Source organism: Porites lutea, chromosome 6 (assembly GCF_958299795.1).
Source record: "Porites lutea chromosome 6, jaPorLute2.1, whole genome shotgun sequence".
In the NCBI taxonomy this organism is placed as follows: domain Eukaryota; kingdom Metazoa; phylum Cnidaria; class Anthozoa; order Scleractinia; family Poritidae; genus Porites; species Porites lutea.
Window position 1 is genome coordinate 21,184,764 of NC_133206.1, and position 144,179 is coordinate 21,328,942.

The 144,179-nt window shown below is 39.5% G+C and overlaps 4 protein-coding genes and 1 long non-coding RNA gene across 5 annotated transcripts in view; 3 read left to right on the top strand and 2 right to left on the bottom strand.

Annotated features, from left to right (window-relative positions):
* LOC140942306 (uncharacterized) overlaps positions 1–1,687 on the top strand; it is a 2,215-nt gene extending 528 nt beyond the window's left edge. Inside the window, exons 1-3 of the long non-coding RNA XR_012166528.1 lie at positions 1–58; positions 312–392; positions 860–1,687. The exon at positions 1–58 is cut by the window's left edge and continues 528 nt beyond it. This is a non-coding gene — a long non-coding RNA (uncharacterized lncRNA). The remainder of the gene's footprint in view (positions 59–311; positions 393–859) is intronic.
* Positions 1,688–23,150: 21,463 nt separating this feature from the next.
* On the top strand, positions 23,151–40,226 carry LOC140940420 (uncharacterized). Its single transcript, XM_073389390.1, has 9 exons — positions 23,151–23,279; positions 26,033–26,106; positions 28,302–28,467; positions 30,215–30,441; positions 31,262–31,378; positions 35,027–35,140; positions 36,193–36,309; positions 37,192–37,607; positions 40,052–40,226. The coding sequence occupies exons 2-9, from the start codon at positions 26,049–26,051 to the stop codon at positions 40,214–40,216; spliced, it is 1,380 nt and encodes a 459-aa protein (XP_073245491.1). The 5' UTR covers positions 23,151–23,279; positions 26,033–26,048; the 3' UTR covers positions 40,217–40,226.
* A 281-nt stretch (positions 40,227–40,507) lies between these two features.
* On the bottom strand, positions 40,508–85,437 carry LOC140940421 (doublecortin domain-containing protein 1-like). The gene is made up of 40 exons (XM_073389391.1): positions 85,076–85,437; positions 82,745–82,960; positions 82,374–82,423; positions 81,706–81,836; positions 81,458–81,620; positions 80,452–80,651; positions 79,791–79,884; positions 79,267–79,436; positions 78,417–78,503; positions 77,198–77,377; positions 76,059–76,338; positions 74,411–74,625; positions 73,271–73,417; positions 72,250–72,368; positions 71,228–71,560; positions 69,809–69,932; positions 68,808–68,892; positions 66,168–66,253; positions 65,228–65,277; positions 64,646–64,739; positions 63,350–63,596; positions 62,848–62,989; positions 61,533–61,730; positions 60,623–60,758; positions 60,055–60,128; positions 58,830–59,056; positions 57,928–57,998; positions 56,105–56,237; positions 53,983–54,035; positions 52,781–52,987; positions 51,983–52,156; positions 50,905–51,250; positions 49,014–49,115; positions 47,961–48,079; positions 47,424–47,525; positions 46,256–46,330; positions 45,557–45,631; positions 44,291–44,366; positions 43,068–43,168; positions 40,508–41,924 (listed from the first exon to the last, which is right to left on the bottom strand). The coding sequence occupies exons 1-40, from the start codon at positions 85,219–85,221 to the stop codon at positions 41,802–41,804; spliced, it is 5,751 nt and encodes a 1,916-aa protein (XP_073245492.1). The 5' UTR covers positions 85,222–85,437; the 3' UTR covers positions 40,508–41,801.
* Positions 85,438–86,944: 1,507 nt separating this feature from the next.
* LOC140940453 (uncharacterized) lies at positions 86,945–96,803 on the bottom strand. The gene is made up of 5 exons (XM_073389428.1): positions 96,709–96,803; positions 92,856–92,905; positions 91,180–91,330; positions 88,976–89,739; positions 86,945–87,211 (listed from the first exon to the last, which is right to left on the bottom strand). The coding sequence occupies exons 2-5, from the start codon at positions 92,898–92,900 to the stop codon at positions 87,035–87,037; spliced, it is 1,137 nt and encodes a 378-aa protein (XP_073245529.1). The 5' UTR covers positions 92,901–92,905; positions 96,709–96,803; the 3' UTR covers positions 86,945–87,034.
* Positions 96,804–122,631: 25,828 nt separating this feature from the next.
* LOC140941689 (melanocyte-stimulating hormone receptor-like) lies at positions 122,632–124,372 on the top strand. Its single transcript, XM_073390702.1, has one exon. It carries the CDS (start codon positions 122,740–122,742, stop codon positions 123,673–123,675), a length of 936 nt encoding a protein of 311 aa, XP_073246803.1. The 5' UTR covers positions 122,632–122,739; the 3' UTR covers positions 123,676–124,372.
* Positions 124,373–144,179: the final 19,807 nt, after the last annotated feature.

Genomic DNA, 144,179 nt, shown 5'->3' on the forward strand with positions numbered 1-144,179 from the left:
GATACTGCATCAAAAATGAAGGTAGTGGAAGGAGAGGTCAAAGAGCCAACACTATTTCGTACGTTTCAATTTTTCTTTTTTTTAAGATGACATTCTCATTTGTTATTCACGTAAATGTAAATTTAAGGCTCGCCTATAAACGCGCCTAGCAAGGTGCTAACCCTGATAATGGACTTCAACTGATAGTTTAATTTTAAGGGAATTTTCAAAAACAGCAAAAGGTCTACAACGTTTTGCTTCATCGCGACGGCTGTCAAGTATATCTACTGATTATAATACACAAAGCAATCTCAACCTGTCATTTATTTCAGGTGTGAAGAAGGATTTACACGCATGGAAAAGAAAACGTTCAATGGGAGGCTTCCCAAAAAGAGCAAAAACGGGCGTTTCAGGTAAATTATACATTGAACTGAATAGTTCTTGTACTTGAATTGCATAAATCACTCGAAAATATTTTAGTCATTGAAAAATAAACCCTCTCTTAAAATGAACTCTAGAATCTTAGGTATATTTTCAGTTTCAACTGTATGATCCTTTTTCACTGGAAGTCGGAACAAGTACCTAATAAAAAGCATAATAGAATCAGCAGAAAAAAGTATAACACATAACAGCGACTACAACAGGAATTTGATTTGTTTCGTGCCAAATTAAGAATGGGCAGACTTGATTAAAAAATGATAACGTGGTTGAAATAAATAAATCGACAGGGAGCAAAAGCAGGTTAATGTCGTATTGCTTGATCAGAAATTAATAAATAGACAATATAAATTGACCATGGATTTATTACCAGCTCGTACCTTATCTTTGCACTGGGGTCAATCTGTAGCTTATCAAATGCTTCTGATTTTTCCTCATTTAGGCAAGAAGTCTAAAAAGGCACGTCTACTATTTTCATACGACGACAATTGGTGAAGCGTGCAAGTGTTACAATTGTAATTCTTAATAGAACAAATATGGCTAACTTTGTGCCAACTTCAAAACCCTCGTGACAAGAGTAAAAAAAAAATGGAACTATGATGAAGAATATCTGTTTGCGAGGAAACCAGATACTGATGGTTCCTACTCGTGGCTAATATAGTTGTAATTAATTTGTATTTGTCATAAACGTATCACCACTTTGGTGATTAAGAGGCCAAAGAATATGTAGCAGCCCTGGGCCCCTTTAAAAACTGCAAACAAACGACGTGATTGGTATCATATAATAATTAATAACTTAGATTACGAAATAAGGCATGGTTGCAATTAAATAATTGTTGAATCAATGGTACAAAAACCTGTACCGTACACATACACAGATAGGCTTAAGTTCTATTTTTCAGTTAATTGTGAGCATATGCATATGTAAAGACTAGTTGCCTTAAATATATCGTTTACTAGTTTTGTTCTTGGAAAAAGGATTTATTACGGTTTCCCTCTAATTATGTACGGATATCTAGGAAAGAACAAGAAAACACTTTCGGGAAAAAATGCAATGTACAATCAGTTTATGATAGTTACATGTATGTATTTTCCTTTGAAATGGAAAATCAAAAACCAATATAGTCATAAAAATAAAACACGAATCAGTTAAATATAGCTTGTGGTGTCAAACTTTTTTCGTCATTTCTGGCATAAAGGGAAAATTAATTTTGAGGTCGCTACTTTTGGGGCTCGTTAATTTCCGGCAGTGGGGGTTTCCTAACATCTGTGAAATCTTAACGCAACTTTCTGGGGGTTGCTTCTTTGGGAGGCTCGTTACTTTCCGAAACTTTAAGGTAATATACCAATGAAGTGTTTATTGCTGCGATCATCTAACCAAAACAATGCAAAACAAATCTACGAAATAATTTTACCGGTTGAAAGCTTTATAAGAAAGTTAATCAATTATGATAATATTCAAAATAAGCGAGATAACAAAGAGACATTATTTCATTAAACAAACAAAAACAACAATAACAAAAATAAAAATCTGTATTAACCAGGCAAGAACAACCGAAGAACACCAAACAATTTTTTTTGGTGTTCACGTAAGTTACGATTTACGTATTTTTGGTTAATATCTGTCAGAATAAAATCTTGTATACCTACAAAAACTACAGGAACTATGACAAACTACACCAACTACACCAAAATACAGCAACTACACCGAAATACACCAACCACAACAACTACAACATGCCAACTACAGCAACTAACCCAAACTACAGTAACTACACCAACTACAGCTACCACACTAACTACTCCAACTACAGCAACTACAGCAACTACACCAACTACAGCTACTACACCAACTACACTAACTACACCAACTACAGCTACTACACCAACTACACCAACTACACCAACTACAGCAACTACACTAACTACACCAACTACATTAACTACAGCAACTACAGCTACTACACCAACTACAGCTACTACACCAACTACACTAACTACACCAACTACAGCTACTACACTAACTACAGCTACTACACCAACTACACCAACTACAGCAACTACACCTACTACACCAACTACAGCTACTACACCAACTACAGCTACTACACCAACTACAGCTACTACACCAACTATAGCTACTACACCAACTACACTAACTACACCAACTACAGCTACTACACCAACTACACCAACTACACCAACTACAGCAACTACACTAACTACACCAACTACATTAACTACAGCAACTACAGCTACTACACCAACTACAGCTACTACACCAACTACACTAACTACACCAACTACAGCTACTACACTAACTACAGCTACTACACCAACTACACCAACTACAGCAACTACACCTACTACACCAACTACAGCTACTACACCAACTACAGCTACTACACCAACTACAGCTACTACACCAACTATAGCTACTACACCGACTACAGCAACTACAGCTACTACACCAACTACACTAACTACACCAACTACAGCTACTACACTAACTACAGCTACTACACCAACTACACCAACTACACCAACTACATTAACTACACCAACTACAGCAACTACAGCAACTACAGCTACTACACCAACTACACTAACTACACCAACTACAGCTACTACACCAACTACATTAACTACACCAACCACAGCAACTACAGCAACTACACCAACTACAGCTACTACACCAACTACAGCAACTACAGCTACTACACCAACTACAGCAACTACAGCTACTACACCAACTACAGCAACTACAGCTACTACACCAACTACACTAACTACACCAACTACAGCTACTACACCAACTACATTAACTACACCAACCACAGCAACTACAGCAACTACACCAACTACAGCTACTACACCAACTACAGCAACTACACTAACTACACCAACTACATTAACTACAGCAACTACAGCTACTACACCAACTACAGCAACTACAGCTACTACACCAACTGCAGCAACTACAGCTACTACACCAACTACACTAACTACACCAACTACAGCTACTACACCAACTACATCAACTACACCTACTACACTAACTACAGCTACTACACCAACTACAGCAACTACACCAACTACAGCTACTACACCAACTACACAAACTACATTAACTACACCAACTACAGCAACTACAGCAACTACAGCAACTACAGCAACTACAGCTACTACACCAACTACAGCAACTACAGCAACTACAGCAACTACACTAACTAAACCAACTACATTAACTACAGCAACTACAGCTACTACACCAACTACAGCTACTACACCAACTACACTAACTACACCAACTACAGCTACTACACTAACTACAGCTACTACACCAACTACACCAACTACATTAACTACACCAACTACAGCAACTACAGCTACTACACCAACTACAGCTACTACACCAACTACACTAACTACACCAACTACACCTACTACACTAACTACAGCTACTACACCAACTATAGCTACTACACTAACTACAGCAACTACAGCTACTACACCAACTACACTAACTACACCAACTACAGCTACTACACTAACTACAGCTACTACACCAACTACACCAACTACACCAACTACATTAACTACACCAACTACACCAACTACATTAACTACACCAACTACACCAACTACAGCTACTACACCAACTACAGCAACTACAGCAACTACAGCTACTACACCAACTACACTAACTACACCAACTACAGCTACTACACTAACTACAGCTACTACACCAACTACACCAACTACAGCAACTACAGCAACTACACCAACTACAGCAACTACACGAACTACATTAACTACACCAACTACACCAACTACAGCTACTACACCAACTACAGCTACTACACCAACTAGACTAACTACACCAACTACAGCTACTACACCAACTACAGCTACTACACCAACTACACCAACTACATTAACTACACCAACTACAGCAACTCCAGCAACTACACTAACTACACCAACTACAGCTACTACACCAACTACACCAACTACGCCAACTACAGCAACTACACTAACTACAGCAACTACATTAACTACAGCAACTACAGCTACTACACCAACTACATTAACTACAGCAACTACAGCTACTACACCAACTACAGCTACTACACCAACTACACTAACTACACCAACTACAGCTACTACACTAACTACAGCTACTACACCAACTACACCAACTACACCTACTACACCAACTACAGCTACTACACCAACTACAGCTACTACACCAACTACAGCTACTACACCAACTATAGCTACTACACCAACTACACTAACTACACCAACTACAGCAACTACAGCAACTACAGCTACTACACCAACTACAGCTACTACACCAACTACACTAACTACACCAACTACACCTACTACACTAACTACAGCTACTACACCAACTATAGCTACTACACTAACTACAGCAACTACAGCTACTACACCAACTACACTAACTACACCAACTACAGCTACTACACTAACTACAGCTACTACACCAACTACACCAACTACACCAACTACACCAACTACATTAACTACACCAACTACACCAACTACATTAACTACACCAACTACACCAACTACAGCTACTACACCAACTACAGCAACTACAGCAACTACAGCTACTAAACCAACTACACTAACTACACCAACTACACCAACTACACCAACTACAGCAACTACACCAACTACATTAACTACATTAACTACACCAATTACAGCAACTACAGCAACTACAGCAACTACACTAACTACACCAACTACATTAACTACAGCAACTACAGCTACTACAGCAACTACAGCTACTACACCAACTACACTAACTACACCAACTACAGCTACTAAACTAACTACAGCTACTACACCATCTACACCAACTACACCAACTACATTAACTACACCAACTACACCAACTACAGCTACTACACTAACTACAGCTACTACACCAACTACACTAACTACACCAACTACAGCTACTACACCAACTACAGCTACTACACCAACTACACCAACTACATTAACTACACCAACTACAGCAACTACAGCAACTACAGCAACTACACTAACTACACCAACTACATTAACTACAGCAACTACAGCTACTACACCAACTACAGCTACTACACCAACTACACTAACTACACCAACTACAGCTACTACACCAACTACACCAACTACGCCAACTACAGCAACTACACTAACTACACCAACTACATTAACTACAGCAACTACAGCTACTACACCAACTACACTAACTACACCAACTACAGCTACTACACTAACTACAGCTACTACACCAACTACACCAACTACACTAACTACACCAACTACAGCTACTACACCAACTACACCAACTACGCCAACTACAGCAACTACACTAACTACACCAACTACATTAACTACAGCAACTACAGCTACTACACCAACTACACTAACTACACCAACTACAGCTACTACACTAACTACAGCTACTACACCAACTACACCAACTACACTAACTACACCAACTACAGCTACTACACCAACTACACCAACTACGCCAACTACAGCAACTACACCAACTACACTAACTACACCAACTACACCTACTACACTAACTACAGCTACTACACCAACTATAGCTACTACACTAACTACAGCAACTACAGCTACTACACCAACTACACTAACTACACCAACTACAGCTACTACACTAACTACAGCTACTACACCAACTACACCAACTACACCAACTACATTAACTACACCAACTACACCAACTACATTAACTACACCAACTACACCAACTACAGCTACTACACCAACTACACCAACTACAGCAACTACAGCTACTACACTAACTACAGCTACTACACCAACTACACCAACTACAGCAACTACACCAACTACACCAACTACACCAACTACACCAACTACATTAACTACACCAACTACACCAACTACATTAACTACACCAACTACACCAACTACAGCTACTACACCAACTACAGCTACTACACCAACTACACTAACTACACCAACTACAGCTACTACACCAACTACAGCTACTACACCAACTACACCAACTACATTAACTACACCAACTACAGCAACTACAGCAACTACAGCAACTACACTAACTACACCAACTACATTAACTACAGCAACTACAGCTACTACACCAACTACAGCTACTACACCAACTACAGCTACTACACCAACTACACTAACTACACCAACTACAGCTACTACACCAACTACACCAACTACACCAACTACAGCAACTACACTAACTACACCAACTACATTAACTACAGCAACTACAGCTACTACACCAACTACACTAACTACACCAACTACAGCTACTACACTAACTACAGCTACTACACCAACTACACCAACTACAGCAACTACACCTACTACACCAACTACAGCTACTACACCAACTACAGCTACTACACCAACTACATTAACTACAGCAACTACAGCAACTACAGCTACTACACCAACTACAGCTACTAAACTAACTACATCTACTACACCATCTACACCAACTACACCAACTACATTAACTACACCAACTACAGCAACTACAGCAACTACAGCTACTACACCAACTACACTAACTACACCAACTACAGCTACTACACTAACTACAGCTACTACACCAACTACAGCAACTACAGCTACTACACCAACTACAGCAACTACAGCTACTACACCAACTACACTAACTACACCAACTACAGCTACTACACCAACTACACCAACTACAGCAACTACACCAACTACAGCTACTACACCAACTACACCAACTACATCAACTACACCAACTACAGCAACTGCAGCAACTACAGCAACTACACCAACTACAGCTACTACACCAACTACAGCAACTACACCAACTACAGCAACTACACTAACTACATTAACTACAGCAACTACAGCCACTACACCAACTACAGCTACTACACCAACTACACTAACTACACCAACTACAGCTACTACACTAACTAGAGCTACTACACTAACTACAGCAACTACAGCTACTACACCAACTACACTAACTACACCAACTACAGCTACTACACTAACTACAGCTACTACACCAACTACACCAACTACATTAACTACACCAACTACAGCAACTACACCACTACACCAACTACAGCTACTACACCAACTACAGCTACTACACCAACTACACTAACTACACCAACTACAGCTACTACACCAACTACTGCTACTACACCAAGTAGACCAACTACACCAACTACATTAACTACACCAACTACAGCAACTACAGCTACTACACCAACTACACTAACTACACCAACTACAGCTACTACACTAACTACAGCTACTACACCAACTACACCCACTACACCAACTACACCAACTACACCAACTACATTAACTACACCAACTACATCAACTATAGCTACTACACCAACTACACTAACTACACCAACTACAGCTACTACACTAATTACAGCTACTACACCAACTACACCAACTACAGCAACTACAGCTACTACACCAACTACTGCTACTACACCAACTACAGCTACTACACCAACTACAGCTACTACACCAACTACACTAACTACACCAACTACAGCTACTACACCAACTACAGTTACTACACCAACTACAACTAGTGCACTAACTACTGCTACTACACCAACTACAGCTACTACAACATTCTCATAGTGGGCTTAGTGGTCACTTAATATCTCTATATTCGTGACGGTTATCATGAACCCATTACCAATTTCTCCTTGGATGACTGTAATATACAAGTGAAAAGTGACGGTGTATTATGGCTGACATGAAAGTGGAGAATAGGGTGCCTTGAAAACAAAGACCCTCAAGGTACCTTGGACCCAAAAATTGAACACAAAGACCTCCAAAATTCTATCAGTGGTATTTTGGACATAACTTTAGTTTATGATCAGTGCTTCAAATGGAAGATCAGTTCTTTCAAAGCAGGGTATTTTCATGTATCAAAAGACAATAATATTAAGTAGGACCCTTTGAAATGTACCATAACCCCAGAAATACTGTACATTTGCAAAGTCTTAAAAAGAAAGACACCTTACAAGTACCCCAAAGCTATGAAATCTGGAAAACAAAGTCCCAGACATCTGAAATATTACAAAATACTGTAAACTGCCACTAATAAGTGAACCCCCTCCAACCCCGCCCTCCCCCCCCCGCCACTTATACACACGTCTACCTGTAAACAAAAATACATCAGATTATAAGCCCGCCCCTAAATCTAAATCCACCTCCAAATGTATTAAAAAACTGTAGTCGACTTATAAAATGACGTTTTGAGGCTTAATAAAAACCAATAAATGCAAAACCTAGTTAGATCAGCTCTGCTACAGGTAAGTAATTGCTTGAAGGGTTTTCTGTCATAGTCCCAGATAAGCGCCCCCACCCCCAGATATAAACCCACCTCTAAGTTTAGTGAAATTAATTGATTTATTATAATGACTTTTGGAGGCTTAAAAAAACAGTAAATGCAAAACAAGTTTTGATCAGCACTGCTACAGTTTAATAATGCTTGAAGGGCTTTTTTCCATTCCAGTTATAAAGCCCCTCAGATGTAACCCTTCCCTTCCCCCCCCTGCCCCCCCCCCCCAAAAAAAGAAAAAAATGCTACCCTCAGATAGAGAAGAGGCTAAATGAAGCAGATCTCTCTTTTAACCCTTTAAGTCCCGATAGTGACCAACATTAATTTTCTCCTAACAATATCCATATGTTGCCAAGAGAAATGTTTATGAGAGTTAATAAAATGATCACCTAAGAAAAAATGCTTTGACCTGTTATCAAACTCTCTCAACTAATTTTTTAAGGAAATGTATGAAGGTCAGTACGGAGAATTTATATGTGGATATCAGGGCTTAAAGGGTTAATTACGATCATCAACTCGCGAAATTTCACCCCCAATCCCCCAGTCAAAGGCCTGGCTACTACAGTCAAGCATACAAATACAGTACACAATTAGCTACATTGCACTTTTCATATGACTATAAGAGGCCAATTTGCAAATAAAACCTTCACACACTGTTGGAAGCGTACCTTCGTCCTTTAGTCCTTAAAAATCAAAGCGCTAAAAACTTTCCGACGGGGGAAATGAAAGAGTTGTGCATAAACCTGATAAGCAACATAAAGCATATGAGCTTCGAGAGTGAGGGTCAAGATCCTGCCAAATTCGAAGTAAACCATTACCACAAGCACTTATAAGACTGTTGAAAAAGTTAAATAAGAGATTTCTTACTGTTTTATCCACCTATAATCGCTACTAACCTCGCAAAGTGGATGAAAAAATCAACCATGTTTTCTTGACCCCTCCGGGCGCCATCTTTTTTTCAAATTTAAGTTTAGTTCCCAGTGCCCCAAAACGTCCACAAGGCGCGGCCTCTGGTGGGTGCAAGTGTTTGCCGCTTAAAAAAAAAACAGATTTAAATGGGGATAAACTTTTATCGGGTTGGTTTTACAGAATAGACTGAAATACAGGACTGTAATAGCAGAAAAGGCAGGAAATAGTGAGCGCTTTCTGGCTCTGGCCGCAGCTGTTCAAAAAGTGCGCTATCCACTGGATACATCTTTATCCAGTGGCTTCCCAAATACTTATCCGCTGGATAGTGATTTATAATGGTAATTGAACTGAGTGGAGTGCAATTTGGTCTGAAATCATACGCGTGATTTCAAAATCGAACGAGCGCGCAGTACGAGTTCGATTTGAAATCACAAGTATGATTTCAGACCAAAATTGCACGACACGAAGTTCAATTACCACTTTATTACTTCCATTTTGAAATCGCAGAATTTAGTCAGGAGCCGGTTTGTTAAAAAGCCGAAACAAACTTGCTTTTACATCTCATTTTATATTTCCAAACAGAAATGATGCAATATAGAACAAAAATGGTGCGATTTAAAACAGAAATGATGCGATTTAGAACATGAATGACGCGATTTGGAACAGATGCGATTTAGAGCAAAAAATGGTGCGATTTAGGAATAAATCACACCGCTGAGAGCCAATCAGATTGCACGGATAGCCAGTGATTTCAAAGTGGATGTAATAAATATATTTATCCGGTGGAAAGGGCTATCCAGCTTTTGAACAACCGGGGCCTGATTTTTTTTCTTTTTTTGTTTTGTTTTTTTTGTGTGTGTGTTGTTTTTTTCTGGATTGAGTTAGAATTGCGAATGAGCGGCGTCAATGACAACAAAACACATTTGCCTTATTTTGACTTGACTAGTCAAACTAAAAGACGCCATGCATCTCACAGTTGTAGATGCCGCTGTTAAACTGGTGATTGAATCCTACACATTCACATCTTTAGAGATTCTGTCATTTCAGTCCGTATTTTCTTTTGCTTCCTACCTTTTACTGTGCCGTATTGAACTCGAATAAGCGCCCCGCGCTTAATAAAATTTTCACGCCTCAAATGTGGCGCTTATTGGAGAGCGGCGGTTATTTGAAAGTTGGACGGGAAAAAATAATGGTTTTCACTAGGATATTACTATTTTCCGTATTAAACTTACAGAAGTTTAAAACGGGACCGGGACCTCGGGGCATTAAAAGTACACCCCTCTGCCCGTAACCAATAGAGTGGAATTACGCCTTTGTGCTACTCGTGACATCACTAATTCATGTTAATGGTCATAGACAACTTTAGTAGAGACCTTTAGCACCCGGTTTTTAAGCAGATGGATAGCAAGCGGGGCAGGCGCAAAATAACAGTGGGAAGGGGGAGATTCCCCTCCCTTTTTCCATCTTCTCCCCCACTATCTCCTTTCGCCGCCTGATACGCAGGCTTGGCATATGGCCGCCGACCCGTGCAGTCATGTGAAAACGCTCTATAGGTTAAGATAAAAAAAACAAAACTCGTCCCGTGCATCCGGCGTTTCTTTACCGCCGTTACAGGAACACGACGTGAAACTGTATGATTTCACGTTTCATGGAGGGAGTGAACACAAGACAACTATTTTTTTCAACTTAAATACAGTCCTCTGGAATAAAACTCCAGAAATAATTCATCAAGATTTGACAACTTGAACATGGAATATAAGAGCGATGAATTTTGAAACAGCGTGAATTCACGTTATTAGGGACGCTTTCAGCACCGTCCTCGTGGTCGTTGCTTTTAAGCTCCGAATTGTCAACAGAGTCGATGCTCGTAAGATCTGTCTTTTAACCTTTGTGTCACTGAAGGCATCCGAAATGGCTTATCATGATAATGTAAAATATTTTTATATAAAAGAATTTTTACCATAGGAAGGACGCTGAAAACTTTGCGTGACCAAGAGCTCTGTGTGGCGGCGCACACGTTTTCTGGGGAGATCAGGTATTAAGTAATGGTCCGTGTAAAAGGTAGGCAGGCGAACGGCAAAAGTGATTAAAAGGTGCTAACTTTTAATCATTAATTTCAATTAAATCAAGCGTTCTGATTGGCCGAAATCCAAAAATCGCCAAAAAAAGAGTCAGAAACGTGACAAAAACACCTTTTTTTAGCTTTATTTTCCCCATTCCCCTGTCTTATACCTCACGGCCAAGTTTCAGCATTGTTCTATGCGCCAATCAAAAGTTAGAGCGGAAAACGTGCAACACACGCGCGACCTTGTTGTGACCCCATCTTAGTGTGACACTTGAGATGTTAGGAAATTTGTCTTTTACCCGAAGAAATCTCGTCAATTTCTTCGTGAAAAATCTGCATTTTTTCTTTATTGAATATTTATCTCAAATTTACTGTATTTTATCATCGGAGTGATCGTCAAAATGCTCTTAAACATGGTTTGCTGCCGTCCTCGACATGCCGAGTCGCCATGTGGGAATTTGGGCCCGGCGTAGTTGTTTTCGTTGTCAGGCCGGATCAGGAGGAGATCAGAATAATTGTGGCACTAGAAATTGGAGTACAGCTGGGCATAAAAGAAGAAAGCGAAAGATTTGTTGTTTTTACAAGGATGAATTTATTTCTCGAAGAGATGTAGAACACTTGAGCTTGAGGTAAGCTGAATTCAATAGATTTTCGCACCTCCGCGCGCATTATGTGTTATTCATGTGTTTGCCCCTTTCGAAACTTCCATATTCCGTGTATCTTTACCCATCTTTCATTCGATTTTTTTTCTCTCTAGACTGCTTCATCAAGCGAAATGGAAGTTCGCCGTGGACCTTAAGTTAAAATGAGCGAAATGAAATTTGTGACACGTTTGCATTTTGTACCTTTGAGTTCTGAGACGGAGAATACCGAGACGGAAGCCGCTTAGGTATTATAAATAGCTGTCACTGGTGTTTGAGTTTCTCTTGGTACGGAAGATCTAGCGAGCATGACTGTAGCTTGCCTTTATTTTTTCCAAGGACGAGAGAGATTGTAAGAAGGATTTTTATAGAGTAATATCAAAACCTTGAAAACAGATAAACTGTAGCAGAGCTTTTTCTGAAACCCGATTATCCGAACATGCAGGAATTTTTTCTATCTGGGCAACATCCTCTTTTTTTCCAAAAGCAGAACATTTAGATAACATTTGGATTTGATTTTGTGTACTTGTTGTTGTTCTGTATGGTGGCCGAATATGAACGCGCGACATTGGCGCGTTCGCCAGATTCGCCACGTGAGAGTGAATTGCTGCTGTTTACGATCATGGTTTTGACATTTCTTTTGTGAGAGCCGACGTAAATGTTGTTCCCAACGTCGCTGATTGATGTAACACTGTGCTCATATTCGTGTAATTTCATATCAGTTTAACTTCCTCGGGTTTGGCGCATAGAAATCTTTTAAATTTTAGATATGTTATATTTTTCAACATAACAAAGCAATAGACGAAATAAAAAGTTGTTCGAATGAGTCTTAAGCTATCTTAATTCAACTTTAAAATTCAAATTTCGCGCTTTTAGCTGTATTGACCAATCAGAGCATTCAGATTTAATTTGATTAGAGAAATTAGCGCCTGAAAAATAACTGACGCTATTGCCGCGGGCTATTGTTTTTCTGCCTACTTCTTAGCTGGACCATTACTTAAACACAATATCGAATTATGCTGGCGAAAATTTGGCCACCAAAGGAGACGAAGTTTATTTTCAGATTGCTAACTGACGTATTGTGTTTGTTACTTATAACGAATAAAGCTTAACGCTTTATTCTTAAAGAGAAACCTTCTGTAAATCAATAGTTTTTAATACCACTATACTAGGAGGACTTTTTAAAGGATTTCACAATATTTTTGGTTACTGGCCTTTACTGCATAACTTCCTGCCACACAGGGTTTCTACTCTACCTGGCATTTTCTCCCCCAGGGAACGGCGAGGCGTCATAGTCTGTTGTTTTCATGGATGATGACAATAGCGATACTTTACCTAGTGACGAGGTTGACTATAAATGGTAGTGGATCGTGAGTGGGTACAAGTCATGGATCTTAGGTGTGGGTAAGGGTACCCACGACTAACGCTTTGTACGCACGACTCACAACCCACAACCATTTATGTTCAAACTTCTCACCATCACTAGTCACTTCTCGTTTGCTTTTATTTGTAAATTGCACAAACGCGAAGGCGATAGATAAGTAAAAAACAGGGGCACCCAACGACAATTTTCGGAAAATATCTGTTGGGAAGACGATTTGAGATCTAGAATTTTCGGAACATTTTATGTAATATTTCTTGCTTGGCTGCCTCTCCTAGTATTTTCTAACATCTAAAAAATGGTATAATTGCCTATTTTTAACGGATTTTTACCCTAAAAAGGTCACCTAGAATTTTCGGGAGCCTTTCTTCTGGCTGGAATTTTCGAAAAGGTAAGTTTTGATCCCTATAATTTTAGGATCACTAGTTTTTCAGCTAGGAAATTCGAACAGATGAAAAATTTTTAGAGGATATAAATATGCCTATATCTACCGTTTAAATACTAAAATACGTTCAACAATGCTATGTTTAAGTGGTTTTGAACTATATTCTCGTTGGGTGCCCCTGTAAAAAAGCTAAGAATGTAAAAACCCAGCCTTTTTTAATTCAAAGAACAAAAGAGGTACCTAATTGTATCCCTTACAGCCTTTCTTACTTCTCTGATCTTCAGGCAGTAAAGCAACGGGTTTAATGACTAGTTGAAGTAAGCTAAAGTAGACGCAAATTGCCTGGCAAGGTAAACCGATGAAGACATCTCAATCTGAGGTGTCAAAGCACGTGTTATACCAAACGGCATGTAACAAACGACCAATGCTACCTGTACCAACAGTGCACTGGACACTGCTTTTCTGTATCGAGCTTTGTTCAGTGGAGTTGGTTGACTTGGTTGTCCTTCAGAACCATAGCCTTGAACCTGAACTTGATTATGACGCAAACTAAGGAAAATCTTCGTGTAAGAGCAAGTTGGAATAACAAGGCACAAAGATAAACCTATGCACATATACCAAAACGTCATAACAGGATTCCAAAAGTAGCTTGATGCGCCGACAATGGACAAAAACCACATGATAGTTACAGTTATCTTTGCTCTTCTTAAAGTCACAACATCTCTGTCTCTGATTCCCATGGCCAAAGACAGAACAAAAAGCCTGTCGACACTCTTTACAGTCCATGTACACAAAGTAACCGCGCATAAAATGTTACCAGTAAAAGTACCTGTCAAATCGGCGTAGAAGCAAATCTTCCAACTCTCGTTCACCACAGAAATCCAATAAATAACAGCTAGAGGCTCCGCAATGATACCAACACAGAGATCAGTTATAGCTAGGTTACACAGGAGTTTGGACGGCGGATGAAGTGAAGTTTCTCTATGTAGGGCCACAAGGACCTACGTGTTTCCCAGAAATTCAGTTATGGAAAGAAATATGTTTAGAGCTGACAGAATTGTTGCTCTTTATCTGCTTTCGGATTATATCGTGGCGAGCAAGAAAGTTCTTTTTTTATATTCTGGAGTACATGTTCAGTAAAATTTGTTGTTTCTGCCATCTCTCTGCAATGCAAGTAAGCTGTGTTTATTAACATATATGATAAAGTAGTTTTTATCATCCATTCAAAATAACTTGGTTTCAATCCTTTGGTTCAAAACGAGGCTAAGTCCAAAGTTATTGGCAAGAAAACAATTTTCTATTCTTATGCAAACAAAACTCTTTTTCACAAGAAAGGTTTTGCTTTAGCCTCGTTTGAAAGAGAGATTTTTAGATCTCGGAAATTGCCTATTAGAACTTCGTACCCAGCTGGTGCTGACCAAATCTGGGAGATGCCTGTAATTTTTCAATCATTGACGTCAATCACTAACGTCCACGTTGGAATAATAGGAAATTATAAAATGGCGAGAGAGTTCATAACCATGCGTAGACGAAAAAGCCGATTTGCTGACTGAAAATGATAGCTGAATATCGAAATACCAACAAAACAGTTATGTTTAATTCTTTCTGGCTGCATTCTGAGCTTACTCTTTGAAGCAGTACTAACAGTTAAGCTTATTCGAAACCGTACAGAATTTGAAGTTATTTCAGGTAAACTTGAAATACCGTATTGCTTTAGGCCCAGTTCAAACGTCGAATTTCACATGTGCCGAATTTAATTGCTATTTTAGTCGACTAAAAAAATTAAATACGGCATTTGATTCAAAAGTCGAATTTAACTCACTGAACTCTGTCGAATTTAACTCTCTTCGCTGTCAATATTCCCAGTAATATAATAATAATTAACTAAAATTCATTCATTAAGTTCGGCACATGTGAAATGCGACGTTTGAATCAAAAGTCGAACCTTAGTCGAATCTTCGACTGTTTCAGTCGCAGATACGGCAAACGTTGCATTTAATTTAAACAGTCGAATTTAATTGATTCAAACGTCGCACTTCACATGCATTTAACTCTCGCGTTAAGTTCGGCACATGTGAAATTCGACGTTTGAACCGGGCCTTAGTTTTTTCAAATGTGTGTTTGCTTACGCCCCACCTGGAAATCAGCTTTTGTTGTGTGTGGCTAGCGTAGTGAAATAAATGTGTTTATTGATTGAAAAGAGTGATAGCACTGTGGGACTTCAAAATACAGTGCGGCCATGCAATAGAGGCGAGAAGGCAAGAGGTTGTGGTTGTAGTGTAAGAGGATAGGGTATGTTAAAGGATTGATGTGACAATACAGGGGCTGTGGAATTGTTAAAAGAAAGAGAAAAAATGAGAAATATCGAGACCCTCTATGAGCCGTGAGATAGCAGCCTTGTGCCATGCTAAAAGTGAATTTGACGGCTGTTGTTGTAGGAGCTTGGAGCGCAGTCTCAAAATGCGCGCTTCAATAAGTGGATTGAACAACTGACTGGAATAAGGCAAAGACCATGCATCCGCACTGGTATTGAAGAATTACAAGAATATGAAGAAGAGTCCTTGAGACACGACCAGAGCCTTGTGACTCTAAGTCATTTCATGTAGTACGCTCTCATGGAAAGTTCCTGGATGACCAAAAAAACTGGATTTTTGTTGTACCTATTGATACTAAGAAGAAGAAAAGCATTTCTCGTGCGATCTGCATCTTCACCTGCCTTCAGCTACGTAAAAATAACTTAAAAGTTAAAATGGAAAAGTGCCTAAACAATTTACAGTGGGATGACAGTTTAAAGGCAAGATCCATCGAGGAGATAACGTTTTTTTTAAATAACGGATTAACGCGGCAAAATAAAGAAAAATAACCTGGTGTTTCAATAGTCGTGTTGGTTTAGCTGACCGTAAACTTCCGCTCCTAAGCCCCCTTACTGTTATAAATCCAACCCCCCAGTTAAACGGCCTAAAGAAAAGAATACACCCTGTTATAAGCTCCCCTCTAACTTGTATTGAAATGAATTCGTTTTTTATGACGTTTTGAAGCTTTAAAAGCGAGTACGTTAAAAAATTCCTGATCTGCAAATCTATGCACGGTTGTTTCGAAACGCATTTTTAGTCCGGCTATATAAGCCCCCATCCCTCTTCCGTTTATCTAAGCCTACCTAAAACGTTTTCCGAAGTTGTATAAGCGCATTACTTATAAGGAGAAGTTTACTGTAGTGAAAGGCGTGAAAACGATATTCCCCATCACATTGACTGAAGTAGAATTGAGGCAGTTATCATTCGTACTCTCATTTTAAACAGCTGCAAAGACTTGAGGATAAATCATACCTGAAAAATGGTTTTCGGAATTCTGATCCTGCTTTTTTTTCTTCTGCTTGCCTATTGAAACTGGTAGAAAAAGTAAACACGTGTTTAAGACTAGGCATTTGTTCAGGTTTAAGTTAAACGCTTGTAAACCGTGTAAGTACAGTGTGAATAGAATTTCAAGTTAATATCTTTTAACTTACTCCCAAGTTTCCTTTTTCAGCGGCGAAGTCGGGCGAAGTCGAGCGACGAAGGACCGTGAGAAAGAAGGAGAGGAAGTCGCAAGAATAACCTAGAAACTAAACGGACTTGAGTAGGTCTGGTTATTATTTTTTCGCCTTCTTGTGTTTTTAACGACGTATGATGTTTTAATACATGGCAAGAGGCTATTGAGGAAATTATCCAGCGTAATTACTATTAATTGGAATTGATTAATTTCGGTAAGGACAAAACTAGCTTTAATAAAAATTTAATAAAAGCCCAAACTAAAGCTGGCCAACTGAAATTAAAATCCATAAATTAGCATCATAAGCGTTTATAATGATCTTCCCCTAATAACTAAAAATTTAAATAAAATTTCGATGGCTCAAAATTATCACTATTGATAGCGCCGTTTGCACTTTCCGTTTCCGTTTCCAAAATCCTTTCAAGGATTATCAAAATAATAGATTCATTCGAGAAAACAGTAAAAAAGGATAAGTATACTCAACTGCACGTATATTGGTTCCGCATCAAACTTAGAGCAGTGCAAATGACAAGCCGAGGTGGATAACACCCTCCGAGATCTCCATAATTCTTCATACGATACGAAAGCAAAGCCGAATTCGATAATTGTTTTATTATTCATTCAAAATAATTCCTTGTTTAAAAACATAGCTAAAACATGCTTACCTCCATCGATGTTTAGTTCATCTTCGATAGTGCACGTTTAGAGTTGTTCAAGTCCGCAAATATTCTCCAAATAGCAGATGTCGCCCTTCAAGTTGTCCTCTTGCTGTTCTTGCCATGTTTTTAGCGGAGCTCCCGCGCGCGCGAAGCGCGCGCGCAGCGGAGCACCATGGGTAAGAAAATTTGGTAAACTATCCATCCGAGAAAATTTGGTTATGACGTAGCGTACGCCCACCCGTACACACATTTCATGTAAGCCGATGTCAAATGTCACAATAGATCTTGCACAACTTGACTAGCCTCTTAGTTATGTAAGCCATCCGTATGAGTACGATTAGATTGACAGCTGTCAAAATCAGACATCCGCTGACAATTATCACATGACCGTCTCGCGGGCTCAGATAAAAGACCAGTCGTTTAGCCCCTATATATAAGCTAATATAATCTGTCACACCTACCAATTCAACATAAAAACGAAACTACGCCGGGCAAGGCTGTCAGTTGGCTGACAGTCGTTTAAAGTTACATTAGCAAGCCAAATTAAGGTCAATTGACAGCTGTCAAAATGGGACATGTGCAGACCACTATCAGAAAACGAATAACGTGGGCTCAGTTTCGCTCAGGTACCCGATCTGGCATTTTCCACTACATGTCTGTTAATTCGAATATTCGCCATTCTAATGAAGGTTAATTGACAGCTATCAAACTAGAGTATACGCTGACCATCATCACCTGAGTGGATCGCGGGCTCCTTTTTCTATCCATTGAGGTCACGTAGTGTTTAAAGTTTTGCGCTGATATTTTATTTGATCACGGGCTCAATTCGAAGCCCCATAGCTTTGTAGAAAATCTATCCATCCTAGAAAATTCGGCAATCACGTGACCGTACACCGACCACACGACCTTCCGTCCGTCCGCACCACAGGCATACCAATGTTTAATCTCACACTTTCTAGCTAGTTTGGGAGCCTGCAACCTGATATTGTACATCCATGTTTTGATTAATTGACAGCTGTCAAAATATTGTTTCTGCTGACCAGTATCGCCTGACCCTATCGCGGGCTTAGGTATCGATCCTCTGAGTTCGAGTAATTTTTTGAAGGTATCCGCTGACAAGTTGCTACTTTTTAAATGATCGCAGGCCCAAGTTCATTTTTTTTAAAAATGCGTATGAAATAAGTCGTGTTTCATGAGCCGCACTTTTAAAATGTTGATTTCGAACTGACCTCGGACACGAAAATTCAACCGGCTTTTACATTTCCATGCAGGGAAGGCAATCGCGTTTGACTTTTCTCACTGTCACGCGTTGATCACGCTCTACGTCCAATTTTTATGTTCTGATTGGTCAAAATTTGACAGGTGAGTTTATGCGGAAAATTTATGCAGCGTCTGGAAACTTGCTTAATGATAGCTGGAGCTGACAGAGTTTTGTGTCATCTTGTGATGTTTTAAAGTGTCTTTCTACTTGGTGCACAAAATGAAATACAGCTGCTATCAAGATTGTTCTGTAATTCGTGGCTGGTTTGTTTATTTCGCTTTTTGTTGACAAATGCACCGCTTGTCAAAGTCATTAGAAATCCGATTTCGGATGGCATCGTTTTCAAAAATGAGCTTACTCACTTGCCCTTGCTTGAGGCGTAAGAGGGTTGAAAAGTCTCAAGCGATTCTGGAACACTTGATGACCTTCAAAAGCAGCATCTCGACTGGTAAGCCTGAGCAATTATTGTCTTTGATGTGTTTTTTTTTTTTTTCGGTTTCCTGAAGTCGAGCGTATGGTTTATGCGGCTTAAGTTTATACACGAGCAATGATCTAACCTACAATAGTATCAGGTTTAAAAAGCCTTTAGACATTTTTTGACCCGCAAATTCAAAGAAAAGGTTCCGAAGATTATTTACTTATGATTTTGGCTGTAAACAGAAAGCTCTGAGCGATTTTCTTGCCTTGAGTTCATCTTGAAAAAGAGCGAACACCGGGAAGCCGGCTTAAAACATAAATAAGCTTATGCTTACCTGACTCATGATTTTCTGAGACACTTTACTCTCAATACTTCTCTTCGTGAATGAAAACTATTGTCTCTGTACATGTTTCACCGAATTAAATTTATTTTATTGATTGTTAGTAGTCCCTCTCGCAATTTTCATCGCTGCACCGGTTGTTTCCAGTCGAACATAAACATCGCATGCAGGAATACTCAAAACGCCGCGAGTAAATATCACTCGCTTTTAAAGATTACACATAACAAAGCCAAACGCAGTTTAATAAATAAAGGGAAATAAAACCTAAACATAACAATTTATCTATCATGTTGAAGCGTAAATGGTAACTCTATTAATCGCACTGCAAATTTGGTGCCTGTCAAAAGTGAGACCCATCCGGCTGGCCGAAAAGTGATTTTGGGAATTTTTTTATCGTTTTCATTAAAAGCCCATAATTATTACCCTGCATATCATAGGACCAGATTTTTCTAACTGAAAAGTCCTGGCATTATAGAATTCTCTTCATGAAAACGTTTTATAATTCAATACTATAATTTGTTGTGCAAAGGAAGCGCGTGCTTTGATCGTCGTGGATATTGAATGAGTGCAAATTCTATTGCAAAATTGTGAAAAACTGCAGAATTATAGGTTGAAATAGGGCAAAAAAGAACAAATTCTGTCCGAGGTCTGTATGATAAAAACAAGTGCCTCATAGTACTGTTTACCTGAGACGTGATGAGAAAAAGTATGTTTAAAAGGCTGGTTTACACGCCACCAGATTCGTCGCCAAGATTTACTAGTAAACTTAACTTGTCGAACACAAAAAACCCGGCCTGATTTTTTTATTTTGGCCTCTCTTTTACACAGAGGAATGCAACGTGTAAATTGGCTGCCATCAAGGACTATTGTGGCGCGAGTGTTTCTTAAAATTATATTTCGGGGTTGTCCAATTATCCATAGTCTCTCAAACGGAGAAATGTTGGAGAGACTGGCGAATACCACATTATGATGCAACAGCTAATGCAAATACAATACACGAATAGGTAGGTCTATTTGTTTTCCAGGCCTAATCTACTGTGATTGAACATGACTGCTATTTTTGGCTGTACAAATAAGACTATTTAACAACTCGATTTAAAAGCTGTTTCACTCTTGGACTGTCAAATTATTTTTCTCTAAAATCACTTAGCCTTTGCCTTAAACGTCAAATGAATGTGCCCTGATCTGTGGATTACAAGTTTATTGTTTGATTTAAATTATGAATTTATTAACGGGAGCTTCGCTTTTAGCCCTGGCTAAATCTATATATTAGCTATTATTTCGCCTAGTTCTTACTCTTGAAACGAGTGAAATATCCGGCATTTTTGTTTTCACAACCAAAACAACTCAACCTCGTTCCCAGGTCTTCTCGGTTAACGGTGCATTAACGTGCAAAGAAGCTGCACTTTTGACGTCATCGGTTCATTAATCCCAAAATTCTTCCAAATTTGGTCATCAGTAGCTGGTTATGGTGAATCATCCGTGTGCTTTTAGCCAATCACAATCGGGAAATATTTTGAATGAATAATAATCATGTCTAAGTACTCGCCAAATGTTATGAGCAATAGACTCGAGAAAACAATAACAGTCTATCTATTTGGGCTAGAGTGTATCCCACTAGACGAAAAATGGTAAAACTCATTCAAAGCTGATGATAGCATATTGACGCAAACAATTACAGGCCTATTTCTCTACTGTTTAAATTTAATAGGATCTTCGAAAAACTGGTCTTTACGAGGGTAAAAACTTTCATTAAGCAAAACAATCTACTTTCGCCATCGCAATATGGCTTCCACAAAGTGCATTCAACGCAACATTCAATTCTCGATATTGTGAATACCATTCAGGCAAACATGGATGAGCGCCTCTTCTCGTACAATGTATGTATTGTCTTGAAAAAGGTCGGATACCGTCGATCATAAAATTTTTTTGCGAAAAGACGAACACTTCACGTTCATTTGGATGTCCGCTCTCCGGTGTTAAAACTGACCACCAAACCTCGACATTTTGAATGGTTAAGTGTGTAGCAGTAGAACGAAATTAGGAAATTACCTTTCATTCTTCCTTCCCATCAGCACCCCTCGCCACCTCCCCTGCCTCCCGCTTCTTCTTACGAGTTCTTAAAGAGGAAGTTTGTTGTCAAGCAACAATATGTCAATTAAAGAAGCAGTTTTTGAGTGATCCTCTCTTATTACGTTTTGTTCCTTCCTGTTTCTGTTTTCACTGTTCTATATCTGTTTTGACACGCTTACTAAAATCTTTTAAATCATTTCGACTGTCAAGAAAGTCGTAGCTATGAAATTTTAAAGTATTTTGAACGCCGATTACTTTTGACACGTGCCTGAACTAAAGTTTTAACCAGATTTCGATTTTGACGGCAGAGCAATAATAAACCTGCAAATAAGTCAGCTTTAAATCAAACAAATAACAGGTTCAGTATTTCGATACAAAGGAGCATGATTTCAAACTTATTTCTATATTTTTAGTTAAGAAAGAGAGTAGGGTTTTAAACTTATTTCGATGGAAATTTTTTTTTTGCAATTCCTCAACGATCGAGAGTACTTTGCAAGCGCAAAAAGTATTTGCGTTTCATGAAAATATCTCATCCTCTTAGAGCATTATGTACATTATTCTTTGAATTTAAGCTGGAATTAATTAAGAAATTAGACGGTTGTTTGCATTTCTCGACGAAGGTGTCAGATGTAAAATTGCCTTTTGTAAGTTTGAAAGAATAAAATCGGCTACTTGCAAAGGACTGGCGTATGTAGCAGTTCAGTTCTGCAACCTTCGGTCTTCTTTGTTCGAACCAACAACTTTTTTGATACCCTCAACGTTCAATGACCTCGTCGGGTTAAGGTAAGACTGCTAGGCTGAAAGCACGTTGTGAATACAGTGAAAAAGGCTTTAAAATTTTCGCCTAGAGGTGGGGACTGATAACTAGTACTGGTGGTTGATAACGATAAAGCTCAAAATAAATTGGTAATTTAGTATTAACAAATTAAAAACGACCTACATTTGCCACACCCTCAGAGGCATATGATGAACAGCACTACAGACTGTTGCTGCAAACTTGACAGTACTTCGCAGTAACTTTCGTCTGAATAGCCACACTTTTGTATTTCATACACCGACTCAAGAATTGGAGCCACAGTTGAAGAAGATAATAAACAAAACCACTGAATGGTCACATTTTAGTACTTTATCCACAGAAGCAAAAGTTAGAATCAACTTGTACAGTATAAAAACAGTACAACTGGAAAGTACTGCTTAGTAGCTTTCATTTGAGTGGTCACACTTATGATTTCATCCACTGAATCAACAGTTAGAATCACCTTATTAAGAGAAATGAACATTATTAACACAGGAAAGTACTGCCCAGGAGCTACCATTTATGGTGACACTTTCCATATTTTTAAGAACAAGCGCCCCGTCGATTATATCATTTTATTGCGGCACACAGTGCATATGCGTTATTGACCAAGCATTAAGCCGAGATGGCTGCATTTGCTTGCGTTTTTATCGGTTGAGACGACGTCAAGGTAAATGAAAACGCAAAAGAGAACAAAGCCAATATCCAGCTATTTTGAACGGATAAGCTTGGGCAATAAATTATTTATAATATGTCTTTTTTCTTGGGGGACCAAAGCGGGAATTCTGAAGCAGGTAAAATATAGGCCTTACCGTACCTATTCGGGTAGCCAATCAGGACGCACCGCTTCATCTTGCTTCATCTTCACCGCTTCTTACTTACCCCCAAAATCCGAAAATGTGCAACCTCGAAAAAACACGTAGAAAGAGATTTCTCAACGGCTTTCCTCAAGTTTCTCCAAAGCTTTTTGGCAAATTCTTAAATTTGACCAGTTTTCTATAATCTAACTTATTCTAAGAAGTAGCTTTTACATGTGCTACAATTGTTCTAACTTACAAATTTCACAGTGTTTATGGTTGAGTGTAATTTATGGAATTTGAATTTCCTGGGTAAAAAGGGATTTCCTAAGATGTTTTGTTCCCATTTTTCCCGTTTCCCTCTTATGTAACATCCCATAAACTTATATATCGTTTTCACTGGAAACGGTCCAGTGGAAGAAGCCAAGAAAATGAAATGTTATAAAAGACTAAAATATAAACAATTTGTCCGAGTCTCAGGTCTTTGTGGCCCACAGTTTCTGAGTTATTTGCCGAAACGTTTCACGCACCTTTGTGGAGCTTTGTATTGAGACGCCATATTGGTGCACCGTTTTGGTGCACCAGTATAGCCGCCGGAAATCAACAAAAAAACATCTGGAGTTCGCTTTTTCTATGAAAGCTCTTTCTTTTCACTCGAGAACTAGCATACGTACGCATAAACATATCTTCTAATACTTGAAGTGGCTATACTGCTGAAAATCAAGAGGAGAGACTTTTTTCAACGAGACAGCATTCCTATTTTGGTGTCACGCACTGTGAAAGCTCGGAAGTTCTAATTGCTGTATTTTCGAAATGAAACATGCCACGGAAATGGAAACTTGTACAAAAATTTCCTTTTTGTTTATCTTCAACCTAGTGTAAATAAGAATTCGTAAAACCTCGCTATTTCTTGACTTTACAATTTGATGACGTCACAGTGAAAACCATCTAAAAGATATGCTACTTTCTGAAGGACCTGTAACGACACTCAAAATCGCCGCCATCTTGGACTTAAATGAAAATTTGTTTATGCTAATCGTGTAAACATTTAGCCTTCGTCACAGACGGAACAGGCCATTTCCGAGTTCCCTTCAGCCTCTGTATCAAAATGAGGTTAAGTGCTAAGCGTTTGATATGGAAATGATTTTTCATTCGCGTGCAAATAAAACTCATTTTCACCAAAAAGGTTGTGCACTTGGCCTCATTTTGAAAGTGAGGTTATTTGGAACTCAGAAGTGGCCTACTGCACTTCTGGCTAAGTCCGTCTGCAAAACAGTACCGAATCGACACAAACATAAACAAAAAGTTTGCGTTGTAAAGGCCGTGAAACCTCTATTAAGCGGACACTAAGCTGGGTCCAGAAGTTAACGTCTTATGTTTCCCTTTACAACGAACCCCTATTCAGCGAACACCTCTATTAAACACTAAAATAAATTATATTTCGTTAATTTGTATTGTTAATAACCTCTTTTTAGCGGACACTGGACTGAATTGACAAAAGTAGTATTGGATCACGTCCCTGAAATAGGTACTGTAGTCGATTAATAAAGATAATTCAATAAATTTAGCTGTCAATATACTGTAGATTAGACCGAAAGTCTTGCAAAAAGTAAAGCACAGCTTCTTTAGCTCCCTTAACAACGTGGAAATTTATCACAGTACAGAGTAACCGTTGAAAATTAATCGTTAACAAACATTGCGCAATTTTTACAAACCTTAATTAAGCGGACACCCTCTACTTTTAAGGGGACACTTGGAAGGGTCCCGAAGGTATCCGCTTAATAGAAATTTCACTGTACTACCATTTCATAGATCACACATTAGAAGAGTTACATCCCTTTTTCGAGTAGTTGGCTGGAAAACGTTCTTATTATAATAGAGCCGGCAAGAGCTTGTTTTCTTCAAAAAAGTCACCAAATTTTTGTTTTGCATTAAATTGACAGAAAAACACTGACGGACATGTATCTGAGCATTTACTTCCTTGTCACTTTGGTCCAACTCCATGCATCTGATACATGTAAGTATACAGATTCAAGTCATTTTAGTCAGCGAAAGAGATTAGATTTGTATCAACTTCGTCCTCGGGGTCTTTTCGTTTTTCGATATGGCGGCGGCGGCGGAGAATGTAACCTCTGCAGTTAACATTATATTGGTGAAACTAAGCGACGCCTCAAGGTCAGATTTAACTACCTCAGACGTCCAGTCGACAAAACTTACATTAAATCTAGACCCCTTATTGTTTCCAAACACTTTCTCTCTAACTCGGACCATTCTCACACTGACATGCAGCAGTGGCCCATAATCCGGAGCGAGCAACATCCATGTGCTTTTGTCACGGCGTTTTCATGGTCCAGTTTATTTTTAGGATTTTGGCGCCGATTTTGAATATCTTTTAAATTCCACAAACCAGTCAGCAAAACCTACAGACCTAAAAATTATAATTTTTTGCCTTTTAATAACGTTTAGTTTTTCTTTTGATATCTTATACTTCGAATGCGCTCATATACATGGTGGAGATTCTATTTCCGAGGGAAAAAGTGCCCTAAAATGTGTCTAAAAATAAACTGATCCGTAAATACGCCGTGACATAGGCCTGGTATGGGAGTTGTTCGCCCCGGGTTATGGGCTCCTGCCTGCAGTTACTTACACTAGAAACTAGTAATAACCAAAGGTTACGGAGACGCGCGCGACGACGATCGAAAGTCAAACCACTTTTGCTCCACGGCTGTGGTTTACATAAGTTTCACGTGAGAGATGTGCAAAACACACGTAATCAATTACAGGTGATAGAAGGTCCAAACGCGCGTGATAAAATTGCGTTAAGTGCATTCCATTTGTTCTTAGTATGCGATTATGCAAGCTACATACATGCGACGCATGCGTAATAACAACCTGGAGATTAGGATTGCAGGCTCCTCTTGTCGTCCGCAATAATTCCGCATTCCTCACGTGACTCAGGTCTGCAAAGCAAGGGAGTCACATTTGATAGATAAGACCATGACTCTTGAACCAAATGGCCTAAAACACCGTGACAGATTGTTATCTATATCCTTATTAGTTCTTTTATTCTCTTTTATGTTGTACGTAAATTCCATGTGTCTTTTTTAAACAATTTTTATCACGACATTCTCCATCTAACTAATAGATGGGGCCATGATTAGTTTTACTATAATGTGCCTTTCTCCATTCTAATTTTCTTCTTTTATTATTATTATTATTATTATTATTATTATTATTATTATGTACACGTAGTTTAAGCAACTTTGTCCTAACTGATATTGTACAACTAACGTATTATTGATTCTGTACAACTATTGTATTATTGTACAACTAATGTATTATAGGATGGAGTAAAAATACAAAAATACAAAATACAACTAATATAAATTTTAATTCCCCCTATCAAAAAGTCAGTAACATCAGTAAACCTGAAGAAGGCTGGTAAGGCTAGCCGAAATATTGTTTGAAAAAAGCAATAAATGTTGTTATCAGCTTTGCAGTAGTCTTTGGACTTCTGGGTTTTTCTTCTTAATATTTTAGCTGATTAGATTTCTTTTCTAGAGATCCAACGTTGACAGAGGGTTGACAACCAGCGGGATCTTCGTCCACGATTTTTTGCAGTTAATTTGTTTATCATGGCGGCAAGGGTATGCAGAACGCTGAATGACTCTGAAGTTTAGTGAGGTAGGGAGGAAACGGAATGAATTAATACGTTTCAGGTCAGGTTTCCCAGTATAATGACCCTAGATGGAAACTGAGTCACCCTTTTGTACAACCCTAATCACGAAACTTCAGAGTCATTCGGTGTTCGGAGAATGCAGAACGTCGAATTACTCTAAAGTTTAGTGATTAAGGTTAGGAAACTGCGTGAATCAAGTTTCAGGTCTGTTTTCCCAATATTATGACCCTAAATGGAGCCTGATTCATTCAGTTTCCTAAGCCTTATTACTGAACTCAGAGTCATGCGGCGTTCTGCATACGGCGTTTGGTGTTCTGCAAAATCAGGCGGCAAAATACCCCTGCCGTTATCATGACGAAGAATATGTCGCCATATTGGAAAACGGGGTTGGAGTTGTATTGAACATACGTAACTTCCAGAGTTACACGATCAAAGGAATGGCCCCAATCTTGACCCTGTCATGAAAAAGTCTTTTAAAGAATAAAGGGGTGCGAAGTTTAATTTATCATTTATCAATTTATTTATCTGTACAGTGGCAGCGTTGCCTCACGTAAAATGCACTCGAACTTACCATAAGCTGGGTTGTTATAAAAAAGTGTTCAGTTCCTCGAACCCCTGGCAGCTGTTGATAACGGACAGAAGTGACAGTCCTGACGGATACCTTTTAGACTGGCGTAAATGGGAGGAGTCGATTCACAGGTACGTTTGTGAATTCTGTATCAAAACTTCTTATACCAAGTACCGAAATTGTGGAACTCTTGTTTTTGTTAATATAGGAGATCAGTTGGTTAGCAAACGACTTCTCAATTGCTTTGCTGATGCAAGTAAGATTTGAAACAGTGCGATAGTTTAAAAATTGCGCATGACTCGGGGAAGGCCGCTTAGTGAAGTAGAGGGCGTGTAGCTTGGCAACTTTTAATTGAGAGGGCATTTGGCTAGATTGCAGCGAAGTATTAATAATCTTAGAGATAAATGGTATCAGTGTACCCAGAGCTTTTCTTGTGACATAGCCAGGAAGAGGGTCAAGATCACACGATTTGGAAGTTAATTTCACGTAACACATTTGCAGACTTCATCAACGGTTACCATACTGAATTCATCAAACCTTATAAGGACAGACCCGCTTGACCTCGGGAACTAAGTGGGTGAAAGCTTCTTCATCTAATATAAGTCGACCAGTATATTAGTTGTCTTATTGGAAATGAACTCGACTTTCTATCTAATAGATTGTCATTTGTCTTGAAAAGAAGTTTGTAGTTCGACTGATTATTAATTATCACTGAATAGTGAAGTGTAATACTGAAGTGTTTACTCGGAAGAAACAATTAACTTGTAGACGGCACGTCAGGCACGGCATTGATCAATAAACAACTGGCGATTGATCAGAAGTTTGGTTCTTCACCAGCCATCGCTGTTCCAATCTCCTGATATATTTAATTGTTCACGCTGTGTATCTCCTCTGAGTACCAAGGTGTAGCATGACGTAAGGTAACGGTTTTGGTTTTTACAGGAGCATGGATGGCTAAATGATAGACTTGCTGTAAGTCGACCTCTCATAAGTTCTTAAAAGTGAACGAAGCGAGCTTTAATGAATGAGGTCGCGCAGCGATAGACTACGAGCAGTCTCTCTTTTTTCTGTAGTCCGTCGAGCAAAACGCGAGACACGCAAATGGCCACGCGCATGACTGATGGCGCGAGACGGTCGCGCGTCTCGCGGCTTCGCCGCTCCTTCGCGCGCGTGCTTGCTCTCACTAAATCTGCAGAAAAAGAGAGACTGCTCGCAGTCTAGCACAGCGACCGAGCGAGCGACTAACCAGTAACAAAAATTAAGGACTTTTATTAAGTCTAAGATGGCTAGAATGGAACTTGGAACGCCGTTATAATGAATGATAAGATAGTCAAGGTACAGAAGCGGTGTAGCAAAACACTCGGGAAGGTTAGAATTTGTGTCATCAGAACCAAAATTATCAAGGCAATAGAACGAAACTTTCTAAAGGTAAGCCTCCTTATCGAACATTGGCTTTTTGAGCATATGAACAGCGGCGTGATCAGATATATAAAAAAGAGAGAATCAATTCATAAATTTGAAACAATGTTATCATCAGATCTAGTGATTACAAGATCGAAAGTGTGACCTTCCGTATGTGTAGATCCATTTATGTGTTGATTAAGCTTGAATTAAGATTGATTTCCAGATCAATTACTGATAGTTCTTGGTTCATTCCGAACTGTCGAGATGGAAGCAGACGTAAAAATAATTTTTATTAATTTGCAAGACAAAAGTTTTAAAAAGGGCTGAGTTGCGTTGAAGCATACGAGAGCCTATTTGGTGCATGCCATTGGCCCGGTGGAACACCCGCATGGAGACTGGGGAAAGACTTTGTATGCAGAGGATGATAGCTATCCATCTTAACTGACATTTTTCCTCTGTCTATTTCAATGACAGCCTGGCCTGCAGGTGTGCTGAGGTCGCACGGAGGCAAAATTTCACAGTGTTTGGACTGCAGAACTATGCAGAATGTTGGAGCGGCCCTGATGCGGAAAAATCATTTAACAGAAATGGAGGCTCAGACAGATGTTTGATGATTCTTGTAAAGCATCCTCCTCCTTGCGACATGAATGATCCCAGGGAATGTATGGGGATGGATAATGTGAATTTTATGTACAAACTCGGTAAGTTTGTTTCAGCCCATACGTAGATATGCTAAAGCCACTTAGTACAGACTTCCGGCCGCCCTAATTCATCACTGTAAGTTGTTTCAGAATTATAAGTATGTTTGGCATTTAAGGGGCTGGTCGTTTGTGGTGGAGGAAGCGGGGGAGGGGAGGGTGGAGTGGGGTTGGTGGTTATTTTGAGAAAACTTAGAAGATTTTCTAACCGACCCCCCGCCCCCCCCCCCCCCCCCCCCAATTCATCCTACCTTTTCAAAACTGATTCCCCCATAAATTCAGTTTACATATTGTGAAAGCTACCCCACAGCCGAAGCCGAATCCTGCCGAAGTTCACCACATACTTTATCTGTAGTCGATCCGGTAAAACGGGCTACAAAAAACGTGCAACTTCTTTTGCAATATTGCTGCAAAAGGAGTTGAATAGCGACGTTGCGCGTTTTACCACCCATGTTCGAACCTTTCTTGCGAGGTTTGTTTCGTGGGTGGTAAAACGCGCAACATCGCTATCCAACTCGTTTTGCAGCAATCCCCCAAAAGCAATCAAGATTCTGAAAATGATCCCCCAGCAAAATGTCCGACCCCTTCCCCTCGCAGGTAATAAACGACCAGCCCCTTACTAAGCGAGGTTTTTTCCCTTTTTCTAAGAAAAAAAAAACCCTAGGGAAGAGGTTGTGTTATTAGGAGATGGTTATTAGGGGCTTAAAACAAATTCAACTGTCAACATAGACGCTAGCAGAGATCCGGACAATCCTGAAATCTCAAGGCTCACATTTTTATAGGATTTTTCTTAATTTTACTATTGATTTCAACTGTGTTTCAGATGTACACCACTGCAGGAAACACCCATGTAAGAACGGTGCAACGTGTGTCGCTGCAAAGCCATTTGGATACAAATGTGATTGTACGCAAGGCTTCACAGGCAGTCACTGCGAAACAGGTTTGGCTCCATCAAAGTATACGCCAGCTTAGATAAAAATAATAATAACAGGAGCCCATACGCCGTAGCGAGCAACTCCCAAACTAGGCCTATGTCACGGCGCTTTTACGGACCGGTTTATTTTTAGACACATTTTAGAGCAATTTTTCCCTCGAAAATGGAATCTCCGCCACGTATATAAACGCATTCGAAGTATAAGATATCAAAAAGGAAAACGTAACGTCATTAAATTATCACTTTTAGGTCTGTAGGTTTTGCTGACTGGTTTGTTGGACTTCGTGCCAAAACCGTTCTAAAAACAAACTGGTCCGAGAAAACGACGTGACATGAGTACATGGAAGTTGCTCGCTCCGGATTATTGGCCCCTGATAACAATAAAAAAACAAATTACAGTGAAACCTCTATTCAGGGGACACCCTCGGGACCGAGGCAAGTGTCCCTTGGATAGAAGTGTCCCCTGAGTAGAGGTTGGTCTGGGGTTTCTTAATAATTAACCAATAAAGACAGCATAAAAATAATCATCATTAACTAATCTCTGCGATATTATATGTTGAATTCACACAAGTGCATTACATCGATTCAAGTTAGATAGTTCAGCTTGTGAAAGCTTTCATAATTGTGAGTAGTGTACATTAATTCAAAGTTATCAACCCTAGCTCTTTGTGGTCAGTCACTTTTTGAGTGCCAAGGCGTCCCCTGAATGGAGGTTAAACCCGGGTTTCCGGGCCCAGAAAAACTCTCCCTTTCCCCTGAATAGAGGTGTCCGTTCAATACTAGGGTAATAGATACAAAGATTATGTGAACATTTCTCCTGGACCGAATTTGGTGTGCCGTGAATGGAGGTGTCCCTTGAATAGACGTGTCCCAACGAGAGGTTCCACCGTCAATAAGTAGGGTTAAATGCTCATAACAGTTTCGATCTGTGTTCTTTTAAGAAATTGTTGTTACAATGAAGCTTGTAAAATTGTTTCAAACCTGTGCCGTAAAAACAAATTTTGAACGATTTTGAGCAGCTCATACGTGTTTCTCTTTCTTAATTCACTATGAGTGCAAGAGAGATAAGAGTCGTGGTATTTGTTCGGCTTTATGTGTTGATAACAAAAGTGTGACGCGATACCAGTAGGTCGGCATCCTCGGAGACCCAGGGACGGTCAGTCGGGACGGGTAAAACAGCGGCGAAAGTTTTCAAGAAAGCGCGAGAGAGCCCCTGGGATACCACTCTTAACGATCTAGTTCCTCAACTCATTCGAATGCTTGTCCCATTATGGCACTTGCACAAGTCAAAGCATACCGACTTAACATATGGTGTTTTGGGTTGGCATGAGTTTTAGCAGACACTGTCCTCATGCTTCAGACAAAAACCTCTAAACTGATCCTTGAGATACCAATTAAAATAGGATAGCTTAAAGAAGATATTTATTATTTTTTTATCGCTGTTTTTTTTCTGAGATGTCAACGAATGCAACAGAATGCCTTGCAAAAATGGGGGAAGCTATTTTAACAAACCAGGAAGTTTTAAATGCTTTTGTCGTAAAGGACATCAAGGCAAACTCTGTGAAAAAGGCAAGGCAGAGGTCTTCACGATGTTTCAAAAATATGTAAAAGTGTTTCGATTTCCGACAACTGAGAGAGAATCACAGGGTTGCTCATCCGTTTCTTAGTTTTATATTGGTTTAAAACTTGGATCAAATTCATATAAAGTTCTTGTACTGAATTTGCAATTAGAGCAATTTTTCCCGCGAAAATGGAATCTCCGCCACGTCTATAAACGCATTCGAAGTATAAGATATCAAAAAGGAAAACGTAACGTCATTAAAAGGCAAAAATTATCATTTTCAGGTCTGTAGGTTTTGCTGACCGCTTTGTTGGACTTAAAAGATATTCTAAATTCGCGCCAAAACCGTTCTAAAAATAAACTGGTCCGTGAAAACGCCGTGACATGAGTACATGGAAGCTGCTCACTCCGGATTATGGGCCCCTGATAATAATAAAAAAAACAAATTACAGTGAAACCTCTATTCAGGGGACACCCTCGGGACCGAGGCAAGTGTCCCTTGGATAGAAGTGTCCCCTGAATGGAGGTTGGGCTGGGTTTCTTAATAATTCACCAACAAAGACAGCATCGATTCAAGTTAGATAGTTCAGCTTGTGAAAGCTTTCATAATTGTGAGTACTGTACATTAATTCAAAGATATCAATCCTCTTTGTGGTCAGCCACTTTTTGAGTGCCAAGGTGTCCCCTGAATCGAGGTTAAACCCGGGTTTCGGGGCCCAGAAAAACTGTCCCTTTCCCCTGAATAGAGGTGTCCGTTCAATGTTAGGGTAATGGATACAAAGATTATGTGAACATTTAACCGGCACCGAATTTGGTGTCCCGTGAATGGAGGTGTCCCTTGAATAGACGTGTCCCAAGGAGAGGTTCCACCGTCAATAAATAAGGTTAATGTTCATAACAGTTTCGATCTGTGTTCTTTTAGGAAATTGTTGTTACAATGAAGCTTGTAAAATTGTTTCAAACCTGTGCCGTAAAAACAAATTTTGAAGGATTTTGAGCAGCTCATACGTGTTTCTCTTTCTTAATTCACTATGAGTGTAAGAGAGATAAAAGTCGTGGTATATTTGTTCGGCTTATGTGTTAATAACAAAAGTTTAACGCGATACCAGCAGGTCGGCATCCTCAGAGACCCAGGAGCGGTCAGTCGGGTCGGGTAAAATAGCGGCGAAAGTTTTCAAGAAAGCGCGAGAGAGCCCCTGGGATGCCACTCCAGGCCCGTAGCAGGGGGAGGGGCGGGGCTCCAGCCCCCCCAAGAAATTTTCAGACTTGAATTAAATTCTGCTACAAAGTGGAATTTTTCTACTAAAATGGACAGCTGTCAATGGAAGCTAAAGTTTCAAAGTATTGTCGATCATAGTAAGATTATGTACTCTTGTCCTCCTGTGCAATTTAGAATTGTGTAAATGAACGAAATCGTATTTTTGCTCTGCCAAAAACAACCAACAGCTTTAAAATATCTGCTTATTAAGCATCAAAATAGTCAGAAGCAAAATGGATCGAAATACACCAATGACAATCCCACCTGAACCACCTCATGATTTTGCATGTTCACAAGGACAGAACAGATGCTCTGACCCTTGTAGACGTAGCTAATGACTTCGTTGGGGAGAAAGAAAACCGAAAGCAATTGTTTGGCAAATTTTGCGCGAATGATATCCCAAACAAGTTCTCTATTTCGTCAAAGTCAACACAAACGGAAAATTAGAGACAAGAACAAAAGGTATTGTAGACAAATGTAGTGATCTGACATGTACCAAGAAGTATGCTTTAACCGAGGGACCGAAGCAGGGCGGGGGAAGGGAGCTAATGTGGGTCACTCGCTCAGTCCACGAGTCATTTTATGCTTGCTACGGGCCTGCCACTCTTAACGATCCAGTTCCTCAACTCGTTCGAATGCTTGTACCATTATGGCACTTCCACAAGTCAAAGCATACCGACTCAACATACGGTGTTTTGAGTTGGCATGAGTTATAGCAGACACTGTCCTCATGCTACAGACGAAAACCTCTAAACTGATCCTTGAGATACCAATTAAAATAGGATAGTTTAAAGAAGATATTCATTATTTTTTTAATTGCTGTTCTTCCTCTGAGACGTCAACGAATGCAACAGAATGCCTTGCAAAAATGGGGGAAGCTGTTTTAACAAACCAGGAAGTTTTGAATGCTTTTGTCGTAAAGGATATCAAGGCAAACTCTGTGAAAAAGGTAAGGCAAAATTCTTCACGATGTTCCAAAAATATGTAGTGGTGTTTCGATTTCCGACAACTCAGAGAGAATACAGGGTTGCTCATAAGTTTCTTAGTTTTATATTGGTTTAAAAACTTAGATCAAATTCATATAAAGTTCTTGTACTGAATTTGCTTTGACATGGTCTGATCATTTCGAAAACTTTTAAAGATCTTCGAACCTGAAAGGGATAATTATAGTAGTGGCTATAAATTAGCGGGCACGGTCCGACAGCAGGGTGGGGTTGTGGGCGAACTTCAAAGGAAGGCAAAAATTAGACGTCAGCTCCCGGCCGAGAGAAGTCTCTGAATAAAAATGAGCAGGGCAGCAAAAGTGGAGTTGAACAGAGAAAAGTTCGATAAACCACTCAAGATAATAATAACACTGTAAACGGGCGCTTCTATTGAATACTTGGTACTCGAAACAATAAATTTCTAACCACTGCAGGCAAAATAAATACCTGCACACAAAAATTAAATGACAATCAAATGAAAATGATTCACTGATCAGCAGATAACTTTAAAAAAGTGACATCTCCCCCCCCCCCCCCCCAAGAGCAGGGCACTGAGTCGGCGATAATGCTATATGATACAGGTCGGTGCACGTCCCATTTTGGTAGCTGTCGTTTAGGTTTGATATGAAATGGCGTGTTTTTTTTTCCAATAGTGCTGTTTGGAAAGTGGGAGTGTGACATTTGTACGTTGGTTCACCTGGTTTGGTGGACCTACAGATCATGCCCTAGCTAGGATTGTCGACAGTCGCACTGTTTTGCAATAAACGTTTTTTCCATGTTTCACTAAAAATTTCGGACAATCTGCAGAGGCACTGCCAGAGACACTGTGTATTCAAACGTTTTAAAAGAAATCTCTCTCTTTACAGGGACACCACAGAATAAAGACGAAAACGTCTATATTATTCATGCATGCTATATCCCAAATAACGTTTAATAAAGCAGGATTCAAATATCTTGTCTGTAACCACGTTTACAAACCTTTTATTTTGTTAGTTTTGTTTGTTTGTTTCTTTTTCAGACGTCAACGAATGTGTTATGACGCGATGCCAAAATCAGGGAACCTGCGTGAACACAGTAGGCTCGTTTAAGTGTCAGTGTAAACCTGGATTTACTGGGACATTTTGTGAAAACGAGAGTATGAGCCAAACTCATTAGTTTTCGTGTTTTATCAGTAGTATTATCTCAAGCCTTCTTGTGTTTGATCACCTCTCAGTGCCTGCTGGATATCAGATAACAGACGCCTTATTGTGTCTGTTTGTCATATCCTGGGCTTTGGAATCCGTAATTCACCTCAAGGAATCCGGAATCCCACTAAAGAATCGCATTCCAAGTTCCATTGAAAGGGATTCGGAATCCAGAACGTGGAATCCGGAATCCACAGCCTGGAGTCTAGAATCCAAGACTGTCATGGGGCGATATATCGTTCCCCACTGTTTGGATGATCGTGACGGATAAAACACTCTTTCTTGTGTTTGATATATCACTTCTCATTGTTTGGAAATCGGATGAAACAATCTTTCAAGTGTCTAATATATTGCTTCTCACTGTTTGGATATCAGATAAAACGCTCTTTACCGTGTCTGATATATCACTTCTCACTGTTTGGATATCAGATAAAACGCTCTTTACCGTGTCTGATATATCGCTTCTCACTGTTTGGATATCAGATAAAACGCTCTTTACTGTGTCTGATATGTCACTTCTCACTGTTTGAGTATCGGATAAAACAATCTTTGTCGTGTTTGATATATCACTTCTTACTGTTTGGATATCAGATGGAACACTCCATCTCATTTTAGATATATAACTTCTGGGTGTCTGGATATGAGATGAAACCCTCCTTTTCGTGCTGGATATACCACATCTCACTGTTTTAATATCAGATAGAACACTCCGTCTCCTATTTGATAAATCACTTCTAAGTGTCATGAAAAAAGGTGTGTTTATCATTGAAGGTTCACGTGTGGGAAAGGAAAGAGACTTAATAATTATTTTTTGGGGCTTTTGCCTTTACTAGGTGTCTGTGACCAGAAGGGGGTTTACGACCTCGGTTTGATCATCGATGGTAGTGGCAGCCTGGGGAACAAGTTTTCAACAACAATTTTTCTTGTTGGCCTTATTAATCAATTCAGAGTCAGCAAAGATGAAGTACGCTTTGGAATAATTGCTTACGGCAGCAAACCTGAATTAGTTTGCCAGTTTTCAGACATGATGTGTCATCACCGGGCAATGGATGTAAAGATCATGGTTATGAAAATGGAATTCCCGGATGGGGAGAGGAGAACTGACAAGGCGCTAATGATGGCAGGGAAAGAATTGTACAGCAGCAGTGGTGGCCATAGAACTGGAGTTCCAAGTGTGTTGGTGGTGATCACAGATGGAAAGACGGTGCCAGGGAGTCAACCTTACAGTGACATTCTACAACCCTTAAAGGTAGACAAATACAGTTAAAACCCGCATATCAGAACCTGGTAATTTAAGAACCTACTGGCTGAAATTTGGCATTTAAATACATAAAAATATAAGCACCTTCTCAGCCTGGTAAAGAAAATGAAGTTCTTATACAAAAAAAATCACCCCAATTTTTATGGTCAAAATTCCGGATTTTAATTGTGAGAAATTTCGGGCAAAAAGTTATGTTTTCTTTGATTTACATTTGTTTGGATTTTCACTAGAAATATGTTTTCCATAAACCATAGTAGCACAATATTTCTTCCAATGGTTACACTACGACAACAAGAACTAATTAAGAACCTTATTAACCTGAATTGTGAAAAACTACCCTGAAATATAAGAACCTGTTCAGCCTGGCAAAGACTTAGGAGGCAACGTGGCTGAGCGGTTAGAGTATTGGACTTGTAGTTCGGAAGCCCCGTTCAAGTGCCGCCCTGACCGCTGACTGGATTTGTTCTCGTAGTCGCGTGTTCAGATCCTTTATACTGTTCAACAACCTCGATAGCCTGCGTAGCAAGCCTTTCCGTTTGGTTACGGAGCAAAGAAAGACCGGTTTTGGCCGCGAAAGAAATGAAACGAGAGCCAAAAACTCTTTTACTTGCACCATTTTTCGCGCAGTCCGCTTTGACTCTCGTTCCTCGTTCTTTGCTCCTAAACCGCAAGGAGACGCTTGCTACGCAGGCTGCAACCTCGATTCCATTTTTTTTTCTGCCTGATATATTGTATCGAGGTTTTAACAAACAGCATGTACGATCATATTTATTTGAGCGCTGGTTAAACAAAAAGCGCAAATAAAAACAAACATTTAACGACATATATTTAGTTATGAACGCTATTAAAAGTACACGGCCGTTTTGTCAACTTTGAAACCCTACCCCTGGTGTTTGACAAAGACCTTGCTGTAAGCTGTTTTCAATTTGACCAACTCTAGTGAACATTGTTTACTGTGGAAATTGTCAAAAAAAAAGGTAAGTAGTGCAGAAAAAAAATTACGTAAGCTCTTAAGAACGGTTCTGAGGATAATTAATGGTTTGACACCGCAGTTTAACTTAGAGGTCGCTCAAATACCAAAAAGGTTCTTTGTTACTTGATATATAGCTATGTTTATTCGTCTGACCCTATTAAAAATGTATCCCTGCAGAAGTGACGCGACCTATCCATAAAGTCAGCTAGAATTAGCATTAAGTTTTACGCATCAAAGTAACGGGGACGAAAATCGCGGGCTCATACGTCCTATTTTCTTTCAAAACGGTATCTGCTGTTCACCGATATTTGCGGTAAAGAATTATTAATGACAGCACCAGAGCTAAGAATAAGGTTTTCAAGGTAAGAGGGCTAAACAGTGACTAATTTCTTGAGCGCCCAAAAAAGGTAACCGCCCTCACCGAGGGGAGACCCCTCGCCTTCGGCTTGCAAAAATAAAAAATAAAAAAAAATAAAATTTCTGTTATTTACACTCTGCAGTATTTATAGCACTAATGCTAGCGGGGCCGAGCAAATGCCTGAAACAAATAATCTAAATGGAATATAATTTTTACAAGAACTGAGCGAATCCTCGCGCGCTGATTGGTCGAAACCTATGGTCCATGAGAGTATAGACCATAATGACGTACCATGTCACGCAGTGCCGGTTGTTTTGTTTTTGGTTTTTCGTAAAAATAATTTTACTTCTCAACATGGACAAAGAAGAACCAAATGTTAAATTTCTGACGGTGAGATGGTGCTTGAAGCTGCAAAGGTTGAGCAAAAAATACGAAAAAAAACAATAAGAAAACCGTCGCTTCACGCAGTTCGTGGAGGACGACTTCGCAGGAAACTAAAAATAAATGTTATTGTAAAAAACCAATCGACCACAATTTTCCATGGTCTACTCTCTTATAGACCATAGAAATGACGCCATAAAATGTTCAAAACTTTGCAGTGAAACCACTCGCCTGCAGCTCGTGGTTCCAACTGAATTTTGAACATTTTATGATGCCATTTCCATGATCTATAAGAGTCTAGACCATGGGAAATGGGCCGGAGGCAAACCAGTTGGCTGTTTACAAGCGAGCTCGAGTATTTGAACGCGGGAATACCGAGAACAAATCCAGCTACCGGTCAGGGATGGACGTGAACCCGGGGTCTCTGAGTACAGTCAACTCTTGCCTTGCGGACACCTCGCTAAAACGGACACCTTGATAAAACGGACAGCAGTAATTCCCCAGCGAAAACAAATTACAGACGTTTGACTGAAATAAACTCCAGCTATAACGGACTCTCGCTAATGAGGACACTACCTCGAGGTCCCTCCAGTGTCCGCTATAACGGGAGTTGACTGGAGCGAGCCCAGCGCTCTAACCGCTCGGCCACGCTGCCTCCGTCTTTGCAAGACACCTGCGTTTACTGTCACTTAATAACCTGAACGTGTGTACATTTATCAGGATAGTGGCGTGAATATCATCGCTGTTGGTGTGGGGAATAAAGTCACTACGAAAGAGTTAACTAAGATCGCCATGAATAGACCGGAACGTGTCATTCAACGTCCCACAATCGACGACCCCAACTTGATTGAGGACCTCCGCAACATGATTGAGGACATTTGTTGAACACCGAGCAGGAATCAATTCTTCAAACAGGGATCAAACTCTACGGATATATCCATGGGGCACTTTTAAAAACAACAGATGGGGAAATGCCATGGGGCGGATCAGAACATATGATCAGAATATTAACTACAAACAAAACAGCGATGGTCAAAAGCGGGTACTTTAAAAAAGCTAACTCTGGAAGCTTAAAGTCTTGTGTAACAGAATCCTTTTATGGAGGGTTGTTAACAAAATTTAATAAAGAGGATACTTAAAAAAAACATGTTTTCCTGTAAAAGATTTTTATTTACAAAACCAAGAGAGCTGTTTAGGAAGCCTTCACGGCTGGTACAGCCGGAAAACACGCCATCAATTTGCGTTTGTAAAAATAGCTCGCTTTTGTAATAAATAATACAAAATACTCTGAAAAACTGTTACAACCGTTAACATCTTGAGACGTGCCAAGGTTATTTCCTGGACACTCAGTTTTCTGGTTAAAAGAGAGTCAAAAGTTTCCTTTTGTCTTTCGTTCACACAAAGCTTTGCTTGATACCACACACTCCACACCGCTGTAAAAGAATCACACAGTCCCCTTTACCAATTTATCCTAGGAAATCGGAACGAGTTGAGTTTTGGCCATTTCTCAGGCAATCTGTCACTCTGCGAATTGACATCTGTCAATCACCAGGAGGATGGGAACGCTCCATAAAGGGTGGGAAATTCCAAACAACCGTGATTTCTCATGAAGCAAAACAATGAATTTTGCTATCGTTGATTTTGACAATGGCTTGATATGCACTGAAGTTTTACAACAGTTCACACTCCTTGAACTCAGGGCAAAATATATCTCTCAGTCATGAGGACAACTGGCCATCATTTACCGACTAAAATGTCAACCAAGTAATAACACGACACTCCTGACACTAATCATAACTGCTTTTCCAATCGTTGATTGATACATGTCAGTCAAAACTGGTGGGGTTGTTGTCTTTAACTGAAGCCTGATAATGAATGAGCATTTTTTTAATGTCTTCGTCTAGTAACTGATTTATTATGCTCATCATTCCGGCACTGTCCTGCTGACACATGTCCGTGAACCATCAAAGAAGGTGAACAATCGGTTAACAGTCTCCTAATGTAGAGACACAAGACTGACACATGTCACTGAGTTATAAATGACGACTGGACAATCGGTGAACAGACATTCCCAACGTAGACACAAGACTGACACATGTCACTGAGTTATAAATGACGACTGGACAGTCGGTGAACTTGCCATTCCCAATGTAGACACATGACTGACACATGTCACTAAATCATTAATGATGACTGGACAATAGTGAACTTGCCATTCCCAATGTACACAGAGGACTGACGCATGTTAGTGGATCATCATTGACGACTGGACAATCAGTGAACAGACACTCCCAATGTGGATACATGACTGACACGTCAGTGAATCATTATTGACGAATGGACAATCAGTGAACAGACACTCCCAATGTAGACACATGGCTGACACATGTCACCGCATCATCAATGACGACTGGACAATTGGTGAAAAAACATTCCCAGTGAAGAAGCATAATTGACACATGTCACTGAATCAATAATGACGACTGGACAATCGGTGGACAGAAATTTGCCTCGTGGGTGAGGGAGGAATATGTGCTGGAGGCGGGGGAGAGACCGGGGCGGGTAAGGCCAGGATGGTCTTGTCATAAGTTACCTAATAAGGACAAACGTAGCAAACGTGAAATATATCTGCTCCAACTGGACAAAAAAGGGCACAACGAAGCTGGTGCAATGTAATACCAGGCCAGGAACGAGAACACTATTGAGAAGAAAAGTAATCTCAAAAGACTTTTGCCTTTAAAACGGTAAGATTAACCGCACCTACTGAAAGAGAACCTTCAACCTTGTTTTGGATGAAACAATCCCTGATATTTTTCAATGCTAATTAGGATAGGGATACCTGGGACACGAGATCGCCAACCCAGCCATGCAAACGCGTCTTTGTTGCTAAGATAAGAGACAAACACCCAGGGCCTTGAACAACGGGTTGGCTACTAAAAGACAAGCAAAGATATTCTCGCGTATTCACCGGGGTTTGTATTTTCCATCACCTTATAAAACGTGCTACAACTCGCTTACCACCTTTCTAGTCCTTGCGATATTCAGGGAAATTGTCACTTATGAACCTAATAAACTACCGCAGGGTCTCCAGTTCAGTTAGCTAAAATGTGTTACACGCATGAGCCGTTTGAAGTTCATAAAAAAACCTACACACTTTGTTAAAAAGGTTCGTTTATCCCCGTCAAGAATCTAACGGACACTCAGTAATGAGAAGGAAAAATGTAATGTACCTGAAATGTTTGAGTCATGTATTGTTATTTAAACAAGAATGCCCAAGATGATCGTTACAAATACCAACTTCAGATCAGACTAATGTTTATCATTTCGGTGATTTCTCGCTCATAGCGGAACTTACTATTGAAGTCCTAAACAATTATGAAATTTTCGGAGAAATAGAGGGTACTGGAGTTGCCTCAGTCAATTATATACGCTCTATGTTTGGTCCAAAGCCAAGGAGTTTCGTGGTACCAAAGGAACTAGGAATAAAGTGCTTCACAGTAAAGCCACAGAAAGAAAGAGAGTAACAAACAAACTACAATTCAATTTTATACCCCGCGTGCTGAAGGGAGGAAATTGATTAACAAATTTTGACATGCTGGATACTTTTGAATGTAATCACGTTAACGTGATCGATAATTAGCCACTGATACGGAAAACAATATCCAGAAACACCACACCTCTTTCAGTCTATTTCATCTTTCAAGCCCTTTCACGCTACCGACGTACGTATACTTACACTGTTCCTAGTAACCGGACCAGCTCCAGGGATCATTGCTCCGCCAGATTGTCTGTTTAATCGAGACCAGGTGGCTTTCAGCTCTTGGCGATGCTGCCGATCTGCAGTGGAACAAAACAGGATACAAATTTTTGAAATGCACATAGAAATGTAAGTTGAATAACCACGAAGCACGAAGAAACTCTGAAGAAAACGTTTAAAAGTGTTCGTGTGTTCCTGATCGTTTTGGAATTGAGAAAAGCTGGTTTTTGAGGAGACAGAAAACCCAAATACCCGGGAAAAAAACCCCAGAGCAAGGGCGAAGACCAAAGCAAACCCGGCCCACGTACATGCCGGGACTTGAACACAGCATAACTTCAATGATGGGGGGCGAATGCTCTCACAACTGCTAAATCTTTGCTTCTCAACAGTGTTGAGCTAGTAGAGTGCTGTGAGTACAATTACCCTCGTTTAACCCTTTGAACCCTAAGATCAAAATATGAATTCTCATTTGTTGCCCCTATTTATTTCCTACAGAAGTAGTGGAGAGAAGTTGATAAAATATAAAGCAAATTCATCTTGTGTGATCAAGACCGTGATTCTCATGACCACTCTGTTTTACAAAGCACTGATATTAGAAGGAGAAATTTGATGCTGATCACTCTTAGGGTTTAAAGGCCCCTGTTGTACTCGCATATTTGGGCTAGATGTAGCTATGTGCTACCCGAAAGGGTATAACATTTGGGGGTCTTGATCCTGATCTTAAAATAGGGCATCATTTTTGCCTTTGTTGGCGCTGTGTTCACGGTATGATCCTTGGATAGGATACCTTAATTGTATCAGCTAAAATTTAAGTGCATTGGTTATGCGGGAAACAAATAATCTGTTAAAACTGAACTGTTCCTTAAAGTATTTGGAAAGCGATTTAATGAATGTTTGTGTATTATTTAGTTTTTGGTTTTCTCTTTAATATGGTTCATTTTTCAGGTTTGGGCCTTAAATAGTTTAGGGAATAAATCGTGGATCATAATACGTTTCTGGGAAACCGCTCACCTACTCCTCCCCTACGCCAACCAATGGCGATTAATTAAGTGTCAGTGTTGGCTTAGGGGAGGGATAGGTGAGCAGTTTCCCAGACACGGACGATGATCCTAAATTTTCGTTTGTTTCATCCTTAAATAGGGTCAGGGTTTAAGACCTTGGGCGGCAAAGACACATAGAAAGCAAACACATCAAAGCATTACCTCTCGCTCTAAGGAACCCTTCTCCGCAACTCACACAAACATACTGGTCTCTTTCCAAATCACCGACGTCAGTTATCTAAATGACGAAGAAACAGCCATGTGACACATTCGAAAGGTCTCCATGTGCACACAAGTTTGCGATTACGAATCAATGAAATTAGGGTGTAAAAGCATGAAAATGTATAATATTACAGCCACTTCAGTCAGGCATATCTACAAAGATTCCATAATGAATTCACTATTTGAAAAATGAATCCCTTAGTGATTGCCACAACTACTATCAAATTCATATCTGCATTCCTTTAAGCAGTGCATTTTTGACTACAACTCAGTCTTCGGTCACATTGAAAATAAAACCACAATGGATAAAAAAACTGTCATGACGACTTCTGGCAGAAATTTCCGAACTACCTACGCTCGACCTGGCTTGGCTTAAAGGCAATTTTTATTGAGTGTAAACCAAAACCCGAAGTCATCTACTTTGACCAATCACAGGTGCAGATAAACCAATGAACAATCAGATCTCGAAAGATACAATCACAGCGGGGGCCAGGCGCAGGAAAAGGCACGTGACTGAGGAATGGTTTGTTTTGATTTCACTTCTAACCTAATTGGTTGAGAAAGTGACACGACAATTTTTTAACCAATCACTAAGCAAAGCAATAAGAACGTACGCAACAGCCCTGTTAAGCTTCGTTTGTTTATTTCTCATTGCATGTGGTGGTGTTCTCAAGAAATCTGCCTCCAAAAGTCTTGACATTTCTCGAGTGTAAAATCACTTTGCTTGTAAAGGAAAAAGAAACAAATCCAGCTTAAGAGGGCTATCACAAAATTTAATGCGATACTACTTGGAAAGAAATGAAACTGTAACTTTGATGCATGATGTAAATAGGACAATCACATGACTTTTGGAGGGCACATAGTTGATTTGTGGCCCGAGTAGCATCATTTGCGCCGGAGTGGAGCATTGGGTGCAAATGATGTTACGAGCGACACAAATAACCTATACGCCCGACAAAAGTCACGTGATTATCATTATTATCAATACACAAGGCCAAATCGTTCAAATCTATTTCATAAGGAAAGACTGTTTAATACGAAATCATGTTCAGGGCTGCAAATTCCATTTACAGCCCGTACTTTGCCGTTTGGCCCGCGAAAAGGAGCGTTTTAGAGAGGGCAGTTTGTCATTTGGCCGCGTGTAGTAATAATGGGTATTACTCAATTAGGCTACCAAAGAAGACAGAAAACTAAGACGAAACACACCTCATCTCCATCAAGGCTAAATAGTCTCCTTGCAGCGCTACTCAGGTCCAAGCGAGTGGTGCAAGCATCTAACAACTGCACAATACCATAACACATTTAGCTAAATTTCTCTTTCAATAGTCTTAAACATGATCCAACAAAACTAATCAACTTCAACTGAATTACTGGGGGAAAAATGGTGCCATTTGAAAGCACTGCAAAAGAGGTTTCACATAAATATAACTGACTCTGCTTTGCTACATGAGCATTATGTGCAAACATCAAACAAACAGACCAAAATTTGTGACATCCGTGCATTTCTTCACTCAACCGCCGACGAGAAACCCGATTTGACAAGAAAATGCTTCCGACCAGGCCATATAACACGTAAAAGAGGTCACACCATAGGATTTGGTGCGCTAATCAAAAAGTAAACCTGCTGCATGCTTTATAATTGATTCTGCGAGTATAACTAATTTTAAGGACATCAAAAGGTTGAAAGGGTCCTTTCCTCTTTTTTTTTTGGTACGGAACTTGAAATATAAAAAGCGACAAGTAGAGATGCAGGGGCAAAGAACAGCTTATAAATGCCGAAACTCCACTCTTAGATAATGTTTTCAGGCACATTAAGCTCCTGCGAATTTCTCAAACTGTTATCTCTCGATGATTGGGGAGGTATGATTTAACAGACAGAAAAAAATACAATCACCATTCACGAACCTCTTCCACGCTGGCCCCAAATACAACCACAGCTCTCTGCTTACTTTCGCCATTCGGAACAGCATTAACTCGCACCTATGGTAAAGTCAGAGTAAAAAATACCTTACATGAGAGATAGTAGAGACCTAAGCACCGAGCTTTCCGGCCGAAACCTCTAAAGCGAACGGCTGGGGACCACTTGACCAGAGGCTCTGTAGTCTCATTTGCGGTTTTCAACGCGAGTTTTCAAGCATGTCATTTACCTGTGCGATTTGAGCTGCTCTTTTCTCATTTGAAAATTTATTGCAAAACAGGCATTTTTGTAGATGTTTAAGTGTAAATTAACGCAAAAGAGCGAACACAGATCTTTCTGCTGTTGATTTTCTAAAATAAAGGCTGAAGTCCCGATGATGTAACGTAACAACGCTGTGCTAAAGTAGGGACAGGATCAAACCACAGGGTCCAGAGGAGATTTGTTTGTCGTTAGAACATCAAAACCCGTCGAAAACCTCTGAAAAAATGGGTTATTTTGATCGCGTTACGGTTTCGTTACACATTCTATAGACCGCAAACCAAGAGACTGAGGGCTTGCAAGATCGGCTTACAGTATACTTGGTCGCCCTTCGGGCGACGGCTTTCGGTCACCCTTCGGGCCGTGCGCCAGCGAGGATATGGCTTGCGGTTATTGATTTTCAAAAGTCGATCTGGGTCAGATAAGAAGGGAAGAAATCGTTCACAGTAGATCATAAAGATCCCATTGGGCTAATTTATCGTGCTAAGCGACAGGTATAGACACTTCTCAAGGTGAGACTCAAAATAAGTAATTTATTTACTCACACGAAACTCCTCTGGACCCTGTGATCAAACCTCAAACGGCAAACGTGAGACATCAAGCCGTGGTTTCACGTCAGCCGTAACTGAAGCGAAAAGCTCAATGCTAAATGTATCTATTAAGTACCATATAATGGCAAACGACCGGGATAACACGTGATCAACTTAATTTCCCGCCACTGATTTACTTTACGTTTGCCGTTTTCAACGTGAAGAGATTGGTTTTCAAACTGATCATTTTTTCGTCAGTTGTTTTAGGGAACAGAAGCAGCCGTTTGTGGTAAAGGTGGTGCTTCACTTCTCTTTCAATAGATCATCGTCTTCCAAAAACAAAACAACAACAACAACGAAAACATACCGTTTTGGGTTTGGAGTACAGCCGTTGCGTCGATTCTTTAGCTGCCTTACTCAAGGAAGCTTCACCCTGATTCTGTCGTGACTTCACTTCCTGAAGATGGTTCTAGAAATTGATGCAAAACGATTTAAGATGGACTTGGTACAACAGTTACTTTATAATTGCATCAGTGTGAGTGTGTCATTTACCGGTCAGCGTTTTTCAGGATAGAAGCCCTTATGTATTTCATCACCAAGCTTCGTCGTTTACTAACAAAATTCTTCGTATTGGCATGCGTATTCTTTTTAACTATACTGTCTTGGAAATTAATTCATTTAAAACTTCATAAATTTACTTGCCGGCGAGCAAGCTTTCTGGGCTCTCCGCCCCAGAGATCCCTAAAGAGCTTGGTCGCAGGCTGCAAATTTAAAATTTCTAAACATGACTTGGTGGTGAAATTTGCCCGTTTGACGTCAGCATACGTCACACATGGGTCCTTTTTAAAAGAAAAATGATTCTTAGGCTTGCAAATTAAATTTTGATCAAATGGGGTAGTTGTACCTTGAGTTCGCTTATAGCTTCTTCCTTCTTTTCTTCAGCCCGGGTGGGCTCGTGCCATGCTGGTGTTAACACTACCCCCCTGGGGGAGGATGGAGGACTCCTGCCATTGATTCGACGCCCTGGCAAACGAATTATAAATTTTAAATGCGTCGGAAGGGTGCAGTCTTCATTACGTCTCACATCAAACTTTTCTCTGTTTCGACGCCAGTCACGTGAATGAACACGCCCTGACATCACTACCAAATTCCCCTTCCCCGTCGAAAGCACTCCTTTCTTGTAAATACTACTGTTATTTTCAAACATCTTGACGACCGTACGTGAACACTTGCTCCCAAAAAAATACTCCACCCGGGCGTTTTCATTAGTCCAAACCTTCAGATGTCTCATCCTGATTCATATTTTAATCGATTCACTGGATAGGCCAATTTTGAATTATAAAAAGTCACATTTGACTCCGAGGCTGAGGGAAATAAAACAAAATGAAATAAATAATTCATCCCTGAATCTCAATGCCGCTAAGTACCGCTATGCGTCTGAATGAGGTATGAATTTTCATAATTCGAAACTGGTACATACATTTGTTAATTTGGTGTTTCAGGTCTTTTCATTTTTCATAAAACAAAGAAAAAAATTCAATAGGCTGTGGCCAGTTCGCTGCTGCCGTGCCACAGCGGCTACTACACAACCGTTCTTTATGTTGCCATGCAACGCTCCCCCCACAAAATTGGTTCGTTTCTCAGCAGCCGTTTTTTAGTTGTCACACAACGTTCCCCCAAAAAACAGCTGCGAGGGAGACTAACGTTTATGGGGAGGAGCGTTGCGTGACGTCACAAAGAACGGCTGTGTAGCAGACCATTGTATTCCACTCCCACTTAAAATACCATTTCCGAGATCCAAAAGCCCTCACTTTCAAAACCAGGCTAAGTGGGAAACTTTCTTGTTCTTCAGAAAATGAGTTTCATTTGCACGAGAATAAAAAATCGTTATCAATCACTGGCCTCGCTTTAAAACCGAGGCTTGAAGCAGCTCGGTAATGGCCTATTGTTTACTCACCCTGCATGTGCCTTAGAACATGTTTCTCTTGGTCTAGAAACGCCTGGACCCAGGTTCTTTCTTCTCTGTGCTTCATAGACAACAGGTATTGTTTATCAGCTTCTAAACATCAAAACAAAGGTACAAACAGACAAGAAGATTTACATCACTCAGCTCTGTTTACATGTGACACTAGCCTGCGAATACAGCCGTTTCTCCTTGCTCCTCGCCGCTGGGGACGTTTCGTTTCTTGAAGAAACGTCCATACCCTAGCGGCAAGGAGCAAGGAGAAACGGCTGTTTCGCAGGCTAATTTGACAAAAATCGAAAAAAAGAGAGAGACAAACAAACACATTTACATATAAAGTAAAGAATAAAAATTGTAGTCTCTAGATAAGGAGCGAGTTGGGATCATCCAAAAAGCAAAAGCTAATCTAGTGAATGATCCCAAAATTACAATTACACACAGGATAATAGAATATAGTATTTAATAAAAAGTATTTCTTCACGCTAAGGTAGATAATTAATTAATCAATATAACAACAAAGCATAGAGTTCTTTTAGGGCTTTACAAAATAGTCTAAGAGATTTTAAGTTACTTATATTTGTTGACTGAGAATTCCAAAAGCGAGAACCAGCAAATTTTAGGGAGCGCAAGCCATATTGAGTGGTATTGACAGAGGCTACATAAAGTTTACCAGAGCATGATTGGTGCGTTACATAGGGATGGACAGAAGTAGTAAATTAAAACACTCATTGAAACAAGAAGGTAACAGTTTACGTGACCACTGCTAAACAAAGGAAAGTACTGGTAACTTGATAATATCATTGGAGTTAAGTAAATTAAGAGATTTGACAAGAGGCTCTGAGTAGGATCTAGGTTCTGCGAAGGATATGATTCTAATCGGGACAAAGGACATCAGGAAACAGGAATGTTACGTCGGACGTATCAGCTAACGTCTTATCCTCTATTAAGTCCCCCCCCGGGCTTATTTATTTCAAACATATTTGAGGGGGGGGCTCAACAGGGACGGGGGGGCTTATTTAATTTAGCAAAGACGATGGTATCAGTTCTCCATGAAGAACTATTGTAGAAAGCACAAGTAGTTGGGTATCATGCAGTCGAGGATCAAAAACAAATCCCAACTTCCAGTTAGTGAATAAACCATCCACGATCAATCGACACAAAGTTTTACAGTCGTGACTGATTAATACTGTCTATCATTTATTAGTGAAGAATAACAAGGGGGAGGGGAAGGGGGCTTAAAAGAGAGGAGGAGCTTATTAACTTTCTTTCCCTGAAAAGGAAGGGGGGGCTTTATATGAGTGGGGGGGGGGGGGGTGGTTAAAAGAGGATTTACGCTATGTTCAGTGCAGATGAAGGTTGGCAGTTGCATCAGACGTAGGGTTTTCTGAAACTTGCCACAGAACAAGACAAGCGTGACGAAGATTTAGGCATTGTGCGATAGCATTCCCCCCCTTTTTGAACCCCCTGGGAAAACAAATACTGTTTGAACAACCAAAATTTCGAAACTCGGGGGTAAAATTAAAGTGTTTGATTAAGAAGACACGAATTTTGGCTTTTTATTAACCTTGAGGTTCAAAATTTCAATGTATTATACCATGGGGCATTAATAGATGGCCGTCCTTATCAAAGTCAGTAGACCCTTCCAGGGTTGTTCAGCTATTGACATGGACCAGTGAGGGAAAATCTGTCGACACCACTGGAAAGAACGCTTAAAAGGTAGTAAAATTGCCAAGTTTAAAAGCGATACGTCTTAAGCGAGTGAAGCCATAGCTTCGCAACTTGCGAAAATTTACAGACGTTTGTATGCTTGGGGCCCAAGTACTCAGTATTTTGCGGTGGCTGTTTATAAGCTTCGCACAAACGCTGGGGCAATCCCGAAACATACCTTCCAACGGCACAAACGGCTCACCACAGGACACCCAAACGTCAATAGGCCACCTTGTGTCCCATCTTGGGAGACCTTGTTGTTCTTTGCTGCTGACAACAGGCACGGTACCAGTCCTTCCCTCGCTCACACGATAAGTTAAATTCCCGGATGACCGCTCGTCTTCGTCCTCCTCCTCTTCATTATCATTGATTTGTAAGTTTTCAAATGCCTCTGTTTCTAACAGTTCTTTCTCTCTTTGTTCAGCTGCTGTTAGCTTTCCTTCCTTGGGTTTGTAAAAAGCCCTGTTTTCAGCTTCAACAACGTCTACTGCATGGCCCTTCCGGGCGATTCTTTCTTCGGGAATCTAAGAAAAAGACATAGCATTGATTGGAGAGAATTTTAAATCACACCTTTACACAACTCGCGATAAAACTTGAAAGACGTCGAGGTGTCAAGAACAGGATAACTTTCTTCCATGAAAATACATTGGTCACTAGTGAGACGAATAGCAGTCTCGAGCGAATCGTCGACTCACATTACGGTAAATAAAACCTGCTATCGATCATCTGGCCTATTTACTTGTTTTAAGCATGTGTCGATGAAATCCATAGTGGGTGATCTTTAAAATGCAAAATTGAAAAAAAATATACAAGAAATGGAAGGGGGAAAAAATCATCTTGTAACGTAATATTTTTATCTTGTAGAAAAATGCGTTTTCGTGACGAACATAAATTAAATCATCATCTATTTATAGCACGTTGATCGGGATGGATTTAGCGGGGTTGTTTTTCCTTTATAAAAGAGCTCAGGCCTGAACAGAGCTGATGGCTGACTGCTCGGGTAAACTTCTCGTTTTCATACAATACAATATTTCTGTCTGGTCAAGCTCTTACGGCAGCCCAATGAGCGCCTTTCGGTGTCTTGTTGCCGATAAGAACTCAAAAGCTAAAAAAAAAACGGAAAAAATGGATGGACTACAATAACACTTGCCAGCCCATTAACAAATGATTGTGGCAAGGGGATGTTAGCGTCACATTATTGTCATCAGCAGGAAACGATAACAAAGCATGAAAACAAACTTGTAAGTAAATCAAACCTTGCCACTGCTCTCTGCGTCTGTTTGTGGTGCTCCGCTGTCCATATATTGTACTGTGTTGTATGTATAGGGTCTGATAAGTTGTTGAATATCCGTAATAAGTTCCCCGCAACAAGTGTACAGACGGCGAGCTGCTGATGGTAATCCGAGTCTTACAGTGCACTGGTCCAGAAGCTAACACAACCAGTAAAAGAAAGCACAGTTAACGAGGGAGGCGTCTTTCTTATAGAGTGTGAAAAAAAAAAAGATGACTTAAAAATACGGCAGGGATCAACTGTACGTGATCGTTTTTTAAGGAGTCAAAGAAAATGACTGAGGAGCGGAAGGGACCAACTTTAGGTGTCCAACTTAAAGAGGAGCCTGCCTTAGAAAGAGTCAAAGAAAATGACTGAAGAACGTAAGGGACCAACTCTAGGTGTTCGTTTCAGAGGTGTTCGCCTTATAGAGAGTCAAAGAAAACGACTGAAGAAGGGTAAAGAACCAACTCAAGGTGACCGTTTGAGAGAGTTAGAGGTTGTCAGCCATATAGAGAGTTAAAAACTCTAGCTGTCCATTTTAGAGGGTTTTCCGTCTTAAAGAAGTCTCTGCTAAGAAAGGCTTGTCTGTTTTAAAAACAAAGTGATTTTAATTCGATCTTAAAAAGTAAGTCCAACAGAGGACTTATTGGTTTACTAATTGGTTTATGTGTATGATTTTCCCCTGTTTCTTTTAGCATTGTCATTTCACCCTAATTCAGGGTTTATGTGCTTTTGGCAAAGGTATAAAAACTCTAATTTATCACATCATATGTATACACACCGAGTGAATACTAGAGCCAATGAGTATTTCGCCCTCATTCCTGCTGCCCTCTCCATTCTTGAAGGCCTTTATTCTGACAGCAGGTACGCTCTGAGCCATATGTAGTTCACGAGTGATAGTCCGTACACTGCCTTCATTTCTGAGCCTACCGAGCTGGTGTTCCCACAGGTCCAGGGTGGCTTCAGCCTCTAAGGTGGACAAATCAACCTGTTGGCAAATATAAAGACCGGTTTACACGCTATGATTTGTCAGTCCCAGGTGTGGAGAACACTTAATAAATGGCTGGGTCAACGAGAGGGCAAGACGAAGTCAATCCTGTGTTCTGATTGGACGATTGGCTAACATAGCAGGCGTACAAGATGACCCTATCTTGCCCACTCTGGATTTTCGCTTTGGTTTCGCAAGAAAAAAAACCCTTCTTTTGGCCATATAATAAATTGTTGATTACGCAGGCCCCAGTTGTTCAAAACGTGGATAACGTTATCCACTGGATAGTACAATTGGTTACGACAATACTTATATATCCTCTGGAAAGCGATTTATCCGGTGGATAACGCTATTTGGCTTTTGAACAACAGGCCCCAGTTGTTCAAACGTAGGATGGTGCTATCCATCGGATAAATCACTATCCAGCGGATAACAATCATAGAAACCAATTGCGTTATCCAATGGATAGAGATTTATCCTAGGGATAGCGCTATCCACCTTTTGAACAACTGGGGCCAGGTTTGGTCAAGATAGCTTGATCTTGGCCTCGTTCTCAGTTTCATTTTGCTTCATCCAGCCACGTTAACCGAAAAAGCTTGGTCAATAACGCACATATCATGTGCGTCATAGACTGCTGTGCTAGACTAGCTCAACTGTAGCATAAAAGTAGCTCGGCTTGGTTTCAAAAGTCGAATTTCAAGTAGCCGAATACGATAAGAATAAAAAGAGCCGCTTTAGCTAAATTTTGAAATGCATTCTAATGTTATAATTATTTACGAATTAAGTTACGCACGACAGTAACACGACGCTCTATGCTGTCTTAATTTTTCATATTCACCACAGGATGGGAGAGAAGTGGCAGCTAACAGTATCGAGGGTAATTCCGCCAGAAAACTGATTAACTTCGCTCTCTCTTGTTTTCTGTTGTCTTAACGAAACATCCTGTCAAGAGTGTCCCGAAAGACCAGTCACAAGAACAATAACTTCTTACATACCTTGCTGTTCAAGCACTTGAAAGAACTGCTGAGCCGAAGGCCTTGTTCTTGAGCTGCAAAACAGTGAAATCCAGATCAAAACCAACACTTTTTGGGATGCTTTATTAAAGGGAGATGGACTTCTGCTGATTGCTGTATATGTACCTTTCTCAAACTCATTAATAATTTATAAAGAAAATACAAAGAAAATTTTATTTAATGAGTGTTTGGAAATCAGATGAAAAACTGCTCATTTTTATATCCTTAATTTCTCCCTCTAAAATCCTGATTTTGTTTGAGAAGTAATATCAAGCATTCGACACTGTTTCAACACCAGATGAGACACCTCGAAAATCGTCAAAAATACTCCGCTGCGCGAGTCGAATTTTCAACTCTCTTCTCGGTGTTTCATCTGATGATGAAACACGGCGTCTCATGCTTGATAGAGCGATTTTCGTATGACCTTGAAATGAAAACGCGCGAACAAAACAGAAACAATAAACGAACGGAAATAGAGCGATTTGATTGGTTTATCGAACTGATACATACGCGCGTGGTTTTTGGTTGGTTAAGCGAACGCTTGGGTGAAAAAACTTCATGCCCGAGAACTTTATAGAAGTCAATCGATACTACGCTTTGGCGTCATACTGCAACACGATTGGCCAATCGAACAATGCCTTCTTTAAATTAGAGTTTTATTTGGCGGGAAAACGAAGAGGCCATGGTTTGATCTTTTCATCCATTGGCTGATAAAACAAATTACGACCACTTAACGAAACCATTTTTCAAGGTCATACGAAAATCGCTCTATATTACTTCGATACTTTGGCGGAGCCTCATTGAAATACATCTTGTGAATAACAAAGACCACTGATAACCCATGATTTGATATTGTTCAAGATAAAAGACATTTCCCTCGTGAGAAGCTTTCTCCATTCGGTTATGAGAAGCTGAATCGTTCTTTCCAAGTCTGTCACTGGTTATATGCAGGGTGCCGTTTCTCGAAAGTCCCGATAATTCACGGGCCCGGTAAGCTGTCTCCGTTTACATTAAGGATCGAGGTTACAATAGTTTTGCATCTATCATGATAAAACTATCAGTTGATGAAACAAAATGGAGTAGTTTGCTAGCCAGGACCCACGCTCTTATTCTTTATATTTCGATTTGAATATTTGATTTCGTGCCCGTAAAGTTACCGGGACTTTCGAGAAACGGGCCCCAGGCCCCAGTTGCTCAAAAGTGGAATAGTGCTATTCATTCTTGAACAATTGGGGCAAGATGATTGAGACTCGCTTTTAACCCTTTAAAGCCAAACATCAAAATTCAGATTCTCATTTGATGTCTCTACGCGTTTCCCGTAGAAGTAATCGGGAGAATTTGTTGAAGTATCACTTAGATTCATCTTGTGTGATCATGTCCTTTATTCTCATTAACAATGTGTTTTTTGTAAAGCATTCATTTTACAAGGGGAAACTAAATTTGTTGCTGATCGCTCTTACGACTTAAGGTTTAACTAAAGACTGAGTTAATATAATAATAATAATAATAATAATAATAATAATAAATGATAATAATAACAATAATAATAATACACAATTAAAGGGAAAACATATACTATGAAATACTATTAAGTGAATTTCTAATAAAGGTAAGTAGAAATATACAGATAAAAAAAGGAGAAGTCTTGCAGCTCTTGCTAAAAAGGAGTTAGTACGTCTTTGCCTTCCTGACTTTGTATTGCTACTGAACATGGTTGAGACCTTAAGTTGTAGCCGTTGCTTCGTATTTGCTTTGCGAGAACTATTTGTTTTGGGTGGCTAATATCATTCACAATTCTCTCTAATTCACGCTTTGTCGCTTCTTTGCATCTGTCCTCTAACGTTGCAAGGGATGTTCTTGGTATTCCGATGATATCTAGGCACCTGTTTTGTATAGACTGCAACTCTTCTACAAGGTACTTCGGCAAACCGCCCCACAATGGGGACGCATATTCGAGAAGTGGGCGTATCTTGGTACAATATATTGTGATGCCGATCGGCTTTCCTACATTAACTCAATTAAAACTGGCTTGATATCTTGAAGTCTGAATATCGTTGATTTTTAAACTGATCTCTGTAACCTGTTATAGCCGTAAAGTAGTTACCTGTTCCTAGTGCACAAGCAAAGCCAGAATGGTACTGATGGAGACGCTGCAGTTTGTGTCGTCCTCTGGAAGATTTCCCACAAGCTTCACAAAGGTACGTCTCCTTAGTTGTTCCCGCCATGTATACGTAGCCCTAAAAAGGCGTTAAAGGTAATTCACTTCCCACTGATCACTGGAGGGGTATATGCGCTTTTACCCACTAAAATAATACTTTTAAACACTAATTGGCAAAAAGGAATGCCTAAAAATGCCTTTAAAGTGGCAACGGCTCACAACGGGTGCACATGAGGGAAGAGAAAATATTCGGTCTCCGAATAAGGCTACCACATCCTCGGAGACCCAGGGGCGGTCAGTTAGGTCAGGAATAACGGCGCCCAAAGTTTTCAAGAACGGGCGAGGGGGCCTCTGGAGTGCTACTCTTAATAAACCAGTTCCACGACTCATTCGAATGTTTGTTGGTGATTTTTTGTGCCCTACCTTGCGAGCAAAGGTTTTTCTCTTGTATGGCTTTTAGCGTCTTCGAAGTCATTCGCGTGGCTTGTCGTCGCATAGTTGGTTTGTTTACGCCCCGTGAGTAAAAGCCATGCAAAAGAGAACCTATGCTCGCACGGTATTTGTGCCCAATCAGTGGTTAGCATCTATCGCGCCGCTTTCTTGATCTTCTTATGCGAAGGAGTTTACCTGCAAACTCGACTGTTGGCCGTACATGTTTGGCTTGTGCAGGATAGCTTTCAGTGAAAATGAGCCCCCAAAACCGAAGAAATTCCATAATTGGTAAAATTTCGGTAAAACTCATACATTTATTATGCATGCAGCAAATTTCATACTGTTTCACACAGATAGAATCAAGACGCTAAAACATTCTAGATGTAGGTGCAGTAGGACGGTAGATTGTTTTTAGTTTCTTTTTTACTGTTATTGTGACCTTGAGAATCCAAAATGGGTAAAAAAAGGATATCTTTAGTATATAATATAGAAACTAACGAAACTATCGATAGTTCGCTACACTGTAGCGATTGTTATCGATGTTTCATTTTTACTATCGATTGATCGCTATCGCAGCGTTAATATCGCGATTAATCGATAGTTCGATGTATTGTTACAGGCTTACGCTCTTCCTGACCCAACTAACCACCCCTGGGTCTCCGAGGGTGGACACCACTGCCCTATCGATGTGGTTTCTAAGTACCAGTTCGGCTGAGTTATGACGATCTGGCCCCTGGCCTTGGTTTTTCAAACGTTGAATAGCGCTATCCACCGGATAAATGACTATCTAGCGGATAAGTATTAGAGAAATCAACTGCGCTATCCACTGGATAGAGATTTATCTAGTACATAACGTAATCCACTTTTCGAACAAATGGGCCCAGATGTTCAAAAGATGGATAACACTATCCACTGAATAAATCTCTAACCAGTGTATAGTGTAACTGGTTTCCCTAATTCTCATCCACTGGATAGAGATTTATCCGGTGGATAGCGCTATCCAGCTTTTGAATTACTCGGGGGCCTTATCAATTACAAAAAAACCTGAGCAGAATGGGCGCAAAAGAACGTGTTGTCCTTTTACGCCCACCGTCGTTATGACAAAAACGTCATTTTGACAAGTTAAACAAGACAGTTAATTTCAAATTACACTAGCGCAGACAACAATCAGCCTTTCCCTACTTCTCGGCAACAGGGAAAGCAGATGAGTCTATAGCAATAAATTAGTAAGTCAGATAATCAGTCGGACTGTTATGTTTACTTATCCATAACTCGTAGAACTGTTCATATAATAAGCTCCCTAATGTCAATGAAACTATTTATCAGCAGTTACGTACTGGTTGAGGAACTTGTTGAGGTCCGAGAACAGCAAATGTACACACATTAGCTTTGTTGGCAGCACTGATTTCTGAAATTATCAATAAAGCAAGGAACAGAAAATATAAGAACTAAGGAAACTTGTATGGATGGAAGGAGACACCAGGTGCGGTTACCCCAGAAGTCGGTGGACGCCAATGATGGCAGACGGACATGCCAACGCGAGCTCTTCTTCAACCGTTTGTAACTCATCCTCTACTTTGTGCTACGACGACAATTCCTTATATCTCGATTAATATCCATCGAACAAAGCAACTAAGGACAGGTTAAGCTGGAACTGAAGCTGTTACTTAAAAAGAACAATCGAGAGATAACTTGAATTATAGTACACTCAATCCCCGTAATTGCGGAAAGCCTTAGGACCGCAAATTCGTGTCGTTAACTGCGAGAGTCCGTAATAGCGGGGCGTAAAAAGAATTTCCTTAAAAATATTTCCGGTGGGTGTTAACAAATAATTAAATCTACACCAAGTTCGGTGGATAAGCAACAATTAAATCTTAATTATAAAGAACTATTTATACAGTAAAACTTTGACGAATACGACGAGCCTTTGATAATCTAAGACAAAATCGAACAGGGTAAATCAAACTGACGACAATCGGAATGTCAGTTGTAGGTTCTAATTACATCATACAACTCCTGTCCGAAATAGCGAGATTCTGTGACGCACGTGGAAGGAAGAGCTCCCTCTTCCCATTGTGTTCTCGAGCGCCTGAATTCTTCCTTCTCCTTCCCCATTGAAAAACTGCCAGACATATCAGGGAGTTAACTGCTATCCGTCCCGACAGTCGGTATGAGAAAGGTACACGTGTTAGTAAGGTGACTACAAGGAATGAGAGAGAAATGAGAGTACACAGAATACCTTTGTTCGTTGTGTCTGCAGCCGTGGCCTCAATAAAGCCAGTGATAGGATCAAACCGCCACAACTGATTTGCATTTCCATTTGCGCAACTCTTGCGATGGGCTACAATCACGGCTGCGCCTTCAAAGCCTTGTGCGGGGGTGTAGTCATGGTTGAACGGATCGCTCCCCAGGGGAGGTGTGGTAACTGTTAAAACAAGCTGCTGATTGGAACGCTGATATATAAAGCTGCAGTAAAGCGTAACAACATGGCGGTTAGCCACGATCATATTTGGTCTTTTGTTACACGTAATGCCGTTTACATCGCCGTAGGCCGGTAACTTATATGACACAGGACTTCATCCATACCTCAGTAACAGTGAACTTACGCAGCACGACTGGAGTGGCATGTCACGATGGGAGTGGCCAGTCAGCGCATGGCCTTTGAGCGAGGTCGCGCTATTTTGTGCTCTAGTTTAGTTTGAACCTCTGTTAAATTCTATTACCTAAAACCTTTAAAGCAAAGTGACAGACAAGGATGTTATTTTCAAATATTCTTTCTTTTCTTTTCTCTTCTCTTTGCTTTTTACTTATTATCACGTGATATCTGATTGTAATAGAATTAATTTGCCACGCCACGACTAGCGTTTTTGCTAACTGCGTGCCAAGAAATTGTAAGCAATACTATCATGATAAATGTCTTGTCTTGTCTTGGCAAAGAAGACGACAAACTTTGTGTGACAAGCGTGACAATAATTTTGCTTGAAAAAAACTTTCCGCCAAACTTCACCCTCCTTTAAAGAGGACTTTCTGTAGAAGACCAGAAAACTTTAAGGTTTAGTGAAGATCACGACAAAAGACGCCGTAGCCCTGTGACCTTTGTCACACACAAGCGTTTTGCCGTCCTCTTCTTTCTGCCGTCCTGTTGAGTAAACTCACTAATGTTCACGGAAAAACCAAGAATGGTTGGTAAAGAAGTCAGATATACTTAATTGGCCATTTTGCGAAGAGCATGATTTGGCAATGCAATTTAAAGTAACTTTAATTTGTCTATCCCAATAATTGTAGTATGTTAATGGCAACTCTAACCATTCAACACAATCTGGCATAACAATATGGCCAATTAAATCATCTTTCAACTTAGATAACGTTACAGGCGGTACAAGGAAACTGCTTCCTGAAAAAGGTCTAGACTATAATATCAATAAATATATGAAAGAAAACAAATACTTGAATGTGAATCTCACCCATCTTCCGCCACAACCCATCTCTGCGTAAAATCCTCGAGCTTTTTCTTACAAAGAATAACTTCAGATTTTCCCTGAAAAACAACAGCCATCATAAAAATTACTGCACAAGGCGCATCGGGAAAGCATGAAGAATAATTCTGACTAAACGGATCGAACAGAATCTATGGGAAATAGAGTGTACAATGTCATTACCACATTAGGTCGTCGTTCTTTAGACGAAAGGATATAATTCAATGTGTGCTAGGAAGTGATGTCGTGGCATTTTATCGGTACCTTCACGTCAAATGGGACAATAACAAAAGAAATTCTATTTTAATGACAAATATGCAATTACAAAAAAATCAAGAACCTGTATAGTGGAAGCGTACATTTATATTCCTTGTTCAGGAAGGGGAGGCCAAAAAATCTTACACTGTCTCCAGCGACAGTCTTTGTATAGGCAATAATAAGGAAGTGCCCGCCAACCCGCGCGTATGTATACAATCTCCCACGCAGACGAGACCAAAACGGCTGCGTAGGAGATTAGTCTGTACATAAAGAAACCGAAAATGTCGAGGTCCTTTACCTCATTAGAGGATTCAGTAAGTCCTAATACCAACGGTGTTCCCTTAAGGCAGATAAAACCATCATTATTCAACGACCATCTTTGTCTCTGGCAAGGATCAGCCGGCTTTGCATCTTGAGTTTTTAGAACCTGCCGTCTAATAAGAAGAGCAAGCACACAAGGGCTTTTAATAAATAATCACAGTCATGGCTGCAGTAAAGACTCTAAAACGGCCTAAATTCTGACAATATTTGCTAGAACGTAATCTAAAATGAGGCTCTATTTCCTATTTAATATTATAGCACTTTCCTGTTGTACTGCTGTATATTAAGCTGGTGGTGGTTCAAACAAAGTCTTGAGTCCCTTAACCGAATTCAAGTGTGACCCTTCAAATGACAGCTACTGAACAGTACTTTCCGGTAGAGCTGTTTGTGATGTTGTACAAGGTGGTTCTAAATTTTGAGTCTGAGAACGGAATCCTCAAGTGTGACGATTCAAGGTGAAAGCCACTGACCAGTACTCTCCTGTGGTACTGTTTATGAACGTGTGCAAGGTGGTTCTTACTTTTGAGTCTGTGGATGAAATCCAAAGTGTGACCGTTCAAATGAAAGGTGTTGTGCGAGGTGGTTCTAACTGTTGATTCTCTGGGTGAATTAAAAATCCTAACGTGTGACCAGTCAAATAAAAGCTGCTGACCATTATTTTCCTGTGGTACTCCTTATTAAGCTGCACAAGGTTGTTTTAACTTTTGCGAATCTGGATAAAGTCTTTAAGTATGAACATACAAATGAAAGCCACCGAGTAGTACATTTACTATGGTACTGTCTATTTTGCTGTGGCTGGTTTTGACTTTAGTGGCTGTGGATGACATTCTGAAGTGCTGCTGAACGATCCGTCAATTAATGCTACTGAGAGACATTAAATTCAGTACCTAAATTTCCGCTGCAGCTGTCGATCAGAGAACATCACCTCATCAAGGAAATCATTGTCTTCTTTGTCATCCACAGACGGGTCGTCCTTGAGTGTCTTTTCATTCTCCCAAGGCCACTGCAACGTCTTAAGACGCTGCTCAGCACGGATATGAGAACGCTCGTGAGCGCTTAGAGCATGACTGTAAATATCCTCTTGGCTAAAAGAACAGATAAAAAAAATTCACTTATGAATTTATCGAATTTGAAAAATGTAAACATATGATGACAATGACGATGATAACGATAGCGATGGTGTTTGAGATGATGACGGTCATGATGATGATGATGATGTTGATGATAATGATGATGATGATGATGATGATGATAATAATGGTGATGATGATGATATTGATGATGACGATGACGATGACGATGACAATGACGATGATGACGATGAAGATGATGATGAAGTTTATAATCTGATCACGTTTACTGATCTCGGAGGGTGTTATTCGCCTCGGCCTGATCGGCTTCGGCGGATAGTACCCTTCTCGATCTCCTGAATAAAATATTCTTCAAATGATACTCAGCCTCATTCAATAATTGCTAATTACAAAGCTCATTAATGGACTAATATCATCAGCCAGTGCCTTACTGTTCATGTATAACGTAAGGCAGAGGGCACGTACTGTTGTCTTCTTATCCGCCACATTACCATAACCGTTAAGCGTAAACGTGACTCTAAATTTAGTTACCGTAAATCCTATATTAAGCCCCACATTTTCAGGGGAAGAAAGTTAATACCCCCACCTCTCTATTAAGCTCCCGCCCCTTGATCATTCTTCACTAACATATGATAGACTGTATTTATCAATCACGACTGTAAAACTTCGTGTGGACTGATTTACCAACTGGAAGTTCGGATTAGATTGTGATCCTCGGCTGCATGACCTCCAACCGTCTTGTACTTGTGCTTTTCCACTTTGTTTTCCAACTCTTTATGGGGAACTGATACCATCGTCTTTTCTAAATTAAATAAGCCTCCCGCTTCAAATGTGTTTGAAATATATAACCCTCCCCTCGGGGGTTAATAGAGGATTTACGGTAGCTCACTAGCTTTAGAGTATCACTGATTAATTGACAGTGCCCTTCTTAACTTAACAACACGACTGTCAATTTTACCGCGATGGACTAAGGGGTAAGGGGGTAAAAAGGGATAAAATGAATAAGTCCCCCCTCTCAAATAAGCCCCCCGTCTCTATTAAGCCTCCCCCTGAAATGGGCCTGAAATAAGTAAGCCCCCCGAGGGGCCTAATAGATGATTTACGGTAATACCTCTCCTCACGTCTCAAGCCTGGTGACTCCTCATCACTACGACCAGTTGCCAGCTTTTCTCGCTCCTCCGAACTCAGTGCACATTTAGCAACACATAACGGTGACCCAGTGGTAGCCGCTCCATCAACTTGAAGAACTAAGTCTAGCAAAAACAGAGAATGCGAAGAGTGAATAGTATAAACCCTTTGAGTCCCAGGAGTGACAAACATCCATTTTCTCCTAACGATTTTGATACACAATCAAGAGAAAAGGTTATAAGAATTGATAAAATGATCACCACAGGGAAAATGCTTGGATCCTTTATCAAATTCTCCCAGCTAATTATGCAAGGAAACGTATGGAGATCCATTGGGAGAATTTGTGTTCTAATATTGTGGCTGAAAGGGTAAAAATGCTGCTGATTCAAACCTAAGTGGACATAGTAAAGAGGTTAAAACAACAGTCAATGTATGGACTGTCCGCCAGGGCAAAGAAAGTCGCCGTTCTGGAGAGGAGGCCCTACCTGCTGGATCCCTCAAGGCACAATATTGTCTGATGTGAGAGATATCAGATGCTAAGTTTGCCAGCACCGTTCGTCTCTGCTGTTCAGAGTAGGACAGCTGTGGATCACTCCAGGGCTCCCCGCATGTAACATACACAAGCTCGTCTCTTTGAAGATCAGAAAGTCTGCGCACTTCTTTTCCATCCTTGGTGTACAGTCGTCTTGCAGCGAATGGCAAGCCTACAGCGTCGGTGCATCTGTCCAAAAACTGGTGGAAATTATGCCAGTTGGAATATGAATTGACGACGGAAAAACAGATTGAAAACCAAATACAGTCGAAGTTCTCGTTAGCGACCTGACCTCCTCGGAAATTCGAAAAAGTGGTCTTCACTTCAGCTGGTCGCTTACGAGAGTGGTCGCCAGGAGAGCCTCGACTGTACGGGATTTCCTCCAAAACGGGCGCGTATTTCAAATTTCGGCTAAAAGGATAGGCGCTTAATCAAAGGGGAGCGTATTAATTATTCATTTCAACGACTGTAACTTTATTTTGGCTAAATCGTTATGAAAAAAAATCTACACAAAAGTAACGTCAATATTAATATTTTTCTTTTGTTAGAGCAGCTGTTGTAATGAAGCATACCGTAGTCCCAATTTACACTTTGAATAAAGATGTATCGATATGCAAGGTCATAAAATATAGCTTATCTCATCAAATATCGTCATATACAGTGGCAATAGAAACTGGCTTTCCTTGTAGCCTTACTGTTTTGGAAAGTAAGGGAAAGGGGGGAGGCACTTATTTGATGTTGTGGCCCAGGGGATGGGCGCTTATTTGAGGAAATGAGCGTAATTAGAAAACACGGGATACGATGCGATACAATCACATTTGCACATACCGAAAAAAGGTAGCGGACTCCCACAGAAAAAAACTACCTCTGGATTCTTGGCAATGACAAGTAAAGAATATTTAAAATCACGGTTTTTCCAACATGTGTTTTATCAAAGGATAAGTTAGTCTGCTACATAGCAGACTACGAAACCAATAAATTAAAAATTTGTATGATAATGTATCTTTAACCTCTTTGGGGAGAAAAGTTATTACTGATTTGATTTGGTTCGTCGGACCCAACAGACAATTAACTTACTTTAGGTCGATCCAAATTAGAGTTTGGTTCGTCTCATGAAAAGTTCGACGTCAGACCTAGGCCTGAGAGAGAAATGGTTACACTGACCTTTCCATGACCTTTTTTGCAAGAACAACTGACTGTTTGCGATAAGAGGTGTACATAGTTATTTTGCTATTTCCTGCAGTCTTACCAGGTCAAGCTCGAGTTTTTTAAGGTCAAGGGGATGGCAGGAGCTAGCTTCATCCTCGCCGGCCTGTTCAACATGTTTCTCAACAGTAGATCTCCTGACAAAAAAAAATTGTTAAAAAAAGCAAGTATTATACTGGGAAAAGTAAACAAACAGTTTTTTTCGGTCAAAAATCTCCAAAGTAGCCATTGTAAAAAGTAAGAGTGCAACCATTGCTTTTTTCGCCTCTCCTCCTTTCTTCCTCCTCGATTTTTCGTTTTCTCCTTTCCTTTTCCTTCGTTGGTGTGATTTTCGAGCTTCTCGGGCACGAAAAAAACTCTGCCGTTTGACCCTTTTTCACTCAAATGACTGAAAAATTTCGTCAGGTTGCTTTTCAAAAAATTGGCTAGATATATATCACACAGATACATCCAACTCTGCCAAATCAGATTCCAACTCCAGCTTCAATCACAGTCAACGGCAGAGAAAAGGGGATACAGTCAACTGCCTCATAGCCACCACTGCTTTTAAGCGACCACCTCCCGTAAGCGACCCCTTTGTCATGCACCAAGGGTGGTCACTTACGACAGAGTTGACTGTAGTTACCTTTTGTGTTTTGTAGAAGGACGTTTAGATCCACTGACATCATGAAGCATCTTACAAAAGAAAAAAAAAAGAAAACAGATAAGCAATTTAGCAAAAGGAGCCTTCCACACAGATACAAACCTGAGACTACCACTGGTTTCCCTGCCAAATGACGTCTGAGAAACGAGCGCAGAAAATCCATACTGATGACGCGTCACTAGCCAGATCTGAGTAGAGCTTCTGATTGGTCGTGCCGCGTGGGAAATTTATTTCAACCAATCAGAAGCACTACCCAGATCTGGGTAGTAACGCGTCATCAGTATGGAATTTCTGCGCTCGTTTCTCAGACGTCATTTGATGGGGAAACCAGTGGTGGTAGCGTCGCCGAATCTCGGCTGTTTTCTCAGGCTACAGATACACAATCAACTAATAGATAAAATATGAGTGGGAGGTCTGTATGGCCGTTTTAGGAGGCGAAAAAGTCAGTGTCAATGCAGATCAGACGCGAAAACCATTTTTTGGTAGTTGTAGATTTTAGATTCATCAGGGCATTGCTGTACGCGTAATAAGCAGTGAATTCGCACGCAAGGTAGTCATGAAATTTCTACCACGTTAATTTTCTTGAATTTGATGTCAATGTCTTCAAACATGTCTATCCATTCAAAGAATTTTCAATCTTACCGAATACAAAGAAGTTATCGTAAAAATTCACGGCTAATTACGCATGCAGGAATGTAAATTTGAATTTAATACTGGTTGCGGCAACGACTAAGGGATTCATTTTTCACATAACAGATTCATTAATGCGGAATCTTGGGGGGTACGCTTGACCTGGCTTGACTATAATAGCCAATAAAAGAAGCGGTGGAGTCCTCAAAACAGTCCTATAGTTCAATTCAACACAACACCGAACAAGTCTCACGCGCAATTTCAACATAACCAACAGGCAATTGCTACTCACATTAGTCAAGTCAGGTCCCACAACGGTAACCGCTCTGCTCTCGTCCGATTCACCATTTTTAAGCACCCGTAGCCTTGCAGGGGCGGCTGAAATGAAACAAAGACAATGTCAAACAGCTTCCATGTACAAAACAACATCTCATCCGACACAATTCTCCTTTGAAGGGCATACACAAATAATGAGGAATTTTCCCTCCTATTTTTGAGCTTGAATAGGGTTCCCACAAATCTGGCTCCAGCAAGACTCACCCACTTATGACAGTTTGATTGAACTTATAATAATTATAATAATAATTAACAATAATTAATAATAATAATAATGTTCATTCATATGATAAAAATACATATCAAAAGTAACAATCATAAATTATCGGATTAAAAACAGTTGAATAATACGCAACTAAGAACGAAAAAAAAAGAAAATTAAAAGTTACAATTAAAGTAGAGTCATATTGCTAAGTTAAAATAAATATTAAAGCATAGCCTTTTTACAAAGCAGCTCAGTGTTAACTAAAGATAGTTGAGACGTCTTTCTTCGACGCCTGTGAGAAGTATTGGCAAATTCATTGGTCATGGTTGCACAAGTACCCTATACAGTGAGTACGACGACCCATAGACTGCACTTGAAAATCACCATGCACATGTATCAATTCCGAAGAATAAAACAGTGAAATTGGCCGTGGGTCACATAAGATAAGAGGTCACATGAATGTGGTTCATGCGTTTCCCAATTATTATAATTTATCATCCATCAGAAGTAACATTTATATATTTCTCAGCATAATAGCGTACTTCTTACTCCACAAAAAGCTAGAATTTCATTCTAGAGCTTAAATTTTTAGGCACTGAATAGACCGTCTATAGAGAGATTCAACTTTATAAACTTTTATACTAGACAGTAATTATGGATATTTCACTTGAGAAAATCCGACAATGAAAAAGTAGTGATTAGTTATTTCGTATCTTACACTGTCAAAACTTTTTAAAGTATTATAAAAATTATTTTATAGACGTTTGGAGTGTTTCAACACCATTGAAGTATTTATACAGCGGAGAAATTCTTTAAGGTTTAGAACTAATAAGGAACTCAAAAACTATACTCACGTTTTGTTCGCCAATGCAGCAATTTACCTACTTGTTTACAAGCTCTAAACGCAAACTTTACTACACACAATGGGCCTTGTATATGTAAATGCCAGTTGTTAAGTGGAAAAGACACAACATCATAACTAAAATTTGGTGGGTTAGAAGCGTGGCCAGTTTGAAGACATTGTACAAAGGATAAGCAAATTATAAACCTGATATTGAATACATTCGATGGAAAAAGATCATGAAATCTTTCAAGTTTGGACTTCGTACTTACGCCGCATTTGATGGTTGAAAGAAGTAGTCCCTTGTTTGTTACTGTGAGTTCAGAAAGTTAAAAGCTTTCAAGAAATTCATAAATTTTGAAACTACCAGCAAAACACATTGGAATGAATGACAATTAATGTCAACAGGAACAAAAACCAAGGCAAATTTCTATTTTCCTCGGAGAAAAAAACATGATGGTGCTATTTCGGAATACATATTGCTTCTAAAACTAATTGATAATATGCAAAATGTTTGAGCTGATAAATAATTTACAGTATAAAGTCTATAAGTGTCACTGTTAACCATTTCACCTGCAGTTGTAAATTAACTGTTAACTCTATTTAGCCTGCATAAATTAATGGCACTTAAGGCCAAAGTAAAATTAACACTTAAAAATTATGATACAAAACAATAAGTGTAGCTTTTTGTACACGAGACAAAATTATATTCTGCAAGACATGGGGTCCTTTCGATTGGGAAATCTGGATCAAGTTTTTAAACATCCGAAATTTAGATATTCAGATTTGCAATAAAACGCGAAGAAGGAAAACGGATTTCAACCCTGAGAAATGTGTCTTTGGGTTTTCTTTCTTTCTTGTTTGTTTGTTTTTTAGGATCAATTAACAAGGTTTCTGGCAAACTGCCCACCTACCCCTCCCCTAAGCCATCATTTTGCCCAAAGAGAGAAGTAAGTGTTAATGTTAGCTTAGGGGAGGGGTAGGTGAGCAGTTTCCCCCAAACCTAAATTGATCCCTTTTTTTGGGGGGGGGGGGGGTGGGTGGGGGAAATCCGAAAAGAGATTTGAAAAACTCAACTCTTCTCAAGAGCAGCGGTCTCGCACGCGTAAGCATAACGGTATTTGGATTTCTTTTTTGAAATCCATCTCGAGGGCGGACTTCTCGAAGCTGAAATCCGTTTCCGCATTTTGCTTTTGATTGTAAAATTCTAAATCCGCTGGATTTCCAAGTGAAATTCCAGATTTCTCAATCGAAACGCACCCTTAGGTTTTAACACACGGCAAACTGGAAAACTCTTGATTCAACGTCCTGTAAATGACTGAACAAATCGTTGAAATTATCTAATACGTTTGAGCAAGTTCTGCTCTGCCAAGTGCCCAGTGAATAAGCCCCTCCCTTGGAGACACAAGGGCGGTCAGTTGCGTCGGAAAAACGGCGACCAAAGCCTTCAAGAACAGACTGCCGCCATTTTTCCTCGATCCGACTGACCGCCCCTGGGTCTCCGAGGATGAATAATTATCCCCTGCATGCCTTCAGTAAATTTATATTACCTGTAGTGACTGCTTTCTTGTGTGAGGGTTTCTTGACCGGTGGAGCATAAGGCAACAAAAATCCCTCCATGGGCCAAGTGAAGTCCTTCGAGAGACAAAGACAAACACACCGTCGCAATGAATGTACAGCACCATCACAATTTAGTATAAACAAATTGGATAGCCTGTTCAAAGACCCTCTATTTTCTCTTTAGCGATCGTCAAGCGTGCTTATGGAAATACAAACTACGGGGAATTTATTGACTGTTAGCGTAAGGGGTTGGGGGTTGCTCCCGCGCTGTCAAATTGGCAGAAGTTTTGCATAGTACTATTTAGTTTGAGGGACTTTGAAAAAAAGAAAGTTTTTTAATGAACTTCCTCTTTGGCCTTTATCAGGAGTAAAAGGTGTACATAACACCGTATGGAAGAGGCGATGAACTGAGGAATCGACCCTTCCACATAATTTCACGACACCATGGGAAAATTAATAAACTCGCCAAGTGTGAAAGCGAATCATCTTAAGGCAGCGAAGGTTATAGCCCCGCAAATTTGCGAAAATTTACACGTTTGTATGGTTGTTAGGGCGGAGGGTGGGGTGGGGGTGGGGGGAGTTTGTGCCCCCACCATATAAACGTCTGTACAATTTCGCGACTTTGAGGAGCAGTATCTTCGTTAGTTTTCAACAAATCATTTTCAAGCCTGGCAAGCTTGCTAATTTAAAGGCGCTCTTCCCAGCAGGGTAGACAGATTTTCCCCAACATGTCCATGTCAAAAGTAGAAAAAAAAAGAACCGTGGAAAGGTTTATCGATATTCAACAAGACCTACATCACCTTTTGATGTTGTTGCGCAGACTTGAGTGATTGAGTAGTATTTTTCGGACTAAAGTTTACTGAAATAGCCGAATAGGATTGAGCTAAACTTCATATCACTTCTATGAGATAAGAATGTAAAGAAGTAATCAAGTTCGATGGTTTTTAAACTTTTTTTTTAAGAGCTGATGACTATAAAATTGCAGACGTACCGAGTTCCAAGTGCCATCTTCATAAACAGGCCAGGACAAAGCCCTTTTGTTCCATTCCGGGTTAGAAATGGTTGAATTTTTCCACTGACCCATATTTAGGAAGTCTTCCTGTTTAACAGCCCATCTACAAATAATAAATCATAGTTTGACAGTTTTCATAACATCTAAACATCAGCCAGAAAAAGAAGTACCCCAGTGCAAGTGTAGGTGAGTTCAAGTGTAGGTGGCCATTGGCAAGCTGCATGCTATCGGCAGAGAGCTGGCAAAAGACTTCTTTAATCAAATCATGAAAACAGCACTGGTTCCTAATAAGGAAACTAGTATGCCAAAACACAGCTGCTCACTCATGGTGAAATTGTCTTCGGCAAACTCTTCTGCATAGAGCAGATATTTTAACTTAGGAGATGTGAATACTTAACTACCGTCATTAGACGTAATCCACAACTTATATTAACAGCTTCAATGAGCGCGATTCACTCATTCGTTGAAGGCTGCGATGTGGTAGCCAAAAGCTTATGTTTCCTACAACTTTTTCGCCAGCGAACGTTTTTTATTAGCCTTCCAAGCGTTATTTTTGTTAACTGTTACGTCTGCCATGAGTACGATGTCGCCTTAAGTGATTACGTTTAGCAGGCAGAAATTGTGACTAAACTAGTAATAACCAAAGGTTAGAGAGTGCGGGCGAGTTTCAGGCTTCTGATCGAAGGTCCAAGCCCTTGCTCCAAAGCTGGTGCTTTGAGTAAGATTCACATGATAAAAGGTCAGATTACGAGTGACAGAAGGTCCAAACGCGCGCGATCAGATGGCACTCTACGCATTCTATTCACTCTAAGTGGAAGCTCACGCGAATGCTAGCTACATACAGTTGACTTCTGATAACTCGAACCCTCTGGGGAAATCAAAAACAGTTCGAGTTATCGGGAGTTCGAAGCAAATAACCGGAAATAGGGAAATAAGCAAATGGATGGGGAGGAAATGCAAGTATCATGCACACTTCACTTCAAGGGCAGCAAGAAATAAAGATTGATATTTTGAAAAAAAGCAATTAAGCGACAAAGCTTGATTAATATGTAGGGATGGACACTGATTTGAACTGTAGTGACAAAAAGTAAAGCCAAAGAATTGACACGGTTGTTTTGAACTAAATTCAGTGTTTCGGACTTCAGTACACCGTTGTCACGTCCTAAAAACATGATTCGAGTTACCGAGGGTAAAATTATATATAGAAATGATCTGAAGGGAAACAAAAATTACTTCGAGTTAGAGGGAGGCTCGAGTTACCGAGGGTAAAATTGCAGTAAACGTATGAAGGAAATCCACGGGAAATCGACGGTTCGAGTTATCGGGCCGCTCATGCGTAATAGCAACCTCGAGATTAGGATTACAGGTTCAGCTAGTCTCTCGCAATTAACAACTTACCTTTGAGTTCCATCTGCATGTCGCTTTGGCAGAAGAGCAACTGAGTACCTACAACCATTGTACTCATCCTTTAAGTTGGCAAGACCAGTCTCAGGGTTCTCCTCGGCCTTGTCTAAAAGAGCTGGACTGGGTTCCAATCGGGAATCATTCATGGAATGTAAATTTTGCAATCCACTGGTTGCTTCCCTTGGCCTTTCCGAAGACTTTTCTGCAGACGTCGTGTCCTCAATCAGCCGATTTTCGATGTAAGTCAACACAAGGTTGGGTTTTGAAAGAGAATAGATCTGGCCGGTTGGACTAAATCCCCATTGTTGATTAACATCCTTAGGATTTCTGCAAGTATTGAAAATGTCAGACATTAGCGTTTCGTTCGCCATTTTAGAAGCGAGAAGGGAACAGGAGCCGAATATTTTTTCCCTGTCCTTCGTAACATTCCCAGAAGTCTGTGCGAAAGTTGACTCGGCCCAGTTTCCTCTCATTTCTAAAGTGGCAAATTTACGGTTTATGCAACTGGCGCCAGATACTGTACTGGACAAATGCAATAACAAAACCAGTCTTTACATTAAATCACTTAAGTGTGGCCTAGCATTCAAAATGAAAACTACTGAAGAGTACTTTGGAGCGTTACCTTGTATTGTGCTGTACACGTTCTTTCTTACTTTTAAGTCTGTCGATCATAAAAACCTAAAGGTGTCCAATCTAATAAAAGTGACTTCAGTAACAACTTCCCTGTACCATTCAAATGAAAGCCACTGAGCAGTACTCTACTGGAGTAGGCTGTTTATTGTGCTGTACAAGGTGTTTCTATTTTTTGAGCAAAGCTACTGGGCAGCACTTTACTGTAGGGCTGTTTATTATGCTGTACAAGGTGGTCTAACTTTTGAGTCTGTGGTGTTACCATTCAAATGAAAGCTACTGAGCAGTACTTTCTGCTGGTACTGTTTAGTACGCTGTAGAAGGAGGTTAATATGTTTGTATTTATGAGATAACTCCCACAAGGCACCCAAGTAAGCACGCATTACCTTTTTGCAATGACCACAGGATACCCATGCAAAGAAGTTTCCGCGTACTGGACAGTAACAGCATGCTCTGACCTAGACAGCACAAGCTGAGGCATTGCTTTACTATGGATCAAGCCACTCTGAAACCAAACAAGACAATTTATCAACTTTTTACCATAAACCTTGAGACGAGATAAAAGGAGAATACCCGTTTAAGTTCAGCTATCAAGTTACAGCATGCGTGACGACTGACACTGTCCTGCAACACTCAGGGTTTGTACCCTTTTTTGAACAAATAGTTCAACGACTTTTCAAGGACTTTCAAGGACACGTTCCGCATTTTTCAAGGACTATATTCAGTGCAAAAAAGAGCTTTGAGTCTATGTCTTTTTTTAGTTCTTCCACATCAGGAAAATTTTTGTCTTTGCTCTTTTTCCTTTGCAGTTCTCCTTAAACTATTAAGTTAGCATCGAAATTTAAAGACTTTCCAGTACCGACTGCAATTTTCAAGGACTTTCAGGGGTTCGCACGCACCTTAAAAGTTCAAGGTGCGTGCTAACCCTGACCACTGTACTAGCATACTGATTTTAAAGCTGCTAATTGTCAACTAGACTGGGTAGGGCTCGGAAAAAGCCCCGTCCGGTAGTCCGGGACTGGACAGGTAGATTTTCTGGCTGGGCAAGTAACTTTTAAAGCTCAAGGGTCCTAGCAAGTCATATTCTAACTAAAGTCCCATTCACACCAACGCTTAAACAAAAAAATTTTTTCGGCACTTCGGGCTTCAGTATGGTCTAAAAATAAGGGGGGACGGGCCCCCCGGGCCTCTCCCCTGGATCCGCCACTACAAAAGAGCGTGATGCAGGTGCAGAGCTGTTGTTCAATACTCATAAAACCAATTATTTTTTAAAATTGTCGTTAACGCCGTCGTTGAGATTGCTTTAACCTGGCTTTAAACACACACACAAGAGACGGTTTTTTTCTTACCCTTTCTGATTTTGGATACACTCCTCAGGAATTTTACTTAATATACATCGTTCTATACCTGCGTTATAATCCATTCCTGAGCATCAGGTGGCCATGAACTTTTTCCTTTTTTCCTCTTTTCCTTGACAGCCACTTCTGGGTAAAGTACAAGATTCTTGTTCTCTTTATACTGCAGAAAGCAGCCATTCTCATCGACACGCATCACCTTAAGTTAACCAAAACAAATTTTAGTATTATTACGTTGAGTTAAATCTCTCTATTTTGCAAGGGGTCCTTTTTACACGATCGCAGTTTGGTATTGCCCCCAACTCATCATGCAGCACTAAGGACCTTATAAGATCAGACGAGGGCGTTAGTCACGTACACTGTAATTCTTCTTAGCGGAGCTCTCGCGCAGCGGAGCACCATGGGTAAGAAAATTTGGTTGGTTGTGCACCCAAGCAGGCATCCCAGAAATTTTTGTGCTGAAAAAATCGTCCGTCCGTGCGTAAGTCCGCCCCGTCAAGTTAGTGGATGTCAAATGTCTCACTTACAAGCCTAAAAGTCCAAGGCATATTTAAATTGTGATTAACTTGATATTGGACCTTCATGGTATGGTCAATTGACAGCTGTCAAAATAGGGCATCCGCTTACCAATGTGATATAACTCTATCGCGGGCTCAAGTGTACAACTCATTGAGGTGATTGGTTTTTTTAAGTTCTTTGCTGATCAGTTCTGTTATTCAACAGACTGCAGGCTCAGAAAACTTTACTTCAGGCCCCAGTTGTTCAAAAGGTGGATAACGCCTTCCACTGGATAAATCTCTAACCAGTACATACTGTAACTGGTTTCCCTAATACTTATCCACAAGATAGTGATTTATCCGTTGGATATTGAACAACTTGGACCAGGAAGACACTTCTTAAAAGTTCCCACGAGAGCTCCGCTTTTGGCCTTGGCTAAATTTATTTATTTGTTTAAAAATTTCTCCAAAAGGCCTGGGTAACTCACAGAGCAAGCTCCATTACAAGGTCCAGGAAAAAAAAATACATACAATAATGACAATGAACTAGAAACAACAGAAACGACAATAACAAAAAGAATAGGGGCTAACATTGGTAAAAGAAACAACAACACATTCGATCAAGCAAGTTCATCAATGGCTGACTAGTCTGGCTCTTGATACACACACTATAAATTTTTGAAGTATTCAGCCACCTGGAGACTCCGGGCTTGGGACAGCTCGCTTCCTGGGTTGAGCAAATTCACATGATGCCGTTTGCAGCCTGATGGAAAACCATTCACGGCTCTCCACAGAGAAGACTTTTCTTTGCCTCTGCCTTCATCATCAAAACTCTCTCTTTGAACCATCTCCTTTTCACCCCAAAGGGACATGCAGGTGGCTTTATCCAGGCACAGCTCGAGAACAACAACTGCAAAACAGAAAACATAAATAAACTTGGAGCGCTTTCCAGTAGTCCATCACTGCCAACCCATCACTGCCGTGCACACTATTTAAGAATAAACTGATATGGCTGGATGGTCCTTGATAATACTGGATTTCTCCTCCCGTCTAAACTGGTCTGACCAGCCAGTTCTGACAAATCGTAAGCGCCCTTAGGCTATGTTCGCACTGGGAGAGATTCCTCTGGATTCATAAATATTTCCAGATTTATGTAGTCCGCGTCGCAGGCGTTTACGCATATTAGCAAATCCGAGAACATTCATTTGGATACAAAGTATTCTTCGAGCAGAGGGCAAACTAATTTGGTTCCAAAGTGATCCGGATTGATCACGTATCCGGAAAATCTTCTCGAGTGTAAACGTAGCCTCAAACACTACAATCATCGTTAAAAATTTGAGAAAAGTTAAAGCCAAAGACTCTCTTTTTCTGATGAATAAAATCTACCTTGAGCTCAAGTGCATAATTGTACTATGAATGACATACTTGCTGTTGTTAAAATGACTGATGTGGCAGTAATCAGTCTACCTGATTACTGCCAGTACCTGATTATTTTAAAAGACGCGTAATTGAGTGCTTGATTGAGTATTGTGTGACGGCTGTCTAGTTTTGCTTTTATTGCCACTTTCATGTCCTTGTTCGCGACAGAACTTGACATCAGTGACAAAATTATTGGTAAATAATTTCAAAATCACAGCTCCCTCTTGTCCCAAGCATTTCATGTATATCAAACATTACAGACATCAAAAGTAACTTTGAAAAACTGGTTAGGCTAACAAGTTTGCAAAAACCGCAGTTGCAATCCGTTATAATCTTCTCCAAGTTTGTCCATCGTTTTTTACGGTTTCACACAATTTGGCGGCAGTTTCCACTGTCGGAATTTCAATGAATTTCGTGACACAGCTCCTTTAAGATTTCAGTGTCATTAAATACGCTCACCATGGTATCTGGTCAGCTCGCCACCAAATCATCTCGCTACTAACAAAATCGCCACGAAGAATAGAGCAGAGTTTTATTGTATAATGCAACAAAATAATGAAAAAACTTTCACGAACAGAAATTTTCTCTTAACTGTTACTTTATTTTTATCATTATTTCAAAGAAATGACTGGTGGTTATGAAACTTCTTTATCTCTCAAATGTCAAAGTTTACATTCACTCAGAGTGAACCTATTCCCTGTATTTGGAGTATTATAGAGCATAAGAAGTTCAACCCAAAGAACGTCGACATATTTGTATCTGAATCGAGATCCAATTAGAATAAGCTTGACGAAAAGTAAATCTTAGGTAAGTAATCCTAGGCTTTGCATTAAACTGTGTCAGTTATTTCCGAGTTTTTCGTTGGTGGTGAGTCGACTTCTTAGTGGCGATTTTTTTGGTGGCGAGATGACCGTAAACCCTCACCATGAGGTGGTTTAAAGTCCTCTCCATACGACAACCATATTTCCTGATCATAAACCAGGTCATGTACGTCGGTGATCTCCTCGCCATCCCTTTTAAACACTCTCTTAGCAATTCTGCTTCCAGCTGGGCCACCGCCACTCTCTGACACCTTTGAACAGCTTGCGAAGGCATCAAGAAATCGATGCATCAGTTGCGATTTATCGCCTTGAATCCCTTTTTCGGCCTCGTGTAAGTTGAAGTGAAGAACAACATAGCCTTCAGAGAAGCCATTTTCAAAAACCTAGCAACACGAAAAACACAACCTTAATCACAAGATCATTAGCATTAGATGATCACTAGTTCAAAAATTTCCTATAGCAAATAGGGTTCTGCTGAAGCTCAGGCGAGCGGTGAAATCCCCGTGTAGCGTACCACCCGTTATACAGGTATAACCATGGCGCTTCATCATCATCATCATCATCATTTATTAGCCTTTTTTTACAGCAAATTTAACAGGATACAGCAGGTTGTTAGGCGAAGAGACCTCAAGAAACCACCAGGCTTATAAAGAGAGGCCACCTCGACATCACAATATTATAGGAAATAAGGGCTGCGAAGAAGTGCGGCTAAACTAATTTAGTAACTTAAAGATGCGTCCGCACGGCTTCGCGAACTAGCCCAATTGCTTTCAACGGCCATGGTAGCATTTTTGCGCGTATTTTCACATCGCTGGCTTTTTTAATGACTAAAAATTTCAGCTAACCTATTCACAAAAATCAGTCTTAGAGTTTGCAAGTATTGAGCGATTGAATCAGTCTTTTAATGTAATAAGTCATCGGTCAGTATCAACAATTTCGCAGGGCTGGCACTAAGATTTCAAGTTGCTTTGTGTAGGCAATTTCAAAACATATAATCTATTACCGTAAATGACCTAATAAACGCCCACTTCCAAATAAACGCCTCTTATCTAAAAAAAGTCCCATTAACGCTGTTAAAACTGTAATTGACACCCGTCACTAATAAATGCCCCCTGTCCAATAGATGCCCCCTATGAGAATTTCTCCAAACTGATTTCAGTTCTAAACAAACATATTAATTACCGACATAATCAGAAGTTTACAGTTTGACTAATAATCAGATGTTTACAGTTTGAATATTACCTTTAATTTGAGTCCTTGTTTAGCCAACAATCTACTTTCTGGGGCTATATGCGTCATGTGTTTGTATCTGTAATTCTCTAGTCCTGATGATTCCTCGTCTTGTGCTGCTCCCTCCACTATTCCCAGATGTGAATTCAGGGTGGGTATCGCAGTTGACAAATCACTGATGTGCTGTTCAACCTTCATTTTAAAGACAACAAATGTGACTTATACAAGTCTGTACTATTCTCACTGCATAATTAATTAGCTTATACTACTTAACGAGAAATTTCTGCAATTTGATTGGCTTAGAGCAGTGGTATTTCAGCTTAATTTGAGATACCTACATGTGAAAATTACAAACCTTTTGCGGGTAGTAGTATAAACAAATAATAGCATGATTTGTATGTGATATTTGACATAAATACCACTCGTGATATTTCAAAATTGTCTCAAATTTCACTCGCCTAACGGCTCGTGAAATTAGGTATAATATTTCCAAATATCACTCGTGGTCTTTATGCCAAATATCACTACTAACCATGCTATTACCTATACTAATTGCAGGAATTTTGTATGATCTGTGCCAATTCTCTCGGGTTTGTGCATGTTCGTTGCAGCTGCAATGCTTTGCTTCCCTTCACTAGAAATTTGACTGTGGGGCCTAAAACGTTGTCATTTTTGATGATCGTGAACCGGGACCACAGTTAACTTTTTCAATACACCACCCCTCCCCCCCCGCCCCCCACCCAACTTCCCTGGTAGCAGCTGACAAATTAAGCGTTTCTCTTCCTTGCATACCTATCAGTATACCTATCAGGCTCTATTTATGGAGGGCAACACTTGACAATAGTTAAAAAAAAACACTGAAATTCGTGGCCCTCATTACACTATAAAAAGCATCTAAAACGAAAATCAGTATTATAACAATTCTAAAATATGGACAGTTAAACACACAAAAAGCTTAAAATACATTTAAAAAACGGCAAAAAGGTCTTGAAATTTAAAATCTTGATATAAAAGAATCCTCATATCTTGAGGAGGTTTTCTGATCGGTTAAAAATTTCTCGCATAAAGTGCGCTTAAAACTGGCAATTGATGGTTTAATTTTGATGGTTGGATCAAAAGTGTTCCACTCTGCAATTGTCCTAAACGTGAAGGTTTGCCTCCCCTAGTTTTCCTTGTGTATTTAGGACAAAGAAAGTTTAAACCCGAAATAATTCTATAAAACAACTCACACCTCCTTTATTTCATTCTCAATCTCTGCTTCACTCATAGCCATGATCTCTTTGGAAACAACTTCTTCACCCTTGAGACTTTCCTCTAGCTGTTAAGAGTGAATAAATAATCTGGAATAATAAGTTTCACTGTGTACACTTTTACTAATTAAACTCCGGCAATTGTTGAAGCTGTAAGTAACAGAAAGGGTTCGTCCAGTTTTGAGAATGAATTTTCAGTTGTTATAGCCAACAAAAACAGACCACTGGCAACCAGAAGCTGAAATTTAGCTGGAAATATTTGGATTAATTTAGGTTTCTGTGAAACTGCCCACTTACCCCTCCCCTAAATGCTTTTCACTTTAGGCAAAATCTTGGGTTAGGGGAGGGGTAGGTGGCCAGCTTCCCAGAAACCTAAATGTGCTTCACTTCCCAAATGACATTAGCAGCTGAGATATTCAACAGATAATCGGAAAAGTCAAGAAGACCATTTTCTTTTGATAAAAATATCAAGGCTACAACCAGGAACAAAATGGGTTGATACACATCATAAAAATACCTTTTTTATCATAGCAAAAATGGAAACCATCGCCAAATGAATGCCTGTTTCCCTCCCTCTGCAACCTCCCCCCCCACCCCTCCCCTTACACAATGCAGTTTAGGAGAATTATACACATTGGCTTTTAGACTAAAACAATTTTGAATAGAGGGTGAGGAGGGGGCTTACTTTTTTTGTTAGAGGAGATGGTAGTATGGTGCAAACTTAGAAAATAGATGGAACTGTCTCAACAGTTTTGTCTCAGGTTGAATCTATGGGTTGTTAACTTGTTTTCCTTTCCCCCCCTTTTTTTTCGAAAACATGAGTTTCCATACCTGTTGTTTGTAAGCTTTACTTTGTTTTAATCTATCTTTGGTGCTAAACAGAAGTGTGGAAATGAAGTGATATGCTCCTTTAGGACTGAAGCGCTCTGCACCTCTTGTCACCCACACAGGGCCTAGAATGACACTAGTTGACGGCTGAAGAATTCTGTCCAGTACAGGAACTGTAAAAGAGAATGGTAACTGATCAGAACTGCATTCAAAAATATTGTTACTGTATGTCAAAACAAGATTTTCCCACTGGCAAGAAACTTTTCTTGTTCACTTGCCCGGGGGCAAGGGCCAGTCAGTTCATCTTCTAACTAAATCATACACCATGAAGAACCATGTACCCAAAGATATGTATTCATAGACTGTAGCCAGGCAAAAATAAAATGGGAGAATTCAACTTTCGTTTTGTTTTTATTTTTGGTTTTGTTTGTCTGCCCTGCACAGAATTTTTTAAATTATCATATAAAGGTAAGTGGGTTTATTACTGTTCAACTTTATACAAAGCATTAAAAAAAACGTCTGCTAACCATCAGAGAAGCTCTTGATTTCCTTTCCCTGACAGTCAAACAAAAGCCTGGCTCCTGACTCTAGGTTTAACTTCTTCGTGCAGTCATCCAAGAACTACAGAGATTATAATAATAATTGTAATATTATTATCATTATTTCTATTCATCACATTCATATTTTATATGCTAAAACTCGGTTGGTATAAGTTATCATGTACAGGCCATAAGATGATCTAAGAAACGTCTTGTTAATCCTCTTCTTCAAATAATATTCTACAGAAACCTTTTGTGCTATACACCTTCACGTACATGTACAAGTAGCTGTGAGGGGCTAGCTTCAAGGGTAAATGCATTATTCACTAACAATGCATTAGATGTACAAATTTTTGGTAAAACATCCCTCAACTTGAAAATTCCCAACATAATAAATTTTCAAGTTTAACAAAGATCTGGCTCTTTCTCCCGATCAAACTAGATGCCAAAGTTGTCCTTCACTGAGCTAAAAGCAATGACGTCACAACAACTGATTCAGGGGCGAATGGGTTAAACAGCTGGCCTGGGTTGCTCGAAGCATGGTTAGTGCTAACCAGTGTTAAATACCATGGAAACCTATACATTTTGATACCTCTTAACCAACGGTTAGCGCTAACCAGGCTTCGAGCAACCGGCCCCTGATCTATACCTCATCAAATCTCCCAGCTACAATCTCCACTCCCTCAGAACTTTCACCATTTCTAAACACAAGAATTCTTCTCTTCTGACTTTCAACTAATGACTTCATCCTCTTGGACAAAGATGGTTTTGTGCGACCTCTGGATCGATCCTCAGGGAGAACAATGCCACTTAACGTCCATGAAGCTGATCTTCTCAGTTCTTCTCTGTCTGTTATAAACAACAAACTGGATCAATTCTCTATCCTCTGATAATCAAGCGCTCTGAGATTATTGGAGACACACTGGATGCCTAAATTCATGTATCACATGGACTTCAGGGGTGTGTGCAACACTTCAAGGCTTAATACTTAAATAACCAGGGTAAAAGACCATAACAATTAAAGACCATTTAGAAAGACCACAAAAGAACACCAATGAGAGTACATTGTATGCACTATTGATCACAGGAGGTCAACAATGTCAGTCTTGTTAAGACAAAGCAAACTATTTATGATGACTTTCAAACATGTTGTGAATTAAAAACTTTGATACCACAGTTGAATCCTCCCTGATGAAGGGCTCTCTTTCTGAGGGGTCAATTTGCTTTTAATTATCAACTTGGTTGATTTTAAACCAATTTTACTTTGTTACCAATAGAAACCTTAAGATTTGACTATGAGTATAATATCAAGTATGAGTACAACTTTAGAATTTTGAACTACCTGTACATGTTGATGTACTAGTAGTTACCAAACATGTATGTCCCCAAAATAATTTTGACACTCTGTGCTATTGCTAACCAGAATATTGAAAGATGTACACTGTAAGAGATAAAAAGTGTACATAATTATATCTGGGGCACATGACATTAGTTTGAAAACATCACTTTTTAATTGTACTCAATCTTGTATTAAAAGTCCAGTCTACATAATGTAAAGGTCCCCTACAGTCCCGTACAAGACTACACTCAAGCAGATGACTAAATGACATCACCTGTATTTACTTGAATTTTACTAATAAAATAATTATTATTACCTCGTATGGTAGCATAAGGATCACAGAAAGGCTCTCCACAAGAAACATAAACATCCACATCCCTCGGCAGCTGGCTAGCATGTGCAACTGGAGTTCCATCAGATAAAAACAGCTTTCTTGCAGCAGACACAAGTCCTAGTTTCTCCGTGCAGGCATCAAGTAGCTGAAGGATTGATTATAACAAGACAAGTTGTAAACAAGTAAATGTTATATAGTCATCCAATCAAAGTTGTTCAAAACCTGTTTACCTGCTGAAGATCTGGAACAGTTATCCGTGCATAGTTATCCCTGTTTCCATTCTGAAAGGCCCTGACACAAATGAGCTGAGGCTTCCTCTTGAACAATGGTTTAGTTTTCCTTCCACTAACAGCACTGGAAACTAAAGAAAGACTCAAACGATATAAAGGAATTCCTGAAACATGGGTAAGTAAAAACCACTGTTCCCTCTCTTTACAAAATTTAAAAAAAAGTTAAATACATAAACAAAACCTTCGAATGGGTTCCATAAGAACAGTCACTTCTTACCATTAAAATAAGACTGCTTTAGAAAGTAAAAAATTAATGTAAAATGAAAACTTTATTAGTATCATAACATCTTTTCCTGCATCATTTCCTGTGTCAGTAGGGTTTTCTTTGAGGTTTTCCGCAGACAGAGATTCCTTTGAAGGAGGAGGCGTCCGAACAACTCACCCTTCTAGCCCGTCAAAGACTTTTATGTGTTATAATTTGTATTTTTATTATAATCAGTTACAGCTTATAGTTGTAACATACCCTGTAGTTTATAAACCACTTAACAGTGACTCCTCCTCAAAGTTCATGGTGGCTTTACAGGTGAGACCATGATTATACAACCCTCAACAGTAGCATAAAGTAATCATGCAAATGTATATTCACTATGAGTTATCTTTCACTTTACCTGAAGTGTTTCTAGAAAGTGATGAAGTTGCAGAGCTAAATGAGCCTGATCTGTACAAAGAAAAAAATAAGAAACGGTTTTGTTTTGAATAATGTTAGATAAACAGAGAGTGTAAAAGGAAGAGGCTCATTTTATAAAATAAATGACAAAGCTTGTTCCTAATGCACCATTAAGTTTAACAAAGACACTTGAAAATGTCAAGAACATTAAAGAAGTGTGAGAAACAATTACCTGCAGCTTACAATGTACGCTTCCCTAGCACTTCTTTCAAGTTCTTAAATCCCCACACATTTATAATGTCACAAAAACCACTTGCCATGCCTTTTATTCCTTTATTACTTGATACATGTAATTATGTATGCATAATTTACCTGTTTCTGGTAGCTGGAGCAGATACTGGGCGGGTGCGTTGCTTTGGACTCTGATTGGTCAATGTCCAGTCTGTCTTGTCAGCCCAACCAATCACAGTCTGAGGTGGCCCTGCAGAACTTTTAGATTGTCCTCTTTGTGATAAAACTGCAGACTTGGGTCTCTTTAGCCGAGTACTACTGCCAGTTGAAACAGCATAAGGAGACAGTCTGGCTTCCCTTAAAACAAACAATAAAGAATATATTATTAGACGACCCAGTTTTGCATCCAGGCAGAGCTGTCACTAAGACTTCAAGTTCAAGGCTGTGCTCTGGCTGTGCATGCAGGTCCCTGGCACCTAATTTTTGCTCCCGGGTGACTGGTAAATCAGTTCTTTTTTTTTTTAATATGGAAATCAAAATTTAATGCAGGGCACACTGGGTTTTACAGGTTCAGAGCCTTGGACTTCCCTTAATATTTCTAAGAGTACAGCCTTAAAGTTGCTGGGTATATGCAATTACTGGTATATTGCAGTAGATGGGAAATTGAAAGGCAAGATAGTTCTCTTTGGTTCAATTTTCCTTCCATTTCCTATGAAATGAGCAGGGGAAAATCCCTGATAGTCTAATAGTGACTGTGCATGCGGTCCTTATGTTTCCACTACATGCAGCAGGTTAGTGAATGATCGGTAGGGTGTGTTGATTTTGGCCAGAATCAAATGAAGAACCGGAGAAAGCAATGGTAAGTACTATAATTCATAATGATCTACAGCATACACTGCATAATACAGTCTGTTTATCATTCACCAAATTTGAAGCAGATCATAGTGTTGGTGAAGAGTTTTGCTCCTGTATTGTGGATGCATACGATGTAATAATAAAATCATCTCTCCTTACTGCAGACACCTTCCGGACCATGAAATAGTATCCTCAATAAAGAGTGTGATAGATGACAGTACATAAAATAAATCATATAAGAAACACGTGAACACATAATAATTTTGACCAGCTCCTAACATCAGCGGATTTATAGCTCAGTTGGTTAGAGCATCACACCGATATCACAAGGTCACGGGTTCAAATCCCATTGAAGTCCTGAACTTTTTTCAGGCTTCTTCTACAATTGCATAAAATTGCGCTCACAACTGTGAGGATCATTCTTCATTTGATCAATAAAGAGTGTCTCTAATAATGGGAGTTAACTGCTGTCAAAGCTCTGTTACCACAAAATTCCAAAAATAAGCCCCTCCAAAGACAAGCACCTCCAAATACATCTAAGATAAGGCACTTCCCAAACTTGCAATGCAAAAAACTCTCCATTAAACTGTCCCTCCAAACATAAGCCCCCAGGGGTTTGTACTTGGAAATTGCCTTTAAAATCATCAAAATAAAACAAAGCAAAAACTGTACAGTAACACATAATTTCTGGCATTTGGCAAAGAACTTTACCTGTGCCAAATGAATGCAGTCAAAAAGTGTCACAGTACATTTATATTGCTGTTTGCACAGTTCATTCCTAACTCTTAGCTTGGATTTCCTTGTTCCAAATAGACAAAGTACATGTATGGCTGAGTTTTGGTAAGATTTACGTCCTCAAGGTGAGTTTCCGTAAAAACCCCCTGTAAATTACCAGTATAGACAATATAAGCCTAGCCAATTTAGAAATGCAAATTTCCCTCCATGTAATAAGACCCTCAAAAGGGCCTTTGAAAAATATAAGCCCCAGGGCTTACTTTCAGAATTTTACAGCATTTTCTTTTTGCTGGGGATTTAGCTGCTGCTTTTTATTTTGAGGTGTCCACACTAACTACGTGTCTTTGTCATGGTTTAACTCATCCACAGAGATGAGCATGGGGGGGAGGTGTATGAGATGCTAGTGGAGCCAGGGACTTCAAAGACATTATGTTGGGGCAAATCTAGGGGGAGGGTACAGGGAGTGCACACCCCCCTCCCCCTGAGATGACCTGCAGCTTTCCAATACAGTTATACAAAATCTGCTGTATCATTTGATATCTATTCTCAGCAGTTTACATTAGTATATTTTTGTCTAGTTGAAAGCCTTCTTCTTCGTATTCACTTTTAAAATTTGTTTACGTCACTAGTTAGTTACGCCATTGATTGGAGGTGCACCCTCTCATAAAGAAAAATCCTGGACCCGCCCCTGATATCTCTTAAACAGGGATTAGAGACACCCTGATTATCGAGACGTCCATAAAGAATATCAAGGCGACTGCTGCATACCTCGAAACATCACGTCTTCCTGAACAACTTATTTATGACAATCTATGGTCAAAGGCCAAAGGATAATCTGTAAAGGAGTCCTAAACCCCATATAAAAACAGACCACCCACTTACCTTCCTTTGCGAACTGGAGGACTTCTTTGAATTTCATCCATGTATTGAGCAAGCAGTATATCTTCATAGGTAATTTCCTCGCTCATTCCTCTTTTGAAATACACCGATGATTTCCCCTTACCAGCTGGACGAGATTCTGAAGTCATTTTGATTTTGTTTGGAAAGTCAGACCATCAAGTCAAGCTCAACTAGTTTTGCGTGATTTACTCACGTTTCGTCCATCATTGTTGAAACAAAACCAACCCAAAATTAACAGGTCGCTGTCTAATTGATGCTATACTGCACTCGTTCAACCGAATTTAGGAAAACCGCCTCTATTTAGGACAGTTTACAAAGAGATTTTTGTCAAATTTACATTTCTAAGATGGCCGCGCGTTGCTACGAGTGACGTCACAGTTTTATGAAGAATACCGCTGAAAAAGACTTGGCGGGAAAACTCCCGGCTCAGCTTCTAGTCACAGGGCGACTAGATTCACAAATAGCCTACTGGGAACCAAATTATAAAAAAGGTCATATAAGGATTTGTATGAGAATTTATGGTAAGATAAGAAAAAGGGGGAAATGCATAAATAGCCATGAAAGTGTAAATGCCTCATAAAGAGTTGCGTCTGTGTTGTTTTCTTACTGTTTCCGGCCATATAAACGCAATTTTAACAAGTTCTGATGTGTTGGTTTCTCACCTGACCAAAACAGTAAGAAAACAACACAGACACAAGTCTTTATGAGGTATGTACACTTAAATTGCTGTTCATGTGCATTTTACCCGTTTTACCGACCTTACGATAAATTCCCAAACAAATCCTTGTAATATAACTTCCAGTAGACTGTTGTGAGTCTGGGAACCCTGTGATACGGTTAGGTGCAACAGTTTTTCCCGGAAATTTCAATGGTTCTTGCACATGTGATGGGTGCATTTAGTTCGTTATATAACGCAATACATTCTTTAGGTATTTCCCTGCTCATATGTCATATCACTAACTGTGGGCGGCCATTCCTGGAATGTTCTACAATTGGTGTGGGATTTAATGGCACCGAAATCAATTGTGGAACTTTAGGCATCCTACACAGACAAAAAAGTTACGACTGATAGATGTTTCGAACAACGACAATTTGCCGTCTGTTCTCTTTGAATTCTCGTCATAAGCCAGGTCAATACACCGGAAGCCCTACACCCGGTTGACTCAGATGGTGGCATCCGGCCCCGTCTGTAGAGTGTGTTGTCGCGACTTTTACAGACGGCTGGACGTTCACGTGCCCCTATGGGATTAAAAACTGTTGAAGAACTATATCGGGCACTCTCTTCCAAAAATTCAAAACCAGGACGCTACTTTTCTTTCGGTTAGAAGATCCGAGGACTTATTTTGCAGGGACATATATCCAAAGGATATCTTGCAGGGGGCACCTCTCCCATGCGCTTGCCCCCCCCCCCCCCCCCCCCCACAAAACATTAGCTCTTAGGGAGAATTTTCTTGGTGAAATGTTGAACTTTACGGGGAACGTCGTAGGGGCAAAGTGTTGAAAGAGGGCTATAAGCCTCCGAGCATGCTTTTGTCAAATTATCCCTGCAAGGAAATTCGGAATCATAAGCAAAGTGGAGAGAAAAAACAGTGTCCTTTGCGTTCACGAACTGGCAAAACAAACAAACAAAAACATGTCCCAACAACATTTCTTGTGCGTGCGGAAATTTTGAGTTTTGTTCGCGCTACTGAATGTTAAACGCTAAACGAAGGGTAAGGGTTGTCAAGTCGTCTTTTGGTTTCTTTTAAGTAGTATTATTTGTTGGAGTAGATAAGAGCAAAAGTGCCGCGAAATTTACATTTTTTCGGCCCCCTTGGCACTCTCTAAACACAATACACAAACGTCTTTACAGTGAAATTTTCTTCTCTCTTTTTCTCTTTTTTTAACTACAAAATATTCTCAAGTCTTCTAGGCGCTTTTGATAATGTTTTCTCTCAGAATTTAAAAGCGTTTAAGTTTAAGTTGTTTCTGGTTCCATTTTTCAACATGTCTTTTAACTACTTTCACGATTGTGTTATAGTGCTGTAAAAGAGCGGATTGAGCAGTCCCAGAAAGGTTAGTTCTTTCACTTCCTGGATGTAACACACTTGAAATCTGATCCTGAGATTTTGACCACACCTGAAATCGAAAAATGGAAAAAGGAAACAAAGGGCCAGTTATTTAAACGGAGTTTAGTTAGTGTTTATCAAAAACGCGTTCTAAGCCATTGTCAGTTTCGCCAACGCTTTTATGTAAACACTACTCATCGTGAACAGTTTCATTAAAGCGTATAAAGAAGACTAGATAAGCATTTGCCTTCTTAAAATAACCCACTAAGGAAGAGATCTGGATGTCCAAAGATTTTTTTCTAAACCGCGGTCTAAGTTAGACTTCGTTTAAATAACCGACCCAAAGTGTTTTAGACGGTGAAAAATGAATTGATTGTAGAAAACCAATTTCGTAAACCCCTTGATACTGCATTGCTTCGCTCTGTGATAGGCTAAAGATTCTCGCGCCACTTTTTCAACCAATCAGAAACATTTTTCAGTTGCCTGTTCTACCGCACCTTTAAAAGCACTTGACAAAATCTCTGAAATATTTGTGAGCACTTTCATGTAAAATGAAATCAAAGCTTTTACAGACTGAGGTTATTTATTTACAAAAAATAACTTTTTTTATTCAACTGATTTGGTAAATCTAAAATACTCCAGGGTCCCAGGGTCAGTGTGTAGTGCTAGATGTATACAGCTATTTCGAGAAAGGTTGTCGGAAAAAGTGCACTCGACAATCCCGAAAGGTAATGTGGGTAGTTTTAAGTTCACTGTTCTTCAATGAAATTTGAAAGAATAGCACGAGAGGCCATGGACATATGTTTTCGAGTGCTAAAGGAAAGCAACGAAAGTAAGTTCGACAGCTACAGTGCCAGGAACAGTGTATTGATCATATTCCATATTACCTTTCGGGATTATCGCGTCGCTCTAGGCACTTTTTTTCCGACAACCTTTCTCGAACACGTCGAAGCAGCTGTATACCTCAGCATTATGCGAAATGCACTATTATTCCGGGGAGACAGTAGAGCTTAAGCAAAGACGTTTTTGAGCGACGCACGTCAACCGGAAGTGAGGACTTTTCCCTTTTTATATGCCTTGACGCTAACAAATTTGTATTGCTAAGATTCTTTTGTTTACCCGAGAGTTTGAACCAATCACTGTCCAATGATGCAAAAAGTCCACTTCCGGTTGACGTCCGTCGCTCAAAAACGCTGTTGCTTAAGCTCCCTAATGAGAAGCTTAAACCAAAGCGTTTTAAAGCGACGGACGTAAAACAGAAACAAGGTTTTTTCCCTTTGAACATTCTTTGACGCTATCACAATTATATTGCTAAGTATCTTTACCCAAATACAGAAAATTTGCCCGAAAATCTGGCCAAAACCAGCGCCCAAAAATTCAATAAATTCACTTCCGGTAGCCGTCCGTCGCTCAAAGACGCCAAGAGTTGTCCAATACACACCTACTGAGTCCGGTCATCTAACATTGTACACTGTTGAACTAGTTCTGATGTGAACTCGGTTACCGGAAATCAAGATTAATATTTCCAAGTGTTCCTGTTATCTGGGTATCGCAAGACGGTGACGGATCGAGACGATCCGATTGGGCGGTAAGGTCCCATCTATGTACAAGTCGACCCGACCTTTTGGTAGTCAGGTCGTGAGACACTTAGAAGAATATTACTCTCTGATGTTGAAAGAGGGGGTCGCCAGATGGTGACGGATCGCGACGATCCGTTCGGGTGGGGACAACATTTCAAAGAACAATTCGACCAGACTTTTTGGTTATCAGGTCGTTAGAGACTTAAAAAATATCTCTCTCTGATGTTGTATATATAATTATATTATAAATTTACCTGATTTAACTCTCCACTCAGCTTTTCATCATATAATGCACTACTGATCACTGAGACAGCGGCTGACTGTGGAAACGGCTTCAGCTTTCGCAACATTCTCAGCTGCGCTAAGCTTTCGTTTGCGAAGAAAAATTCATCAACCGCCGCACTAAGATGACCAGGTTTACAAAGCAGGTGTTTCTGTCGCATAGTCACATTGGAAGACAGAAGTTTGTGCTGCATCGGCGGCTTCATTAAACCAAAAATGAGCGCTATTCTAGTGATCCCTACTGCCGCAGAAAATTGCAGTACTTGCTGAGAGGAGGCATATCGCTCATACCACATTTGTGTCCACTCTTCACCAAACAATCCCTCCTCAGCCAGAGGATTTATCAACACCAAACTTTCCACGTCGTTCTCAAACATATTCGTGAAAAATCTTGCGTTGACTGCTCCTAATTCTGCACCTACTAGTATGAAAGGTTTGGGCTGATCAGAGCTTAACGCGAATAACCGATGGAAATCCTCCACCATTCTCTCACTGGTCGATAATTTGCCTCTTTTTGCTTGCTGTGGATCTGACCAGTTGACTAAAGGTCTGTCACTGAATCCTAAACCAGCTCTATCATAGATACATACTCTGGCGATCTTGGCAATTTCAGGTGCAATCAGTGCCCAAGCATCTGATGACTGACCTGTGGGGGCATCAAAAATGACAGTGGGTGGACCACGCCCAGAGCAACCCATGAAGAGTTTCTGCTTCCAACCAATATCATAAAGTTCACCTATAAAATAATGCATATATATATTGCCATTGATTAGATCAATCCACAAGGCTGAACCTCAAAAATGGGCATACAGAATTTGAAAGAAGTATTTACTGGGGCGGGCACATCAAACTTGATGATATGCTGCACTCTGATAAAAATTTCTTATCACTGATTGCGCACTTTAGTATTCCACTCTTCCAGAAAACTCATTTTGTCCCAAACAGGTCCCATACCAGATCCAAAATCTTGACCTAGAAAACGCTATCATGATAAGCTGTATCCGTATGACTCATTCTTAGTTTCTGCTATGATGCAGTGATTTTGTTACCTCTGCGTCCTGCATCCCCGATGCATAAAAATCCGCAAAGACGCAAAATACATGTAATTCAAGGCATGCATCCCGTAGGATCCAAAGGACGATCCCTCAATTTGAAGATTTTTGTTTAAAGATGCATGTTTATTTTGGTCTTTTAGTGCTCTAAATAAATAGAAGGACTTAATAAAGAGTTTTGGCATCTATCTCCAGATTAACTGTCTGGTCACATACACTGTAAAGGCCCAAGTATGTTCAAGGCTGTGCTCTAACGAAATTTGAAGGGAGCCCAGTGCACTGAAACTGAAAAATCTAGGGTACCCAGCATATGATTTGTATGAAAAATATGAGATTTTCTAGTCACCTGAGGGCAAAAGTTAGGCGCCAGGGGCCACCGGGTTCTGCTAAAGCACAGCCCTGATGTTCAATTTAGGACTCCCTGCCTTTTTGAACTGGGACTCATTGGTTTGTTTATGGGGGCACAAGCTTTGTAATCTATACTAAATTTGAAATAAACTTGTTGTTGTTGTTGTTGTTGTTGTTGTTGTTGATGAGTCCTAGGACTCACCATATAACTATTTGCAACAAAATCAATGATAATGTTAATAAATTTAAAACCAAACCTCTTGAAGCATGAGCTCATACCAGCATGAATCACTGATATAAGTCATTCCAAAGCCATATAAAAATGCACAGCTAAATGTTTGAAACATTAATTCAGCTGAGATTGATAGTTATGACTGCTGCAGTGTACTTATTAATGGTGTCATAGTTAAAAAGAAAAAAAACTAAAATGATTACGTGACACAATGACTCTATTTTTATCAGAATTTCCCTCCCAGTTCAAAGGGTGACTGAAATAAAGCCACAAGTGAAATTAGACCAAGAATAACTAGCGGTGGCAGATCCAAGGGAGGGGCTCGGAGGTCCTGGGTTTCCCCTTATGTTGTGACCAAACTGAGGCCCAAAGGGCTGAAAAAAATTTTTTTGAGACCCCCCCCCCCCCCCTCCCCGCCCCCTCTCCCTATCTGAAAGTCTGGATTCGCGACTGACTAGAGCCTTTCTTCATGCACCCATTGAAGCATTACTCCAAAAATACTACTTTAGTAAAACATTTATGGGATTGAAGTTTTGACCCTGACCTGGTGGTCGTAGCACATCTCCTTCTCGAAACAGAGCAGCATGATTAAGAAATCCAGGAACTAACAGAAACAGGGAATACTTTAACAGTCCCAGCCAACTACTGCTGCTTTGTTCTCTCTCAACTTCCTCATCACCTGAAATATTTGTCTGCTATTTAAAAAAAGAAACAACCAAAGTTCAGCAATAAATATTTTTTAATGAGTTATCCCAGCCAACATTTTTGCTCAATCCCATAATTCTGACAGTTTTTAATAGCTATAAACCTGATCCTGTACACAAGTTTTAAAAAGCTTCTTACAAAGGGTCCACAATTCCTCATGTTCAAAAAAGTTGTGGCAGATGGCTGAATAGGAATCTGGCACAGTCACAATTATGGCAGCATAGCAAGGTCACAAAAACTGAGAATAGCTTGTGTTAAGTCAAAATAAAAATAAACACTCTAAGCACCAATATCAACTATCAAATACAAAATTCACCCATAAATTAATTTACCCATAAATTTAATGGAATTGAGAAGTTAAAAGAGCTGACTAACTTTAGGCACCTAGCTGGAGTTTTAGAAGGGGTGTTTGTTTTGAAACTGAAAGCCAAATGCGAACCGAGCACTGTCAGGAAGAAAAGGGAAAACTTGAGGGCAAAATCACACGTATATGAAATATTTCAGATCACTTTTCATTCAAGGCTCGAACAGAAGAAAACATTTTTCCTGTGTTTGCATAGCCTGATATAAACACTCAAGGGGTTAGGATAATTCTCAACAGTTGTGCAAACTCTCCACTTCGTCTTGGGTTTGCATTAAATAACTGTCTCGAATTCTCCCAACCCCTCTCACGTTTATATCAGGCTATGCAAACAAGGGAACCGTTTTCTATTGCTTAAATTGTTAATTTCTTGATGTTCATACGATAGGAATGCACTCGATTATTACTAGCTGTTCTTGTGTCATATCTATGGACTTGACTGTCTGTCATAAACAGATTGTGGTAGCGAAACATAAATTTAGCAGTATCGAGCGTATTAACTTGGAAAATATCTAGAATTTCTAATTTGGAGAAAAGAGGAGCAGTATGTGCTCGATATTCTGAATTTGTAATAGCTCACACAGCCCGCTTTTGTAGATAGTAAATTCTGTTTAAATTAGACACGTACATAGAAGACCACGTGGAGTTACAATAAGTAATACAAGGATAAATTAATGTGTAGAACAGCGTGAGTTTGGTCATACAAGATAAGTAGAAACGTGTCCTAGATAAAATACCAATTGATTTAGCGATTTGTTTACAGACAAAGTTTATGTGATATTTCCAAGTGAGATGTTCCTCTAGGTTCACCTCAAGAAATTTAGTTACATTGCTTTGAATTAGAGTTTGACCTCCAAAAGAGAGAGAAAAACTGTGATTGAGTTTCCTCTGACTTGGACTAAAGGTACTCATCTCTTCTTGAGATGAGGGGACAGAGACACATTTTTTAGACTAGCTGGAACAACTGCATCTGTAATAGACATGTTAACTAACTAGCTTAGTAATCACTGGTATTATCAGAGAAAGCAACTTCTACTTTGATCTTTTTAATATTCAGAGTTGCTAAATTATATTGAGTCAATAAAAATGGTTTATGTCAGGGAATAGTATGCTGTGATTGTTTGCAAGGGGTTTTACTGCTTTAAAGTTATTACCTCTACAGGTTTCACGTTTCTTTTTTCAGGTTTCCGGTGCCTCATGATTCCTTCAAACAAAAATAAATATTTAATAAAAATAAAAATCATAATCATGAGAGTGATATTTATTAGCAGTTTGGTCAGATCAATATTTAATTTCCACTTTTTAGAGACCCAGCCCCATGATGTTGAACTTTGTTATGTGTGCTGGGCATATTAAGGAGAACAATGCCTCAAAATACATTACTCACCCCAAGACCAAAGAGTTATAGCCTAAGATATTAACTCTACATATTTAAAACTCTTTAAAAAGATTGAGATTAATCTAAAATAGAAGACAATCTGCAGCACTGTTTATTTAAAATTACAAGTTTTCTATTGTTATTCTACCTTTTGACAAATTTGGGGTGATATATACATTACGTATATATGCACTTTACAACATACGTTATAATAACTTATAAATGCATTTGGTTTAGTACATGTAAAGGTCAGCGTCTGAATCAAATGAGTTACCACTAAATTAAAGCAAGGGGCACACATACACATACATTACCTCACGCATTTGCACAGCCATATCATGCAGGCAGGGGCAGCCATGGACAGCTGTTTCGCTCTTCGCTTACTGGGGCTCATCAGCATGGCATAGCTGTCGGGCAGTGACCGGGAAAACCCGTTTTTTTTTTAATTTTTCAGGCGCCCCCGGCCACAGACCCGGTAGTGCAATGGTCAGTGCAATGGCCGAACGACATCACGATACTTAACAGAGCCGGAGTGCAATGGCAAAACCCATGTATGAAGACCCTTTCCTGCCGTGGTGAGTCCTTTAAGTGCCAGCTCCACACAACACATGAATGTGGGAGCTGTTGGCTGGGAACCACAGGACAGTTCTCCCACGACATGCGCAGGGAAGGCGGATCATGGGTTTGGTGTATGTGTGCCCCTTGCTTTAATTTGTCTTTTGAAAATAGTGAACTAAACTGTTCTACTGCATAAAGAACTTGAAATCCTGACTTTACACAGCAAATTTTTTGAGATATTAAGGCTCGTGTTTTGTGCGAAGTTGGGCTCAAGTCACTTTGCTTAAAATTTAGTGGTCTTATAATATAAGCAAACTTAAAATCCTCAAAAAATCGTATTAAAGTCTGCAAATATTATTCAATGTACAGACTTATGTTATTTTGGTCTCTTTTTAAAGCTAAAAAAATTCATGGTGCACCTATGAAGCCTTTCGAATTATTTTGCTTCAAAGACACCAAAAATTTCGCTGCTTTATTATTTTTCTTAGCGGTATGCAATTAAAAATTCCAGCACAAAAATGCGACAGATATCACGTAGGATGGAAATGATCCACCCAACGATTGGTTGAAGACTGGATGAGCAGGGGACTCACAAACACGCACATGGCTCGTGGATTCTCTGATCTGTATCATGTGTTCGCTTGAAAACAATGCATTCTTTGTCCTGCATTATATCATGGTTGCCTGACATTAATCTACGTTACATTGATTCAAGATTTTTTTTGCCCCTGGAACAATCGTGCATGGCTCTATTAGGTTGCCGCCTCACAGCTTCGAGCCTTCGCGAGGCTGCTCGTTGGCAATAAATATCACGTGACAACAACATCACAATAGGTTTAGCTCTAAATCAAATTTAAGCCTGTATCAGCATTAATATTCTTTGGAAATGCTTTTCACTACAAATACTTTGGGTGCTTGTCTTCGGCTGTGCGAAGTTTCACAACAATCTATACGAGGAATTTCAAGATATCTCTGAATTTCTACAAAAAGGGTATGTACATTTTGCATGAACTGAAGACAGGACTTAATGCAGACAATTTGCTACTTTTTGGATGTTTCTGAAAAGTTGTTATCACTCACTTGTTTTTCAAATGACCTTGATACACTCTACAAATGGCTAAATGTACGTAGACTTGTACGATTTTGAAAAACATGAAAACATGTGAATCAAGGTAAAACGCAGCACTGAGCTGTTTTAATAACTTTAATTTCTGAGGCTTCTTTCACGAAAACAGTGATTAAACCAAAATGTGTGGATAGATTTTCTTCAAAATTTTTCAGGGCTGCAAGTGATAAGTGTACTATAAAATTCCCAAATTTCATGTCTATATTGAAAACTTTTAAAGTTGTCTAACGTAGGCGCAAAATTGAGTAAAACATTGAAGCGATGTCATAGATTTGGATAATTTTTTGCTCTGGGATTCCCTATTGTCTTGGGTTGAGCGTAACATCAAATTCCCATGTAGCAAGCAAGAATTTACTGTGCTTTGGCATGGCTTCCCTCTAAAATCTTTCCAAAATATGTTAATGTTAGAAAGGGAGAAAAACAAAGAGTTTTATACGTAAACTAAACTGAACGTCCACTACTTATCAATTGGTAACATTGCTAATTGCATTGAATTTGAGATAGTATGAGGTCCTAATAATTATTATCTCTTTTCACTATTGTTTCCTCCATTCCTACAACATATTTACCATGTTTAAGAAGAATTTGGAGGGTAACCAAGCACGGTAAATTCTTAACCTACAGGGAATTATTTACTATAACGTTTGATTGAATAGACCTTTTGCAATAGTTGGTCATGTGATCAACTTTTTGTTAACACAAAAATAGTTCATTTATATGGTGAAGAATTTTGTCAAGCAGGAACTGAAACTGAAGTATTAAACTTAGATAACCTGTAAAATTTCAACCATATACCTCAAAAGAAGCGATTGCAACAGCCGCCAAAACTTAGAAGGAGGGTCAAACAACTCTTGGGAAAAACTCTTGCCACCCAGTCATGCTTGAGTGGTTTTCCATACAAATCATTGTAAATTTTGAAATTTTTAAGAAACAGTCCAGATAAGAACGATGGCAACAACGGCAACGAACCTGTTGGAAATATGCAAAAAAGGTGCTAACTTTTCTATTGTCTGTACTTACTTCTGATTGGCTTGAATAGCAAAAGTTAACAAACCTTATAAAGCAGTACATATATTCATCCTTACTTTGCAACCATCTTCCATATAACAAAATCTGGTCTCAGTTTGAATAACAAAGAAATCCTTATGTGGGGGAACATGTAAAATTGTGAACTTTTCTTGGCTATTTGTTTCAACTCTTGTGATTGGTCACAATCTTTTAACAAAAAAAACGCCCTTTCAAAGTGGAGTGTAAATGCATTTTATTGCGTAAACGGCCCCCATGTAGGTTTATGCATTCTCTGTGTAAAAATGAGAACATTCCTATGTGGGGAAAGCACCGTTGCCGCATCCACCTTACCCGGATCATTACTTAAACTATCGTTAAATCTTTCCCTTATGCATTTAAGGGCTCAAATTGCCTGTTGTGAGTGAAAAGGAGATTTGAGCCCCTTTTTACTTCAGGAAATATTTCACAACAGTTTGAAAATTTCTGGCCTGAATTTCATCCGATTACTTTGAGTCATTATTACTCCCTCAGTAACTGAGAGGAGAAAGCGACTCGAAGCAATCGGATGAAATTCAGGCTAAAAAATTTCGAAATTTACGAGGATTTGTATGTATGGAACTAATGCAAAAGCCCATTGATTGATTGTAAGCTCAAACCTTCGACCACGTGCACTGTTAAAAGCTTAATGAACATATATCTTTATCTATTTACATTTTTACGGACGGAAAAACCAAATTACTAGCGGATGAAACAAGGTCTATTTGGTCGAATTGCCGAGACCTGAATATTCACACACAGCCACAATGCAATGAACTCCAAGATGGCAATGCACGTGCGTTAAAATTTACGACATACGGTAACCGCAAGCAACAATAATTATCATTTATGAACAAAGCCGTCTTTGCTTACCCTTCAACACTAAACGTAAGGAACTAACCTGAATGTCACTTCAAGACTGTGACGAAGTACCGTTTTTCACAAGAAGTTTCCGTGGACTACAGCAGACTTCTCGCCACGTGCTGTGTCAATTACATGGCGCACACAGCCATTTTTGAAATAACGCTGACCAATTATTAATTCCACTCTTCTGCACTTCTGGCGCATTGGCGCAGTACAATTTTTTTCTTCTTTTCAGTTCGACAAGCGCTAACGCTTCATTTTGTAAAATGAAGCGTTGGCGCTTCGCCTTGTCGAAAAAAAAAATTCGCACTGATATCTCATCACATACACCCATAAACCGGTAAATCTTCTTAGCCCCCTTTTTCAATCCTCCCCCGCCCCTTATTCATTGGTCCAAACGAAATTTATCATGAATAATGATACACAGTACGGACCTTTCGTAATGAGCAATCACTACTTTAACACTTCATGTTGACTGATCCTGTAGGGTTTATTCACCAGATTCTCGAACTGGAAGTTGCGATTTATCTAAGGCTGCATGACCTCCTTGCGTTCTAGTTATTCATGGAGAATTGATACCAAACCACTGACGACACCATCTTCTAGTTAGTTGAAAAGGCAATATCTAAAGCCCCAAATTAAACAAGCCCACCTCTCAATTAAGAGCCCCCCCCCCCCGCCCCCCACCAAACACGTTTGAAATAAATAAGCTTTCCCTTCCCCCTTTGGGGCTTAACTGAGGGTTTCCGCCTTCAGCTGGCAGTATGCAAGAAATACTATATAAACGGCAAACTGATCCTCACGGCAACAAAGCGATGAAGAAATAATCAAATTAGAAAAACGAAAAATATACTTTCAGTAAAATTACCCGATATTTTAGTTTGGAAGACAAACCTTCGGTTTAGAATTCCGAGAAATCCTTATACATAACGCACGCATGGAAAAACGGTATAAATTTCAGAGTTTTCAAAATTTCCCCGGTAAAATAATATACAAGAAGGATAACTCGTATTTTTGACAATTATGGAGGGATTTAAAATTCCACTTGATTGTGTTACCGGAATATTCGGAAATGTCGACTGAATGGCACACTTTCGAAAGCCCAGGGGCCCCACTCACATATTTTAATGACGGAGGGGTCCGACAGAGGTTCATATTTTATACCCAAAAAAATCCCAACTTCAGAATTTGTCTACCCAAAAAAATCCCTACTTCTTTTAGCATACCCAAAAAAATCCCTCAGTGTTTTTGCATCAGCAAATTTTAATACTTATCTTCTGGAAAGCTAAAACATGCCAACTTCAACTTTGGTTTTGGTCAAAAACAAAACTATAAATTGCGCTTATGTTATTTTTGATTTGAGCTGATGAAAAATACAATATCCAAAAAAAATCCCTGTGTTGTTTTCGCGACCCAAAAAAATGCCGGCGTCTTTCATAGACCCAAAATCCCTTTTGGCCAAAATGTCAGACCTAAAAAAATCCTTCGGACCCCCCCGTCATTAAAATATGTGAGTGGGGCCCCTGGGTTCGAAAGTTTTTTCAGTTCTCGTATTCAGTAAAAACTTTCAGTTAGACTGAGAATTTAGGAGAAGTCTCCACACAAGCTACTCTTGTGTTTATTAAAATAAGGAATCGATATCACCTTTCACCGTTAAAGAGGTGTTTTTCTGTAGACTGTTTAACTATAAACCAATCAGTTCCGCGTCGTTCAATGACATCGCAGACAAATAAAGGACAAATAAACACGCATTAAGAAATAAAAGAAACAGTGGTTTCTACCGAAAGAGCCATCACGTTATCATTAAAACTATCCGTCATCAACCTCGTTCCCAGGGTTCTCTCCTACCCGCCCTTCGGAGCGAGAGAGAGAGACCCTGGAAAACGCTGGTCACGTGTCTCCCAGAATCTGGGAGATTACAAACAAACGATTTGGGGAAGGGGCAGGTAAGTGTGAGATTTGTCTCTACAGAGCGCAGACAGGTCAGTGCAGCCATCAAACTGTGTACCTGACCTGATCTTGAACACGGAAAATAATGCAAAAAGTCCTTTGACAGCGAAAGCGTAACTTCCTGCCGATTATCTGGATGTTTATCATTATCGGATTATCGGATGTTTATCAGCGATGCTTTCATTTGGCACATGCAACAGAAATCGCGGAGGATTCACCGTTTGTGCAGTCAAAATCCTGGTAGTAGTATTCATACCGAAACGCACTAGATTTCAATTGCCGTTTATATGTTGTGGAGGCCACTTTGATTCCTTCTCTGGTAATTCACTTGTTTATCTGATAGTTTTGTTTAGGCAGAAATTTCCTTTAGTTTCAGTTATAGTTGTAGTAGGGTTAGCAAATCTATCTTGCTTTTGCGATCACTACGTCGCGAATAAACCAGACAAAAAAATGTGAGACAAGGGACTCCTCCCTCAGAAATAATTTTGTTCTGGAGCCACGTGACCAGCGTTTTCCAGGGTCTCTCTCTCTCTCTCTCGCTCCGTAGGGCGGGTAGGAGAGAACCCTGGGAACGAGGTTGATCCGTCATTAGTTCAGTTTGGTAAAATAATTGAGGCGCAAAAATAATACTTTTTCATAAAATATTGCTTTTTAAAAATTGAACACTAAGATGTTAGTGTCCCTATAATAGGCGCGTCAGTCAAACTTCAGGCAATTGTTGGCTAAAACCGTTTATTTAAAGCAATTTAATATTAAGAATAAATTATACGAAAAGTTTGTTTAGCAGTAAAGTTGATCAAGACTGAGTTGATATAACGATCTTTTTAATAATAACAGATTAGTCATAAGCCGAAACTCATTTTTTTGAAAATCAAACAATTTCGCTTATAGAAAGCAGTGGCAGATCCAGCCCTACATATGGGGGGGGGGGGGGGGGGGGCAAAAATAAGGGGGGCTTGGGGCCTGCCGAGCCCCTCTCCTGGGTCCGCCACTGGAGAGTTGAACTACCATTAAGCGGAAAGGAATTGTAATTATAAATGAAAACTCTAAGACACCTCAATCAAGTGGTAAATAAGTAAATACTGCGCACTTAGCTAATATAATTAGTTTCTGATAATAAAAGGTAAAACAGTTAAGGAGAGCCCCATTAGGCTTTGGTAGATTGTGCTCGAAAAAAAAGCACATTATGCTTTTAGAAGCGCTCATATTTTTTTAGAAATTATGCCAAAATTATGCTACTTTCTGAAAATTATGCTCTCTGCCACCGAAATTATGCTACTTAGATTTTACACTGATTTTAAGGAAAATAAAGATCATCAGTAGCTTACTCTATCAATTTTGACTTTAACGAACATTCATATAGTCCTCCTTCCAGTCTTATCGTCTTTAGCATCGCAAATACGCATGTGCGCACAAGATCTCTCTTTTTTGTTACTTTTAACTCCTCTTTGCCTGCGGCATGTTTTTTGGAAGCCAAGTGGTTATTGAGAATGCTCTTTTTAGAGCTCAATATATCCTTACACCCATTGCAAAACAGTTTTCCACCTCGAAGACACAAATTTTCCCCTGGGAATTCTTCGATTCGATCAAGAGGACTCATGTTCTTTGGATCTGAGTTACCTCTTTCCTTGTACTTTCCGTTGTTACTTTTGGGAACACGTTCTCCAGAGATTAAAGCTCTCGGTACGGCACTGGAAGTGGTGGAAGTGGATGTACTCGAGGACGACGCTATCTCTGATTTGAGGCCTGAGGGGCCGAGCCGCCGAGCCATAAGCGTGGTGGCCTGAGTCTCAGTCTTACGCACAGGGAGACCTCTGCCGCCTGCCGGACCGTATTTGACTATGGGCCTTAGCACAGACCTCAATATTTTCCAAAAACAATACAGAAATAAAATACACACTGAATTATTCTAGAGCTATGATGCGTTTTTTTAATTTCAACGCATAAAAGCTCGGATTATGCTAGCAGTGATAAACTGAAATAAAAGCTTAAAATAATGCTCGTTTTGCTTAATTATGCTTAAAATTATGCTAGCACAATCTACCAAAGCCTAAGCCCCATACCGGTATATTAATATAGAACTCACTTGCGCGTAGTTGCAGACAAAATGACACTGAAGAATTTTACTGAAGGTGAAAACTAGAAAACAATCGTAGTAATATCCTGCTCCGCGGAATTTACTGCAGAGGTACACGGCGAAATGATCTTTCTCTCAATTGTAAATATCTTTCTGTCGATTACAGCAGTTCTGGGAAACACTCTGATTCTAGTTGCTTTACACAAAGAAACTTCACTTCACCCGCCGTTCAAACTCCTGTACCATAACCTAGCCGTAACTGATTTCTGTGTTGGTACCATTTTGGAACCTCAACGTGTTGTCTATTGGATCTCTGTGGTGACGGGAAAATGGGATATTTGTTATCTGGCTCATTTGATGGTTACTTTGGCAGCTTATTCCCTTTATGGAGTGTCTTTATTAACATTGACTGCAGTAAGTGTGGACAGACTTCTCGTCTTGCTACTGGGGCTCAGATACAGACAAGTTGTAACTGTGAAAAAGACATACATAGCTACACTTGCCTTCTGGATTGTTTCTGTTGTTGGCGTACCAGCTTCTACAACTATACGAGAGTATGTTCACTACATAGGTACAGCGCTGCGCTTAGCCATCACAACCGTCGCTTACTAAAAAATTTTCTTCCGTCTACGTCATAAGCAAATTCATCGGATCCCCCCCTTACAAGTAGAAAGCCAAGCAATTCAAATAAACATAGTTCGATACAAAAAGGCAGTGTACGGTGCACTAAGGGTGCAGGCAGCATTGGTCGTTTGTTATCTACCACTTATCATAGCGACAGCTTTAATACATCAAAGAGGGATGCATTTATCCTCTTACCTTGCTTGGCAATTTACAAGTACTTTAGTATATATAAACTTATCACTGAACCCGTTTATTTATTGCTGGAAGATCAGAGAAGTGAAATTAGCTGTAAAAGAAACATTAAGGCCACTCGTCCAACGATGGAGCAGTTAGTTTACCATGGTCTACTGTGCTTTTTAGCTATAAATTCATTCCAAACCAAAACTTGCTTTACGGAAAAATCCTCCCCGAAAAGAAATGAACGGTTTTAGTTGAATCATTTTTTATACAAACGAACATTGCGATACACAAAGCCCATATACTCCAGTAAAATGCATGGGGAAAGCCGCGAGCAGAATTTATTTCACTGAAGAATTTCAGTCTTGCGTTCAGGCTAGCGGTATATCACGTGACTCAGTTACTGGCTTAATTTACACTAATTAAATGTGTTACAGAAAACACCCACGTGTAAGAACCTAGTGGTTTAAAAATCTGCTGGCAGAAATTGTCCACTTTAATTTACCCAAACATAAAAGAACCTGTTTAGCCAAGCAAGATCAAACAGGTTCTTATATGTGGGTTAAAGTTCAATCATTGCTTTCGAGGTACGAGAACGCAACCTCTAATTTCTGTTGGGTGTCCTGTGCAATTGATAAGGGAGCTCTTTCGAGATTGCATTTGTGTCGACACACATTTGCCTCGCTTTGAGGCGCTTGCTTACGTTTTGCCTCTCTTGGACGCGCTAACTCACGTGGTGATTCGTGTGTCCTCGGCGTTCATCTTTCAAACGTTTGCTGAGGTCTGCTATTCTGTCTTCTTAAAGCGTCCATCTTTTAAAAGCCGGTGCTGAATCTTTGTAAAGCTTACATATTTAAGAGTTTGCTGAAGGTCTACTATCGATCTGTGTTTAATGATATCTTCCAAAGCGTTCATCTTTCAAAAGTTTGCTGAAAGTTTACACCCTGAGTGAAATTTTACTTTGGATTGAGCCTTCATATTTTCCTTTGGAAAATGCGTGCGACTCCTGGTGCATGCATCAAATCGGGTTGTTTAGCTCGGCCACCGTTATTCCACAAAGTAAATCTACCGAGATGTGAAGCCCGGCGGCGCCTTTTCATCAGTGGACTCAATTCTATGATGTATATTATTTACATTTTATTACCTTGTTTATGCATTATATTTCCTCGTTTTTGCTCTATGTTTAATAAAACAGCATTGCTCTTAGCCAATCCTCAGATTTAAGAATTTTTTTTATGTCTATTATTATGATGAAAAACAGGTTACAGTCAAATGATTCCCGAAGCTCTGAAACTGTTTCAGTTTCAGTTTAGTTTCAATGTATGTTTTTCCAGAAAAAAATACAGACATTCAATATATTACAAAAATGTTATTCAAAGATTAAAGAGACGTAAATTGCAAGTAAAAGAATTCAAAAAAAATTTTCTGGCGATGAAGCTCAAATGGGAACCTTGAAGTCGTATAAACATAACAACTTTCTTTAATTTTCCAGACATGTTTCGACGGTACATCCGTCATCTTCAGTGTTACATATTTTGAAATCGCCGTTGAATTTAAAGCGCGCGTGATCTTACAAAGTTCCTTACATTGCGTTGTCAATATTGCGTACTAAAACAAAGTTAAATGAGTGGCGCATAGTTCTTTACAGGGAGAGAGTCAGGTTAATGTGTTTCACCTGCTGAAGATGACGGATGTACCGTCGAAACATGTCTGGAAAATTAAAGAAAGTTCTTATGTTTATACGACTATCTATATTGTTGCTGCTATCTAGACCTTTTGGAACCTTGAAGCTTATTATATGAGCTCCCTCCCTAGGATAAAAATCAAGCAAAACAAAACGGACAAAACAGTCAAAAAGCAGCAAAAAACAAGTATTGTTTACAAATGGTTAATCAACTGAGAAAAAATGCTTTTAATCTGCATTAAAAAGAGAAATAGTAGCAGCAAAAACAAACGTAAAGCATTTTTTTCTCTTTAATTCTCATCTCGTAAGTATGGTACAAACTGTCATATGTTTGGCTCACAAACTTAACACCTCCGTTAGCAAAATTTTCTTGTTCTTGCTCTCACTATGTTTACTAAAACTGCTGATTGCTCGCAGCTAATCGTCGAATTCAATTTTTTTTCATGATTTTTAAGTGATAAAAACAGGTTACATTGAAATTTCCTAAGCTCGAACGAACGTTTTATTTTCTTTAATTCCACACTTCGTAAATGGCTCAGACTTTCGAGCCTATTATTTGAACATTTTTACATCATTACTGAGACCTCACAGCTGCGTGCGATGACATTATGAGCGCGTCAGTTTAACTTCTAGCAATTGACAAAAACCGTTTTTCACCCAGTTTGAATATATGCTTAACAGAAATATCGATCGAGACTTGGTTAATAGACTTTTTATTACTAACAGTTTAACTCGTTTTCTAAGAGCCAGGCAATTGTGCTATTTGCTCGCTAATGGGCGCACGGCAAGACAAAGGCGACACCAAGATTGTCGAATTCCATCGTTTAATAAACTGAAAATACAGAGCAAATATTTAATTGTTTGCTGACAAGGTGCATGTAGCAGTCATATAAAGAGGACAGATATATTAAAAAAGAGTTCAGTTGACTGTAGCCGCATCGCAGAAAAGTCATGGAAATGAATAATTTTACTGGAGTTGAAAACCCGCAAACAATGGCAGAACTTTATTACTGCTCTGTGGAATTTACTGGAGAGGTACATGGCGAGCTCGTTTTTCTCTCTGTCATTAACACTTTTTTGTCAATTACAGCATTTTTGGGGAATACTCTGATCCTAGTTGCCCTTCGCAAGGACACATCAATTCATCCGCCATCCAAACTCCTGTATCGTAACCTAGCGATAACCGATCTTTGTGTTGGTATCATTGTCCAGCCTCTAGAGGTTGCATATTTGATATCTGTGGTGAACAGAAGATGGGATATTTGCTATTACGCATATTTGACAGTATATTTCCCAAGTAATACTTTGTGTGCAATGTCGTTGATAACACTGACTACAATAAGCGTGGACAGACTTCTCGCTTTGCTACTGGGTCTCAGATACAGACAAGTTGTAACTTTGAAAAGAACATGTTTAATTGCTATTAGTGGTTGGATTGTGTCCATTTTCGGTGTATCTATCTCCTTTCTGAATCGTCTTATATATTTATTGTCTTTATATATAGGTACAGCTTTTTGTTTAGTTACTACTATCTGTGCCTACACAAAAATTTTCATGTCCCTGCGTCATAACCAAATTCATGGTGAGAACCATGTTGTTCAAGGACAGTCGAGCCAAGTAAATACACTGAATAAAGCTCGATACAGAAAGGCAGTGTACAGTGCACTGTGGGTGCAGGTGACATTGGTTATTTGTTATCTGCCGTACGTTATAGCTGAAGCTTTAACACCTCAAAGGGGGATGTCTGTATCTACTTACCTTGCCAGGGAATTTACAGTTACTTTAGTGTATTTAAACTCATCGTTAAACCCGTTTCTGTACTGCTGGAAGATCACAGAAGTGAGACAAGCTGTAAAAGAAACATTACAACAACTACACTTCTGTGCCTGAACTAAGACTTAGACTAAGAACATTTACTAACGAACTTGATAAGAAAATATATATAAGAAAACCAGACGAATGTCCTAATCCGAATTGTACCTTTAAGATTGTTTTCTGTTTCACTGCAGATTGAAAGACACAAACAAAATCATTTGTTTATGTCAAAAAGTTTAAAAATCATAAAATAAAATGAAAATATCACTAAAACTAGTCAGCTGGCTAATTAGTTCTCTGGCAATGAAGACTACGAAGCAGGCACATTTTCTTAAAGAGAACAGCTTACTTGCTCGCAACATCACATCGACAAAACTCTTTTGACTAATGTTTTTTAAAGCCAGAAGACAATCAGAGAGCTTTACTGTTCTGCGGAATTTACTGGAGAGGTACATGGCGAACTTATCTTGAAAATACACTGCATAAATGACAGCTGTTGATAACCATAAAAGCCACTATGTTCATAGTATAATCAAGTTTAACAAACGTCGTAAGTTCAGTTTGGTAAAACTAATCGGGGCGCAAAAATATGACTTCGAACAATGTGTATTGTGGGATAATTTGATGGCCAATAAATACACATAAACATTGTTTTGTTGCCTAACACGGGTCGTTTTAATTAAAGCTTGCGAGCATACGAAGGCTTTTGTTCTTAGATATAATGAAAAGTGACTCCTTGTACTTCTGGTTTGCAGGTGACGTCACAGCGGCCATCTTGGTCATCAAGAACAAAAGCATTTCTCTTCTCTGGGAACTAAACTCCATTTTCATGTAAATCCTTCGAGAAAACAATTCTATTGTATTGACCCCCAACATGGCTGCCTTGTCACGTGGTTGCAAACTAAGAAAACCCGCTTGGTAACGTGATATCAATGGAGGAGAAGGGGCTGTCATCAGTTCGCCTCGGAGGATTGCTCAGATGACTAACTATTACCTACTGTTGTTATTTGCCATCGTATCAATTGTTTTATCCAAAATAAAGTCTGTTGCGAGGTCGAATTATTGCAGGAATTAGTAGCAAAAGGGAAGTACTTTCTCAGCTAAGAGCTAAAGAAGACTTATATACAAGGCTTAAAGGATGGAACATCACCATGGCCCTAGGGCGCGAAACCCCCTCTTTGACAGAAATAGGCCTTGGGTTCATATAACAGTTGAGTACGCCACCAGCACTGCCAACTTTTGTCCCCGCTCACTTTCAAATTCGTTCCTACGGGCCCTCATGACAACTGAAGACAGCATATCTCGGGAAAAAAATAGCGCAAGAAAACTGCTTCGATCTGAAAGTTTGGCTGAGCTTGGTAATTTGTATTGTGCGTACTTCACACAGAAAAACAGGAACATGTTGATTTGGCCAATTGATTGTTTGGTGAATCATAATAATTTCACTTTATTTCTAATTAAACTTTAATTTGAATAATTGTTATAGGTAAGTGCATCAATCTTAGCCATCGGTAGCTGCCCGGCAACTGAGAAAGTATTACCTCGAAATATGGATTGCTTACTAACCTAGGTAATTCAGTTTACTTTAACAAAGAGAAGAAGAACAACAGTCAACAAGCTGTAAACTAATCGAACAACAGATAGAGGTGCTATGTACAAGTTGCTGTATATGGGGAAAGTATATATATATATATCTAGCCGGATTTATGAAAACCGTACCATCGGACACCAGCAGCCCACACACCTTAAACTGACTCAACTAAAGTAAATATGGCCAAGACACTCTGCTCTTACCCATGGTTCTCTTAAGTTGACTCTCTTCTTGGTTCCTGATTAGCAAAAGAAACATTCCAGTCTATCAAAAAGACACTCTGGACTTGTCCATACACTCTAGCTGCTTAAAGGCCCTGAATGACGGAGGACGCTTGAGACTTAAGCAAGTTCTAAGCAGAGAAATTCAAGGTTAAATCACCCCCCCTGACTTCCTCCACCCCCCCAGCCTAGCACGTGCTTGAGGGGAATGCTTTCATTGGCCAATGGGCCTCAAACGTTACAAGAATTTGACATGACAAACTAAAGGCAGACATGACCAGTGCACTGACTCTCCCAGACCAGGACTAACGGAAGGTACAACGCTTTTGCAGCACCCTACCCCCCTAGGGATTGACATGGAGGCCCCTTTCCAACCCATGGCGAGTTAGCTCAGGGACTGACCTTGTCAATGAGACCAACCAGGACAGCAAGCCCCCTATGTTTTTTCTCACCGCAGTGACCAGAAAGCTGGCTATCGCCAGCTTTCTGTGCGAATATTCTGGTCCATTTTGAGGTATGTTTTCAAAAATTCGGCTAGATATAAAATATTAATAATCACAGGAGTTCAGGCTTAAAGAGTAATCATTGATCGTTTATTGCGACAGTGCTGTTTCTTATGGTCCGAAATTGTAGGACCACACTCATCAGGCAACTTCAACGATTCTATAATATATAATATATATAAATATATAGTTTTACCTGGATTTTTGAACTTGGTTTAGCAAAAAAATCAACTCACTCTACTACTTGGCAATTTAAAACAATGAAAAATCATCAAAAGGCCGATTAAAAGCCTTTATCTGACGCCAGGCAGTGTAATCTGTGCCTTCAAGAAAAAATTTTTATCATTTGTAAAAAATACTTATGTACTCTGAACAAAAGAAACGAATTAGCAAGTTCATGCCCCTACAGAAATAGATTCACTCTCAGAAATTTTAGAATAACGCAACGCAACGCAGCGAAACCGCACGGATCCCGGAAAACCCATTGGGGAACCTCTATACCTCTGTGTCGACTTTGTGTCTACTTACAAAGTTTTTAAGTAATGATCCGGGTAAGTTGGATAGCAGTTTCTTTTGTTATGCGGCAACGGTGCTTTCCCCACATAGGAATGTTCTCATTTTTACACAGAGAATGCATAAACCTACATGAAGGCCGTTTACGCAATAAAATGCTTTTACACTCCACTTTGAAAGGGTGTTTTTTCGTGTTAAAAGATTTTGACCAATCACAAGAGTTGAAAACAATAGTCAAGAAAAGTTTACAATTTTACACGTTCCCCACATAGGATTTCTTCATTATTCAAACTGAGACCAGATTTTGTTATATGGAAGATGGTTGGAAAGTAAGGATGAATATATGTACCGGTTTATGAAGTTTTGTTAACTTTTGCTGTTTAAGCCAATCAGAAGTAAGTACAGACAATAGAAAATTTAACACCTTTTTTGCATTCCAACATGTTCGTTGCCGTTGTTGCTATCGTTCTTATCTGGACCGTTTCTTAATCACTCTGCGTCTGCCTCGTCACCAGCCTCTCGCAATCGCATATTCAATTCCCAAATTTCGTGTCCATTGAAAACTTTTAAAGTTGTCTAACGTAGGCGCAAAAATGAGTAAATAAATTATTGAAGCGATTTCATAGATCTATTTGGATAATTTTTTTGCTCTGTGATTTCTCATTGTCTCAACATCAAATTCCTATGCAGCACGTGAGAATCTACTGCGCTTAGTTACCCTGCGAATTTTTTCCGAAATATGTTAATGTCGTAGAAAGGGAGGAAATGTAAGGTGAACTGGAAAACATGGGTTTTATGCGCGAGCTGAATTGAACGTCTTCTATTTGTCAATTTTAACATTGCTAATTTCATTGAATTTGAGATAGTATGAGGCTCTTATTGCCTCTTTTCAATATTGTTTCCTTTCAGTCCTACAACATTACCATATTTAGGAAAGTCTTTGGAGGGCAACCCAGCCTAGTAAATTCTTAATCAACAGGGAAATATTTACTATAAAGTTTGATTGAACACGCCTTTTACAATAGTTGGTCACGTGATCAACTTTTTGTAAACACAGAAATAGTTTATTTGTACGGTGAAATGTTGTTAGTAGGAACCAAAAGAGCATATTGAGATTAGATTTCAGCCGTATATCTCAAAAGAAGCGATTGCAACGGTCGTCGGAAATTAGAAGAAAAGAAAAACACCTCTTGGGAAAAACTCTTGCCACCAAGGTTTTCCAAACAAATCCTTGTAAATTTTGAAATTTTTGAACTGTTGTTAAATCTTTCCCTTACGCATTTAAGGGCTCAAATTGCCTGTTATGAATAAAAAGGAGAATTGAGCCTCTTGATGCTTCAGGAAATATTTCATGACAGTTCAAAAATTTCGAAATTTACAAGGATTTGTATGGAACTAATGCAAAAGGGCTATTGATTGAATTGATCCCGTGTTTGTACGCTAACACCTTCGACCATGCCAGAGGAAGTTAATCGATAAAAATCGATATCGGAAATCAATCGATATCAATCGATTTAATTCAACGGTTAATATCAATTGATATCCGGAATTGATGGAAATCGAAGTCACGGAAAAATTAATTTATCGATTATTATCGATTAATAAAATCAATACCAATCGATCGGAATTGATAGTAATTGATAACAAGCGTAAAAAATCATCATTGATTTCTATCGGAAAATCATTGATATTAATCGAAGTCACAACCCTTTTCTTTATCGATTTCTATTGATCGATATCGGAAATCGATATTTATCGATGATTGATATCGATTACTATAGATTAATATCGATTATCGGTTTATCGATTAACTACGTCTGGACCATGTACACAGTTAACAGCTTTATGAACGTACATCTTCATCTATTTACATTTTTAGGAACGGAAAAGCCATATAACTAGCGGATGAAACAATGTCTATTTGGTCGAATTGCCGAGTTATCAGCTGAATTATAAGACCGGAATTAATTCACACACAGCCACAATGCAATGAACTCCAAGATGATAGTGCACGCGCGTTAAAACTTGCCACATACGGTAACTGTAAACAATAATAATTCTCATTTAGGACAAAACCGTCTTTGCGTACCCTTCAAAACTGAACGTAAGGAACTGACCTGATTGTCACTTCAGTGAAGACAAGTACTGTATTCCTCACAAGACGTTTTTGTGGACTACAGCAGAGGCTTCTCGCCATATGTTGTGTCAGTTACATGGCCCAAACAGCCATTTTTGAAATAACGCTGACCAGTGATTATTTTTTTTTTGGAGTTCCCTGGGCCTCTGTATCAAGACGAGGTTATTTTCCTCTCACTTGGCCTCATTTTGAAAGTGAGCGTTTTTGGAACTCGGAGGTGGGCTATGTATTTTAAGTTTTCGACAAGCGCCATTTTACACAGGTAATCCAGGCTCACTGTTTGTGTCACGTACGGTTTTCGTAACATGAGTAAATATAGAAAACATATGGGGCGACGTTTAGGTCTGGAAATTTGCTTGAAAATACGAATAAAAATCGATGAAACTTACCATGTGGCGAGTTGTTGTTGTCCTTAATATATACACAAAGTTTTGGGAAAAATAGTCTCCTTCATCTTTCTTGCCCAGTATAGTAACACACTGTCATCACACACACCCATAAACCGGTAAATCTTCTATTAAGCCCCCTTCTCTTAGCCCCCCTTTTAATTGCCCCCCCCCCCCCCCCCCCCCCGCACCTTATTCATTGGTCCTAACAAAATTTATGAAATAATGATACATAGTACTAACTGATCGTATTGACTAATCACTACTTTAACATTTCATGTCGACTGATCCGGTATGGTTTATTCACCAGATTCTCGAACTGGAAGTTGCTATTTATCTAAGGCTGCATGACCTCCAACTACAGATGCTTGAGGTTTTCCACTTTGCGTTCTAGTTATTCATGGAGAATTGATACAAGACCATACCACTGACGACACCGTCTTCTAGTTACTTGAAAAGGCAATATCTAAAGCCCCAAATTAAACAAGCCCACCTCTTAATTATAATTAAGCCTCTCCCCCCTTATCAAAACATGTCTGATATAAATAAGCTCTCCCCCTCCCCCTTTTCCCTCCCCCTCCCCCTTTGGAGGCTTAACTGAGGGATTCCTCAGTCAGCTGGCAGTATGCAAGAAATATATACAGCTATTTCGACATAGGTTGTCGGAAAAAGTGCACGCGACAATCGCGAAAGGCACTGTGGGTGGTTTTGAGTTCTCTGTTCTAAAAAGAAATTTGAAAGAATTGGCACGAAAGGCCATGGAAGTGTGTTTTCGAATGCTAAAGGAAAGCAACAAAAGTAGGTTCGACAGCTACAGTCGTCAGGAACAGTGTATTGATCATATCCCATATTACCTTTCGGGATTGTCGCGTTCACATTTTTTCCGACAACCTTTCTCGAAATAGCTGTAAACAGCAAACTGATCCTGACGGCAACGAAGCGATGAAGAAATAATAGAAAAACTAAAAATATACTTACGGTAAAATTACCCGATATTTTAGTTTGGAAGACAAACCTTCAGCGGATAAAAAAAGGAAAAATAATTTCATTCCTAAGCTAAATTAAGAATCCTTACAATCGGCTAATAATTATGGAAATTTTCTATTTCAGTAACAAAGTGAATTTCGGTTTAGAATTCCGATAAATCCCTATAAGTAACGCATGAAAAAACAGTGTAATTTTCAGGTTTTTCGAAATTTTCCCGGGAAAACAGTATACAAGAAGGATAACTCGTATTTTTGACAATTTTGGAGGGATTTAAATTTTCACTTGATTGTGTTACCGGAATATTCAGAAATGTCGACTGAATGACACACTTTCGCCGAAAGTTTTACCAGTTCTTGTATTTAGGAAAACTTCCAGTTAGGAGGAGAATCAAGGAGAAGTCTACACACAAGCTACTCTTGTGTTAAGTAAAATAGCGAATCGATGTCACCTTCCACCGTTTAAGTAGTGTTTTTCTCTTTAACCAGTGGCGGATTCAGACCTTAGCTGTTCTTCACATAAGGAGGGGGGAGGGGGCGGACATCCAAACCCTGAGATAAGGGGGGGGGAGGGCGGTCTCTAAAAAAATTTTTTTTGCCCCTTCGGGTTTCATTTTGGTCGAAAAATAAGGGGGGACAAGGCCCCCCGGGCCCCTCCCCTGGAACCGCCGCAGTTAACTATAAACCACTCACTTTCGCGTCGTTCAATGAAATCGCAGACAAAATGGCGAGGACAAATAAACGGGCATTAAGAAAAGTAACAGGTGTTTCTACCGAAAGAGCCGTCACGTTATTATTTTAAACTATCCGTCATTAGTTCAGTTTGGTAAAATAATTGAGGCGCAAATATAATACTTTCTCCTAAAAATTTCTTTTTAAAAATTGAACACTAAGATTTTAGTGTCCCTATATTGGCGCGTCAGTCAAACTCCAGGCAATTGGTAACTAAAACCGTTTTTTAAAGCAATTTGATATTAAGAATAAATTATACGAAAACGTTGTTTAGCAGTAAAGTTGATCAAGACTGAGTTGATACAAGGATCTTTTTGATAATAACAGATTAGTCATAAGCCGTGACTCATATAATGTGCTATATATATAGTTGAACCTCTCCGTTAAGTGGAAAAGAATTGTAAATGGAACCTCTAAGGTGAGCCACCTCAATCAAGTGGTAAATAAGTAAATACTGTGCACTTAGCTAATATTAGTTTCTGATAATAAAAGGTAAAACAGTTAAGGAGAGCCCCATATCGGTATATTTATATAGCACTCACTTGCACGTAGTTCCGAGGCAGACCTGTAATGGCACTGAAGAATTTTACTAAAGGCGAAAACCAGAAAACAATCGTAGTGTTATCCTGCTCTGCGGAATTTACTGCAGAGGTACAAGGTGAACTGATCTTTCTGTCAATTGTAAACATCTTTCTGTCGATTACAGCAGTTCTGGGAAACACTCTGATCCTAGTTGCTTTACACAAAGAAACTTCACTTCACCTGCCGTCCAAACTCCTGTACCGTAACTTAGCCGTAACTGATTTCTGTGTTGGTACCATTGCAGAGCCTCTCCATGTTGTCTATTGGATTTCTGTGGTGACGGGAAAATGGGACACTTGTTATCTGGCTCATTTGATGGTTACTTTGGCAGCTTATACTTTTTGTGGAGTGTCTTTATTAACACTGACTGCAATAAGTGTGGACAGACTTCTCGCCTTGCTACTGGGGCTCAGATACAGACAAGTTGTAACTGTGAAAAAGACATACATAGCTATACTTGCCTTCTGGATTGTTTCTGTTGTTGGCGTACCAGCTTCTACAGCTATACGAGAGTATGTTCACTACATAGGTACAGCGCTGTGCTTAGCAATCACAATCGTCGCTTACTCAAAAATTTTCTTCCGTCTGCGCCACAACCAAATTCATCGGATCCACCCCTTACAAGGAGAAAGCCAAGCAATTCAAATAAACATAGCTCGATACAGAAAGGCAGTGTACAGTGCACTGTGGGTGCAGGCAGCATTGGTCGTTTGTTATCTGCCACTTATCATAGCGACAGCTTTCATACATCAAAGAGGGATGCATTTATCCTCTTACCTTGCTTGGCAATTTACAATTACTTTAGTATATATAAACTCATCACTGAACCCCTTTATTTATTGCTGGAAGATCAAAGAAGTGAAATTAGCTGTAAAAGAAACATTAAGACGACTCGTCCGTTGATGGAGCGTTTAGTTTAATATGGTCTACTCTACTTTTTAGCTATAAATTCATTCCAAACCAAAACTTGCTTTACGGAAAAATCTTCCCCGAAAAGAAGTGAACGGTTTTAGTTGAATCATTTTTTATACAAGCGAACATTGCGATACACAAAGCCCATACACTCCAGTAAAATGAGGAAAGCCGCGAGCAGAATTTATTTCACTGAAGAATTTCAGTTTTCCATTCAGGCTAGCGGTATATCACGTGACTCAGTTACTGGCTTAATTTACACTGATTAAATGTGTTACAGAAAACACCCGCGTATAAGAACCTAGTGGTTTAAAAACCTGCTGGCAGAAATTGTTCACTTTAATTTACCCAAACATAAAAGAACCTGTTTAGCCAAGCAAGATCAAGCAGGTTCTTATATGTGGGTTAAAGTTCAATCATCGCTTTCGAGGTACGAGAACGCAACCTCTAATTTCTGTTGGGTGTCCTGTGCAATTAATAAGCGAGGTTTTTTCGAGATTGCATTTGTGTCGACACATATTTGCCTCGTTTTGAGGCGCTTGCTTACGTTTTGCCTCTCTTTGGCACGCTAACTCACGTGGTGATTCGTGTGTTCATCTTTCAAACGTTTGCTGAGGTCGGCTATTCTGTCTTTCTAAAGCCTTCATCTTTTAAAAGCCGGTGCTGAATCTTCGTAAACACGGGACGAAAAAACGGATTTACCGAACGTCAAAGGTGAAGTCAAACGCGCGATAAAGGCCACCTTTGCACACCTTTGTACAACTTTGACGCGCGACAAATGTTTACATTTGCCCGCGGTCAAAGGCGCGTCTTCAGGCGATAAAGGCCGTTTTTGTCACGCCTTTAACCCCTACCTTTGACGCGCGTCAAAGGTATATTTCATTAGCATTTGTACCCCTATCAAAGGCGTCGTCAAATATGTCTGAGATTCAGGCCAAAGGTGTGACAAAAGCGCGGCAAAGTTATGTCTGTGATCAAAGTCAAAGGCTTGTGAAAAGTGTCGTCAAAAGTGTCTGAGCCTCAGGTCAAATGTGTGACAAAGTTGTCGTCAAATGCGTGTGAAATTTAAGTCAAAGGTTTAACAAAGGTGTTGCCAAATATGTTTGTTTTTTTTCCTCCCCTCGCATCGCGCCTCTCGCTCGTCTCGCGATTCGCGTGAATTCCTCGTTCTCCTCGCGTTTCGCGCGAATGCCGCGTTATTGCCTCGCTAGTCATAAGCGCTTGATATACAGGCTAGAATCCAACTTGAGATTTTCAGTCAAATTCAATTGCGAACTGGATACCGTTTAAAAAGGTGGACAGATAAGAGATTAAGTTCTTAATCTTGTACTTTATTGTCCTAAAACCCCACTAGATGATTAGAAAGCTGAATAATTCCTATTAAAACTTTTTTAAACGCATAAAAATGTTTTTTTAAAACATTTTCACGATTTATTGTCTAAAGTACACAATGCAGTTTGTCAATGGACAATCATAATGACTGCCGAAATTTTTGAAGCACTATAAATGTTCCAGATTCACGCTGTTGTCACGGACGGCAACCTGCAAAATAGTTTAAAACACTCTTTCACGAAAGCCAGTGCTAAAATCATGGTAAGTAAGAAATGTTCTTGATCAGGAGCCTATCTGTCTTGATGTTATCTTTGCGAAGATTTTCATTCTAGAGTGCTTTTGACTCTTGATGTAAGTGAAAGACAAACGCCATGTATCTAACTTCAATCTTCCTCTGTTGTGTGCTTTTTTTTCCACTGGAGACTTATCACTTTGCCTTGCTTCTTTTATCTGTGAAATAATTGTAAAAAAAATATAGAAATTTGAGATAAAAAGCTCAGTCATAGTGTTTTAAATAAATTTTTTGGCCCCACTCCCTTTTTACTATCGCTCCTTTTCTTCAGAAAATCCCCCTTTCTCTTTACCTTTATCAAAACTTAAAGACCCTGTTAAAAATGTGTAGCGAACCTAATGCTTTTGAATGGAAACATTACATTTTGTGTACATGTATTGTCATTGAGTTCGTCACCTGTGAAATTTGACGTTTGAATCGAGCCTTATTATCACATAATAAAGTCCAGGAAAATTCAATCAAAATTTCCCTCTATGCCCAAAGCTTAAAATTAAACTAAAGAAACACTTTATATTATACCTAGCCTGAATAACAAGCGTTTCCAATCGAGTTATTGCGCGAGTTAGCCCCTCCCGGCCCCTCCTTCCTCTTTTTTTTCCCTCTTGCACAAAACTCGCGCGGAAAAGCTTGCTACGCGGCGATTTTTCTACCTTTTTAACCCCCAAAGTTATTGTCCAGTAACAATAATGAAGGGACAGCTCGGTATGTTTGAAGTGGTAAAAAAATCAATGGAATATTTTAAAAATTAATTATGCAGTATGAGCCCCATTACGTATAGAACCCAGAAAAATCAAAAGAAAGAGATACTCACGTTCGCAAAACATCCGAAGTCTTCAAATAATCACACCTCTTTGTTTGATAAACTGCACTGAATCCTGTTCAAATAAACTTATGTACTTGCTTCAGTTATATGCCCATCAAAGTCTGGTACAGACATTTTTATTGAAGTACACTGTCAATGAAAAAAGATATATGTAAGTCTTATATTATTTCATTACCTGAGTAGTTCTCGCAGATAAATATAAACTGTTGGAAAAACCAGAGTTGGTTAATCTTGATGTTAGTAGGTTCTCGCATAAAGTTTTGAGTTGAATTGCATTGTGAAATATAAGCCAGGCATTACTTTTACAGAAATGCATTAACCCTATTAAGAAAAAGGGCTTGATCTAATGTAAACTCTACTGTGATACAGAAAGATTTTTATAGTTTACTGAACCAGATTTAACGATCAGAAAAGCTCCCAAGCACGATATACACGCCTGTTCGGAGTTGGTTTCTGTAAGCTTAGAGCGGTTTTCATTTGAGTGTCGAAAAGTAATTGGTTTTGCACTTTCTACACGATGCGATTGGCTTAAAAGATTCGCGCCACCTTTTCATCCAATCAGAAGTAAAACCAAAGCCAATTGTGACGCGCTCGCATGCATTTTCCCGCGCTTTGCGTCAGCCACATGTAATTACTTCGAGTTTTGATTGGTTCAATGTATTGTCTGTGTCCTATGTGATTGGCCAGAGTAATTACTTTGGTTTTGGTTTTACGACACTCAAACGAAAACCACTCTAACATAGTAAAACAACTATGAAGTTTGAAGAAGAACTATTGCATGCACACATAGAAAAGAATGACACGTACCTTTTGAACAAGTTTGTAGTCTAAACTCTATCAGAGATAAGGGCGAAAATATTTGTTAAAAAAAAGCTGGACTGCTTCGTACAAAAAAGCAGCTTTTGTTTTCTTAAGATCTGCGTAGTTTGTTTGTTTGCGCGGGCGGAGAGAGTTTGCAGCCGCGACAATTTCGCGCCAAAAACAGGGTGTCTTGCTTGGGTTCAGTCTTCCATCGTCCAGTTGTTGAGTCATCGTTTTGCGTCGCTATCATTTATTCATCGTATATTAATCGATCAAGGGGAAAATGATCCACTCAAGATAAGACAAAAACAAAACTCACTTAATTCACCTCGAAAAAGTACATATTCCAGAACATTTTCAAAAATAATTATAAACACCAATTACAATGATTACCAGCCTGTGTTCGGTATTGTCGTATAAATATCTTTAAAACAGTATTCAAATACAGCTTTTTAATTTCCTTTCTTAAAATCAGTTTCGACATAAGTGTTTGTAGAAGTAATTCATTGCATATTTGCTCTCACCCTTGACACCATTCAAAAGTGTTGTAAAAGTGTAGCGGTCGTATTTGACTTCATTTTTGACTAGTATCAAAGGTGTGGTCACAGCCACTACTCTTTTGACTTTATCTTTGACGTGCGTCAAAGGTAAAGTCAAAGTTACCAGCATATTTGACAACGCCTTTGATAAGGGTTAAAGGAATAGCAAAGCATTGATGCATTTGACTTGATCTTTGACGCACGTCAAAGGAGAAGTCAAAGTTGTTACCAATTTGACTTCACCTTTACCGAGGTCAAAGGAGTAAGCACAGAGGTTATTTATTTGGCGACATCTTTGACGCGCGTCAAAGGTGAAGTCAAAGCCAATACCATATTTGATTTAACTTTTGACGCGCGTCAAAAGTGTCGTAAATCCAATTTTTCGTCCCGTGAAAGCTTACATATTTAAGAGTGTACTGAAGGTCTACTATCGATCTGTGTTTAATGAATCTTCCAAAGCGTTCATCTTTCAAAAGTTTGCTGAAACTTTACACCCTGAGTGAAATTTTACTTTGGATTAAGCCTTCATATTTTTCTTTGGAAAATGCGTGCGAATCCTGGTGCATGCATCAAATCGGGTTGTTTAGCTCGGCGTCCGTTTTGCCAAAAAGTAAATTTACCGGAGAGTTGTGAAGCTCGGCGTCCGATGTGCCACAAAATAAATCTACTGAGTTGTGTAACTAGGCGCCCGTGGTGCCACAGAGTAAATCTACCGAGTTGTGTAGCTCGGCGGCCGTTATTCCACAAAGTAAATCTACCAAGATGTGAATCTCGGGGGCGCCTTTTCATCAGTGGAAGCTCAATTCTTTGATATATGTTATTTACATTTTATTACCTTGTTTATGCATTATATTTCCTCGTTTTTGCTCTATGTTTAATAAAACTGTATTGTTCTTAGCCAATCCTCAGATTTAAGAATTTTTTTTTTAATGTCTATTATTATGATGAAAAGCAGGTTACATTCAAATAATTCCCTAAGCTCTGAAACTGTTTCAGTTTCAGTTTAGTTTCAATGTATTTTTTTTGCCAGAAAAAAATACATATGGATAGAGACATTCAATATATTACAAAAATGTTATTTAAAGATTAAAGAGACGTAAATTGTAAGTAAAAGAATTTTTAAAAAAAATTCCTGGCGAGGAAGCTCAAATGGAAACCTTAGGGCTTATTGTATGAGCTCGCTTCCCAACCGAAGACTAAACATAATGAATAAATAAGCTGCAAAATCATACGGAAATATAATTAGCATAAAAAGCAAGCAAAACAAAACGGACAAAACAGACAAAAAGCAGCAAAAAACAAGTATTATTTACAAATGGTTAATCAACTAAGAAGAAATAATTTAATCTGGATGTAAAAAGAGATAGTACCAGCAAAAACGAACGTAAAGCATTTTTTTCTCTTTAATTCTCATCTCGTAAGTATATGGTACAAACTGACCTAGACATAATTTAGCCCATTTTTTTGAACATGTGTATACTGTTAAGACTTGCTGGCTGCCATGAGACGATTAGTAGTACATTAATAAAAAGCCTTTTTTAATCATTTTGAATCTTTGTTCTACAGATGTATCGATCAAGAATCGGTTAATGAGGGGGGTGAATAGGTCTGCGGATCGGCGGATTTGGCCTTAAAAAGCTCACGGATTGTGGATTTCGGCGATAAATCGAGCGGATTCGCGGATTTGAAAAATACCGTAGATCGCGGGTCAGCTGAAAGTTTTGGCCCGGTTTTCGGATTCTGTCAGTCTAGAAGTTCGGATTGTGGATCGGATCATCAATTTTCGGTCGGCCTTGGTCAATGTGTTGGTGTTTTGTCGGCTTACGTTCCACTTTCGAGGTTTCCGGAAGAGACTTTCTCGTGACCCAACGCATATACATTTATTCTAGTATAGACAGCACTTTATAAAAAAAATGCACTTTAATTGAGTGTCAATGTATTTAGCACGAAAGTGCTAATTGGGACACTGTATTTTACGTCTCCTAATGGAGACGGGACCGCCATCTTACGTGGTCATCCGAGCCACGCGAAGGTCCAGCCGCCTGCAGGGCAAAGGAAGTACCTTCATTTCTCAGTTATTTTAAGACCCTGAGTATTGGTCCGGCCCCGAGAATCGAACCGGCGACCTCCCGCTCTGCAGTCAAACGCTCTACCGACTGAGCTAATCCTGCCGCGGTTGACGCGGCAGGATTAGCGTGACGGAAATGACGTCAGGCAACCTTGTGCATGGTTCCTGCATGGTGACACATGGTTCAGGTCTTGCCCAAGAACACAACGCAGTGCCCCGGCCAGGACTCGAACTCGGACGGTCCGATCCAGAGTCCAGCGCACTAACCATTAGCCCACAGCGCCTCCCACATTCATTTCGTAAGATGAGAGTTATTTTCCGTAATCACATCCGCTGGACTGTTATACTGGATTTTTGGGCCCTCACATTTAATGCTAGGATTGACAGCGACTCATGAACTATAAAAAAATCAAACTTACAAATTGATCGGTGAAATGATAAACTGGATTTTGCTCCTTATATTTAATGCTAGGATTGACGATCATTGAGTACCAAACAAACTACGAGTAAATGAAACTCTGTATCTGCACCGGAAAACAAATGCAGTTTGCCGTTGCTAACCCTTTTGACCGTCTGTTGCCAAGTGGAAACATGTTTATGTGAAAAAAATTATGGTTTCAAGACTTCCAAGATGAACCATGGAAAATACTTACTGGTAAGCAAATTACCATGAAGTTGAGTTCTGGCTCTTCCGAATTTTGCGGCTCGACTAGAAGCATGTCCAAAGCGGCGGATGTCAGTAAGTAAATTTATTGAAAAATCTTTTACGTAATACCAGATACTTTCATTTTGCAAGCTTGCAGACCATTTGATTGGTCAAATCTGTATTGTTGGAAGAAACATTATAAGCTCTGTCCCTAATGCTTAATGTTTTGAAGCTGTAACGAAACCTTTTTAAACATGACGTCCCGCATCTGTTGCGATTACAGATCTAGAACAACTATATTAAGTAATTCATTTTTTCATGCTACAACGCTACTTTCTATATACCACGAAAAATTTTTAAAGTAACACGGATTCGGATTTGAACAAAAATTAAGTCGGATCGACGGATTGGGCCTAAAAATACCACGGATCGGCGGATTTGCACACCCCTATTCACCCCCCTCGTTAATAAACTTTGTATCACTGATCATGACAGTTTAGCTCGTTTTCTAAAAACCAGACAATTGTGCTATTTGTTTTGCCAATTGCACGGCAGCAACAAGATTGCCAATAACTCAGAAATCAGTCAGAAATCCGTTTAATAAAATGAAAATACAGCTCACATATCTAATTGGTTTGTGACATGTTGAAGCTATCATATAAGGAAAACAGATATATTAAAAAAAGGTTCGTGAAACTGCAATAAGCGTAAAAGTCTCTTGGCCTTTAATAACAACACCACAAACCAAATTCGAATGAAGATTTATTGTAGCCGACGTGCTTGGTACTTGAAATAAAATGCGTGGTAAAATGATTGTGCATACAAACAGCATGGATTGAAACTAAAACGGTAAAAGAGCAAAAAAGTTACAAGACTAAGGTAAATTAGAGTAAGGAAATAGCAAAACTGCAAAACGAGGACTGTGAAGTAAACTTACATTGTTTCGGCCAGAGAAAACTGCTGTGAAGCGGACTGCGAATAACGCGAAGAGACTTGCAAGAAACTAAACAGAACTGCGCTAAGCGCGGACCAAAATGAACTGCACAAACTGTACTGCAAAACTACGATATGGAAAATACGCTAGAACATGCGGAAAATAAAACTATAGAAACTTAGAAAGGCGCTAATGAAGATGAAACAGCAAAGAAACGCTAACGAGGGCGCGAAAACTGACAGAAAGGAATAAATACCTAAATTAACGCAAAAAAAAAGACTAAACAAAAGGACGAAAAGAAGTATAAACTTATTTGCGTACGCAAAGGAAAAACAAATTACGCAAGAACGAATAATAGAAAAAATTTTACACTTGGATCTTACAGTTCGCTTGAACGTAGTTGCTTCGGAGAAAAGTCATCGTAATGACAAACTACCAAGCAATTTATTAGACACCTGTATTGTTCCGCAAAATTCACTGGAGAGTCGAGGAGAGGTACATGGCGTTTTTAATTTTAAATATTTTACCTTTCATATAACAGATCCGAATTGGACGCGCCGGGAGTTGATGTAAACGGGGGAAATGAATTTAAAAAGCAATTTAAATGAAGATATAATCTTGACGTAGTGAAATAGCAATTTAAGCAGTTGCAAATAAACCGCCCAAAATGTTAAAGTTATAGCAAACAAAGTTTGACATGTCTGGGGATATACTCGGTTAAGACTTCCTCTTCTAAAGAAAATGTGGCCAATTTAGTGCTGGTATCCATGTGAACGTCAGTCAAACCTGATTATAGAAAACCGGCACAAGCAATTTGAAGCTACAAAATAAAGAAACACTTTGATATAAGCCCCACGAGTAGCAGGCTCGCCAATATAAGCTCCCCTCTAACTTGCATTGAAATGAATTTGATTTATTATGATATTTTGAAGCTTTTACCAGTAACTGCAAAACATATTTAAATCAGCACTGCGTTAGTTTGTTTCGAACAGCTTTTTCCAATTCCGTTAAAATCCCCCTTGGATATAAGCCCCTCCGTTTACTTTATCAAGAGCCCTTGTAAAATCCCTTTCAAAGATTTATAATCCCAGGGCTTTTAAGCGGCTGTTTACGGCACCGCATATCATATGTTCGGCTCACAAACTTAACACCTCCGTTAGCGAAATTTTCTCGTTCTTGCTCTCACTATGTTTACTAAAACTGCTGATTGCTCTCAGCTAATCGTTGAGTTCAATTTTTTTTTTCATGATTTTTATATGATAAAAACAGGCTACTTTCTAATTTCCTAAGCTCAAACGAACATTTTATTTTCTTTAATTCCCACCTCGTAAATGGCCCAGACTTTCGAGCCCATTATTTGAACATTTATACATTGTTACTGAGACCTCACTGCCTGCGATGACATTATGAGCGCATCAGTTTAACTTCTAGCAATTGACGAAAACCGTTTTTTACTCAATTTGAATATATGCTTAAAAGAAATATCGATCAGGACTTGGTTAATAGACTTTTTATTACTAACAGTTTAACTCGTTTTCTAAGAGCCAGGCAATTGTACTATTTGCTTGCTAATCGTACGGCAACACAAGGGCAACACCAAGATTGTCGAATTCCATCGTTTAATAAACTGAAAATACAGAGCAAATATTTAATTGTTTGCTGACAGGGTGCATGTAGCAGTCATATAAGGAGGACAGATATATTAAAAAAGAGTTCAGTTGACTGTAGCCGCATCGCAGAAAAGTCATGGAAATGAAAAATTTGACTGGAGGTGAAAACCTGCAAACAATTGCAGAACTTGAATGCTCTGAGGAATTTACTGGAGAGGTACATGGCGAGCTCGTTTTTCTCTCTGTCATTAACACTTTTTTGTCAATTACAGCATTTTTGGGGAATACTCTGATCCTAGTTGCCCTTCGCAAGGACACATCAATTCATCCGTCATCAAAACTCTTGTATCGTAACCTAGCGATAACTGATCTTTGTGTTGGTATCGTTGCGGAGCCTCTAAGCGTTGCATATTGGACATCCGTGGTGAACGAAAGATGGTATATTTGCCATTACGCAGATTTGATAACATATTTCCTAGGTGTTACTTTGTGTTCAGTGTCGTTGATAACAATGACCACAATAAGCGTGGACAGACTTCTTGCTTTGTTACTGGGTCTCAGATACAGACAAGTTGTAACTTTGAAAAGAACACGTTTAATCGCTATTGGTGGTTGGATTGTGTCCGTTGTCGGTGCATCTGCATCCTTTCTGAGTCTTCTTATATTTTCTTTGTACCAATATATTGTTATAGCTTTTTGTTTAGTCACTACAATCTGTGCCTACACAAAAATTTTCATGTCTCTGCGTCATAACCAAATTCATGGTCAGAACCATGTTGTTCAAGGGCAATCGAGCCAAGCAAATACACTGAATAAAGCTCGATACAGAAAGGCAGTATACAGTGCACTGTGGGTACAGGTAACATTGGTTATTTGTTATCTGCCGTACGGTATAACTGCAGCTTTAACACCTCAAAGGGGGATGCCTTTATCTACTTACCTTGCTTTGCAATTTACAGGTACTTTAGTGCTTTTAAACTCGTCGTTAAACCCGTTTCTGTACTGCTGGAAGATCACAGAAGTGAGACAAGCTGTAAAAGAAACATTACAACAACTACACTTCTGTACCTGAACTAAGACTTAGACTAAGAACATTTACTGACGAACTTGATAAGAAAATATATATAAGAAAGCCAGACAAATGTCCTAGTCCGAATTGCACCTTTAATATTGTTTTCTGTTTCATTGCAGATTGTAAAGACACAAACAAAATCATTTGTTTATGTTAACAAGTTTAATAATCATAAAACAAAATGAAAATATCACTAAAACTAGTCAGTTAGCTAATTAGTTCTCTGGTAATGAAGACTATACGAAGCAGGCGCATATTCTTAAAGACAACAGCTTATCTGCTCGCAACATCACACCGACAAACTCTTTTGAATAATGTTTTTTATAGCCAGAAGACAATCAGAGAGCTTTACTGTTCTGCCGAATTTACTGGAGAGGTACATGGCGAACTTATCTTGAAAATACACTGCATAAATGACACCTGATGATAACCATAAAAGCCACTATGTTCATAGTATAATCAAGTTTTACAAACGTCATAAGTTCAGTTTGGTAAAACTAATCTGGGCGCAAAAATATTACTTTTCCGAATGCTTTTTCAAAATCGAACAATGTTTATTGTGGGATAATGAGGGCCAGTACATGATGTAATTTAAATTTTATGGCCAATAAATCCACATTAACAATTTGCGAGCATAGAAGGCTTATGTTCCTGTATGTTTTTAGATATAATGAAAAGTGAACCCTTATATTACTTGTTTGCAGGTGACGTCGGAGCGGCCATCTTGGTCGTCAAGAACAAAAGCATTTCTCTTCTCTGGGAAGTAACCTCTATTTTCATGTAAATTCTTCGAGAAAACAATTCTATTGTACCTACCCCCAACATTGCCGCCTTGTCACGTGGTTGCAAACCAAGAATACCCACATGGTAACGTGATATTAGTGGAGGAGAAGGGGCTGTCATCAGTCCCACTCGGTGGATTGCTCAGATGACTAACTGTTACCTACTGCTATTATTTGCCATCGTATCAATTGTTTTATCCAGTCTGTTGCGAGGTCGAATTATTGCAGGAATTAGTAGCAAAAGCGAAGTACTTTCTCAGCTAAGAGCTAAAGAAGACTCATATACAGTGCTTAAAGGATGGATCATCACAACGGCCCTAGGGGAACGAAACCCCCACTTTAACAAAAATGGGCCTTGGGTTCATATAACAGTTGAGTACGCCACCAGCACTGCTAACTTTTGTCCCCTCTCACTTTCAAATTCGCCCCTACAGGCTTGCATGACAAGACAGCATATTTCGGGAAAAAAAGCGGCGAGAAAACTGCTTCGATTTGAAAGTTTGGCTGAGCTTGGTAATTTGTATTGCACGTCACACAGAAAAACAGGAACACGTTGATTTGGCCAACTGATTGTTTGGTGAATCATAATAAAAACGTATCTTCCGGGAGAAATGGTAGTCTTTCGTTGTTTTCACTTTATTTGTAATTAAACTTTAATTTGAATAATTATTATAGGTAAGTGCATCAATCTTATCTTAGCCATCGGTAGCTGTCCGGCAAACTGAGAAAGTTTTACCTCGAATTTTGGATTGCTTACAACGTAATTCAGTGTACTTTATTAAAGAGAAGAAGAACAACAGTCAACAAGCTGCAAACTAATCGAAAAACAGATAGAGGTGCTATGTACAAGTTGCTGTATATGGGGAAAGTATATATACATAATATACACTGAATATATTATAATATATAGTTTTACCTGGATTTTTTAAATTGGTTTATCAAAAAAATCAACTCACTCTACTACTTGGCAATTTAAAACAATGAAAAATCATTAAAAGCCGATTAAAAGCCTTTATCTGACGCCGGGCAGTAAGTCAGTAGTGGTCCCTAGCAGTATTTCAACGAGTCACAATTTTAATGATGTCAAGTGATTTCTGCACCGTTTTTTGAAGTTAGTCGGTTGCAGGCAATTACCTTCAAGAGGGCATTCCGGTTTCTTGACGGTAATTGCCTCAGACAAAACCTGATTTACCAAGCGACTGTAACGACTGGGACAACAACAGAATCATACATTGGACTCAGTAGCCACTGACTTCAAAGAGCAGTACGGAAATCTCTTGACATCCTTCCGACACGCGAACAGAAGAAACGAGAGGGAACTGTCCAAACAGGTGTGGACCCTCAAAGATGCCAACAGATCCTTTCACGTGCAGGGGAAAGTACTCAGTAATTGTAAACCATATGACAAGGCTAACAAAAATTGTAATCTTTGCCTCCAAGAAAAAGCTTTTATCATTTGTAAAAAACACTTATGTACTCTGAACAAAAGAAACGAATTAGCAAGTTCATGCCCCTACAGAAATAGATTCACTCTCGGAAATTTTAGAAAAACATAACGCAACGCAGCGAAACCGCACGGATCCCGAAAAACCCATTGGGGAACCTCTTTATCTCCGTGTCGACTTTTTGTCTATTTACAAAGTTTTATAATCACTCTGCGTCTGCCTCGTCACCAGCCGCTCGCAATCTCATATTCAGAAATTTTTAAGTTCGGAGGCCTACCCATTATCCTTAAGCTTCACTCGCTGTTCTACACTCGTTTCCCACACCCCGCATTGAACGCCACCCTCCTCAGTTAGCTTTGGAAAAGAAACACGTTTCACGCGCAAAAATTCTCAGAAGCAGTCTTATAATTGCTTTCTCCACAGTAGTTGCATCTTGTTCCACAAAACTTGGCAGAGTTGCTTGACGGCACCCCAGTGCAAACTGTAGAACTAAAAAAATGCCCTTCAGCATGACTTCAGGGTGAATCTGTTTTCAGGAGGTCTGAATGGGGTTAACTAACAACTAACGAATAGCCAAGATATTAACTGACAAAAAAAATTCCTTCAATAATTACATTAATTGATTTTGATTAACTAATTACGCGTCAACATAAGTGACGTCATGAAAGGTTTATCTGAAGGCTCGCTGCATGAATCAGTCCGTCATAAGCTCAATTCGGAGGGCAAGCACAATACCCAGTCTTCCCTCCCGAGAGAGTCTATTGATTCAGTTTCGACGTCATTCGCTACTCATTGTACTTGTTGTCGTATCGGACTCAATAAACTTGTTGCCCAAACTTCTTGTTAAGTGGTCTTTGGGAACACGTGATTGCCTAAAATTTAACCGACAACTGACATTTACCTTGGGTTTTACTGTCAAGTGACAAAGGACCTGATTGTTCTTTATTACTCTCGCATGCGTAAGCAGTGAGACCCATAATCTACAACGCGTTTTTGGCCCGGGGGGGGGGGGTACTCCCTTATATGGGCTATATAGGTATGTACGGCGCCAAAGGGTTTGGTGTTTTAGCCTTTTTGGTCTGAAATAGGGTGTGTGAATTGAGTATGTTTTTTTAGAAGAAGCTACTTCTTCATCATGAAGCGATAAGACCACTTCCCTTTTAATGTTTACTCCAACCTTGTACGTGGCGTAACAGCTTGTCACGCACGCGCTCCGGTCACGCGCCGGGCTCCAGGGCTCAGGTCTGAAATAGGGTACCAAATTTTTGATCAGGTCTGAAATAGGGTAGGGAAAATCACAGATTTTGTTCTGAAATAGGGTAAGGGTTTCAGGAAGGGTGCCGCACACCCCCACCCAACTTTTCTGGAAGTACTCCTCAGGGTTTTTCGTCGTATTTTATACACAAATGGGGGGGGGGGGGGGGGGGGTCATTGTGTCAGGCCTTCTTGCTGAGACCGTGGAAACTGGGACTAAGAATCGTTGCCTGATCGAAGCCACGCATGTTTTGCGAAGAAAGCTTAGGAAAAATTAAATTTAGAGCTTTTTCGAAACGTGTCGGTCCACGAATTACTTTGAAACAAGTGAACACTACTGAGTAGTTAAAAATAAAAAAATAAGAATCTTAACTAGCAAAACTGCGATGGTCGGGTGTTGTAAACTTTCATTGTATACAAATGGGTATTGTGATGAGCATGCGACTTGTTTTGGGCGATGATTGAATTGACGTGCCATGTAAATCACTTTTTTGACCTCTGCGTACTAAAACAATTCAGAAACAAATAAGAAGTATCGACGTCGATAAAGTAGGATGTAAAAAAGCTTTAGGGAGTAAATCCTGTTTCGTGTAGAATTAATGCCCTCCTCATTTCTCGATCTAATCTCCAAGCAAGCGAGACTGACTGCCCCTGTAAGCGCGTTCTTGTTTTCTACAAAACCTGTTTCTAAGGCCTTTTGAAAACTTCGTTCTACTCTTTAAGTCAGAAAATGTGATCAAATGTGCGTTTACATGGGTAACCTTAGTAGCAGCACGGATGCACGATGGCTGCTAATGAGGGCGTTGTAAAAGCAGTTGTAAATTTTTACCAAGATCATTCAGATGCGGTGTTTCTTGGTCTTTCTTACGATCTACGTCCAAATCCTCTGAAGGTACAAATTTTGATTGGCTTATTGGTTGGAAATGTTGGCCTCTGGCCAGTAAAAAAGTTTGTGGAAGAGAGTAACAAAAGATTTGAGAAATGGAGGGCTACTTGAAATCCTGTCAATTGCAAAACTGATAAAAATTAACGTACTATTACATCAGTGTTTGAATTTAATGTTTAATTTACATTATATGTGCTCTTTTAGCTACAAGTCGGATAAAAAAATATACAAATAAGTTTCATAGTTAATTATTAATAATCATTTAACTGACAATTGACAGAAAGCCTAAAATTTTAACCAGTGTCGGATCCGGGGGAGGGGCCCAGGGGGGCCCGGTTCCCCGCCCCCCTTATCTAAGGGTCTGAATGACCGGGGCTTCCCTTATCTCAAGATCTGGATCCGGTACTGTTAACTGACAACTGACATTTGTACCCCCCATCCATACCCTCTTTACAGTTGGTTGTCTCCTCGAGAAGTGCGATAGTTTTTAAGCACAATTACTCTTCCACCCCATTTTACGTCAAAAGCCACTGTAATATGACCCTGCTGGGACACTGTTAATGCAGGGCTTTGCGTTCCAAAAAAAGTATGGTTTAAAGTTTCGTTCAGCTGAATCTTTCGTTCAAAGTCTCCATTGACGGTGTATATTGCTACTATCATGAGGTGTGTCTCTCTTTCTTCAGCAGCGACTACAACGTGTTCACCAACTGGGTGGCACGCAATGCGGTAATAGCGATCTCCTTGGATGTTGACACTGAAGTTGGCAAGATGTAGTCCATCTACATTGAACAAGTGACAGGATTGGTCTGAGTCCAACACCATAACTCGCCCATCTTTAGACGCAGTGATTTCCTGTGCAGACTCGATTATCGCTTCACGAACCAACATAGCTACTGTTCCTTGCATGGTATAGATCAACCACTTTATGTTCCTTCAATACATGCTACCGTTAAAGGTCAGTCTGTCGAAATCGCTCCCTTTCGCAACAGGAAACCTAAGCTGAAAGACAAGAGTCTCGTTAAAGACTTGAACTTCAAACTTCTCTGGCGACGAGATTCTCGGTGACATCAACAGATCGTATCGTGAACGTCTGAAATGGCAACATCATAGCTGTACGAGGTAGTTTCAGATTGGGGTCTTAAACTCATATGAAAATTCCCATTGCTATCGAACACTTTCAAGGTAAGATACCACGACGGCCACGGCCACGAAAACGTCGCTTACATAGTGAATTTGCGTTCTTTCAATCTCTATCGTGATTACTACTAATAATAATATTTAATAATTATATGGCGCATTTTCTAAAAAATAATAATCAAATGCGCATGACTCGAACTCGTTTACTTTGTGAAATGCAAGCAAACTCTTTTTGAGCCGAATTCCTAAGAATCATATTCAAGTTCAGAAAGAGACAGAAAATTTAGCCGTCGCTTGTTTACGTCCTCCATAAAACGTGGCATTAGGCATTTCCCGTCGTAGTCGCGCAGTGACGGTAATGAAATGTACAAAAAAGCGAGATGCAAGTGCAGAGTTGTTGTTTTGCTTATTCAACCAATTGCTTTTTTGACGTTCTCGTTGTCGTCGCCGTCGTGGCATCTTAAAGTCCCTAGTTTCATGCACTGCGCTATTTAAGGCCTTCCTCAACCTCACCGAATGTAAGCAGAGAATCTGGTTTCGGGAATCCGGGAAATTTTTGCCTGTGGAATCCGGAATCCTTGGCTTCAGAATTAGACTACGAGTAGTCCCCCATTTTTCCTCAGGGATAGTAGAGCGAGCAAAACGCGAGCGCGCGTGAAAATCAACCCACGCGAGAAAAGGCGACACGCGGCGGGGAGAGAGAAAAATGAGGGACTACAGACAAAGCCCAAGCTTTTGAACTAATGCGTTGCCCTCACAACGCAAAACTCTGATTGGCTCTTCCATGGAAACCTGTCAACATCTGTCAAAAACGCGCCAGCCGCTATCAACACTCGACATAATCTCAATTTACAGAACAAATAACTAGAACAAATAATAACAGCAAAGAACAAATAACTAGTCAGAAGAAAGCCAACCCGGCAACTGATGAGGTTCGCGTGGAGAACCGAAATCATGGTCTTGTCTGATCACAAAGTGGGAATTGAATAACAGAACAGTCGCAAGGCTGTTAAGCTTATTCAAAAGTTATCACCAAGGAAGGAAGTACGCACTCCAGTCCAAATACTCACATTATCTCCAGAAAAACAAGCGGCAGTTAAAATTCATGAGCAGTCTTGACTGAGTCACATCGCAGTTCTCCATAGTTGATGTAGTTTTAGTTTAAGCTGCAATCCATTCTTCGAGATTTGGATATCGCTATCCGTCCTGCTAAAAACGCTAACGAGCTGGGCCCAGCGTGACAAAACATTGCAGGAAACCGTCATATTCACGGCCAAAAAGAAAATCGCTTAAAATTATTCAGATCCGGGAGGCAATCGCCGGAGAAATTAAACAACCCCAAACCCTTATTTAGCCGCATTGAAGAGCTTTACTTTTCAAAAGAGGTCAAAGAAAATGCTGTTGCATTAGAGGGCAAATCATGCCGACCATAAACAATAAGCGCAGACAATTAATATGCGTGTCACGACCTCTCAGTATCAAATAAGCGGCAAAAATCACATTTGCTCAGTCAAAACGTTTTCCGCCAGAGCATAATCTATCCGTCAGAGAAAAAAAATTCATTGGAACAAGCAGCATTTTGGCATGAGTAAAAGTCGTGTGTTGCCTACACTATCAAGTTCTTCACGCGAAACAACCGTGAAGAAAATTAGTATCTGGGTTTTCTTTTGCTTGCAATAAGTATCCCCCGCAGTTTACCGATGACAAGAGCAATGACAGCTCAATGAGGGAAGGAATCCCATTGGATGCACTTAATTGATTTGGAAGGGGATACGAACTTCACACTCCGAAATCAGTCGGCCGTGAAGGGTCAAAAGCTTGGGCTTTGTCTGTAGTCCCTCATTTTTCTCTCTCCCCGCCGCGTGTCGCCTTTTCTCGCGTGGGGTGATTTTCACGCGCGCTCGCGTTTCGCTCGCTCTACTATCCCTGAGGAAAAATGGGGGACTACTCGTAGTCTACTTCAGAATCCACAATACAGCTCAAAAACCCGGAATCGCACTAAATCGCACTTGGAATCTAGAATCCAAGTTCCACTGACAAAGTCTGGAATCCGGAGTCCGCGACGTGGAATCCAGAATCCAGGACTGTCTTGGATTCCTTTACATGGAGCGTTCAACCTTATTAAAAAGAAAAGACGGACCATTGCCTTTAAGGAACATAAGATTGGAAAGCCAAACGAGAAGGGCAATATGTGTGAGCTTAACTGAGATGAATGCAATGGCCAAGCGTAAACGACAATGAGAAAGTGTATATTCACATGTGTTAATAAAACTCTACTTTTTACACCCTAGAAACTGCCCGCTCATAGCGGTTGATTATTTTCCTGTGAGTTGTGGCAACTAATTGGTTTTTATGTATATCTTTTGCTTATTAGCCAATCACAGGACTCCATTTTCTGATATATTAACATTTTATTACCTTGTTTTTGCATTATATTTCTTCGTTTTTTCTCTGTGTTTACTAAAACTTCATTGCTCTCTGCCAATCCTCAGATTCAAGATTTTTTTTATGTCTATTATGATGATGAAAAAAAGGTTACATTTAAATAATTCCCTATGCTTAAACGAACGTAAAGCATTTTTTTCTCTTTAGTTCTCATCTCGTAAACTAACTGACCCTAGCCATTTTTTGAACATGTGAATACTGCTCAGACTTCGTGGTTGCGATGAGACGATTAGTAGTACATTAATAATCTACGTATACTGACCCTGTGAGCGCGTCAGTTAAACCTCTGGCAATTGAACAAACCATTTTTAATCAATTTAAATCTTTGTTGACAGTTTAGCTCGTTTTCTACAAGACAATTGTACTATTGGTTTTGCCAATATCACGGCAGCAACAAGATTGCCAATAACTCTGTCGTTTAATCACTGCCAAATGAAAATACAGCCCACATAAATCTAATTGGTTTTTGACATGATGAAGCTATCATACAAGGAAGACAGATATATTAAATAAAGGTTCGCTTGAACGTAGTTGCTTCGGAGAAAAGTCATGGTAATGACAAACTAGCAAACAATTAGAGAACTGTATTGTCCTGCAAAATTCACTGGAGAGTCGAGGAGAGGTACATGGAGAGCTAATTTTTCTGTGAGACAAAAGAGGATAGCTAAATATGATGGTGAATGATGGTGCAAGTTCCATGTTAATATTTTGGGTTTAATAATAATAATAATAATAATAATAATAATAATAATAATAATAATCTTTATTTCTTAAGATAAAATCACATATCCTAAGTTACAATATAAACTCAAAAAACTATTTACATATCATATCTAAAAATTATTCTGTTACTAAAAACGTTCTTAAACCTGTCAGTGTAGATTCTAGGGACAGAGACTGACGTATTTCTAAGATTGTACCTCATGTTCTTTTCCTTAGGTAAGAACTGGAAGAACGGGCATTCGGGGTCATTCGATCTTTTTATGTAGAGTGTCTTGTCCGCCTTCTCTAGCAAATCCCTGATATTTACACTCTTGGACATAAACTTTCTTTTCATACACCGGTCTAAAAAATTCTGTATTACAGAAAGGTCGGAATCTGAGGCACCATAAACCGGCAGAGCGTAAGAAAAATTTGGTAAAACTATTGCCTTAAAAAGGTGATCTACTTCCTCCTGGGACATTCCTTCCTTACGTAAAGATCGTAATACGAATAATGACTTGTTCGCCTTAATTACCTTCGCGCGCACATGACTACTGTATTTACAATTTTGTTGGAAAGTAACACCTAATATGGATAACTCTGCGCACTGCGGTATATTACTAACTGGCGCGATTTGGGTTTACTATACTCCATCGAAACGAACGTCACCATGGCGTTTTTAGTTTTAGATATTTTGCCTTTCATGAACAGATTCGAATTGGACGGGCCGGGAGATAATGTGAACGGCGGAAATAAATTTAAAAAACAATTTAAATGAAGATATGATCCTGACTTAGTGAAATAGCAATTTAAGCAATCGCAAATAAACCGCCCAAAATGTAAAAGTTATAGCCCACACAGTTTGACATGTTTGGGGATATACTCGGTCAAGACTTTCTCGTCAAAGAAAGTGTAGCCAAATTACTGGCTGGCCGGGAGATAATGTGAACGGCGGAAATAAATTTAAAAAACAATTTAAATGAAGATATGATCCTGACTTAGTGAAATAGCAATTTAAGCAATCGCAAATAAACCGCCCAAAATGTAAAAGTTATAGCCCACACAGTTTGACATGTTTGGGGATATACTCGGTCAAGACTTTCTCGTCAAAGAAAGTGTAGCCAAATTACTGCTGGTATCTATGTGAACGCCAGTCAAAGTTGATTATAGAAAAACGGCACAAGCAATTTGAAGCTACAAAATATAGAAACATTTAAAAGCCCCCAACTTTAATATAAGCTCCACCAGTAACAGGCCCATTAATCTGAAACAAAAAAAAAACGTGCTATCATCACTGGACGGAAAAACGGATTTGCCTAAGTTTGCTAGTTGAGCAAATCTATTGTAAATTTAAGGGTACTAATGTTGCTACTTATTTGTTCTTGGTGCAAATTTTGTTCGAAAGTGAAAGTTTACTTTTCTGCAAGGGTTGCGTAAATGTGGAGTAAATATCAAGTTTACAGATATTTTGTTTCACTTTTGCTCCCCATAGTAAATTTGGTGTTTAGATTCAAATTTGCCGCCATTTTGTTCTCTGTGTAAAAATCGAACGTCAAAAATGAATGTTTGCTTGATATTTTCTGGCATAGCAAAGTTACTGTGTAAATTTATGGTTACTAGAGGCGTAAATTTAAGCAAAATATGATCAAAGAACTATCTTTACGACCACTTTAAAGGTCAAATGAACCAAAATTTCGACCTTTTTTATTTTAGTTCAATTCTAGTGAAATGTGTTTAATATGAACCAAATAAACATACTATGAAGTTTCAGCTCAATTGAAGCAAGTATCTCCGAGATATTCGCAATTAAAAATTGCTATTTTTTGGCCCTTATCTTCGTAGAGCGGTCGGAAAAATTGTCGGAAAAAACAGTTTGTGACGTCAATGTTGGTCAGGTGAAAAAAGGCGGGAAATTCAAAACAGTGTTTTTCGAGTCGACTTGCCACAGAAGTGGTTTGTGCGGCCATAAACCTGGAAAGAACAGGCAATTTGTCTTCAAAAGTTGCAAGCTGTGGTTATATCCTTCTTATTATTTAATTTTCTCGAAGAATACATCATAGTAAAACGGACTTTACAGCGCCGTAGCTAGTATGAGGCCAACCGAGGCGCTCGCCTCGGTAAAATTTTGACGAATTTCGCCGATCATTTTTATTTTACATAAGCGATCATCGGATATTTTTAACGCATCATGATATTACAAAGAATTCAGCAATTCAGTCAATATACTATGAAAAAATTACCATATCATCGATCTCAAGGGGCTACGTACGTTAACTCAAATTTTTTTTGAACAAATACTGATCAAAACCATTGGCGAGGTTAACGGTCACCCAGATTATGTAGCTTGTTTCTGATTATTGCTTTTTAAATTCCACTTAAATTAACTCGAAAAAAAGTTACCGAAAGGCCCAGAAAACGCTGCAAATCGCATTTCCGAGAGACTAAAGTTCAAAATTTCTCGGGGGGGGGGGGGGGCATGCCCCCAAACCCCCCTAGCAACTCCCGCCTGCCTCGGTTGGCCGTTTGGTCTGGCTACGGCACTGCTTTAACGACATTTACTAATTTCCTTGAGTTGTACTGGAAATGTGCGTGCGTAAGTCCGCTTTTTTTCAAGACGCATTCACAAAATGCGTTCATATAAGGAAGTTCCTGAATATATAAGGTCCGGAGCTCCACCGTGGACACAAAAACAAAATATCTTTGTATAATAATCTGCCCAAAGAAATTCAAGTTTGCCCACAATGTGTTTGAAGTCACTGAACTTTGTCGCACTCGAGCTGATTTAAAACCCAAGCTCGATCGGACACTTTGATCTAGCTTCGCAGATCACTAAAATACAAACAAAATCCTCAATGTAGAAGTTTTGGCGTTGATATGAGGGCAGAAAAAGAGTTAATCTTTATCTAGTAAATCTTCCCCAAGATCGGTTTCAAAGCAACCATAGTTTTTTAAACTTGATCGTTTCGCGCAGATTAATTTCGCTTTGTGTTGTCAAGTTGAACATGCATAACACCTGTCAAAAACCAACACGTAAGTAAGATTTCCTTCAAACAAAGTTAAAGTTACATTATTGCAAAAACTTCTTTCCAATTATGTATAAGATTTAATTACCGATTGAGGTCACTTTAAGGACCATAGACGCCACTTTAAGCTGGCAAAGAGATGCGACAAGCAAAGAACAATTCCATCATGCATAAAATTCAGCTTAAGTGAACTAAAAAAGCTTAGATAAGGTTGCAAAACAACAAATTTTCATAAAAAAAACATAAGGCTTAAGGCTCTTATATCTGCTGAAAAGAAGAAGTGAATTTTCTGTACGGAAACAACCTACCTAACGATCTTAAAAGCAAAAGATCAGTTGCAAGCTTCGCAACCAAGCCATGATTCCGACTACTTAGCTAGATTAGCTACTTTTAATAACTGGTCCATGCGAGGGTCTTCATTCAAGCAAATTAAACTCAGCAAACTGAATCATTAAAAAATACAGAAAACTGCACATAAGGATTTGTTTTGCTCGCTTCAGTCAAATCCAGCTCCAGCAATTGTTTACGGGCAAAGAGTCGATTGTTTTGGAGTCACTGCCGGCAGTTGTCGTTATCTGCTGCTTCACAGCGAGTGAAAGGAAAATTTGCGTACAGAAAGATAACAAACCTATGTAATTAACACTGAAAAAACTAAAGGAAAAAACTCTAACTATTATTACTTGAGCAACAGAAAAATGATCGAAGTAGTCTTTTCTTCTCGAGCAAGCTTACAGGCCTTCTAAAGTTCCGAGGAAGTTTTAAGAGCTCAAGTTTTTTCACTCGTAAGCGTTAGCATTACGGTTCTTTGACATAAGACAAGGATAAAGCTGGTTCTGCAAAGGTAAATAAATCTGGGCATGCAAAAAAACTAACTACTAATAACAGAATACAAGCGGGTTTTAATTCAGTCCGGCGAAAGAAGGCGAAGCACTGGACACAAAATCAATTCACAAATCGAATGCACAATTATCAGAAAAATACAAACCTCTTTGGAAATGTTAAAAACGTTTTATTCCTCCTCAGACTGACGGATGATCTGTTTTTACTCTAACATTGGTTGTTCTGAATCCAAAGTAATTTTCAAGTGACGAAAAAACAACAACAAAAACAAAAAAAAAGCCTTTACAGGGAGCAAACGTTCGCACCTCGTGTATTTCATTCAGTCTCAGTCAGAACTCTCACAGAACGAGACAAACAAACGCAGGCGATAAGGGATGAGCAGAAGCTTGCACAGAACGTTTTTCCGCCCTGAAAGACCAACATTGACGTCGCGTAGTCTCCAGTCTATCACTCGGCCATTTAAGAAGCGTTTTCGTGAAGTTTTCGGAAATGCTCGGATTTTGATCTTTTATCTTTCTATAAAGGCTTGGGAAGAAAAATCTTAACCCAAATCTCACTTAGGATGGTTTCTTTTAGTTTTTCATGAAGGTAAAGCGACAAAAGAAAATATGTCAATTTTTTGGTTCATTTGACCTTTAACCAACGTTTGCACATTTACCAAACTTCACAGTGTTATTTCACGCAAGTTTTAATTTTCCATTGCCCCGTTTCAATCACCATCACATTCTTCTCAGAGTTTATCATATTACTTGCTGCAGCTGGCTATTTCGGGTAAGGCCATCCCCCCTTTTTTTTCGTTTAGCGTCGAATGCGTTTCCTGATATTGGGTCGGTGGCTCGGAAAAAACACATTCTTCTCAGAGTTTATCATATTACTTGCTGCAGCTGGCTATTTCGGGTAAGGCCATCCCCCCGTTTTTTTTCGTTTAGCGTCGAATGCGTTTCCTGATATTGGGTCGGTGGCTCGGAAAAAAAAAAAAATCACAAGAAGTCTCGGAATAGGAGGCCCTGACGTGGGTGAACAAAATGCACAATATGTGAAAGGTTTGAACCCAGGAGTCATTTCAATAGTAGATTGTAGAGTTTCATCGTCCGGGTGAATGTAGTCCTGAATGCACTCCATCGCAAGATCAGCCGCCATGTTTGTTGTTTCCCTGGCTTCCACGTGACTTTGGCACATGCGCGATTTGATTTACATTGTCACGTGCGGCTTTTGACCCAAGAGAATAGTGTAAAATACACTTTCGTTGAACAATTCAAATTCACGCGGACTTCACAAGCAATACAGCGTTGCAAAACGAGTAGTTTTGTTATTTTCGGATAATAGAAAGCCTGTCTTTCTATTCAGCTGTTCTATTACGATTTATACCTTTGTTATTTTCGAGAGACAGTGATCAATTGCGATATTCTTCACATAAAGCCTGTTTCCAAGTCATCAACTCAGCTGGACTGCAGAAAGGTATGTTCTTCTTGATATCGTGGTTCGTATACTTACTTTGGTTTTCTAATAACTTTGCGTAAGCTTAAAACCTCAAAGGTAAATCTTGAAAAATTCTTCATTAATGGAATAATCTTAAGTAGCCAGATCTTGAGCTGTGCAGGCAAACATTTCTTTTACACCAATATAAGTCGGTGATGTGACCTTAGCATGTCCATAATTCAGTAATTTGGCTTGTTGTACTATACAGTGCACGATTTGGGGACAACTGATTAAGGACACAAAGTTTGTGATCGCATCACATGCTCACACAATCACTATACCTTACTAACTTGAGTTGTTAGTAACGCCACCCCAATATCATGCCGGTCTGTTCTACCATTCACTTATCATGTGAGGTGACACAAATTTGGTTCACGAATTCTTGTATCAGTACAAGGCTTTAAAACACGCAGCGTCACAAGGCATCACAAGTTATCACAAAGTATCACAAGGCATCACAAGGCATCACAAGGCGTCACAAAGTATCACGCAGCGTCACAAGGTATCACAAGGCATCACAAAGTATCACAAAGTATCACAAAGTATCACAAGGTATCACAAAGCATCACAGAGTATCACAAGGTATCACAGAGTATCACAAGGTATCACAGAGTATCACAGAGTATCACAAGGTATCACAAAGTATCACAAGGTATCACAGAGTATCACAAAGTATCACAAGGTATCACAAAGTATCACAAAGTATCACAAGGTATCACAAAGTATCACAAGGCATCACAAAGTATCACAAAGTATCACAAGGTATCACAAAGTGTCACAAAGTATCACAAGGTATCACAAGGTATCACGAGGTATCACAAAGTATCACAGGGCATCACAAAGTATCACAAAGTATCACAAGGTATCACAAAGTATCACAAGGTATCACAAGGTATCACAAAGTATCACAAAGTATCACAAGGTATCACAAAGTATCACAAGGCATCACAAAGTATCACAAAGCATCACAAAGTATCACAAAGTATCACAAGGTATCACAAGGTATCACAAAGTATCACAAGGCATCACAAAGTATCACAAAGTATCACAAAGTATCACAAGGCATCACAAAGTATCACAAAGCATCACAAAGTATCACAAAGCATCACAAGGTATCACAAGGTATCACAAAGTATCACAAGGCATCACAAAGTATCACAAAGTATCACAAGGTATCACAAAGTATCACAAAGTATCACAAAGTATCACAGAGTATCACAAAGTATCACAGAGTGTCACAGAGTATCACAAGGTATCACAGAGTATCACAAGGTATCACAAAGTATCACAAGGTATCACAAAGTATCACAGAGTATCACAAAGTATCACAAAGTATCACAGAGTATCACAAGGTATCACAAAGCATCACAGGGCATTGCAAAGTATCACAAAAAGTATCACAAAGTATCACAAAGCATCACAAAGTATCACAAGGCATGACAAAGTATCACAAAGTATCACAAGGCATCACAAAGTATCACAAAGTATCACAAGGTATCACAAAGTATCAAAAAGTATCACAAAGTATCACAAGGCATCACAAAGTATCACAAGGAATCACAAAGTATTCAAAGGGAACTCACCTTTACCGTAGCGCTTTTATCTCACAGGAAAAACATTACATTCACTAACATTGCACTTTTTTGAGTGCGCAATTCAACTGAACAGAAACTAAACAAAGCAGTTTCTTTTTTCAAAATATTTGCATAAGATTTTTAACATTTCCGAAGTCTGTTATGTCAATATAGGATGAGTTATGTAACAAAACGATTCCTTTATATATTGTGACAAGGGTTTCACTACGAGATCGTGCTCTGTGCAAAAATCAGGGAAAAAACATTTTCTTATTACGCGTACAATTATGGTGCATAAGCGCACCGTTTTGTTTGTTTGTTTGTTTGTTTTTGTTCTTTCTTGTTTGCATTTGACGATTCTCACTAAGATGTGATAATCGAGGTTTGAGTTTCATTATACACTTTTCACAAATACATAAATGAACTTTGTTTGAAAGTACATACATACGAAATGTGGAAAAAAATATGTCATAAAATCAACAACCGCTAAACAACAAGTCAGCGCAATAATATCCGTACGGTCTTAGACTGCCAAGTGTCCCATTCGCCCCTTTCTGAATTTTCTGGATCCACCCCTGGCCATGTTAACGCTGACCTGTTTAAAAAATGTTGCGTTAAATAATTATTATCATCGACGAACGGGCTCTTTCAGTAAGAGTATAGTGTCCTAGTCATAATCTGGGCGGATATGGGATCGCGATAAGTCGATTTGAACTCTTTGTAAAGAACACTATTACAGTCATTTCACATTTCAAGGTCAATAGAAACGTGAGTATTTCTGTGTATGTCTGGCTTGTACGCACTCACTAGATCAGACTATCTCTGTATTGTAGATATGGGTAGGCAACAGGGTCAAAAACTTGGTAGAGTGGAGCAAATACGTTAATTATACATTCTTTTCTTGCACTAGCCCCTGCGGGAAATTACCAAATATTTACAGCTACACATATCTATTCTGAAATGGCCTTAATTGGACGGACCTGCCAACATTTTTCAATTCAGTTGAATTTTTGCTGTAACATTTCGATCCGGTACTAAACTATACTAATGCAATCAGATCTGCTGGACTAGCTTGTCTGCAAAACGTGGATACTTTCCTTCTATTTAAAGGTATTTATCTCATGTTGTCTTTTTTAGCACATTACCTACTCTCTCTCTCTCTCTCTTGTTGACCTATTGACTCAGTTTGTTCGAGCTAAGATGACTAAGCAAGTCTTTGCTTACCGAATACGGATTCTGAAAAAAAAAATGTACATAATATGGACATTGCCCTTTACTAGAGTAGCTAATTTCTCTCTTTCTAAACCTGTCGTGTGATGAGCCTTTATACTAAAATTCCTTTAACAGATCCCAAAAGTATCATTCAAAAATTCACTTTCAAGCCACTAGATGCAAATCACTTTCAGACGTAAAGTAGCTTGCGTCATGAAAGATATAGCAACTTTATGAAGCTTGCGGCTCTGACTAAATATTCTTCCAGGGAGAAGCTCTGATCTGTTATGAAACGCTACAGTCCCTGTAGTCTGGAAATAAATTACTAAAAACCAGGGGCACCCAACGAGGATATAGTTCAAAACCACTTAACATAGCATTGTTGAATGTATTTTAGTATTCAAACGGTAGATATAGGCATATTTTTATCCCCTAAAAACTTTTCATCTGTTCGGATTTCCTAGCTGAAAGTCTAATGATCCGAAAATTATAGGGATAAAAACTTACCTTCTCGAAAATTTCAGCCAGGAAAAGGCTCCCGAAAATTCTAGGTGGCCTTTTTTAGCGTCAAAATCCTTTAAAAATGGGTAATTATACCATTTTGTAGATGTTCGAAAATCCTAGGAGAGGTAGGCAAGCAAGAAATTTTACAACAAATGCTCCGAAAATTCTAGATCTCAAATCGTCGTCCGAACAGATATTTAGTCTCGCTTGCTTTAGCAAAGCGAGAATCTTAAAATGCTGTTCGGTTTTTTTTTTTTCGGTGGGACCTAGTTTGTAGGTCCCGCGTTCCTAGCGAAGACCGTGGAAACTGGGGATAAGAATCGTGACGACTTTCATTGTATGGAAATGAGTCTCGTGATGAGCATGTGGTTTATTTTGGGGGATGACTGGAATAACGCGCAATGTTTACCACGTTTAAGTGCTTTTCTTCCATACAAGAAATCAGACTTTGTCTTTTGCGTTAAAACAGGTTACGTTTCATGCTTATGACATAGTAAGCCGATAAAATCGTAAGTGCAAAACAGACATAACAAAAAGTAAAACTGTAAACTCTCTCTGATCTTATGGTAATTTGGTTCTGACCTTCACGATCACGTGCGAAAAAGTAAATACAGCTAAACGTGACAGAAAGAATAGTTTTGTAAAGACGTGTTCCGGGTCATGGTAGCGCAGAATCTGGGGATGAAAATCGACACGATGCTCTCAATCTCAGTGAACGCTTCGAAAAACAACGCGCAATTGTCCGAATGTTATGTTTTGAGACGAAAAATTTGAAAAATTAATGGATTATACGGTGATGTCGCTTACAAATCCACACACCATTCGTGGTAGACCCAAACTAAAAGATGTCGAGCGTTTTCGGAATGGTTCGTTCTACGAATTCTGTCGTTTGAAAGCGTTGATAACTTTGAAAGAAGTGAATACATCAGACGTTGAAACAAGGAAGAATGTTCATGAGCAGAACTTCGATGATGAGGTAAAAAACAACAAGCAAATCGTCGTTAATTTACCACTTGTGTTCAACAGCCTGATTCTTCTCCTTTTTTCATGATGCTGGATACTTAATTGTAACGAACAACTTGATATTTCGTATATCATTAAATTATTGTACAGGTGATGATAAATGGCGAGGAAACAAATCTTGGGCCGATTTTGGAATCTTTGAAACTCAAATGAAATTCAATGAAATTGCCTGATTTGACTAACCTGATCTAGAATTCTTATGTATTTGCGAAATACTGTAGGAAAACGGCATAAAAAAGAATTCAAATTCATTTTCGGCGACCGAAATTTACGGCTTCGAGACAGCACTTCCGTTTGCTGTCCACTTGCTGTCCACCGCAACAGATGATGACGGAAATGACGAACTAAGGTAAAAGTGTTCAAGATCAGAGCAATAAAAGAAGATGGTAAACCTACACGACTTTTACCTCATGCCAAAATGCTGCTCGTTCCAATATAGTTGTTTTCGTCTGCTGGGTAGATTATGCTCTGGAAGGTTCTACATTTTCACTGAGTAAATGTTATTTTACCCGCATGTTTCACACTGAGAGATCATGACACACATATCGATTTACTGTGGCTATTAGCGGGGAAGAGCGTTGCGTGACGACATTAAAAACGGCTGTGTAGCAGACTATTTTGAAGCATGATGGCGAAGCTTTTTATTACGGCTGAATGAGGGTTCCAATTTTCTCCAAAGTATCTTCTGGATCTGAATAACTAAGCGATTTTCTTTAGTCCATGAATGTAATGTTTTTGTGCAATGCTGTATCACGTTAAGCCCAACTCATTAGTTTTGTTTGGAAAATCTTAAATTATTACGGGTAGTGATTTACACGTCGTGTGTACTGTTGCAATAAAACGTAATACTGAGTAGAGCGGAGGTACAAGGCAACTGTAATATCATCACGACTGAGCCATTCTTCGGTGGTTCCAACAATGTGATCACTTGCGTCTTTGGCTGTTCGTTTTGCGACTGGGAAGTGGGAAGCCTTTACACAAGCGAAACCTGCTTAAAGACATCGAAGACTGTTGGCATGTACACAACAAATCTTCAGGCTTGAAAGATCTTCACTTCACTTAAAACTCTGTTGCGTTCGCATAGATCTCTAAGATCTTTAAAACTCCCTCCGCAGCTGATGTTTTGATTCTCGAATTAGCAGCGGTCTGTTGCTTTTGCGTTTCCGGTCTCATTCACTTCCGTCACCGAGAGATGCGGTTCACAACGAACCAAGTCACGTGGTACAAGTATCCTCCCTTATCCTTTTTTTTACTCGCCACTTCGCGCTTCGGTCGCCCTTCTGGCGACGGTCTTCCGTCACCCTTCGGACGACCTGCTGTGCACCAACGAGAATATAGCTTGCGGTTATTGATTTTCAAAATGGCGAACAACAAAGTCGATCTGGATGAGGTAAAAAGCAAAGAAATCCTTTACAGTAGATTCATTAAGATCCCATTGGGCTAATTAATCGTGCTAAGCGACAGGTATAAACATTTTTCGAGGTGAGACTTTAAATAATTAATTTATTTATTCACACGCAACTCCTCTGGACCCTGTGCAGTAGATTGAAATCATAATTCAACTTTTTCACTTGCTGTCGGTGACTCTGAGGAATTATGACGAACCCCTGGGGAGGACGACTCTGCATATGAAAGGCAAGGGGATGCTCGTCGGAAATTTTGAATTAAACCCCTACAAGAGATCGATCCGGGCGTAGCCCAAGCTTTTTTGACCCCTGAGAGACTATGTTACTGAAAACTCAGACAATACACGTATTTTTATATTTTTTCACATGCAACCCTAAACAAGACCTTCACGGCTAAATATAATACCGTTTTGCCCAGAACACCGTAAGTGAGACCAAAATCCGAAATTTACACCCCGGCCTAAGCAAGACGACGAGCATCCCAAGCCCTTTTATATGCGGAGCGCCCCCCCCCCCCCCCCCCCGAGTGACGAACGCTCGCGCTCTATTCGCCTCCTCACTTCTTATCTTATCTACAAACAAGCGAGACTCAACGCTACTTAGAGCGTTCTTGTTTCCCGAAAATTGCCGTTGGGTGCCCCTGAAAAATTGTGAAGCCATAAAATTGCCCAAAATTCCCTGCAAAGAGCTCTCGTTGACTACCTCTTGTCTGAGGTCATCGACTGAAAACGATTTCCGAACCCGCTTCTTGCTAGTCATTATCAAGAGGACGTTCCTCGAACTGGCTTGGAA

Excerpts from the sequence above, each read along its gene's own strand:
- LOC140941689 (XM_073390702.1), top strand. The coding sequence starts at position 122,740 with ATGGAAATGAAAAATTTGACTGGAGGTGAAAACCTGCAAACAATTGCA.
- LOC140940420 (XM_073389390.1), top strand. The coding sequence starts at position 26,049 with ATGTATCTGAGCATTTACTTCCTTGTCACTTTGGTCCAACTCCATGCA. Across the intron at positions 26,107-28,301 it reads ACTCCATGCATCTGATACAT|TGGCAGCGTTGCCTCACGTA; the intron begins GTAAGTATACAG and ends TTATCTGTACAG. Across the intron at positions 30,442-31,261 it reads GAATTTTATGTACAAACTCG|ATGTACACCACTGCAGGAAA; the intron begins GTAAGTTTGTTT and ends ACTGTGTTTCAG.
- LOC140940453 (XM_073389428.1), bottom strand. The coding sequence starts at position 92,900 with ATGAGGCACCGGAAACCTGAAAAAAGAAACGTGAAACCTGTAGAG. Across the intron at positions 91,331-92,855 it reads GAAACGTGAAACCTGTAGAG|CAGACAAATATTTCAGGTGA; the intron begins GTAATAACTTTA and ends TTTTTTAAATAG. Across the intron at positions 89,740-91,179 it reads AGATGTGCTACGACCACCAG|GTGAACTTTATGATATTGGT; the intron begins GTCAGGGTCAAA and ends ATTATTTTATAG.
- LOC140940421 (XM_073389391.1), bottom strand. The coding sequence starts at position 85,221 with ATGACTTCAGAATCTCGTCCAGCTGGTAAGGGGAAATCATCGGTGTAT. Across the intron at positions 78,504-79,266 it reads GTAAAGCTTACAAACAACAG|CTAGAGGAAAGTCTCAAGGG; the intron begins GTATGGAAACTC and ends CACTCTTAACAG. Across the intron at positions 66,254-68,807 it reads CAAGAAAGCAGTCACTACAG|CCGCCCCTGCAAGGCTACGG; the intron begins GTAATATAAATT and ends GTTTCATTTCAG.